The 144,179-nt window shown below is 40.7% G+C and overlaps 2 protein-coding genes across 8 annotated transcripts; both read left to right on the forward strand.

Moving 5' to 3' along the window:
- Positions 1–4,768: 4,768 nt before the first annotated feature.
- On the forward strand, positions 4,769–111,449 carry kitlga (kit ligand a). 7 transcript variants are annotated; one of them, XM_048256736.1, is made up of 12 exons: positions 4,769–5,317; positions 46,088–46,158; positions 51,575–51,795; positions 93,130–93,237; positions 93,529–93,585; positions 103,722–103,877; positions 104,118–104,268; positions 108,150–108,200; positions 109,353–109,450; positions 109,552–109,664; positions 110,306–110,372; positions 110,465–111,449. In XM_048256736.1, exons 3-11 carry the CDS (start codon positions 51,706–51,708, stop codon positions 110,343–110,345), a joined length of 864 nt encoding a protein of 287 aa, XP_048112693.1. In that variant the 5' UTR covers positions 4,769–5,317; positions 46,088–46,158; positions 51,575–51,705; the 3' UTR covers positions 110,346–110,372; positions 110,465–111,449. The 7 variants fall into 7 exon arrangements, with proteins under 7 accessions (XP_048112693.1, XP_048112690.1, XP_048112694.1 ...); XM_048256733.1 differs by having other exon boundaries at positions 4,770–5,317; positions 104,118–104,298; XM_048256737.1 differs by having other exon boundaries at positions 4,770–5,317; positions 108,153–108,200.
- LOC125303175 (mitochondrial fission regulator 1-like) lies at positions 31,838–33,113 on the forward strand. Its single transcript, XM_048256740.1, has 2 exons — positions 31,838–32,515; positions 32,635–33,113. The coding sequence occupies exon 2, from the start codon at positions 32,668–32,670 to the stop codon at positions 33,109–33,111; it is 444 nt and encodes a 147-aa protein (XP_048112697.1). The 5' UTR covers positions 31,838–32,515; positions 32,635–32,667; the 3' UTR covers positions 33,112–33,113.
- Positions 111,450–144,179: the final 32,730 nt, after the last annotated feature.

The following is a 144,179-nucleotide window of genomic DNA, read 5'->3' on the forward strand; positions in this document are numbered from 1 at the left end:
ACGTCATACATGGTCTTGAAATTGAAATTGAAACTGGCAGATAAAGTCGCTGAATTTAAAGCCAAGCTTGATTTGTGGGGACGACGAGTGGACCGGGGTGTATTTGATATGTTCCCAACAGTAGTGGGGGTTTTGGGAGAGACTGAGGCAGGGCCCTTTCTCTCGCAGCTGGTGCGCGATCACCTTGTTGCGCTTTCAAATGAGTTTGAGCGTTACTTCCCATCCTCCAAAGATCCACGGCAAACCGGAGTGGGTCCGCAACCCATTTGTCAATATCCCAAATAGTCCTAACTTGTCAGCGCAGGAGGAAGAGCAGTTGATCGAAATTGCAAATGAGGGTGGTCTTAAGAGTGTGTATGGTAAGGAAACCTCTCTGGCGGGTTTTTTGATCAAAACCAAAGCAGAATATCCCGAGATAGCCGTAAAAGCGCTGAAAACGTTGCTACCATTTCCCAGCACGTATCTATGCGAGGCCGGGTTTTCGGCAATGACTGCAACTAAGACCAAATTGCACAATCGACTGGACATTTCAAACACACTGAGGGTGTCACTGTCTTCCATCACCCCCAGATGGAACCTTCTTGTTGCAGGGAAACAAGCACAGGGCTCCCACTGATTATATTAAGTAATGCACGTTTAGTTCCCATGTTTTGTTCCCATATTTTGTTAAGCATGTTCACACTTATAGATGTAGCTTCAAGTTGTTCAATATTCATAGTTCATATTGTTCAATTTTCACTTCTTTAAGTTCACGTTTTTCACATGTTTAAGAGATTGTTACCTTCACTGTTCATACATAACTGGAGCTAGTTCTTTTCAAGTAATGCGCATGCACAACACATATGGAACATGAGCCCCCGCGGTCCGTGAAAAAAAAAGGAAACAAACCGGTCCATGGTACATAAAAAAGGTTGGGGACCCCTGCTCTAGAGGGCCCAAATGGGCATTTCCAGAGATGTATGTTACCGGCTCAAAGGAAAAACAACATTTAAGCCTCTGTAACTCATTGCCAGTACATCACAAAGTCACACTGACTGTTTCGTAGAATTCTACTGGGTCTCCGCTTTCCAAAGAGGCCAAGCATTTGTTGATGGGCCAAAGTATGTGGGAGCAGTGCCCGCCTAAGTAGATGATGTGCAATGTCGGGCAAAACACTCAAAATGGGGCTGAAAGTTAAGAATATTTATAAAACTCTGTACATAAGTAATAGGTGCGGTGAACACAATTTTGTAATCTTCACTGCAACGGTTGCCAAGATCAAAAAAGAGATGTTAGCCTACACATAAACATATAATCTCTTCTCTACCCCTCTCCAACCCTTTCCTCTCACACACACACTGTATACTATGGGTCATTTCGTGTCAATCAGATGTGTTGCTGCACCAGATTTTGTCCGTCTAGGCACAATAATGGGTAACATGGGTAAAACGTCCAAAAAGAATGACATTAACGGTAGGCTAGTAGGCTAAACTTGTACACATTTGGTATCAACCATTATTTACATAGGCTAGGCCTACTGTATTATTATATCAAAATCATTACCAAAAATGCAATCACACCTTGTTATATCCTTATATCTTCATGTGCAATTTTTGCAAAGACCTCAAATATTGGCTCAACATCAATAAAGTATTGTATACAAAATAATGATTGGTGCCATGTGGATACAAACAATGAGTTTACAAGACCCTTAATATCACCAGTTTTGCACTTTTATGATATAGGGCCTTATGGCATGCAGTGCAAATGTTTAACGGTCCAGTCATACTGAGAACATGTCTGTCTTCCACCAGACAAAGTTTGGGCAGGCTAGGAATAATAGTTTTCAAGACATTAATGCCTAAATATGGCCTCCAAGATCAGGCATTTCTGAGAGAGAAATGACACAAAATCAAAGGTGAAAAAAATCATGAAAACATTGGAATTTAACCAAAACATATTTTGCAGGTCTTAGTTTTGGGACCTAAATATTAGGTAGAAAATCTGAGACGGTGCAGCAACCATTTTCCTGGATATTGCCTATTTGACATGGAATGATACTACTTAACATACTGTTTATACTGTTATCATATTGTATGACTGTTGGCATACTGTAGCCTGTGCCATTAAGTATAAGTATAAGTAAGTATAAGTATATATACTCTTTTGATCCCGTGAGGGAAATTTGGTCTCTGCATTTGTCCCAATCCGTGAATTAGTGGCACACACTAATCCCGGCGCAGTGAGCTGCCTGCATCAACAGCGGCGCTCGGGGAGCAGTGAGGGGTTAGATGCCTTGCTCAAGGGCACTTCAGCCGCGCCTACTGGTCGGGGTTCGAACCGGCAACCCTCCGGTTACAGGTCCGAAGTGCTAACCAGTAGGCCACGGCTGCCCCTAATTACTTACTAACCCATTACTTAGTGGTTATAAGTATCCAGTGTGATTTTATAAAAAATAAACATATTTGGCATTTTGGTTTACATAAACTGAAATTTCATTCCCTTATTTACTTCTCTGTCTTCAATTGGTGCAAGGTTATATATTGACAGATGCACTGGGGGTGGCCAATTTCTGCATTTTTGTATTAAAAGAACAGATATGGAAGGTCCCCGTGGCTGTGTTCGCCTTGGGCCCCCAAATTGCTAAATCCGCCCCTGCCTATGAGGTAATTGACATCAAACCTGAAACAAATCTGATGAAACATTTATGAATGGTAGGACAGATATTCTTTCTGTTACAAAATGGTGGCGCTATGCCAGACATACATTTTGGGCATGTGAATATCATCATCATTACGATAATACCACTAAGATAATAATCAATATATGAAGTTTTAGCCAATTCAACCAATGCATTATGACTAATGATGATTAAGATATATTCATCATCAACATCTTGACATCATATAATTTTTACATGATTCTGATTAATCATCTAATACAAGTACGTCAAAATTGATCAGTGTCATCACCAAAGAAATAGTCATTCTTTCTTCTGAGGTTAGGTTTGATGAAGATCCTTCAAACTGACTCCACCTTGAGTAACTAATCAGTGCCTCAGGCCCTTATAGTGAGTAAGTATGCCAAGTTTGATGAAGATCCTTCAAACAGCTCTGGAGATTGATGTCATCATGATGTGCAAATTATTTGGACTAATACTGATGTCATTGTGGTTCACTGAGATATCTGTCATCTTTTTCCATTAAGGATTGGCATTGTAAGCACATGCAATTCTTAATCAACCCTTTTCCAGGCTTATTCGCTTAGACTGCTACCAAATTTGGTGTGTGTAGGTAGGACAAGGTATCGCTACCTCCAATAAAAGATGGCTCGAAGACTGATGTTGCATGACATTAACGATACATAGGCTATGAGATGTAACAGGCAGGTCAGCATAGTAGATCTTTTGACTATTTGCAGGTTATGTCATTTCTCATAGGTAACCAGCTCTGGTTCTCAAACACTGTCTACTTAATCAACAGAGTCAGTGTACTGATGAAGGAATAGATTAAATAGTCAGATATGGAAGGTTTGCAACATGATATCATGCTCCCTTTAAAGAGTATTTTTAGTAAACTTTCAAAATACAGTATTTTATTTTGATACATGGTGTGGCTAATGTATTTTATTTTCATACACAAATCAGGGTCCTTTATATTTAATCCCTGTCAACAGCTAGAGTAGAGTAGCTACACTCCGGGGGCCATGATTTAAAGATGCCCCCAGAGTGTAGCACTGTAGCTGCCTGGCTACTCTAGCTGTTGGCTGCAGCAACACAAGCTAGATAGCACCGATTGTTTTTTGGGGGTTTTCTCATACTGTCAGTATTCAGTGACTTCGAGAAACAGAGATCTATATGAAAAATGGTCAGAGTTTTCTTTTAAGGCATCAAAAGGGGAACCTAACACACATACATAGGCCTACTGTACAATTATGTACCAGCTAGCTACCATTACACTCAACACCAACTTATCTACATCCAATCTGGGTTTGAGGCTGCACATTGCGCAGATGCACAACTAAATAAAACAATTCTTGACTTTGTTTGGGTGGGCAAGACACAATGCTTGGGTGCTATTTCTGTTAATGTCGGTTTACTCTGCAACCTGATATGAAGTTGTCAATGGTCATTTATAAATTAGACAAATATAATTTAACAGCAGGTGATACATTTTTTTAGTAATGGTTTAACATTATTCTTGAGGGTGCAAATTGTTGACGGATTAACAACAGAGTTCAATGTTGATTCAATAAAGTTAATGTTGGCAGCAGAACGTTGACTGAAGATGGTTTCGATGATTGTTTGCTATCTGGGCTACTAGAGATAGACATGCTTTGAGGGACTTGTTTACAAAAAAACATGACTGCACTATGCAAATTGCTTAATTTATGTCCCATGATATCTATAGGCTAGCTAAAAAGGTGAAAAATGGGTTGTAATCTATTATATTATCATCTATTATCATGTATCTATTCTCACATTGTAGACTATTTTCCAGATGGACTTGCATTAAAAGATTAAGCTACACACCACTTCTCTAAAAGTAGTACACCTGATTATCCACTAGGTGAAGTGAAACTCCAGAAACTGTCCATACTCTCAGAGCGGAGTGAATAGAACTTTTTCTATATTACATTAACTGTCTGAGAACACTCCACGTCCTTTTAGCTTACATTGCATGGAATTGTGCTGAACTGCAAATGACTGGGCTAGCCTACCCATGACCTAATTACGAACCGTCCCTAGTTTATGGATATCTTCAAAATACAAAGTTACAGCATTTGACATTAGCATACCGTTGCCGTCTTGACATCACTGTGATGCTGAAGTGCTTAATGTCAAGCAGCCTATAGCATAGCCTACACAACATAGGCCGGAATGCACCGGTGTGCGTTATCTCTATCCCTCAAACGCGAGGAGCTCAAGTATGCTCATGGATTACACTGAGAGGGTACCTCTTCCTTTTCAAGGAAGTAAAATGCAGATATTGGCGGAACAGTAGGCTAACCTATATGATGCGGTCGGGCGCAGGGTTCCGCAATAGTGTGGGCGGGCGCTTCATGCAGCAAGGATAAAAGCGCTTCAGTTAGCTACGCAGCAAGGGTTAGGCCTACAATCCTAGGAACAGTGTTGACTATGTTATGTCTGACTGGATGCTTACCTTCACCGCGGTTGACTATCGCATTTTTGTCTGTTTTCCCATACTTTGTGGATGAGGACTTAGGATATGCGCAAGCGGGATGAAGAAACAAAACCTTTTTTCAACCCGAAGTAAAATAAAATAGGGATTTTCAAATACTGGAATTACTTCTCCCATTCCCTATGAAGAAGTCAAAAGTAAGTGAACTATAGTGTGCTTTTACTCTCATAATTCTTAGTTATGGCAGTGCGATTTAATAGGCTACAAGTAGGCCTAGGACTAGGCTATATTCTGTATGGAATGTGGCCTGACATAAAGGAAGTGCGGGAAAGTTTTTACGGCCGTAGTAATCTAATGGAAAGGACACATTGACACTGCTGCATGTGATTCAAAGTCTTTTGGAAGGCAGCACTGGATATTGAAATGCATTGCTTGCATTGGGTCAGTTTTGTAAAGGCACTATGAAAACGAAATTCTCCGCTGTATTTAAATGCCCACTGACAATTGACAACTTACTCCATTGGGGCTGAGTAGCCTTTGAGACAGGTTTCGTCGGTGATTAAGGAAGTAGGTTAGGCGGAGTGAGAGGCTATGGAAAATAGGTTCCCACGTTGGCATAGGCGATGTCTTCTTGACATTGCTCAACTTGTTGTGTTGGGATGTCCCGATGTTGATATGCTGTTTTTGAGAGTAGGCTATACATTTCTCAAACGCTCCTGCTACGTGTTTCTTTTACAGCCATTAGAGAACCCCCCATCCCCCATTTGAAGGCTATAGGCTATGTGCTTGTTTGTGTGTGTGTGTGTGTGTGTGTAAATGTGTGTGTGTGTGTGTGTGTGTGAGCGAGAGAGAGAATGACACAGAGAGAGAGAGAGATAAATGAGATAGTTAAGACAACCATTTTTATTTAATCCACATGACATTTAATGAGCTTGATGTTAATGATTGAATTCAGTATCATTAGCCTATTCAATGGGCTACATAGGCCTGGTTTTGAATGTTTTATGAACTTTCAAATAGTAAAATAGTTTCAAATGTTTACCTTAGGTTTTGTTTACCTTAGGTTTGTCTATATTTTTATGATTGAGACAAAATGTGTCTGGATCTGTCCTAAAGTGATTTCCCCTTTCATATGGGCTAGGTGAAAATGCCAAGAAAACCAAAAACAGGTGTGCCGACAAAAACTGCTACTTGTTCAGTGATATATCAGTCTGTCAATTTATCAGTCTGTCTCATCAGAAAAACATTTCCTTATGACCTCAGTTTGATGTTTGTTCCTATTCCAGACATTCCAATATCTCAAGCCCTGACAGAGAGATTTTTATTGCATGTCTTTAATATTTAATCATGATTTTTCAATATTCAATAGTGTGATTTTGCAAGATTCTTCCATGAACAAGTCATGTTTAGCCAGATTTCACATTACGAGAGGGGTTTGTTAAATATCCGTTTAGAGTAAAATAGATTAGGATAATAATGTGTCCTTGTCAAATGCCTTTGGCTTATGCAATTAACTTTTCTAAATACTACTTATCTTTAAACATCTAGTATAAATCCCTGCAAAAACACAGTGTGCAAGATTGTCTAATCATCTGATTTTTAAGGAAAAAACTACAGCAAACAAGTAGGAATCATACAGAATCACATTCCTGTCATCAAATGCAGTCACAAATGCTGTCACGTCAGCATATCACTATGTTTTTACATCATGGGTAAGGAAGTAATCTAAGCCATGTTGTTGCTGTTTTATGGGGGCAACGGATTAGGGCTGCAACAAATGGCTAGTTGACTTATCAATTAGTCTTCCACTATTAAAACTTCTTCAGCAATTTAGTGTCTGGTTTGACTAATTTCTATTAGGAAAACAGACTCAAAATGCTGTTTCCAGCTCCTTACAGAAAAAAAGGTTTTAGTACTTGCTGCTATATAAAAGTAAGCTGAACGTCTTTGGCATGTGGACAAAACGAGGCACTTGATTGTTTCATCTTGGGCTTTGGGAGTCACTAAGCATCTTTTTTTCTTTTTATCAATTTCTTACATTTTAAAGACCAAACAACTTATCGATTTATCAGGAACATAATCAACAGATGAATCAGTTGTGAAAATAATGTATAGGTTAATGTATAGGATGAATCAGTTGTGAAAATAATGTATAGGTTACTTGCAGCTCTACAATGTTTTTTGGTTCTATATTTTCATTTGGCTTTTCTGCAGTTCTGTGAAGTCTATAGAATAGTGGTTTATGAACAATAATTAATAATAATAATTATAGTAAAGATCTTTTTCCTTCTCTTTTCCATGCTTTTTCAAAGAATGTAAATGGGAGGATTGTATATATAACAAGTGTGTCTTACAGTCATTTTAGAAAGAAGTGATAACATTATGATGATGTGCTAATTCAGTTAACTACCGGTAGCAGCTCTGTCAGTGTATCCGGATGGAAACTGATAGCATAGCCAAACTTAATTTAAACTCGTATGTGGTCAATATTGGCATCATTACCTTCTTCCTGTCCCATTGTTATTGTTCCATCAGCTTTCACCAAATAAGTTTTTTTTCTTTGATGCTGTGTAGCACAACATAATCTGTGCCTGCAAATGATGTTGACATCGATATTCTTGAGTGTGATTTTTGCTTGTTAGGTGTAGTAGGGGACATCAGAGCACCCCTCCTCTTTCTGTCATGCAAAGAATCAGAGATGCAGTAGGTGTGAGTGAGGGTTAATAATATATAAAGTTAATATGAATAAATAATAAACAGTAATAATTAAAACAGCAACATAGCAAAGTTAAAGAAAATTGTTAAAAACAAAAGAAAATAAACTTCTAAGTGGCAACTGCTTTTAAGTTTTGTTTGTTTTTTGTACTGGATCATGTTGCCAAAACCATAGTTTCAACCATGGTGAAGAACTGGTTTGGTCACTTTAGGTGATTATCTTAGTTATACTGAAAGTAGTTTAGATTTCAACCAATGGACTTTGATTCATTATCTGTTATACTGAGAATTTTGATTAGCTATTATCATTGCACAAATACTGTAACAGTGCCATACTGCTCTCTCTGTCTCTCTCTCTCTCTCTCTGTCTCTCAATTTCCCATTCAATTCAATATGAAGAGTTTGGTTCCAAAACGCCATATCCATGTTAATGAATTTTCATAAATCATTATTTATTTCAGTTATTTCAGTAGAACTGTAATTGGGTATTGTTATTTGATGCATCTTTATTCAATCAAAACAACACAACTGCAATTTGATTGATATTACCTGAAATACATAATTACAGCCTGACTTTTTAATGTTTTTAAAAAGAGAGATAGTGTTTTGGAACCAAACTATTCATATTGAATTGAATGGAAAATTGAGAGAGAGAGAAAGAGAGAGAGAGAGCAGTATGGCACTGTTACAGTATTTATCACGTTTTAGTAAGGGGGCTTGTGGGTTTTGCGTGTTAATTTGCTTTATTGGCATGACTATTTGGAAAGAAATGGTGTTGCCAAAGCAAATACAATACAATGTTGAATATCAGAACACTGAATGACTGAACATAATAGAAATAACATAATTATGAACAGTATGTGTGCTTAAAACATAAGTAGACAGACACACACACACACACACACAATCCCACCTTAACAAAATATTTCAAAATATCAATTGATATACAATTTACTCATTTGTATGCATAAATAAAACAAGTGAAATAAACAGAAGAAATGGTATAGAAAACAGACTTGGGTGGAGGCCAGTTTTGTGTTGTTCGGCTTTTATGCAGATGTTGGAATCCTCTTCCAAAATTATTTCAAGTTTTTCCTGATCCTCCAGTGCCACTAGGGTTGGGCACCGAAACTCGGTTCTATTATAGCACTGGTGCCAATGCAAATGATAGTAACAACATTGATTTTTAAAAAAAAAAAAATTTTATACGAGGCATCACTGCGTGTCATGTGCCATCTCTAAGGTCTTGCTCTGATAGCACCACATCCTATACAGGTATATAGCTAACATAAACACTTCAAGATGTATTTGCTTAAAGCAGAGGGGTGCACCACATAGCAGGGTTGTGCAAAATTCCAGAATTGAATTGAAACTGGCTCTTAAATCCCAATTCAATTCTTGAATTTCACTTGCATTTCAATAGAGGTAACAAACAGGAAGCAGAATTGCAATTTGAATTTTGCACAACACTGCCACATAGGCTAGTAGACTGTGTTTGACAGCTCATGTGAGCCCATGCCAAGTTGTCCACTTTAAAGCACGAGCTGTAGTCGAATTCTAGCCATAACTATACACAAGCAAAAGGCCATGAAACAACATCAATAGCCTAGTTTACACAAAATGCTTGCAAATGCACTAGCTGGCATTTAATTGAAATGTTATCAGCGAAGTTGTGATGTGAAAACATCTCGGAAATCTTCCGAACTTCATAACAACATCAGTGTTTCCCATACATTGACTAATCTGTGGCGGGCCACCACAAGATCAACACTGGCCGTCACACAATAATGTTCAATGTTGTACTATTTAAATGAGATAAAATCCTTTCATTGTGCTGTGCATTTTACGCACACAGCCTTTCCTTGCCCCACCCCGCTCTCTCTCGTAACGAACCCGTCGCCCCTCCTCTCCATGTATATTTAACAAAACATTAACAATTGTTGAAGGATTTTTGTTGACATATAGAAGCATTGCATAGAAGACGACAGGCTAAATTGCTATTAAATCCGCATAGCATCATGACCATGCTTAGCATTTGTTCAAAACTGCTGCATTTAAGTTAACTCTGCTAAGGTCTTATCACAACATAGTTTAGTCTCTCCAATTTACTAAGTTTAAGTTATCCAATCAAGCTCTATCTCTAAGATAATGTTAGAATACTGTTTGGATGTTGAGCTTAGCATGCTTAGTTACAGCTGCTTGTCAATTTCGACTAGGTTACTCGTGCAGGGCTCTATTCATTGTAAATTTGCTTTCCAAGACTCAAAGGTCCTTGTCCCAAGGAGAAGAACTACAAATTTTTATTCTAACTAACTACATAGAAAACATTGAAATGCAAACATACTTCTGCATTGATATTCTGGAGCTGTCAAAGACGCTATGGAACGGAACCATCACTGCACATTATCGCTAATTAAGCTGCTCTACAAGGAGATAACCTAATGTTAGCGCACAGTTGCGGTTAAAATGCCCTCTGTGAATCAAAATACTCACAAGCATATGTAACATGTTGAAAAACGAACTAAGGGGGAAGACATCAAATGTATTGAAGCATTTGAGAACTCACTGGATAAACCTGAAAGCAGAGTCCCTCGATGTTAGAGTAGGTTGCAATTGCCGTTGTCCATGACCAGCATATGACCTGGCAGGGCCATGGCAAGTCGTTTTAACATTTAAAGTTATGGCCAGCCATCTGCACTGGATAAAGAAGAGGAAAGGAGGAAAGACATTGTGGGCTGTATTTTGGGCACCAGCGCATGGCGTAAAACTCATTTTTCACCCGCGGAAAGTTTAATTTGGTATTTTGCACGTTTATTTTTTAAACATTGCGCCCAGGGGTGTGGCAATTAACAACCTAGGAAGGGGCCTGGCGGGTAAAAATCGCTATCGTACACCACCTAAACCTGGTCAGAAGTCACTGGCGAGTTGTTCATATGCTATTTTAAGAGCGCATGTCAACAGTCATATTGGCAGGTGCACGCACCATCCTTCTATCATTCATGAACGCACACCAGCGCACGTTCATGCAAAGCATTACAAATTGCACGATTACAATGGGAAACATAATTAGAATAAAGATATTACGAAATACTGTACATCTGAGTAGTTATTCACCATCATTTGCAAATTGGTAATGACGGTTAAAAGTGATTAGGGGAGGCGAGAGACACGATGGAGCACAGCTGAAGACGACTGTCACGAGATATAAGCAACTCCTCTGCAGGATAAATGTTGTTTTATTCAGTCATTTGAGCAATATTAGGGTAAGTGTTGCTTTTTTCCAGCCTATGTTTTCGTGGTAACCCATTGTCAGTCAATAGTGAAAGTAACTGCATATAACCGTCTTGTCGTTGACTGACTCCTTGGTGAAGTTAGTTTCACTTTGCCAATGAGTTCAAATAATAGACGAGTGCAAATGCGTGAAGGCTATGCTAGGTTTAGGAAAGCATGGTTTAAGAATGACTATTCCATATGGTCTCGCAAGCAGCCTCCTTCAAATGCGCCGTTGAATTCCAAAATACCGATGCATTTATTTGACATATCACACGTTGCGCCGTTAAAGGGAATGACAGATGTCATTCTCATTGGTTTAAAATGATGTTACGCCCCAAACACACCCATATGACTGATTAAAAAAACTAGGAACACCTTGTTGCGCCATGCGCTCCACGCTTGATAACTAAAACCCCTCCCAATGTGAACTGGACATCCTACTAAATTTGAATAGACTTTTGACGAGTGACGATGCACTTTAGAATGTCATGATGGGGCCCTCTGTGTGCATCCATGGCAAGCAGTTTCTTACATTTAAAGTTATGGCAAGCCATCTGCAATTAGAATCATGCCTAGAAGCAATGAAACTACAGGTATTGATAATAAATTGAATATACAGTTAAATTTCATATTTTACAAATTTGTCATCAATCAAAAAAGCAATTTCATGTTTTCGACCATTAGTTTGGGCATTTTGTTTTAAAAACAAAGTACCAGTTCAGGCACCGTTTTGGCACGGCATCATTTTAAAAGTATCGATTTATCACTGGTAGTTTTCCAATTTGGATAAACCCAAACGATACCCAACCCTAAGTGCCACGGCACCTGGGATATAGGGGTGTCACGATTTCGATCTTTAAGTCGAAATCGATCAAAATTACATCTCAATTTCGAACTTCAAAGGTAGATTCGACAATGTAGCCCCATCCCAAATGTACAGCATGTATGCCAAGACGCAAAAACACACGCATGCACATGTGTAAACTGTGGCGTCAACAAAAACTTTAGGCTGCAGCCAGTTAAAAAATACACGTCAACCGACTTCTTGGCACTCTGAAATCATCGACGTGGAAGTATTTTGACATCAATTACTAACATACTCAACTTAGCAAGTGAAAAGATTACAGATTACAGTCCAAAATTACTTTAAGGCATAAAATGCTAATAATGCATATTCCATGAACCTTTGGTCTCTTTGGAGTGTGCTGAGACAATAAAATTATAATTTTGTGTTGTTTCATTTCACTGTGTTCACGTCTATGTTTAATGTTTGTTCTGTTTACAACCTCACGGTTGAAACGGTTTCAAAATAAAAAGTGGTTTCAAAATAAAAGCCCCCAAACAGAATAGGAAAAGGTCAAAAAAAGTAAACAACATAAGGAATGCATTAATAGTAATATTTAAAAACAAGATTGAAAATCCAATCGAATCATGACTTTAAAATCAAGTAAATCAAGTAAAAAGTCAGGTAACAAGTAAATACTTGTAAAAGTAGGTAAAGGTAAAGTAAAAGATACTATTACACCTTACAGATGTCATAGACTCCACTGAACAGATTGGTTCCAGAGCTGAGCCGCATAGCAGCTTAAAGCTGGTTCACCATGTTTAGTTCTAACAGCAGGTTTTTCTCCTGACACCTGAGAGGTCTGGAGGTTGTGTACTGCTGAAGCATGTCTGACAGGTATTTGGGTCCTGCTCCATTTAGTGATTTATAAACAAGTAGTAGTGCTTTAAAGTCAATTCTGTGACTTACTGAAAGCCAGTGCAGGGACTTAAGAATTGGAGTAATGTGGTCAGTTCTTTTAGTTTTTGTGAGAACCCTAGCTGGTGCATTTTTTATCACCTGAAGCTGTTTGATAGTCTTTTTTGGAAAGCCTGTGAACAGTCCATTGCAGTAATCAACCCTGCTGGAGATAAATGCATGAATGAGTTTTTCTAAGTCATGTTTTGACATCAGCCCTCTAAGTTTGACAATAATTTTGAGTAGGTAAAAAGCTGATTTAGTTATCGCTTTCATGTGGCTTTTGAAATTTAGATCACTGTCAATTAATACACCAAGATCTTTAACAGTATCCTTTGCTTTCAACCCTTTTGTGTCAAGACAGTGGCAACCCTAAGTCTTTCCTCCTTTTTACCAAATATAATTACTTCATTTTTTTCTTTGTTCAGCTGAAAACATTTTTGAGACATCCAGGTGTTGATTTGTTCTATACACTGAGAGAGATTCAAGGGGACAATAGTTGTTTGTAATCTGACTACCCAGAAGTTTGCATCATGCTGAACGAACTTCTGGGCCAAAACCTTCACAACCGGAAAACAGCTACTTTCAGAGACGCCCACTGATGTCACTTCCGTTGTGTTTATGGGCAAAAGTCAATACTGAAACCAGTGCGAAATAGCTGCTGATACAAACATAATTGAAGCATGTTTAGAGTCGATTTTTGAATAAATTGAAGTTCGTAACAACAGTTGCTTTAAACCTCTGCAGAAGTTATGTCTCATTTGCCTAAGCAAAGGCTAACCAGAGATGGCTACAAAGGTAACGCCATCGTTTTGGTTGTTAGTTCACTGTCGGCGGTATTTTCATGAAACACCCAGTACATGTGCATACTCACAAGGTCTGCCACCTCTCCGCAATTGGCTATTGAAAAAAGCTTTTTTCGAAATCAGAGACATTCATCCCGCCCTATTTTCCCCTGAATCCAGGCGTATTCCTCTAGACTAAGTCGTTTGGTGACAGAGCTAAATAAATTTGTGTGTCATCTGCATAGCTATGATATGAAATCAAATTATTTTGGATGATTTGTCCAAGTGGGAGCATATAGAGGTTTAATAATAGTGGCCCCAAGATTGACCCCTGGGAAACGCCACAGGTCAAGGACGTTGATGTTGAGGTACAGTTTTCAATGGCAACGAAGAAACTCCTTTCTTGTAGATATAATTTCAGCCAGTAAATAACTATGCCTGTAAATCCTACCCAGTGTTCTAGTCTGTGTATTAAAATATTGTGATCAACAGTGTCAAATGCTGCACTAAGGCATACCTGTCAACATTTAGCTTTCCAAAAACGGGAGAATTTTTTTTTTTGGGGTGTTTCAACACTGCATTTCGGTCGTTGCTTTTACCTTACCATTACATTACGCATGCCAGTTATGTATCCACCAGCTGCCTGCCTGCAGCCTACTTCCAAAACTCCAAAGCTGCAGCTGTCAGATTTGGTTCCGAGGGCACAAGTTCAGTGTATCAACAACGCTCAATAACAGTTTATGTGATGTGTTAATCAATTAAATTCCCAACAATTTCACAACAGCTAGTTCTGGAGTAGGCCTAGGCCATTCAACTAGCCCGCTTGCACGACGAGACTCAGGCTGCGCAGTCGGCACCCGCTTCCTTATTTGGGTTTTGGGTGCCTGGTTTTAGCCTAAGACAAAACGGTTGAAATTGAAACTAAGTGATTGTGTATGTGTAGGGTGTATTTCATACACAATCTGGCAACCTGTGAGATGTCAGACTAATAGAAAAAATTAATGGATCAATGATTTTAAAATGAAGTTGGATGGCCATGCAAATTACGGGAGTTTTCCGGGAGAAATAACAAAACGGGAGGGTGCTGGGAGATGACCTTGAAATACGGGAGAACCCTGGAAAAACGGGAGTGTTGACAGGTATGCACTAAGGTCCAGTGGCACTAGGACTGATGTTCTGCCTGAGTCTGTATTTAGGCGTATGTCATTGAAAACCTTAAGGAGAGCTGTTTCAATGCTGTGATTTGCCCGAAAACCTGACTGAAAGTAATCAAAATACCCATTTTGGTCTGTATTCTGTATACACGGATCCTGCTGACCCCTGCCTGCACAGTGACTCCTGCACGATCCCCCCAGAGCAATTTGGCTGAGCCATAGACTCTGCCAAGCATGGGTTTCTTAACATCCATTAATCAGTTTTGGCTTCAAATGGCTCTTCAGGCTCTTCACTTGTACTAATCTACATGTCAATGCCTAACCTACTGTGTTTGCTACAGGTTCATATTTATTCTCTAGATCGGCTACCATAATGCTAGGTAGCTCAGTGTTCTCTACAAACTTAATACAGCAAAATAGAAACCTGTAACCTGTAATTTATCACCTTTCAGTAACTATCCTTATATTCAGACCATGTGTACATGCTATGTCTAAGTTCCCCTTATAGCATATATTTGACATTTTGCACATGTAACCTTCATTGGTTTAAGGGCAACTCGGATATATACCAACGCATATTGGTATTGGCACAGACCGTTTTAGGTTTCATTCAGGCAAATAAGGGTCTACCCGAGCACTTGCTCAAATACTCCAGGGGCCTTAGATACCGTTCATGTCACCTTATCTATAGCCTACATGGTCCTAGCCAGGGTCTTTTCAATCGGGTTGCATTTTTTGGGGTGATCACATGGATCCTGCTTGATTCCTGCCAGCGCAGTACACTCCTGCAAGATCCCTGTAAAGCACTCCATGACCCTGGCTAGGGATCTTGCCAAACAGCAAAATTGTAGATCATAATTTGGAATGTTAAAATCACTCACAAATCTTAAAATCACATGTCATGAGCATCAGCAACTACATCAGTCTTCTATTCCCACTGCACTGACCCCGAGCTCTGCTATTGAAAGCTGTACTCCCCTGCACTGACCCCAAGCTCTGCAACTGCAAGCTGTACTCCCCTGCACCGACCCGGAGCTCTGCAACTGCAAGCTGTACTCTCCTGCACCGACCCGGAGCTCTGCAACTGCAAGCTGTACTCCCCTGCACCGACCCGGAGCTCTGCAACTGCAAGTCACACTCCCCTGCACTGACCCCAAGTTCTGCAACTGCAAGCTCATTGCCCTGCATGTCATGTTAAGTACATGTTATGTGTGCAAGTGCATGCATGTTAAGTTAGCCCTCAATCTTCCCATTATTTTAGGATTGGTACAGCCACCACCGCAGCTGGTGGTCTGACCAATCTGCTAAGCACTCCTTCACCCAGGTTAGGGATCTTGCCAAACAAGTTTGCTGTTTTGAATGTGAACTCGTATATTGGCATTTGCATCATCATTACATCTCCTTCTCCCATAGATGACAGGTGCCCCTGGCTGTCTTAATTCAAGTCGTTCTTCTATCGCATCCCCATTAGATCCCCCCTCCTTTGCTACAGACGACGGACGCTCCGTTACTTGCTTCTGGTTTCAAAGGCAGCTCACTAACGCAAGTCGGAATCCCAGCAGACCGTTACTCAACTTATTCTTTTAGGATTGGTGCAGCCACCACTGCGGCAAATAACGGTCTGTCCGACAAGCCCTCAAAACTCTCGGCCCGTTGGTTCTCCGACGCCTATCACTCATATCAGATCAAATCTCTGATCTGAGGAAAGAGCACCTTGCGCACTCCCATTGAATTTGCTCAGCGTGGTTCTGGCCATAGAGTCCTTCATCTTCAAACGCAATTTTTGGGGTGTATGGCGGAATCCTGCCCGACTCCTGCCTGCGCAGTCGACTCCGGCACGATTCCGCGAAGCCCTTCAGGACCATGGCCACAGACCTCGCCAAACATACTTTTCTATCATGCTTTTATGTATTATGCTTTTATGTCTTTATGCAAATTCAGGAATGTGAACTAGTGAATGGGACTTTGGCCGTCACAGGCATTTTTGTTGTTTATAATCTCCTTTGAGTCTGTCAGGATCCATTACACCATTCATTGAACTTGATGTGCTTAAAGGGATATTCTACCACTTGGGGAATTACACTCATTTTCCACCTCCCCTTGAGTTAAACAATTGATTTTTACCTTTCTCAAGTTCATCCAGCCGTTCTCTGAGTCTGGCGATACCACTTTTAGCTCCAGCCTAGCATAGATCATTGAATCAGATTAGACCATTAGCATCTAGCCTGCTAGCATCACGTTTAAAAGAAAAAAGAAAAAGAAACTAAGATTTCCGGTAATTTTCCCATTTAAAACTTGTAATTTCTGAAGTTAGAAAGTGTAATAATACTAATGGAAAATGAAACGTGGCGATTTTCTAGGTTGATTTAACTTGGAACTATACTCTCATTCAGAGAGACTTTTAAGAGAAGTTGACATTAATCTTGACAAAGCTACCCAGCTGTGTATCGCGTCAGAAATGACAAAAGCTCAAATGAAGCAAATGCATGACGAGGATCACAATGCACAAGCCTCTGCACGTGAAAGCAAGCACGTAGATGCAGTGAAACATAAGCAGACACGGAAAAACGAGCAACAAAATAAATTCAAACCGAATGAAAAAGACAAAGCAAGCCCTTTTAATTGCAAACGATGTGGAACGGAGCATGCATTGCGTAATTGCCCTGCGTATGGCAAACAGTGCAAGAATTGTGCTAAATCAAATCACTTTGCTAAGATGTGTAGATCGAAGAAAGTGCATGCAGTTGATGATGATGATGACGTCATAGATCAGAGACCAAGTCTGTTCGTTGGTGCAGTGCAAACACAGACAGGAGCAGATGAATGGACAGTTGACTTGAAATTGGAGCACAAACATGTAAAATTCAAATTAGATACTGGTGCTCAAGCCAATGTAATCCCTTACTGCCTGCTGCAAAGAATGAGAAAACAAAACATACCCACAAATGTGAAACTGTCAACTTACACCGGAGACAAAATACCTCATTACCCATCTGAAGTCACAATTCGTCAGACATGTAATTCCTGAAACAGTAATTTCAGACAATGTGGCAAGATGGCACATGGAATCCAGCTGCAGTTACTGGACTTTCTGAGCAGCCAAGATCTTATGTCGTTCAGACACCTGAGGGGCAGGTGTACAGGAGGAACAAAAAGTTTTTAATGAAATCAAAAGAACAAAATGACACACCAAGGAAGGACACAGTTGTTCCTTTTATTTTTCCTTCCAACTTGCTGAGGCCCCCCTGGCACCCCCTCGCGGCCCCCACTTTGAAAACCACTGCTCTATACAACACATCAAAATATGACAGATGGTTCTATGGGCTGCCATAGACTTCAATGGCAGAGAAAAGATGTAAATAATAAGAGAAAAAGAAACACAATGGGTGCCTTCCCAGCTTTTCTGCTTGGCCCTCAACAATATGCCAACACACAGTCTGCTGCAACAAGAGGTTAAAACTTGTTAACCTGCATACTAATGACCAACACAAAACGAAAATCTAATAATGATACCAGTAGGCTTATATAAGATATATACATACATATATAAGATCCACTGGGATGTATCCACGTATCACAGTGTAAAGTCCACATTACCTTAGTTATGAAGCATAAAGCAAAATTGTCTAATATATTGAGCCTGCGGTCTCTTCAGCTGCAGATGGTTGATCCTGCACCAGGTTCCTGTACTCATCCTCCTGTCCATCCCTGATACACTCACAATTGTAGTGTCATCCGAAAACTTCTGCATGTGGCATGACTCTGTTGTAGCTGAAGTCAGAAGTGTACAGGGTGAACAGGAACGGTGAAAGCACAGTCCCCTGAGGCGCTCCAGTGCTGCTGATCACAGTCTCTGAGAAGCAGTCCTTCAGCCTGATAAACTGTGGTATCTCTGTCAGGTAGTCTGTTAGGTGAGCATCTGCACAAGTTTGTCTCTCAATCTGACAGGCTGAATGGTGTTGAAGGCACTAGAGAAATCAGAGAACAAGATACTCACAGCACTTTTCCCCTTGTCCAGATGAGATTGCACTCCTCAATTCATTGTAGTCCTCAACGCCCACCCTGGTATGCAAACTGGAGCCAGTCGAGTGAATGGCTGACCTGGGTGAACTAGCAGTCGCTTCATCATCTTCATCATGTGTGATGTTAGAGCGACTGGCTTAAAGTCACTTAGCTCACTGGGATGTGGCTTCTTAGAAACTGGGATACAGAATATATATATATATATATATATATATATATATATATATATATATATATATATATATATATATATATACAGTGGGCATCGCTTTCAAATGACCACTTCATTCACAAGACATTACGGCGTGAAGCTGCGTGAAGCTTTAGTACCACTTTCAGCCACTGTCGTCGCTTCTACCACTGTACATCGCTCTGCCTGCGGTCCCTTCTGAAAAAGCAGGATCAGGATATAATTGTTGCCGAGAGTAATCCCAGCCTACTTAATTCAATAACAAAATAAATCATGCATAATTAAACATTACCTCGATTTAGGCTACTTGGGTATGGCTTAAGGCTTGACTACACGGTGGTAAACGAAAAATCGAATCGAAATTTGCTGTCTACATTATTGTCAGTGTTGGGGTTAACGCAACTACGCAAATCAAAACAGTGGTGTGATAATTGAGCCAGTAGAGAAATAACTGTTCAGAATTAATCTGTAGCCTTGGGTAGGCTTCTGCAGAAAACAATGTTGTTGCCGATTTAATACTATCTGGCTTACTTTTTAACAGGCTACGCAATAGAGGCTTAGACAACTATGACCCACGCTTTGGTTTCAGAAATTAATTTGCCCTACTTCTTGACTGCAATGTAGTCAATTGACTGCTTGACATGTCATTTTTATTTTTCTGTACAATAAACAAATACATCTGCTTTATGCCGCAGAATTACATTCATATTTGGAACTTACATAGTCCAATGCATCGTTCCACTACGTTAGTGTTTCCCAAAACCATAGTAGCAACGAACGTTCAAGAACCACTATCGTAAAGTTGTGTAGTTACAACTACACCTCTCGACCTGTGGTAGAATGCTAGAAGCATAGTTCCAGGGATCTTCATGTCAAAGACGTCACTGACGCCAGTTATTTGTTTGCAAATTAATAATTATGAATATATTTAGGTTTCTAATTGATATTTACACTTCTAACCACCATACATCCATATTTTAAAATGCCCAAGGCAGAAAATACATAAATTAAAAGTCAATTTGCAGACATGTGCACGTAAGTAAAAGAAGCCAAGAAGGCTGATTCTGATTTTGATAATATGATCTGCACAAAAGATAAACTTAGGTAAACAACGATGTCAATATTGTTGTCAACGTCTTACCCAGATTCGAACTCTTGGACAGGGGACTGGTAACTGCTGTGCAATGGCGGCTGTCATCTGCCGGCCTTAACGCAATGCGCCACAGAAGTATGTGCAGGTGCCCGTTCACGTGCTACTAAACGTCATTAACCACCTTAGTCCAGACTACTGAAGTTTGGAAACTATCATGGTCCAAACTTACAGTACTATGTAAGTACGACAGTTTTGGGAAACAGTCGTAACTTACATGTTGGTTAGTTAAACGATGCATCCTGTTAGTAAAAAGCTAACCTCCGTAGTTGTACGGGAAACGCCCCCCAGATCAGCTTGTAGGCCATTAGCAATCAGTTTATTTTATTTTATGAAGCCTACACAGTATATCACATGCCACATTCTCACTTTCAATAGACAGATGCAATAGCCATTGGTCAAGTATTGAGTATAAAGCAATTAAGATAGTACCCTATACAAAAAAGTACTTCATACTATCATAAAAATTCGTTAAAACGAATAGCATTTTGCAACTTGACAAAACACTGGATTAAATATCGTAGGCACAGGAGAAAACTTGTACATCCATTGGCCCGTGGGGAGATCACATGCCAGTTGCCTCTCCCTTCAGTATGACTTGTTCGGCTGTGAGCTTGTTTCGCCAAAAAAAAAAACTATTGCAGATATCAATGTGTCTTTGTTCATGGGTTTGGCCTCACAGCAGACCCACGTTTTGGTTTCATAATTTGCACTACTTATTGACTACAATGTAGTCAATTGACTGCTTGACAGGTTATTTTTATTTTTCTGTACAATACACAAATACATCTGCTTTATGCCGCAGAATTATGCACTTGGATAGCCTATAGAACGGGCACATTTTGGAGAAAACGCATGCAAGAATCTGTAGGCTATTTGTGGCTGGTTACCAGCAAACAATATTTAACTCAAGACGTCAAACATTTTCTAAACAATACAAACAGAAAGGATGCAGCAGGCAGCAAATGTAGAAGAGTCATTTCCAGTGGAAGAACAAAATGCTGAATGAAGCCCAAATTTATGAAGGCATATCTGGCAAGTTGTTATTTTTTGAAGACGTAAATGGTTGGGCTATAGGCCTAGTTTGCAAGAAGGAGACATAAAGCGTGAGCATGCCACACTATCCACAGCTGTGGTAGCGGGGGTAGGAGGATTACTGTTAGCATGGGATTTATATAAAATTCTTCAACAGAAGGCCTGCCTCGAATGCAGGCTTGTGGTTTGCGCAGCCTACAGTAAGTAGGTCTAGTGAGTTAGGAGTCCTCTAGACTTCTTTTCAGCTATCTCAGAGGTGGAAAGTTATGCTTCGCTGGGGGCAGGGCCGGATTAACAATTCATAGACCCTTGGGAACAAATGTCTGATGGCCCCCCCCCCCCCCAGCCAACGTGAATCACTGACATAATGCGCAAATAATATAGCCTAGATATTCCAATATATTCGAATACATGTGTTTATTTTAGAGGGATATTGAACGTCATTTTTAAGCAATTTTGACAGCCCTAGTCCACTGTAGGCTCATGTCGTCTATTAACACCTTCCACTAACCCCGGTGAGTGGGGGTCGCTATAATGCGTGTGAAATAGCACCATTGAGTAGCCTATGCGAAATAGCCTTAAAATTGTTCGGTGTTGTGTGCCTTCTGGTTTCTCCACCTACTGGTTTCCTTTGCTGCGTGCATGCGCTGCAGCAGTTGTCAGACATTCACAAACAAGTTGTTTTAGGCGGTTTGAAGTCGCCATACGCCATGAGCTTCGGCTACATTACAGCCACTTTCAAACAAAAGACATGTAAAAATATATGTTTTGAAAACTAGCATTAAACTGGATTCGATCCCGCAAAAGCAACACACGCGTGACTCTCTCCATCCTGATTCTCTACTCTTTGAGCCAACTAATATGTTGCGCGAATCAAATAACTATTGTAGGCTGCCATTAATTAATAATGTAGGCAACACCCAGGTAACATGTTGTCCAGGCTATCTGAAACAAGGGGTTGCCTCTCATCTACAACAACTGTTTACGTTGGGCTGCTACAGTCGTCATGCACTGTGCACAGTAGGCCTATGCTACTCTTTGTGGTTGATCAACTAAAAATAAAAGATGTATTTGGTGATGACGTTATTGTAGGCCTAGTAGACCTAAATTCTGAGAAATTAAATGGTACGAGAAACTATCTACATAGCGCACCAGACCGCGATGTCTTCAAGGGTTGAATGAAGGGAGTTTGCAAAAATTAGTGTGTTTTTCAAGTCAATAAACATTCTTAATTTTCGAATGTCTTTGTCAGGGAACATCTGACTTTTAAAAACCATAAGCCTGGTAATCGCTCAGACAAGGAGTTATAAGATAAAGGCAATACCATTTGTGTCACCTAATGCAGTTCAGTGAATTAGCAAGATACCATCAGAAGGCAACAATCATAAAGCACAGTGCGCGCGCTCTCTCCCCTGTGCATAAAGCTGTCTGTTATAGACGTTCTATGAGGTACCAGTGTTTAGCTGTGTCACAAAACAATACGCTTTGTCAGACTACTTTTAAAATGATATTCAGGGCTATATACATTTTAAATATTCGGGGCTGAAGACCCGACAAAGCCTTGCGTTAATTTTTCAGGTGGGAAGTGTCAGGAATTTTCATACGAGAGACGCCCTCATTGGTGGTTAGTAGCCTATATGAAGTAGGGAATTGACAGCAACATATCCAATCACATTATGAGAGATGCTGAATTTAACATAAACTGCGATGTTTGATTTTAAATTAATGTAAATTTAGCCGGGACTGTAAGCTGTCACACGTGGGTGCCCGAGAGACGGAGCATCCACGGTATCGGCGCCTATGACAAGCGTATCTCGCGGTTGCATCCATTACAAACAAACATGCAATGTGAACGTCTGGGATTGGGGAGAGCACTAAATGCTCTACTGAATAAGCACGAAGTCAAACCTTTAAATGAAAAACACTCTTTAATAATCAAAAAAATAAACCGCTAATGAAGTAAACTTGTGACCATCAAAAATCATTTATCGCCTGTAACTTTGTGATAACAGGACGTAACAGGAAGGCGTTTGGCTGAGCAAAGGAGGTTAATATGCTCTATATTTTGTCCAAATGATGTCTGTCTATCATCGTTGCACTCGGAGAAAACCAGAATGTTTAATTTGTCCTGCGTTTCTTCTACGGCTGCAAACGGGATTCACTCGCAGTTAACCAAATATTTCTTTATTAGGGCAGGGCAGGCATATTTCTGGCTATTAAATTATTTCTAAACCAGTCTCCTAAGGTTTGTAGTGAAGTCTGTGTAGGGTTTTCCAGGCTCCATTTCTTTTTACGAGACACCCTGCTCACTTGAGCCATCTACCGGTTGTTTGGGTTGTTGCAGCGTCACACTGGGAAAATACAAATTAAAGTCGCGTGATACCGCGTGATCCCACGCGCGGACTGCGAGTGAAGCTGGCCAAGTCGAAGCACTGCCCACTGTATATATATAGACTTTCTGTGGTGGAGGTTGCACTCTTAAACAACTGGGAGAGTCTGAGGTAACATAAACTCTTTGTGACTTTGGCAAATAGGCCTATTAATGAGACATGGGGTCATGGACAGCAACATCACCCATTCTGCTGGCTTTTTCTGATAGTAGATCTATTTATTACATCAATGGAACCTGATTGGTTAGGCACTCATTTTTGAATTTCTCATCAAATGAGATCCAAATATATGGTTTATTGTGACAAATTTCATTCCCAGTGCTCAGTCCAAGGGGCGGGATAATCGGTTGTCTTTCAAATTCCCTCTGCACGCAATAGGACAGCGCTATGAGTCCCATGCGTTTTCCACCAGCGGAGCTAGTTGGCTAGTTCAAACTTTTGCCAACTTAATAAAAGCTTAACTTGTGTCACACTGTTCGCCAACAGCAACATTATCTTTGTTTTCAAGTAGCAGGGAATTCAAGCCAAACCATTGCAACTCTGCCATCAATCATTATGTTAAGCCCGCCTAGCGACTCTATACACGATTTGATTGGCCTGATAGAAGTTTAATTTTTCGAGCTCACAAGCCAAACGGAGAGTTGCTAGACTAGCCCTGGCAGCAAATGTAATTTGCTGCCGCTAGGGTGCGTCTAGATTTCTAGGCTAACATTTTGCTGTCCTATGTGAAAAACTAAGCAGGACAATATTGGCTGCAAATAGCCAATAAATCATTACCACGTCATGACAAGGTGTCCACAACAGTATAAATATGTCATTGTATCAATACAAGTAATGTGCTGAATTGATATTTGGAGTTCAGAGAGGTTTCATGTCATTATTCAAACTAATCTCTAATCTCAACTTCATGTGTGAAGATCGCTATAGGCTTACAAAACCAAATTGACAGTTCAAGTTCATGAGAATATTATAATGATACGTCTTGGCTACTGCTTGCTAGTGTTGGTCTATCAGTAGCCTATATTCCCACCATCTGTTTTCAATGTAAGATACACCATTTTGTTGGTATATACAGTAGGCTAATGTGCAAACGATTAGGGTTGCCAACTTTCTGGATACTTCTCCACAAGACAGATGTTTACCTTGACGAGAAATATTGTGACATTTTGAGATCTTATCACACCCCTATAGTCTAACTTATTATACTGATCTGTCATGGATTTGCACTGAGATTATTCTTAATAATACAGAACAAAATGTGTTCTGTATCAGTTTAATATGGAACACATCTTTTTCCTTTCAAATACGGGACGATTCAGTATTTTACGGAACTGTTGGCAACCCTACAAACGATTGCCTTTTTGCCTTCTGTAATAAACTCCGGGTTTACTAACTAGGTTGTTGGTGCTTCGTTTAATGTGTAAAGGCCCTAAGCAAGCTACTGAAAAGGTTTAGTGCTGTTTTGAACAATATTACTGGTTAAAAATGCTATTTGGGAAGCGTTTAGCTTACTGCCCATAGCTACTCCACTGTTTGCGATTTGAGTCTATAGCATATACAGTGGGCATCGCTTTCAAATGACCACTTCATTCGCGCATTACGCGGCGTGAAGCTGCGTGAAGCTTTAGTACCACTTTCAGCCACTGTGCGTCGCTCTGCCACTGTACATCGCTCTGCCTGCCGTCCCTTACATAATTGTTGCCGAGAGTAATCCCAGCCTACGAATTCAATAACAAAATAAATCATGCATAATTAAACATTACCTCGATTTAGGCTACTTGGGTATGGCTTAAGGCTTGACTACCGCGAAAATCGAAATTTGCTGTCTACATTATTGTCAGTGTTGGGGTTAACGAACTACGTAAAATCAAAACAGTGGTGTGATAATTGAGCCAGTAGAGAAATAACTGTTCAGAATTAATCTGTAGCCTTGGGTAGGCTTCTGCAGAAAACAATGTTGTTGCCGATTTAATACTATCTGGCGACATTTTTAACAGGCTACGCAATAGAGGCTTAGACAACTATGACCCACGTTTTGGTTTCGTAAATTAATTTGCCCTACTTCTTGACTGCAATGTAGTCAATTGACTGCTTGACATGTCATTTTTATTTTTCTGTACAATAAACAATTACATCTGCTTTATGCCGCAGAATTACATTCATATTTGGCTGACTGCAGACGCCGCCACTTCCTCCCATATTCCAAGATTAAGATAGTATGAAGTGCTTTTTGTAAAAAATAGTTAAAAACGAATAGCTATTTGCAATTTGACAAAACACTGGTCCTCATTTTGCGAATGCGAGGACGATATGAGCCTGTTGCATTTAGTTAGATGTCTGAGTCACGATAATGTTTGAAAACCACTGGCTCGTAATCACAATAATTTAACACACGACAGTTGGATAACCTACTTCATCATGTCCCCATGCCTACATTTTTGTGAGTAGCATAGAGATCGTTAAAACAATAAAAAGTATGGCTCTCCGCTTGGGACATCGAAAACTTATATTTTTAATAGACTACCGTCGAAGATGCTGACTTGCAAAAGCCTCGATAACACGTTATCTCCACTATCATCAGTCATGCCCCTTGATCAAAGTGGGGAATGAACTAAAAGTTTGAGAACCACTGGCTTAACAAGTTACCTACAGTCCAGAACACAGAATCTGTTGCAATATTCTGATGATCGGCGATGATATCGCAAAATGTTTGTTTTCCAAAGTAAGAATTTCCCTTCACCATGCACCTTCGACAATACCTGGCATCATTACAAACATTATTCTGTGTCCTAAAACTGGCATATTTTATGGCATTGTGTCATGTAAGTTCGTTGCAAAATCTAGAGAAATGTGTGAGGTGGTCAGCGGGGGACAATTGAGACACACATTGGATTGTGTTATTACTTGAACACTCCACACTATCCACAGCTGTGGTAGGCCTATCAGGGGCAGGAGGATTACTGTCAAGCGCGGCTTTATATAAAATTCTTCAACAGAAGGCCTCGAATGTTGTCTTGTTTGTGGAGCTTTGCTTCGGCTTCTGTAATTTATTCATTGAAAATGAGGGCTTCCCTCAATGACCCTCCGAGAATAAATAAAGGTTGAATGAATGAATGAATGCAGGCTTGCCCAAAATAAAGGCATGTGGTTTGGCGCAGCCTACAGTAAATAACAGACCCGCCAGAATATGCTTATGATGCTTTTTTTTTTACGAGCAAGATGTTTTGGTACCCTACGACACTGCATGTTCTTAAATAACAATGATCATCAGTAATATTCAGACCATTAATTTGGGTAAATGGGCAAGCGTGACCACCTTGATTGGCTGATTGGCTGATGATTGTAACGCGGGCATGATTCCAAACACCTCCCTTACGATGATGAGTGACAGGTCTCAGAATACCTGCGCTACACAAGGACGGAAGATGATGAATAACTGGGGCCGTAGGCTATTCACAAAGGCTTTATCTTACTACTAGGAGTAGGCTACTCCTAAATCGCACTTAAAGATTTTAGATTGGAGTTTTCTCTTAAAAGTTATTCACAAAGCCTTTCAGACAACTCCTAAACTAGGGAGTGAGTCTTCGTGGCTATGGATGACGCCATTACTCATGCACGAGCTTGACTGAAGTGACCACCTTGATTGGCTGGACGATTGTAACGGGAATTCCAAACACCTCTCTTCCGATGATGACTGACAGGTGACAGGTCGGAGAATGCGGCGCTACACAAGTAGTGAGAAGGGCGGAAGATGATTAATAACTGAATAAAAAGGCCTAGCCTAAATGAATAAAGAGTAAGGCAAAACAAATAGCTTAGTAGCCTAATGAAACATAGGCCTATGGATTGATGCAGTAGCCTACCTTTGCAACATTATTAAATGAATCTGTCACCATATCCCTAGGCTACGTTTGCAAAGAGGAGAACATTTTAATTTGATTCACAATGAAACGTTACATTTCATTTACATGTTAACAATGAGTAGTTTTGGTTGTTGTTGGTGGCGTTATTGCATCCCTTTTATGAATGCAAAATTGTTCCCTTTATAGATTGAAGTTCCTGTTGTTACATAGGCTATTTCAAAACATCGCAAAACATCCTCTCGACTTAAGCTGTCCCAGACTTAGGTGCTACATTTAGGTCTAAAATGCTTCGTGAATTACTTTTTGTGAAAAAAATAGGAGTCCTAAAGTTAGGAGTGACACGCCCATTATTTTTAGGAGTTGCTCCTAAATTCGCCAGTTAGGAGCTACTTTTAGCCTTAAAATTCTTTGTGAATACGGCCCCTGAATAAAAGGCCTAGCCTAAATGAATCAAGGCAAAACAAATAGCCTAGTAGCCCAATGAAACATATAATGGATTGATGTAGTATCTTTGTAACATTATTAAATTATTCTGTTACTATGCCTACGTTTGCAAAAGAGAACATTGTAATTTGTTGCAAATTAAATGTAACATTAGTGTGAATTTAATGTAACAATTAACATTGTTAATTAAATTCACACTAATGTTACATTTAATTTACATGTTGACAATGATTAGCCTAGTTTTGGTTGTTGTTGTTGGCGTTATTGCATGTTAGTTATGCCTACAATGCAAAAATTGCTTCCCTCGCGATTGGAAGCTCCTGTAGCTGCATAGGATTTCAAAACCGCAGGTTTTTGAATAGGTCTGTGAGTAAGGAGTCCCTTTGACTTCTTTTTAAGCTGTCAGAGGTGGGAAGGTGTGATTTTTGGGGAAGGGCCGGATTAACTGGGCACAATTGTCTGATGGCCCCCTTCCCCCAGCCAACGTGAATCGGGTGGTTAGTTAATAGGCCTATCGAAGAAGATTTTTCCTGCCATCTAAGGCACGAAGATCTGTGAGGCCAAGCCTCACCAAGTAGCTCGCTTTGTTTACAACTAACATTCCATTTAATTAAACTGCTTTATAGGCTATGCCGAAATAGTTTTCAACATTTTGAATATTAGTGTCGGGTGAATTAAAATGTTCTCAAAGTAGCCTTATGGCTGAAAGCTGAAAGCTGCTTGGGACCCCCCCCGTCAAGCAATATAACCATACAAACGCGCTTCCTGCACTCATTGTTTCAAAAGGAGTAATTTTGGCTTTGTCAGAACTGAAGAGCTGTGGACGGCACTGCACGGTATGCCCAATGAAAATAAATTAACGCAACACAACACAACACAACACAGACCCGCTTCTCTCGGCCAGTCACTGACATGAACGAAACACAGAACCCGCTTCTCTCGGCAGTCACTGACAGTAACCTAGAATAAATGCATGGGGAAAAACACTTCCCCATGACAAAGACATCGTAAAACACTGAAAGTTAATATTTTGTCACTAGCAACATTCATCTGTCCTTTGTCAAATGTATTATGTTCCAAGTACCCTATGCGTAATTCTGCTTCATAAAGTTGAACAAATACATTTGCTTATTTCACAGAAAAATATAAATAGCCAGTCTACAGTGCAGAGTTGGTAAGTTATGGTAGGCCAACCTGCAGTGAACATACAAACAGGGGAAATTATTTATCTTGCAGCTGAGTAGCCTCAGGTGCGCATCGTGGACATAAGGCCGAACATGCAAGCCAATGAATCGTGGTCTCCATGACAATCGCGCCGTTAAACTTAAATAGATTAACATCACTTAAGTTCGCCTTCAAGCAAGGAAAACGATGATTTGAAGACATCTGTTTCGGTTTGAAGGGCAAGGGGGTAGCAACAGGGCAACACAGAGACAGGCCCGATGGCAGGGCTGTTTTGAGAGTATTAAAATATGGGATATTCTACGGGAAAACATTAAAACGGCAAGACAGCTGGGAAAGTTAAAATATCGATAAACACGGAAAAAGTTGGCATGCATTGTTTCGGTCCCCGCACAGGGATTTTTGTCATACTATTAATCACATATGATTATTTGTGAAATTGTGCAAACAGGCGCAAACACATTTGAAAAGGAAGGACTGGTAGCATGCAAGCTCACGGTAAAGATTGATTTAAGAACGCCATCACAAAGTGTGTGGCTGTGGCGCGGGCGAAGACAATTGGCAGGGGGGTCATGTCTTTTTTAACAATTCTGTCGGACGGTCATTGAACAATTTCTAGCAGACAAGAGAGGGTCATGCAACTTCCAACTGAAGCACTCAAAATTCCTCCGGTGGCCCCTTCAGTAAATAACGATCAGTCCCTAGATTGCTGCTGGGCTATATGTCTTGGTTCTGTTAACAACTCATTGTCAAATGCATAGCCTATCTCGCGGTTGCATCCATTACAAACAAACATGCAATGTGAACGTCTGGGATTGGGGAGAGCACTAAATGTTCTACTGAATAAGCACGAAGTCAAACCTTTAAATGAAAAACACTCTTTAATAATCCAAAAAAATAAACCGCTAATGAAGTAAACTTGTGACCATCAAAAATCGTTTATCGCTTGTAACTCCGTGATACCAGGACGTAACAGGAAGGCATTTGGCTGAGCAACGGAGGTTAATACTCTATATTTTGTCCAAATTATGTCTGTCTATCATCGTTGCACTCGGAGAAAACCAGAATGTTTAATTTGTCCCATGCCTCTCTGGCTGCAAACGGGATTCACTCGCAGTTAACCAAATATTTCTTTATTAGGGCAGGGCAGGCATATTTCTGCCTATTACATTATTTCTAAACCAGTCTGCTAAAGTCTGTAGTGAAGTCTGTGTAGGGTTTTCCAGGCTCCATTTCTTTTTACGAGACACCCTGCTCACTTGAGCCATCTACCGGTTGTTTGGGTTGTTGCAGCGTCTCACTGGAAAAATACAAATTAAAGTCGCATGATACCGCGTGATCCCACGCGCGGTATGCGAGTGAAGCTGGCCAAGTCGAAGCACTGCCCACTGTACCATGCCAAGCTCTGTAGTGGTTGATCAATGGAAATTACTGTCTCCAAGGCTTATTTGATGTGTTTTAATGCAGAAAAACACCCTTGGGTCAATTTTCGGTGGAATTACACTTTAATGACTGACTTTGTGATGTCAAAAACTCAAAGTGAAAGAATTTTCTTCAGTTGAGACTTTCTAATGAGGAGACACAGCAGCACTCAAAGAATCCAGGAATACAGTATATGGGGTTAGTTTGCAACGCCAATATGTCAGTAGACTGCACACCCCACCCCTTCCTGTAATGCAAGTAACCGATCACATTTTTAAGCCTTATCTTAGGCTTTGGGGGGGAGATATTCACCATTCAGTTCAGATTTAAACACAGATTCGCCTGATGTACTTTTATGTCCATATGATCTCCCTCACGTCTCCACGTATTCACTTGAATAGGAAAGCTGCCTGATAGCTGCCCATAGTGCGGTACCAAGGTGGCTGCCGAGAGGTGGAACTTGCCTATAAGGACTTTGGTTGAACTCAGACAAAACTGAGATCCTTGTAATTGGTTCCCAGCGGAACAAATTCTGACATGGCATCTGGTTTGACAATGATTTACCTTTTTAGAGACACGCCATAAAAGCTTTTGCAATCATTTTTGATCACCTTTGCCATATTTACCAAATAACAGATACCATAACTTTTAAGAAACAAAGAACATTTTGCATGCCTTTATCTCTCCATGACTGCAAAGAGTTTGCAAAGAGGAAAACATTTTAATTTGATTCACAATTAAACGTTACATTTAGTTAACAATGTCAACAACTGTCAACTCATGTTGACAATGAGTAGTTTTGGTTGTTGTTGGTGGCATTATTGCATCCCTTAGCCTAGTTATGGCTACAATTGTTCCCTCGTGATTTGAAGCTCCTGTAGCCGCATACGCATTTCAAAACATCGCGACGTGAATTGCCACAAAAAGCGGTTTGTGAATACAGTAGGTCTTAGTGAGTTAGGAGTCCTCTCGACTTTTTTTAAGCTGTCCCAGACTTAGGTGCTACTTTTAGGGCTAAAATGTTTCGTGAATTAATCTAAAACTTACGAGTGACACATCCATTATTTTTAAGTTTCTCCTAAATTCTCCAGTTAGAAGCTACTTTTAGTCTTAACATTCTTTGTGAATACGGGCCCTCAAACGCAAAATGCAAGTAGCTTTGTGGGCGGATCTCGGGCGCTGTTGCTATTATGCCGGCGGGATAAATGACTCTTGTGCCCAACGCAAATCTAAAATGGGTTGGTCTGAAGTAGCTACATTACTCATAGGTGTGGTTTGGGTGTAACATACGATAAACCACTCACAGCGTCATCTCACATTCCCTTTAACCTGTTGAGTGAATTATTTAAGACAATGCCGTTCCCCAGAGAGTGAATGATTTTCCTGGCTCCTTCTAGAATTCTACGCGAACGTTCTATAGTTTCAGTGTTCTTAAAATTGTTTAATGGCAGAAAAGTCCCTGAGGGTAATTGTTGCGTCATGTTATAGAACCTTTTTCGAAAACGTTCTAATCACATATCTGTGATCGTACTCCCAGGGGCCCAGCTGCATCTCATTACATATTTGTGACCGTACTCCTCAACAGGTTAAAAGTAGGTGCGCTTGTTCCATGGTGGATTGCTATTATAATGGCAGATTTGCCAGGCGCACGCACGCCAGGAGCGGTTCACAGCTGAGGAGACCGACATTCTCGTCGGGGCCGTAAAAGACAGAGAAATGGCATTGTATAGGGATGGGAGAAACCCACCCAAATTAGCTTTGGTTAAACAGGCGTGGGAGGAAATTGCCACAATTGTTTCTACGGCTGGCATCCCCAGGACATCGCACCAGTGCCGCAAGCGCTACAACAACGTCAGAAGACAGAAGACAAGCTTGCTGGCAACCATCGGACAGGCCGTATAACTGGAGGTGGATATACTTCTACTCAGGACCTGACGCCAGCAGAGGACATCGCTGCGTTCACCATCACCACTGAAAGCATGGGATTTGGGGGCTTGGAAATCGATACACTAGCTGTCCAACCCCAAGGTACACTTACAAATCAAGTTCACTTACAAAGACATTTCTCATGAAAATCGTTTTAATCATTATTGATATTAAAATAAATGTAACACAGCCATACAATAATTCAAAACAATGTAATGCAGTTTTGCAAGAAGAAGACCCTGGCTTCGATAGCAATGTGCACAGGCAGAGCAGTGCACAAGGGCCAGCTGAGGAGGGAGCAGCGCAAACACAAAGGTGCCGAGGATCAAGACCCACTACACACCTTGGCAGCATCGTCAGACCGGAGGACCACCCGTTCCAGCAGCTCCAGCGGGACATGGGTACAGCGGGAGCTGTCTGGAATGCGGCAAAGTATTAATGACTGTCTTGACCGGGTGGCGATGTTGCTGCGGCGTCTCAGGCGCATCCCCTCAAATCTGGAGAGGATTGCTGCAGCCATGGTGCGTGGGCCTCCAAACGCACCACCTGCTCCTGTTGTGCCACTTCCTCCTCCTGTTGTAACCGTTCCTCCTCCTGTTATGCCTCTTCCTCCTCCCCCCAGTCCATCTCCGTCCACCTGCTCCACCAGGAGCACATCGCGCATTGCCAGGACCCTCACGTGTCCAATCCCGCCGTAGCGCACGTGGCATGCCCATCAGAGGGGGAAAAAATTAGTATAAATCTTTTCAACTTTTCATTTTCCGTTTTTTTCCGTTGTGTTTTTTTTTTTATTCATTTATTAACAGTTTGCTATTGATTTTTCTTTTTGACAAAATGTAAATAAAGAAATGTCACAAAGACATACTTTCCAATGTTTTGGGCTCACTCTCACTGAATCACAAGGTTATAAATGCATGGTGATATTTTTGCAATGTAGTCTAACATTAGACCGAGATTACTTTGCTTACCTCACTATAGACGATGCAGCTCTTCTGTCAAATAAGCTCTCCTCTCCCGTGCTACTGCTGGGGTATTTGGGTTAAATGGTATTGGCACATGCAGTTCAACATCACGTCTCCTGAAGTCCTGTTATATTTTCTCATTTATGTCATCAACGATTCCAAGGGCGTAGGTTTGGTCTCAGCTTTGGTACACAACCCCAAATCCTGCTGTCACGATACCAATTATTGTTTCAATACCAATACCAAGTGAAGAATCTCGATTTCGATACCTTTGCGATTTTTTAAAATTTTATTTGGTTTGGGGGCCCCCACCACCTTGACGCCATCAGTAATATTGAATATTGTGTGATCATTCACATCAGTGGCAATCATAGAATTTGATTGACCCTCCAAACACACACGCACACACACACACACACACACAGACAGTGATAATTACTATTGTTAATTATTTATAGCATTTTATGATCTGCATAATTACTAATAGCTAAACATATTTGGTAATTTGAATACATCATATTGATATTTAAATTATTAGTCTACACTTGTCTTCAATATCATCACATTAAGGTGTGCAACTCCAATTGTGTGCCTGTCACTTTAAGGAGAACGCGAACGCAAATTGGATTTTAGACTCACGGTTTTAGGCTAGTGGAAAATAGTTTTGCATAGTGCAAGGATATGTGGATTCAATTCATCATGTTTGCTATGTCATTAGATAAAATAAATGTTCAAAAAACTAACAAGTCAAAGAAAATCTTTCTTGAATGAGATCATAAAAGGAGATACGTAAGTGTCTCGCAATGTTCATTTCTATGAGTATGGAAATGCACTATTGTTTATCTTTTATTTCTTTGCACTGTGCAGGCTACATTCATAAATACATTAGCCTGCATAAAGAGAATATAGGAACAGGAAAATGTATCAGATCTATTGTTTATTGTGACTGCAAGCCCAATTAACAGTCAGTGATGGTGACTTCTATTCTGTGCTATATGTGACTGTCTGTGCGGCACACCCCTATTCAACATGACTCCTAACCTTGGTTGAAAGTTTACAGAAGATAGGTTTAGCTTAAGGCTGGGATAAACGATTATTTTTCTAATTGATTAATCTAGCGATTATTTTTTCGATGCATCGATTAATCTAACAATTCATTTTTCCAGTCCGATTCAATTTCGATTTGATTATCTCCCCATTAATTGACTAATAGCAATTTATACATGTTGATTTACATATCTGAATGAAGAAAACATGAATTCCTTAACATTGCAATATATGTTTATTGCTCTTAAAATTCCAAAATAAAAGACTATACAAATACAAAGTAATGCATTCTTAGTCAGAGATAGCATTCAATAAAGATCAGTAGTGTATGGTCTAACTGAGTGCCTGTCACTTTAAGACGTTTGTGAGGGAACCTTTGCAATTGTAACACAAACACAGTTAAAAGGCTGCTGATGTGTGGATGCAATTTATAATGTAGTTAGTTCAAATAACAGTTCGTACTTCTCCTTGGGACAAGCACTTTTGAGTCTTTGAAAACACTTTTTTACCATTTACATCGGGATTTTACAAACATTCAGTGTCAGAGTCAATAAAATGAGCCCTGCATGAGTAACGAGTAACGAAATTGACAAGCAGCTGTAAGTAAGCATGTTAAACTCGACATCCAAACAGTATTCTAACGTTAGCTTTGAGATACTGCTTGATTGCATAACTTAACTTAGTTTAGGCTCCTCAATGTACTACTGTATGTTGTGATAAGACCTTAGCAGAGTTAACTTTAATGCAGCAGTTTTGAACAAATAGTCACAATGCTAAGCGGATTTAATAGCAATTTAGCCCACCGTGTCCTATGCAATGCTTCTATGTGGCAACAGCAATCCTTCAACAATCGTGAAAGAATATTTTGTGAAATGCACATGCAGAGGAGGGGCAGCGGGCTCGTTACGAGAGAGAGCGGGCGGGGCAAGGAAAGGCTGCGTGCGTAGAAAGCGCAACTCAATGAAAGGATTTTATCTTTTCTTTAATTTAGCCTAAATAGTACAGGTTTTGATTTCGTGGCGCCCCATCACAGATTAGTCAACGTATGGGAAACACTGAAGGTGTAAAAATAAAAATATTTGGCGGCACGCATTATGCTTGATATTTACCCACTCGCGTTGCTACTACACTCCTGCGCGGTGTTTTGGGTCTGAAGAATCGACACGCATATTTTGCGTCGACGTATTTTTTGCGTTGATCGTCATCGTCATCGATTATGTTGACGCGTTGTCCCAGCCCTAGTTAATGCTATTTGCTATTTCTAACAGTAAATGCTATTTTCCTTAGTAAAATCCGCATTTGAAAGCCTTGTCACCAGTTGCCACAGTCTGTAGTTACTTTGCCTACTTAGACTCTGCATAATGAAAAAGCTTTGAATGTTCCTTTTCTTCTTTGGTGGCATAGCTGATCTTCAAAGCTCAAAAAGGGGCAAAATCTGCATGCTGAAGGGCAAAGGGAATATTACAATGTTTTACACTGGCCTTTTTTGGGTTATGTATTGGTAGACATCCCTGATAATTTAGCATACACACTCACTCGCTCGATGTCCAAATAGCACAAAGGAGTTCGCTAAAATGTTGGTGGGGACAATTAAATTGTCATCTCAAAATTCTGATTGGGACTAGTCACTAGCGTCCCACCCTAAACCTACGCCCATGCACGATTCATGGAAATGTTGTAAACACAACATGCCACAAAGAATGCTGCGACTTTTTGAGGACTGTACTTTAAAGTGCCTCCTGACTTATCCAAGCACCTGAAGCGCATTTTCAGTATGCCGAATGTCCGTTCAATTACATTGCGTGTTTCTGTGTGTTTTCATGCACTGTTACTAGCATAATGAATGGTGTCATCAGCCATGTCTTTAACGGATAGCCGTTGTCCCCTAACAGCCATCCATCAAAGGGGGGATTCCCCTTGAAGATGGCAGGGAAGGCAGAGATTGCCAGTATGAATGAGTCGTGGCTTGAGCCAGGGTAATTCGCAATTAGGGTGATTTTACAAGTAGTATCACAAATGACTTGTATGTTGATCGGATGGGTTCCCTTGTGGTTGATGTACTGTATATCAGTGCATTTTCTTAGCCTGGCTAACGCCAAACCCCATCTCATTGAAGTTAAACAGTAAGGTTTTTAATGAACTTACATGATGGTAAAGGTGATTTTGCCGTCTTCAGAATGTTGTTTCCTGGTTCTTGACAGACAACCCACATTGTCAGGTGTCCTTATATACCTATGTGTCTTGCCACTTTTGGTTAAGCAGGTTAGTTTGATCCGTCATTACTAGAATTAGCCTGAATAATTTGGGTAACTGTGTATGCTAGATTTATGCCTATTTTTTCACATCTTCATGGACACCACAATGATTTCCCTCGTGTGGTATTATTTTTCCTTGTAATTATGTATGGTTTGCAAAAATGGGAACTGCTTCCGTGTATATGAGAGAAGCAAAGTGTATGCACGTTGTGCACATGCTACATTATGGCCAAGCATGCGCCCTTAAAATAGCATCTGAATAAGCGCCACTGACTTTAGACTAGGTTTTTCCTGGTCTGTGGCGGAATTGCTTTCTGAAACAGCAAAATAGCACCAGGGAACATTTGCGCCTGAACACGCCTCCTCTTTTCGCTGAACCACCCCCCGGGAGCGCAAGTTCATTCCCTAATTTACAGACGTGCAACTGTGGAGGGAAAATTCCAATGTGTGTCGAAGGCAAAATAGGAATTATACAAGCGCCAGTGTACAAAGTCAATTGCGCCTGAGTGCAAGATAGAGTCTTGCCAGTATGTTTTATAATTGATTTTGGAGCATAGTCTATGATCCAACCATAGTCCCGACATAGATCTTTTTTTCCCTCTCGTGCATGATGATAGAATGTGTGGCATAACTTTGTATCTTCATAATACATGTTTAGTATCCAAATATCTATTAGCCTTGGCTGATTCTCTTATACTTTCTTGGTGTTTTAAACATTTTCATTTCAGACACTTGTCACAAAAAACTGAGAGGTCTCCTGTATTACACACGCAAAATTCTGCCATATTCATTTCGATTTCTCATTGTTTTGTTAAGTTTGTGAAGAGTAATGTTTATAGATCCTCAACAATTTCAATTATGGACAGCGCCCAATGTTGAATTGAAGTTAATAGCAGTAGCATTGGCTACATTAAGGTTTGCATAAAATAACAGTGTGGCGCAGTTGTTTTTCCCATTGCAGGCCGGATGAAAGTGTTGTGCGGGCCGGGTCTGACCTATGGGCCTAATGTTGCCCAGGTCTCCTTTCAGACACCTGCATCTGTATAGCAGCTCAGATTTGGTTGAAACCTTTGGCCAAGACTTGCTTATGTTCATCCCATTGAGGACAACATATAGGCAACCTCAGTCACTCTGATGTCATCATCGGTTACTGTATTGTGTTACTGACACATTGTTGATTTCCCCCTACCTCTTCCTACTTCACCTCATGGTTCTCCTCCTTGTCCTCCTATCGTCCTATTCTGTTCAATATCAGCCTCTATTGTAATCCAATCCACACTTTTACTATGGCTTTTTTTATTGGTGATAATGCTCTTATTTGAAAGTGGAATTATTTAACAATATAAAAGTTTCACATTCATTTTATGGTACAAAGTAAGGTTATAGGGTGACACATCTGTGTTTCAGGCTGAGTACCTGAAGTACATTCTCACTATGTAGTTTTGCTCTGCTAGGCTCTAAGAAATTTGAAAGCCTTTTTTGAAACAACAGTACCACATCACCATGTATTTTATTTTTTTGTTTTATTTTTTACCTATCCTTTATTTTAACCAAGGTAGTCACATTGAGACAATAGCCTCTTTTCCAAGTGAGTCCTGGCCAAGAAAGGCAACACTTAACTAAAAAAGACATCACATACAGTATAAAGCTAAAACACACAATCTACAACACAAGACATTACATACAAAACTAAAACACACAATGTACAGTACAACACATACAGTAAACACCATACAAGCAACAAAACAGGTAACATATATGGGTTAAAAAGACAATCTAAACATATTCACATTGATAATTTAAAATGTCTGAGACACATTTTTTAAAATCAGAAAGTGTAATGAACATACTAAGTTTCAACTGTTTCTGAAATGCATTCCAGGTGAAGGGGCATTATAACTAAATGCTGTTTTTGACAAAATCAGATCTAACAGTAGGCACATTGAATAGAATGCTACTGTTAGACCTGAGGATATACCTGTTGTTAGCTGCAAGGGAGAAAACTGATAAATAAGATGGTAGCAATCCAATAAATGCAAATGAGCCAGTGATGGTGACGCTGCCTACACAATGACAATGGGTGCCAGCCAGATAAAGTGTATAAATTGCAATGATGTGTAGAGTACTCTGCTTTAGTTATGAAACGTAACGTAGAATGATAGACAGAATCCAGCGAGCACAACACAGACTTTGCAGCATGCATATAAAGAGTGTCACCATAATCTAGTACTTATAAAAATGTGGCTGCCACAAGTTCTTTTCTAGCTTTTAAATTAAAACAAGCCTTATTTCTAAAATAGAAACCTAGCTTGACTATAAGTTTTACCAAATTGGTTACATCAGGGCTAAATAAAAGATTTTCGTCTAGTAAAAAACCCAAGTATTTGTACCCTGACACCTTCTCTATTTCTTGTCCTTGTGAGGTAATGATTTGAGGCAAATATTTTACATTGGAATGAGAGTGAGTGAACAGCATATAATTTGTTTTTTCGAATGTACCACCAATTTTAACCTCAATAAATTAAGTCATAGTATGAAGTCTAGTTAACTACTCAAGATAACAAATTAGGTAGTGTGCACATGTAAAGGTGAATCACCAAAGAAAATTCTGATGAAGGAATTGAAGAAGGGGAAAAGAGAAAGTGACCAAGCAAAAAGCTGGGAAAGACTTAACCTGGGACATATACATTTGGTGAGAGCTCTCTCTTTGACAGGATTCAAGACATACACTGAGGTGGCCCTCTTTCTACTGGACTAGTAAGTAACATTAGTTGGCTTGCTGTTTTATCTTTTTTTTACTATAGTTTGCTGTATGGTTGTTGACAAAGCTATTGCCTTGCTAGGTTAGACTTTAAGATAAGCTCAGCCAAGCCCTTTGTAAGAACTGTTGTTTGTCTGCCAGAGAATGTTAGCCATGCTAGGGCAAACCCATACACTTGAAAATGGTTGAGCCTCCCTAATTTTGTCATAGTTAGTGTATAGGATGAGTTGGTTGCGTATCATTTCACCTTGCAAAGCCTTACATTTAGCTAGCTAAGCCCAGTAGGTCAGCCACACTCTTTGTTGTCAACATGATGGAGAAGAGCATTGTATGGAGCTGCAAAATTCTCCTTGAATAGTTTTACAGCATCATCATATTTGGTGGTCCAAGACAGTGCAGCAGCAGTGCACTTCCTCCTTTCAGACTCATTTTTTCCAAGCCGGCCGCTAGGAGATATGTTTCAAACTAATTGATCCAACGAATCCATGGTACAGGAGATTCTCAGGACTGAGCCAGGAAAGGAGAGGATGAGAACAGTCAGCCATCCTTGTCACCAATGTTATAGGAATAAACAGACTGACATGCAGAGCTCTAATCGAAGCTTACTCCATTTATTCAATAAATCAAACTAACTAAACTAACTTCCCCACTCACATCCTGGCATACAGACATAAACCAATCAGAATGTGTCATTGTCACAGTCATGTCAAACATAACAGGTAGCAACAAACATCACAGCCCTATTCTCAGGACCAGATGTACATTTGCAAATGCAGCGTAATCAGCACGTTTCACAGAAACCGCCCACTTTGCTTCTTCATTAGCTGCATTTCATCACGCAATCAGCGCCCTCTCTCCACTCTCTAGCATGATTTGAGGTGCCCACAACTGAACAGTATAATTCAATCACAAGCATTGGAGTCAATTGATGACAACATTAAAAGGAAAGAAAAGTTTAGCGGTCAAGAAATAGTACAATACACGATAAGAAGATATCAACAAGCAGAGAAACGCAGAGCAGTAGTTCTACTCCCCTTAAGAAAAAGTTACTTGAACTATTTGTGCATGTACACTATACAGATTTAATAGCCTAGTCTAGATAGGAAAGTTTAAGTGAATGATGTGAAAGTGAACATAAGTCATTAGATAGGCAAACAAAATTTGACATAATACAAAAAACCAAAACTGATGCTTTGAATACGTGTTGAATTCTGCTGTCTAAAAGTTTCTCTTATTAAGCATTTAATGGCATTTGGATTCCACCTACTTTTAAAAGGCAGCAATTTTTCACTGCAAAGTCAAGGTGGGCTTTCACTTGGTTAGATTTCATTTTCTGCAGTGTATAGCCTAGTTTCCCAAGGAGAATTTAGGCCCCTTGTAGCTTATGCCACATCATGTACATTATAAGAGAAAACACATGCAGAACAAATCACTTTAGACTAATAAAGATACAAAGAGAATTGTCGAGCAAGATATTTTGGTGCACAGAATTCAAAACTTATCAACATTACAGAATCGGAGAATAGAGATGTCCAATTGTAATTTATGTGTACTAATGAAGTGCCCGTTCAAACATGATATTCCTGTAGAAAAACCTGTAGCCCAATTACATGCCCGCAGGTAGGCCTGCTTTAAAAATAGGATGATGACACACACACACAAAACACACACACTTACATCATCACTGTCATCACCTCACATACATACAGCACACTGCTTGCTATACAGTAAGCCTCCTCTACATACTTGCTGCACACTGCCCCCCCCCCTAACTACACAGCACATTATTTCATCAGGAAGCTTCTCCAACACACATCCCCAACATACTTACAGCACACTGCCCCCCAATTGCCAATACACAGCACATTGTCTCATGAGGAAGCTTCTCCAACACACATATTGCACACTGCCCTCTCCACTGCCGCACACTATCACTATCTAGTTTTTCCTTGCCCCTGTTGCTCTTGGGTGCTCCTTGTTGGTGCCCCATCCCAATCCTCCCTCACCTTTCTTATGCAGCCCTTGCCACTTAATCTACTAAACCCCTCTTCTACTGCACTTTTTAAATGCACAAATAGGCTGACACCAGACATAATTTCACTGCATTCCTTGTATCCTTGTATGATAGGGAAAAACATCATTCCAGCTAAGCATTCAGTAATGAATAATGAATATTATATCAGGCTTTAATATAATAAATGTGCAGTGAGCATATGGCTGCAGGTGACATTTTTTTACAGATCAAAATGACAGATCAAACAGCTGTTTTGAGTCAAGGCTATATGTTGCTGTATGTCTATTGAATAACTTGATGCTAGAGAAGACACACCATTTTGTGGAATGATGCATCATCAGAAATTTGCAACGATGTGACTTAACAGTCTCTGGTAGCCTATAAGTGACATCACGCTCTGTCTGTCACTCCTTGTCTGTAGTGGGTCATGCTTTGAATGTGTGGTATTCGGGACCATTATCGCTCTTTCAATTTGGGACCTTGCAGTCGGAATTGTTTTTTTGTTTATTCAAAGATTACGGACAGTCCAAAGTAGCCTGGGCTATTGAAAGTGTTTGTTTATTACACATAATTTTGTATGTCGTTTTGAATAGCCACTACATGTGTTTGTTGGTGTGTTGTTGCAAAATCCGCAGAATCATTTTATGCAAGCAAACCGTATACAGGGAGTCTTTACTGTTGAGGTCAGGCATGATAATCATCCACACATCTGGCACACCTTTTAAGCCGTGTAGCCTACACTGATTCAGATCTGCCAAAGCCTTGCTTATATCTACTCTGGTAGCCTACAGTGCTGTGTAAGAGAGGGAGTGGCTACAGTAGAGCGGCGAAAGCCAATGTGTGCTGCTTTTACTGATATATTTACCAATATCTTTTGCATTTCTTATCCAAACAACGTCAAACTTGGCACTACACTAACTCGTGCCCGTAGCGACCTGCCAAGTTTGAAATCAATTGGATAAACGGTTCGACAGATATGCGGTTAACACACACACTAACACACAGACGTTCCTGTAATTTATAGATAGATACTTAAGCTAACTAATTGAGTGGCAGCACGTGTGATTGACAGCACTAAGGTTAGGAAGGTAAGGAAAATAGGGGAAGGTCATGTCTTTTTATTCTTTGTTGTTTTTCTAGTCTAGGCGGGATTGTCACCCAACTTTTGTATTCATGAAAACAGCAAAATTTCAAAGTGGCTTTTTTGGTGCATATTTTTCCATGTAGCTCTCAGTCTTCAGACTTCAGGCACCTACCCCTCTGCACACCACGTTTATCCTTAATTTCCTTATTTCTTGCAGGGTAGGGGGAGTAAAATAAAGGCCTCGCGCTGTAAATACAGGAAAATGTCAACATTCGGGTTGCAGTAGGCCTAGTCGTCCGTTTTGCAATTGCAAGTCCATCCATTGGTCAGCTAATAATGTAGCCAACAAAATACTTTATTCATGCCTAACAGCCCATATTCATTTGGTCAACTTTATACAACTTTATACAGGCTATATTTACCTTTGGTTTACTTTTAGTTTACCACTTTGTGACTTTAAACAGTGTGCAGGCTTTAAAATTAGTAAAGCAGAATCGTGCTTCATTCATCCACACATACAGCTCCTCCTAACGTTTTGTCAAGCATAGCCTACCAATTGACCTGGTTCCTGCCCATCTCTAGCTTTGCTGTCTCCATCCTTTCTGTTTTTGTTGTTTGCAAAAAAAAATATAGTATTTATTGGTAACCAGCAAGTACCAACAAGTACAAGTTCTGTAATCACTGCCCCCGTGCGCTGTCATTCTCTCTCCTGCACAAACAAAGTGTGTGGCGTTCCAAGTAGCCTAGTGCGTAATTCTGCTTCATAAAGTTGAACAAATGCATTTGGTTATTTTACAGAAAAATATAAATAGCCTACTGTCATGCAGTTTATGGGCTACAGTGCAGAGTTGGGAAGTTATGGTAGGCCAACTTGGAGTGAATATACAAACAGGGGAAATTCTTTCTCTATTCGTAGCTGAGTAGCCTGATGGTAGACACACAGTGCATAAGCCTACGGCCGTACACTATGCAAGCGCCGATGAATCGTGCTCTCACGACAACCACACCGCTAACTTAAATAGGTTAACATCACTGTAAGTTTGCCTTCAAGCAAGCAAAATGATGCTTTGAAGACATCTGTTGTAAGGGCAAGCCTGGTAGCAACAGGACAACAGTACGGAGACTGACAGGTCCGATGGTAGGGCTAATGCCCAACTTTTTTTGAAACATGTTGCTGGCATCAAATTCAAAATGAACATATTTCCATGAAATAGTCAAATTTGTAATTTTCAACATTTGATATGTTGTCTATGTCCTTTTGCAGTTAAATATGGACTTTAGAGACTTGTAGGTTTTCACATTCTGTTTTTATTTGCCTTTTACACAACGGCCCAACTTTTTCTAATTTGGGGTTGTAGCCTAAAGTCATCAAATTGTGTTTTCTATCTTTTATTTTGATATTTGTTTTTTGTTTTGTTCATTCTCTGCCTCCAAAAAAAGTTCCAATTGTATTCTTGGCGTCTCTTGTTGCCAAGCAAAACAGCATATCATTCAAGAGCCAAGTTTAGTGAGAGAGGCTATGTGCTTGTGCACACAATAGTTTGTATATTCTATCTAAATATCACATGCTAAATTCAACACTACTCCATTTTCTCACTCAATAGCTGTCAAATGTGACACTGCTCTCATTTTTAATTAATGAAACATTCACATCAGAGTGCTTACTAGTGGATGTCCTGGCATATCCCCACTCTGGAACGCCTTTCGTTTAATCAGAAATTAAGAAATAGGGCGACTGGACCTAACTGTTGTATAAATAAAAACGTGCGGACATGCTGTTGGGAGCTCTGAGACATTTGTCGGTGGCCTGAGGGTTGGTCTGGCTTGGCCTGCCATAAACATGAAACTTGATCGGCATTAGCTATATAACATGCATGAATGAGTTGATGAACCTCACAGAATCCATATATCTCCAGTTTCACTCTGGCCTGTGTCCAATTCCAGTTCCTATAACACATCTCTTGGCACTCAGCAAGAACTAAAGCACTCTCTAATGTCGGCAGCTGTCTATCTCTATCTGATAGCATCAGGTCTTCCGAAGAAATGGATGGTTGTCATGGTCAGATATCCCTGCCTCTGCTTATTTTCTTTTTTCATCTCTGGTAGGGACAATGTTAATCCCCCCACATATTGATGAATCCCACGTCATATAAGTGAAATGCCGCAACATGAGAACAGTCTTGTGCAAATAATAATATTACATCAGAAATGGACTGTCACTGTCAGAGCTCACACTGCTGAAACAGTGGCTGCGTGTTGACTGGCTCTATTGGCCTTGATCATGCATGACATTTCAGAATGCAGATTGTGTAACTAAGCTTAAATGGCTTATTTCAGCTGAAAAGCTAGCTGGACAAATTAAAGAAAATTAAAAGGATTCAGTGCAACCTATTGTTATATTTTAGAAACCTTCAAATCTGATAACTGAGAATACAACTGAACTGTTGGTAGCCTTGGATGGAGGATATTTCCATGCAGAGGAGAATACACAGGTTGTCCAAAGCAAATTACATTAAGTGAGGAAATATTTGCTGAATGTTACAAAAAGTGTTGCATGTTACAAATCTCTTAGCATTGCTTACCCTACCAATAATTTATTAAAATTGCTCTCTTCTAAACTTCCTATAATTTGCAGAGGATGAAGAGAAAGGACTTGTTTGATCAATCAACTAGCAGTAAAGAAATAATCTGTAATAGGCCTACGCAAATGAACAGCTGACTACACTTTCCCTTTATGTTGTTGGCTATTTAAGATATCTAGTGCAACAGCTGTGAGAAATAGAGGCTTCATGGTCAACTGTATGGACTATTTTCTGGTTTGTAAATTATTTTTGTGAAAACTGAGATTATTGGAATATAGGATGTGGATGGCTAGACAAACTTCTTACCGGGTTTGAAGTTTTATTCAGGGAAAATATATTTCAGGGTTTCAAGTGGAAATGTAAGGGTCACCAAAGAAGTGATTTATAAAACATTTCAAAAGCATCCCCCCTCTGATAGCCAGCAGTTATCGGTAGGCTATGCAAGATAATATCTAATAACAGGAGGCACGACAGTGAAACCAATCATGAGAGTGTATTGGAGTTGCCGCACATAAAAAATACCTGTCTACTTTTCCACTGCTTTCTTCATATTAGGACACCCTTAGGTGTCAGAGTCAGGTCTCAGACATTACAGGTCTCCAACCTAGTTGTCTTTGGTTTTTTGCTCGCTAGCTAGGTAAACTGTCTTTTTAACAGTTCACTTTTTAGGTATCATTTTTTATTATAAATTTATAAGGCTATTTCGGTACCTGTTAAATTAATTATGAGGGTTAGCCTACAAAATTAGTGGTCTGGTAGTTTGCATGAACAGGGTGGTTTGGGATGGAGTCAAATTGCATGCGTACTCCACTTTAATCCAAATTGTTGTACTGTATAAATTCCATCTGACAACATTGTTGGAGAGAGAGCGAGTGTATGCTCTTAAGCTTTACTCTCACTGTACTATTGTGCAGTAAACGACATTCTATGCACAGCTGGAACTATAAATATGCTACACTTCCCTTGCAGCTACCAACCTCCATTCCCAACAACAAGAGCCATTGACAACCACTACCTGTTGCCGAGTCAGACCGTGACAGGTATAATTTTATAGATATACCTTTCTAAACCAATTTTTGTAATATTGTATGTTATGAATATGGTCAATTTTACCTTCTAATCTTGAGGAATGCTTACACCAAAAAATATCTTGGTTTGTCAAGGGAAGATATTTTTTTTGGAGCACAATACTATTGTTTACGTTTGGACCTCCATTGATTTACAGCTTCACTGAATCCTTGTGGCAATGCTCATAGGTTATACATACAATGTGGAATGCTTCACATATTTATATTAATTATTTGTATTTATTATACAGCTCTTCACAATGCTAGTAGAACTCTCCATTGACTTGAATGGAGTTCTCAACATTCTACGGTCAAATATGCACCATATAATGACCATTGAAACATATAATGACCACTGTCAATGGCAACTGGTTTTGTGCTTCAGATTCACATCTTTCACATCACGCCACAAGAAGTCCGGTCACTTCTTGCAATGGAACTTCATTCAAAAGTGAAAGCAAACGGTTGATTAGTTGTGTTCTAAATAATCTTTGATTCAAGTTCAGTGTGTGTTGCGAACTATTTGTTTCTTAGCAAAAGCCACCACGAAACGGCAACAAATAAATGTGAAGAGACATATCATGTGGAGGTTTTTTTTTCTTTTCGTTTTGGCAAGTAGCCGTATAATAAGCGGGATAATGTATAGAACGGTGGTCATTAATGGGAAATAAGTCCCTTCAGGGCGAAGCAAGACCCGGTTTGCCCTGTCGGGACTTATTTTCCCTATAAAGACCAGGGTTCTACACATTATCCTTTACAATATGGGAATAATAATGTATTATTCTATAATAATAAGGGAATATTAATTTACCATTATTCCAAACACTTAAAATTTTGCACGTGGCTTTTGCCTTCCAGACAAGATATTTGTTTCTGTTAAAACAATTACATCCTCTCTGGGCTGATATAATAAATGTAAGTGTTCCGGTAGGTCAGTACTATATCAAAGGTATCATAATGGGTAGCAATCTAGCCTTTGAAGCAGAAGACCTGGGTTCAAAACAGCCTAACAACTGTTAAGAAAGGTGTAATAAATATTGTTTATTGTTTACATGAGGTATTTTTGACATTTTTATCAGCTATGGGCTTAATAAATGTGTTAGTCAAATTAAACATTGCATACAATATTTGTATGTCTCATGAACTATTTTTAAGTAATCTATAAGTGCTATCTAATGGCTAATAAATACATGATGGTTTATACTGTATAAAGAATGCTTTATTAAGCATTTACAGAAGTACATAAACTACTTCTTAGTAAATCTACTAACATTATCTAAGGAATACTTCAGAGTTAACTAACAATTTAGTAACACCTCATAAATGGTTTGTTAACAAACCTTATTATGAAGTACATAGATTGTATTTAATCCTTTCTGTGCAATAAAATATATTTTTACATTTCCCCTCAAAACTTTTCACATGGCAATTTTGTAATGGTGAATAATAATAAAATCAGATGTGTAGTAAATGAAAAATAAACCATAAAGCATTTTCTGGCATTGCACATAACAACATTTGAACCTACTCTTACCACACGATTTTTTAGTCGTATTGGGGGCCAAGCAGTGAAGCTTCAGGGAACCTATTGTGCGTGTACGTTTTCTTCCCTATTATTATTATTATTCCGCCATGGAAGTCTATGGCAGGCAGCCCATAGAACCGTCTGGTAAAAAGTTTTGAAATTTGGCACACTGATTGGGGACAGTCCCATGATTCATTTCACCAAGTTTCATGTCGGCACCTCATAGGCTCTAGCACAGAGGTGGGCAAACTTTTTGGCTCAAGGGCCACATTGGGTTTTGAAAATTGGTCGGTGGACATTTTTTTATATCCTATCATTTAGTATCAAATGTAGTTTTGATTAAAAATATTAAAAACATACTGCTAATTTGGTGCAGTTTAACAAATTTATAAATTGTGCACTGTCGCTTTAAGAACATTTCACGTTTAGTTCCCAATGATCTTCTCCCAGCTCTGCTCCGCTATGGCTTCTGTACCTATGGCTGTGCCCTCTCACCGTTTATAAATGGTCAGTAGTGGGAACTACTGTTGTGTTCATGATTCCCTTTTAAAAGTTTCTTATAAAAGGAGATATCAATTATCAACAATGACAAGCCAGCTGGAACGTTCCGCTCTCTTTCCCTCTCGTGAGTGCTTAAACGCGATCCCAATTAAATGGAGGAGCATAACGTTCAAGTTAGATCTGCTGCAAAGGAGATGACGAGTAGGCCTATCATCTCTATGTAACATGATGTTTTGATATTGACATTGTAAACGTTCTGTAAGAAGAGTGAAAAGCAGTTTGCAGTGAAGCTACATTAACCAACGTCTTCTCAGTCAAAAAATAGCGAGCAGCCTGATAACCAAATGAAATGCTCGGTGCACGGGTCGCAGTTTGCCCACCCCTGCTCTAGCACCATCAGCAGATCAAAGTTGGACGTGTGTTTATGCATGTAACTTTTGAGCCGTTAGTCTGATTTTCAAAAATGTAGTATCATTGGAATCCTTTGACCAAGCTTGTTAACACATTTAACGAAAGTGAAACTAAATGTTCATAGGTCACACATTTTGTCCGATCGACACACATGATCTTCGGACTTGACACACATGATCTTCGGACCAAGACTCTCAAAATGTGTGCTTTTTGTACCCATATCTAAAACTGTTTTTGAAATTTGGGACTAAGCCGCCAAACAGGAAGTGAGCTCATATCTCAGCAACCCTTGCATGTATTGAAACCAAACTTAGTACATAGACTCATGACCCCATCAGGAGAACACTCAAGAAATCTGGTGACCTTTGACCTCTAGAGGATGTGTTTGGAATTAAAACTTACTAGTAGTGTATTTTAATACTGTTCAGACTGAGCCTTAAATATGACTTGATTTTTTAAGCCATATTCACAAGCGTTTGCCCAACACAGCCAATCGAAATCCGCTGCGATGCCACCAAACAAACCTTATATCTCAGGCATTCCTTGCTTGCTAGACATGAAACTTACTCTGAAAGCTTATGGTCATGTCTGATGTAACAGCATTGAGTTGCCATGGCAACTCCAGCCTATCTACTTGGCCCCCTCATTGCTGCTTGCAGCAATTTTTTTATTATTATTATTATTTGTGTATTACTGCTGGAAAGGAAGAAAGTCAGTGCAATAATTAACAACCAGATTGCTTTTCTGCAGAGGAATGAAAAGATGTTGTGTCATGATGTGGGCCTTACTGTTGAGGTAGGCTTGTTGGTAGGACTGGAGCTCCTGATTAACCCCTCTTAAAGCACTGTACTGTATATTGCCCAATGTAATATAAACACTCCCTAGGTCAGGAACGAAGTTCAAACTTCACAGTATAAATTTGGTAATTATTTGAAAGGACATATGCCAGAAAGGCTATGTCAGAGCTGAATAGGAAGATGCACCATTTTACTTAAATGGCAACTGTGGGCATAGAGCAGCAGAAAGTTCCAAACATACATATAAGTATGCAGAACTATAGATTTTTGTGAATAAAATAATAGAATTGTCAGTACAATGTAATACAATTCACCACCACCACAAACTGCAGCGTTGAAAATGAACACACAGTAAAATCAAAATGGTTGTTAAAGAGTTAAAATAAACACTACAACAATAATATTATAACTTTTATGTAACAAATACAGTCAGTATTAATAGACGGTGGACCAAGGACTGTTATCTGCTTTAATTTCTGAGAACATCGATACCGAGCAGGAGGCAGGTTGTTTTTTTTTCACGTGAACTAAATCTATTTCACCTAAACACATTTTTGTTTGTTGGCAGTTTCAAGCAGTCCTGGCGTAATGGGGGGGCTTTGGGGGGCCTGGCCCATCCTGGGAGTCATCTGTGCCCGCCCTGGACGAGCTTAGCTGCACCAACCAACCCACTTCCCCTATCACATGGATTGATTTTGAACACTGATTTAATGTAGTCTAATATTATAGGTTTGTCAATATAGCAAGTAGCAAATAAAACGTGTAAAATCTGTATTATTCCGTAGTTTATCAATCAGGAACATTCTGTAAAACCAGCCATCATCTTCATGGAGAGGAGGTTTTATTCAGTGGAGCAGTTTAGGTTAGCCTACCTCATTTCTGCACTAACCCGTCATCCGATGACAAATAGTAGCCTAGTAGTTTCTGGGTTTGTTTGATAGCGTTAGCTTTTACTGTTTTTTCTTCTGACCTAGTCGGAGAACAGGGAAGCTTGTTAACGCTCAAGGGCCGAGGTTATTCGTAACTTCGGGGCTAACTAACCCTCTATCTAAAAGTGGTTAGCAAAAGAACAGGGATTTTGGTTTTATCTGCGGATTTATTTTTGCATTATTTTGAATATGAATCGCTCCAGTCTCAACAGCATGTCTACTTTCTCCACACTCATCTCAGTTCTAACACACATATGACATATCCCCTCTCGCTTTCTCTCTCTCCATCCCTGCGCACGGGGCTCTCTTAAAGGAGCTGCACCATTTTACAACAATTGCATCTACATTTTCATATTAGAATGTTTTGTCAAGTGTAAGCTTAAACTACCGTGATCAATTTAAGTTCCAGCAACAGTGATCAATTTGTGCCACCCTTGGAAAAGTGTAATGCCCGTCCGTGAATTTGTGTCTGCCGCCGGGTCTGGTTTCAAGCCCATCAGATATATATAGAAAAAAAACTTTTTGTAAACTAACTAGGCAAATGGTATGGATTGAAAAGTGTAATTTTCATCCCCGTAAACGCTTGGAAATCTCCCTTATTTTCGGCAGTTAATGACAATTAACAGCCTGCGAACGTTTCGTTTGTCTGTGCCACATATGGTCGGATACAAACTATGATGTATGTGGAGAACTATCGGAGTGCTAATGGCTCTAATTAGCATATGCATTGCAGCAAGCCTGAGTGCTTTTTCTCTACAAAGCTCTCCCTAGCGTCTGTACGTGTCGATACGTGAGCGAGCCCTCGCTCGGTCTGAAGCTCTTTTCCTTTTCTTTGCATCTTCCGTCAAGGGTTTTCGCTGCTTCTTCGCCGGCTCTGCCATTATACACATGTTTGCAACAATCGCTAGCCAGGTTTCGTTAGCCTGTCTCTGTGCTGGGGATGCAGGATGTAAACTGATCCTGCTTCTCGCGATGTCTGAGACTTTGTGAGACTGAAGGTTGTGGGTAGGATACACCGAACTTGCAAGTGGGATATTCTTCCTACAGGCAGTAGGGGCGGGCAAGAGAGTCTTCATTCGCCCTGTAATGAGTCATTTAACCATATACCGGCTTACGAAGATGATTAATTAACACAAAAATGTTGTCTGATGTCCCTATAGCCTATCTATTTCCTTATAGCCTACAGCAGAATGAAAGCATATTCTTTAAAACTTATTATTGCTCAGGTTCGCAGCGCCTACAATTTGTCTCCGAGTGAACCCTGGTAGGCTACGGCTGAAGGCTACCGCAGCTCTGATTTCCCGACAGCTGATGTCCATTCTCCTGGCGCTACAAGTAACCATTCGTCTGGCACTAGATGATCCAACGCTCACCATTCCTCCAAGCAAAGGGAAGTGCTCGTTTCAAGGTCCCCTCTTCTAGAAGGAATGAGCGCCAACAATCGCGGGTGTGTTGTTTATAAACCACATTCTTAGATCCAAGTAACTTGAACCTAACCTATCTTGCACTCAAGCACAATTGACTTTGTACACTGGCGGTTATATCATTCCTATTTTGCATGTGACGCACAACTGACTTTTCCCTCCACAGACGCACGTCAGTAAATTAGTCCAATGTCTCAGTTTTTTGTGACAAGTGTCAGTTTAAAACTAAAATGTTTAAAACACCAATAAGAGAATCAGCCAAGACTAATAGATATTTGGATACTAAACATGTATTATGAAGTTACAAAGTTAAGCCACTCATTCTATCGTCATGCACGAGAGGGGAAAAAAAGATCTATGTCGGGACTATGGTTGGATCATAGACTATGCTCCAAAATCAATTATAAAACATACATAATTGACTTTGTACACTGGCACTTGTATAATTCCTATTTGGATTCGACACACATTGGAATTTTTAATTCAATTTCAATTTAATTTCAATTATAGAGCGCCAAAACATTACACATGTCTCATGGCGCTTTACAGAGTGTTAAAACATGAGTAACAGGGGCGGATAGGGAGGCGAGCGTGCTGACAGTTGAGCCAATAGCCCAGGCTACTGGCTCGCATGCCAGCAGCACTCTTGAGGCATCGGGGAGTGAGGTTTAGCAATGCTAAGCACAGCTAAGCTAGCTGGCATCTGTTACATAGAGAATAGAACATGGTCTTTAAAGCCACCTGAGGGTACAATTTTCCCTCTACAGACTTACGTCGGTAAATTAGAAAATGAACTTGTGCTCCTGGGGGCTCCTGTTCAGCGAAAAGAGGAGGCGTGTTCCGGCGCAAATGTTCCCTGGTGCTATTTTGCAGTTTCATAAAACAATTCCGCCACAGACCAGGAAAGGCCTAGTCTAAAGTCAGTGGCGCGTTATTCAGATGCTATTTAAGGGCGCATGCATAGCCACAGGGGCGCCTGCAGAAATAAATACTATGCACACCCATCTACAGACACCCCCGTGCGTGTAACAAAACATTCAAAGCGCTTGATAATATTTGTCCGTTTCCCGGTTTCTTTCGTGCATTGGTCACCTAAAAAGTAGCCTATTTAGTACAACATCCACATGTAATATCTTTACAACATCAATGCCTAATAACGACCTACTCATTTGGACAACTTTATACAGCCATATAAAGGCTAAATTTAGTTTTATTCCAATTTACTGTTGTGTATGGCTTTAAACATTGTGTGCGCTTTAACATCAGCCTAAGCATTATTCCATCTGTAACGCTAATGTTTTGACAAGCATCCCAATTTTTCTTGCCTTGTTTTTGCACATCTGAAATAACTCCTAGGGCTGTATTTTGCACTCTGGCGCATGGCGTTAAACTCGTTTTCCACCCGCGCAAACTTTAATTCGGTATTTTGCACGTTTATTTTTTAAATAATGCGCCCAGGGGTGTGGCAATTAACAACCTAGGGAGGTGCCTGGCGCATTGTTTAAAAATCGCTACTGTACACCTGGTCAGAAGTCTATGGCAAGTTGTTTATATGTTATTTTAAGAGCACATTGTCAACAGTCATATTGGCAGGTACACCTTCTATCATTCATGAACGCACACCAGCGCACGTCCATGCAAAACATTACAAATTGCAGGATTACAATGGGAAACATAATTAGAATAAAGATATTATGAAAAACTGTACATCTCATGATGAGTAGTTATTCACCATCATTTGCAAATTGGTAATGACGGTTAAAAGTGATTAGGGGAGAGGCAAGAGACACGTATGGAGCAGAGCTGAAGACGCACGCTCACGAGATATAAGCAACTCCTCTGCAGGATAAATGTTGTTTTATTCAGTTATTTGAGCAATATTAGGGTAAGTGTTGCTTTTTCCAGCCTATGTTTTCGATGGTAACCCATTGTCAGTCAATAGTGAAAGTAACTGCATATAACTGTCTTGTCGTTGACTAACACCTTGGTGAAGTTAGTTTCACTTTGCCAATGAGTTCAAATAATAGACGAAAAGCAAATGCGAAGGCTATGCTAGGTTTTAGTAAAGCGTGGTTTAGGAATGACTATTCCATACGGTCTCGCAAGGAGCCTCCTTCAAATCGCCGTTGAATGCCAAAATACCGATGCATTTATTTGACATATCGCTTTATGCCATTAAAGGAATGACAGATGTCATTCTCATTGGTTTAAATGATGTTACGCCCCAAACACACCCATATGACTGATTAAAAAACCTAGGAACACCTTGTTGCGCCATGCGCTCCACGTTTGATAACGAAACCCCTCCCAATGTGAACTGGACATCCTACTAAATTTGAATAAACTTTTGACGAGTGACGATGCACTTTAGAATGTCATGATAGGGCCCCTATCCTTTCGCTGTTTTCAAAAATCTTTCATATCCATGATGGCCTTGAAGTCTTGAGTTAGTAAATTAGCTTAACTCAGCTTATTGTGTGCTGAACCAACAACCATAGATTGTAAAAGAAAGTAGCAAGTAGCCTAGCCTACAACTTCTGTAATTGCTGCATCCGTGCATTGTTATTCTCTCTCCTCCTTAAACAAAAGTTGTACCAAAAAACCTTGGGTAACACTTTATTTGAAGGGGTCTACACAAGGGTGACATGTAACCATCATAAGAATGTCATGACACATGTCATGCACATTAATGACATAGTATTGATGTTTATGACTGTTGTCATTAAGTGTCATTCGGTTTTTGGAATGTCAAGTTGACATTGTTTGGGTGTCATCATTATAACAACTTGACATTAGGCAAGATGACATTATTTGAGGGTGTCTCTGTCATGACACCTTGACATTAGCCAAGAAAGAAATGCAAAATTGACATATAACTGTGTTTGGCCTGACTCATCTTCTAGGTTCGTAAAGTGGTGGGCCGGAATAATTGATTGACATGACACCATTATAATTGTGTCATGAATACTTTCCTTGGCATGATATTGTCATGACACTTGACATATAACTGTGTTTGGCCTGACTTATCTTCTAGGTTTATGAAGTGATGAGCCTGAACAATTGGCTGTCATGACACCATTATAAATTAGTTATACTCAACATATTGAAGGTGCATTGCAGATGTAACCCACTCGAAAATAGCCTACTAATAGGATTACATTATTCTAGTTTAATATCTAATTTCTTGATTACTTTTAGTTATGTTTTCCCTGCACACCATATTTGTCCAGTAGGTGGCAGTGGTGGCGCTGCATAGAGGGGAAACTGCTACACTGATTCTTAGAGAAGAAGACAGAAATCGCAAACAGCAGGACAGCAGAACGATAGTGAGCTGAAGCCATATTTGGATTTTCCACACTGAGAAGAAATGTTAAAAATAACATTGAAGAGCTAGTTAAAAGGGGTTTTCCCACCAAACCTACTTCTAAGAAAGGAATAACAGCAAAGGGTCGAAATTACGACAAGGAGTTTACTTACTTGTATGAGTTTTCTCCGGTGAGTGTTTTACACGTGTTCGTCATTTATGTTAGTAGCAGACATGGCGTGATAGATGTGTTTAATGAGTTAAGCACGTACAAGTTGTATTTCGCTGTAACTCAGTTGTTTAATGCATTGTTTGGAAATGTATTGATGGATGGTAGGTACTGCATAAGCTAAAAACCAATCGGAGTTGAACATGAGTTTAATGATTTGAAGTGTTATTTCATGCTATGTTGAAGCCATGTTACAACGTGATATGCTAGTGCTGAAGTTTCATGTAGGCTATGTAGTGAATGTATAGATTAAAAATAAGAATAAGCTACTACAGTTCATGAATATGAGTTATATTTCCAGATCTGCTAAAATGTATCGAGTAATTGAATTGAATTGTTGCCCTGCTATGCAGGTTGTTTGTTTGGATGCATGATTTGAGAGTGTTCCATTGGACAAATTCGCCATTGGACACGGGAGGCAGAAGAGCAGAGGGCGCGAATGATCATCTTGCCTGCGACATGAACTGATTCTACTCAATATTTCTTCATTTCATCGTAGCCTACAGATAAGCGCGAGATCTCACCACTTAAATGTTGTAATAGTTGATAATGGTCTGAGACCTATCACTGGTCTGTGTTAGTAATACCCTATCCTGCCACCTTGTGTTATCTTCTTGCATTACGTATTACACCCAGAATGCTGTTGAAATGTTTCATTCAATAAAGATGGCTGCCTACGCAGCATATGTTGAACATGGTGACCCCGAAACTTGAACATTACGGCGAAGGTAACAGTACAAACTTGTGCGTGATATTTACGGGTATGTAGACTTTCTATAGTGTCTCGAAGAGGAATATCCTATAAATTCGTCAGCAAGTCAACCATGGCCGCCCCGGACCCTACAAACCTCAAACACAAGTCGACTGGAGTTCCAGAGATGTGTATAACCAATATCGCCTGTGGCACAAAGAGGTTTTGCGAATTGTTAACGGCCCCCTCCATGAGGAAGATGACGAAGTTAAGCTAAATCATGTGTTCATATGGGCAGGTGCATATGTTGAACGACTTGTTGAGGCCAAGCAAGCTGAAGACCCTGGCTGTAAAGTAACCACAGTTGAGGAGCTGCTCACATGCCTTGATGGCATCCTCACGCACTCAACGCACTTTCGCGAAGCCAGAGAGGACTTTTACAATGCCAAACAGAATGTTGGTGAGAACACTACAGCGTTTTACAGTCGCATTCTTGAGCTTCATAAACAAGCTGACTTCCCTGAGGGTTCTGATTTTCTCATTGTTGACAAATTAATTCATGGTAGCACTAATGTTGAATGCAAACGCAAGCTAATGGCAAAGGATAAGACGGTCACAGTAAAAGTGTGTTTAGAGGCGCTCCGGCGATATGAGTCCGTTGATGTACAGTGGGTCCCCGTTAAGTTTGGACGGGTTCCTTCATGAATCACGCACCCCATTTTCTCAGCAGAAATGGCACAAACTGCAGTTGACACAAACAGCCACAAGGTGTCACTTGGGTGCCACTACTATTTTTGATGCGACTGACTTACTGCTTCCATGACGCAGCGGGGGCACGGGAACTTAAATTGATCACAGTAGTTTAAGCTTACACTTGACAAAACATTCTAATATGAAAATGTAGATGCAATTGTTGTAAAATGGTGCAGCTCCTTTAAGAAAGCACCGTGTGCAGGGATGGAGAGAGAGAAAGGGGATAGGCCTACAGTATGTGTGTTAGAACTTAGCGTGTGGAAAAAAATACGTGCTGTTGAGACTGGAGCGAGTCATATTCAAAATAATGCAAAAAAAAAAAATTATCCCTCATTCATTGCAACCAAAGCATGCCTGCTTTGCCGATGTTCAAACGAAAAATATATCAAAAGCACCTTTTGCGTTTGAATGTAGCACCTAACAAATGTTTAAAACAGCTGGACAAATGATTTAGCTAATTGATTATATAACCTGTACACCAGCAATTGTTGAACATTTACCTGTACAAATACATTGACAGTAGCCCAGCCTAACAGCATGTTGTAGGCCTACTGTAGAAATTTCACTTAAATTGCAACAAGAACATGCCTGCTTGCCAACGTTCAAACGACAAACGAAAAAGATAATAAAAAAAACAAAAGAGGGTTGAGTCTGAATGACACTGAGTTTTAGACACTGAGTTTTTGTAGTTTGTAGAAATATTTTCGTTATAAAAAATGGTCATTCTTCAATCTCCTTCACTGACGCCTATGGAAAAGGCTTAACGTCCCAAAACAACGATCAATGATCATCAAATTTCTCTCACATTGCTCCTCATAACCATCTATAAAAAAAAGTGTTTTTTCTTTTCGCACTGGACCTTATAATAGGCTCGAGATATAATTCCAAAGGGGCAGATAGGGGCCACTGCACTTAAAACTTAAAAAAGATGAAGCTTTCGAACTTTGAAATTGCGATCAGTGACTGGCATCGGGTGAACGAAGCTTTTGAAGTTGAACAGGCTATTAAAACTATTTAAGCACCTCCATGTCACAGGAGAGACTGGGCTCTCCCTTCTATGAAAAAGACGCGTAGCTACCTGCAAACTGGCCTATGATTTCATTGCTGAGTTTGCGGCAAAGCAAGAAAAATGTTTTTTTCCTGAGTCAGGATATGGCGAGTCAGTGTCATTTATTTGTCCAATGTTAGCCTATAGATACAGACCAGTACATCTTATCAATAGTTTGAATGTCGGGTGTGTTTCTGCTCATTGACAAATACCGCTCAGCACAATGATTCATGCCCAATTAATTCCCCCCTGTTAAAGTGTTCGCCTTTGTTACACTACTTGGTTTCGTGATGTAGCCTATGATAAACACCATATGGCAAAATATGTGACTCAGCTAATGTTATAGGCTATACAATTGAATTTCCCCTCTTAAAGGCAAGCTGGTGTAGCTTATTAGACTAGGCTACTATTAAAATACACCGGTACGGTAGCCTTGGCTATGTGTAAAAGTAAGCTATCGCATGATTTCATGCACGTAAGTGAAAAGGGCCTTGCATCTGTCAGAGTTCGCTGACAGGGCCTCGCATCCCCTTTGCGACGGCCCTGCAGCTCCTCCTAAGACAGCGAGGAAAAAGTTAAAATACGCGATAAACCCGGGAAAAGTTGACAGGTTTGTTTCGGTCCCGGTGATTATTTGTGAAATTGTGCAAACGACAGCCTTTTCAAAAGCATTTCAAGGAAGGAGTCGAAGTATGCAAGCTCCCAAATTGACCCAGTAGCCTAAGGCATCAATAAATTGTTGGGACTGGGGAGGGTCATGCGTTTTTTCTCAATCACTTTGGAGGGTCATAGAAAAAATGATTGCTGGCGAGGGAGGCTCCCAAAACTCTTCCGGTAGCCCCTTAATTAAATAAATAACGAACAGTCCCTAATTGATTAATAGCCTAGGCCTACACCAGCAATTGTTGAACATTGACCTGTACAGGACATTGACAGTAGCCCAGCCTAACAAGCAAATGTTGCAAAATACATCAAAAGACGCAATTAATCAGAAATAAATAATGTAATCTGCATCGCTTTATTTAACAAACTGCAAGCAACAAGAGCATTGAGTTCGCTGTGAGGCCAAACCCAAGAGCAAAGCCTATCTGTTAAGGCAGTCGATAGGCTATATAACGAGCTGTGTGCCTGGAAAGACGATAGATGACGGCTCTGGTCATCCCATACCCTCCCCCCACTTCCTGTAGCCTACCATTATGAAGGCCTGTAGCCTAAAACGACTTCGTTGCCGTTTTGTGACATTAAGCTTTTTTTTAAGCCCCCTCCCCCATCCCCTTCTTTCACAAGCAGTGGGGAGCCTTGGGCACAAAGTAACACTTTTGGTAGACAAAGGAGGGTTCTCCGCGCTTCTGTCGTTTGGCCACAATCCGCTGCAACCAGGCCAGGACAGATATTTTAGAGAGGAGAGCGCCCGGTGCAGCTCAGATGTCTTCTTAATTTTCTTTATTCTTCAGTAAAAGGTGCAGAACATTATTAAACTTTGACTAACATTTCGATGTGTCGATGTTTTTGACTAACGGTACATCTAAAACGCGTTAGTCAAAGTTTAATAATGTTCTGCACCTTTACTGAAGAATAAAGAAAATTAAGAAGACATCTGAGCTGCACCGGCTGCCTCCTTCTAACACTTTTTGGCTTTTAAAATATTTCTAAAATCATTTGAGTTTCACTAGTCACATGTTTGCAAGCAACACTTGTTATTGAACTAATAACAGATGTGTGTCGAAAATTGACCTCTATTTTCCATACGGAGAAATAACATATGCAGAGTCTAACCAAGGTCAATCTTGCCAAAAAAGCCCTCAAACCTGAAAACACATGAGGCAAAAAGTGCAAAACATCACAAAACTAACTAAACTAACACGCCAAGATATTTTTGTATTGCAATCATTGTAGCCTACAGTTGTAACGGCGCCGTAACGGTCGCTTTACTCCCCGGATCGCTCATTATAAAGAACGTTTAACGTGTCCCAAAAACAGCTATCAATTAATCACCAAACGTCTTATAAACAAGTATTGCCAGGAGCAACACCTTGCAAAAAATTATAACAATAGGCCTAGGCCTTCATATGGCTCTGCTCCTGCCTAGATTCGAACTCAGAACTGCCTGAAAGTTGCAGACCTGTTCTGGAAATACATGCATTAACCCACTCGACCGTCAGACAACGCTATCTGCTTCTAGTAGGCCTATTGGGTAGGACTGTAGCCTACACTGGTTGCTGTGGCACAGTCTTGAGTGACCGAATTCGTTTTTCTTTGTCATATGAATGCTGTCATTTTGTTAACATTACTGTTAAGAAGGAGATGCTGTAGGCAAAGTCTATATTTCAACCTCGTTAGTGTAGTAAAAAAAAATCAGAACTATTCACAAGGTTTCTGGGCAGCATATTTATGTTCTGTTAGCAAGAACTTCTCATGACTACCGACAAAGTAGCCTACTGCCAGCTGGCCGAAGCTCTCATTTTAAAACATTACTGAGAGACAGACACTGTACAATCAAAAAATCTTGCCACTGAATCCAAAACTATGTTTAACATTATGTACAAGGCTTAGGCTACAGTGGACTAGCATGTTGCAGGGGCTGCTAAAACACAGAGAAACGCACTGAAAAACTTCGGCCAATCACAGCCCTTGCTGTCGAATCGCCGTCTGGTTCGACCGTGGAACTCCACAGCGGACTATGCTGCCCCCAAGCGGCTGCAGTTGTACTTACATTTCACCATTCACCATGATCGTGAATGAAGTGTCAATTTTTAACTGGGACCCACTGTAACGATGCAGCGTTTCACTGAGACTCGAGTGCATGCGACGTACACACACGATCCATCTCGCAGATCCCAGCAACGGGGAGGTAAACCAAAAACGAAGCTCTCAGCAACTGATCCCCGGGATACCAAATGTGAGTACAAGCCTGCAACAGCTGACTCGAGCAAGGCATGTAGATGGTGTGGTGGACTAATTCATGCTCGTGATAAATGTCCAGCTCAAGACGCTAAATGCAATTTCTGCAAGAGATGTGGTCACTTTGAAAAAGTATGTAGGCTCAAAAAATCTATTAAAACAACCAGTGCAGTTCATGTGACAGATACTGGATCAAGTGAAGATGAATATGGATGTGACCAATATGACATGACGCCCGCGAACATGAATGCACGTGAGGTTATAGCCAATGTCACATTTCACACCACAGAAGACGTAGTGTGACTGGAGTAAGCATACCAGTCTGTGGCAAAATTAAACCAAAAGTCACGTGCAATGGCATCACCCGCACTGTTGAAATCATCATTACAAATGTGGGTACAGAGCTCATACTTGGGCTAGAGTTTGAACAGTTCAAGCTTGTCCAAATATCTGATGTGTGTATTCAGAGAAATATCAATGTTTAGGCTGTACATGTCACAGAGGAGTCCGATGTGGACTATGTGTCCCTACGAAAGAAATGGCAACATCATTTCCCTCTGGGTGATCCCCTAGAGGATCTGAAGCGCATATTTCCTGAAATGTTTGATGGAACTGTCGGTTTGTTTGAGGGCGAAGCAGAGTTGAAATTGACACAAGGCGCTACACCTGTACAACTTCCCCCACGCGCAGTCCCTGTGGTGTACTTCCCAAACTCAAAGATGAACTGGACCGCATGGAGGCAGAAGGAATCATCCGTCCATGCCCAGAAACGACCAGCTGGGTTCACAACCTGGTGATAGTCGTCAAGAAAAATGGTGATATATACAGGTGTGCCTCGATCCCAAGAATTTAAACAAATGCTTAGTGCGTAACATTCATTACACTGCTTCATGGGAAGATGCTCAAAACACATTCAAAAATGGAAAATATTTTTCAACTCTTGATGCTAAGAGTGGCTACTGGACACAGAAGCTGAGCCCAGAGAGCCAGCCATTGACAGCTTTCAACACCCCATTAAAAAAATATTGCTTCATTCGCTTACCGTTTGGCCTATCTGTGTCGTCAGAAATCTTCTGTGCCCAAATGGACAAAGCTCTCTGGCGTCCCAGGTACCTTTCCTTGCGCTGACGATGTGAAAATTCAGGGCTCAACAGAAGGGCGACATGACATTCATCTACTTGAGACAGTGAGCCGATCCAGAGATGCTGGGATTAAGTTCAACCCAGATAAATGCCAGGTGAAGAAAGCACAAATTGAGTACTTCGGAAGAATCATCTCACCAGACGGCATAGAACCTTGCCCCAAAAAGGTGAAAGCCATTCTACAGCTGAATGCCCCAGAAAACAAACTGGAACTGCAGAGCTTCCTGGGGACAGTCAATTTCATGTCTAACTTCATTCCAAATCTGGCCCAGAAGACTGTTATTATGCGTGGTCTCTTGAAAAAAGATGTCCGATATACTTGGACTGCTGAAATGCAAACTGAATTTTAGAGTGTCAAAGCAGGGATATCACAAGCAATGAAGCTCACACACTTTGATCCCGCCAAACGGGTGGTTATTGAGACCGATGCATCACTCAAAGGGCTTGGTGCGGTGCTCCTGCAAGATGGACTTTGCAAGATGGACTCTGCACTTATGATGTCCATGTCAAGTATGTCGGTGCAAAACATGTGCCTCTCGCTGACACATTATCCAGGCTGGTCAAACCTGGCTCAGACCCGACAATTCCAGACTTAGATGTCAGCATTGCTCAGGTCCTCAAGATAAGGCACACCCGCCTGGCAAACCCGCAGGAGGAAACTAAGTGTGATCCTGTGCTCTCCCTGTTAGGCCAACTGATCAGCAACGGCTGGCCTGAAAGTATGCAAGACCTCCCAGACACATTACAATGCTACTGGTGTTTCCGGGACGAGCTCTCATTCATGGATGGCCTCATAACGAAAGGTAGTCGAATAATTGTCCCTTCAACAATGAGAGCAGACACATTACAGCGCTTACATGATGGTCATCAAGGCATATCTGCCACGCTTCAGCGAGCCTGCCGTACAGTTTACTGGCCAAAAATGCAGGATGACATCACTGATCTTATCAATAGTTGTAGTGAATGCCAAATGCACAGTGCAAAGAAACCCCACCCACCAGAGAGGCAAATATCCACAACTAGGCCCATGGACTTTTAAGGGCAGCCTATCTTTGTGTCCATTAATTATTTTTCTGGGTATGTCATCATAGACTCACTACGAAGCAGCACCACCAGTGCTGTAACTGCCCGTCTGAATGACAACTTTAGGCGATTCGGTCTTGTTGAGAGAATTATATCTGACAATGGTCCATGCTTTCGTTCTGATCAGTTCCAGAAGTTTTGTGAGCTGTTTGAGATCCATCACACCACCTCGAGTCCTTCCCACCACCATAGTAATGGTAGGATTGAACGTGCACTCCAAACTGTGCGTAACATTCTGAAGAAGTGCAAGACTGATGCTGAAATCACACTAGCCATCCTGGCCTATCTCGACACCCCAATTAGTGCAAACCTACCATCAACAGCTGAGTTATTTTTCAACAGGCGCATAAACACTCGCCTTGGTCAAACACTTCACTCCACCGACCTCACTGAGGAGCAAAAACTCAACCTCGCAGACAGAAGAGCAGCCCATCTAAAACCTCAGCGTGCACCACAAGGACGCTATGCTCCACAGCAGCATATCTGGTACACTGAGGACAGCTCATCAGAGTGGAAAGCGGGTTACATAGACATTGCAGACAAACATCCAGATTCTTACTGGATCATCACAGAAACAAACCGTCGAATCAGGCGTAACCAGCATGATATAAAGATTCGATATCCAGTCAAGCTACAATCAGCATCTCATTATGCAGATCTCGGCTTCCCTGACAGTGATGGGGGTGCCCCACTTGACACCACCAAGTGTGATGCAACCAATCCGGTTGCCACCGAGTCAACTTGTCAGGCAGCCACACCTAATGATCCTCCTGACAAAGTCCCAGTCCCTTCGAGAAGTGTGTCTCCATTAAAGCCATCACCGCCATCACAATCACTGGCACCCAGGTGATCCGGACGGGAGACCAGGCCTACAAAAGACCCCAACTTTGTGTACACCTAATGAAAAGTGCTGTGTACAAAGGCAGGTGCTGATGACCTAGCCTCATAGTAAGACATGTACTGGGACCTCTGTCTTACAAGTGTCAATTAGTTATAAGTGTTGGACAATACCTCACTCATGTATGTTTTGATATTGTTCCCAGTTAAGTCGAATTCGGTCTTGAACACTTTGTATTTTTGTACCTCATTCAGAAGTGTTCTAAAGCACCGCTCAAAAAGGGGCATGTTGTAATAGTTGATAATGGTCTGAGACCTATCACTGGTCTGTGTTAGTAATACCCTATCCTGCCACCTTGTGTTATCTTCTTGCATTACGTATTACACCCAGAATGCTGTTGGAATGTTTCATTCAATAAAGATGGCTGCCTACGCAGCATATGTTGAACATTAAAAAAAAAACCTGGGTAGATGGACTTTGGTTTATTATTTTGGGGTTATTTTATCAGAGCTCTGAGGTCATTTTACTTTAAATTTTTCTCAACTTGTGTGAAAAGGTTGAAAACTAAGAGAAATACTGATGATTTTCACAACTAAAAGGACAGAAAAGAGAAACAAGGTCATACTGTTTGATATTTGATGTTTAATAAATGCGGGCTATATGTTCTGGGTAAACTATTTTGGTACTTTCATTTGTCTACTCCTCTTGTGAAAAGTTCCTTAGAAAGGCAGCACTTTACTCTACATTAAAATAAGTGCCCCTTACACAGACAAATATGGCGTCTCAGGGGGAATCGAACCCCTCAGTCCCTCAAAACACACCTTAAAATGATTGAATGGTACTACTGGTTAGGAATCCGTCATCGTAATGGTGTGTTGGGTAGACTCGTGCAAGATTTAAAAAAGCTGCAGAAATGATGGCAATGAAATGGTGCTTAAAGTATAGTATGTGAATAGTTGAATGCGTGCACATACACAGTTAGGTTAGCTGGCATGGTAACATGTCCATGTATTATGGTTTTGCAAAATGCATTGCTGAAATAAACTCTTAAGTCATGACTTAGTATGGTATTTGTTGTCATTATAGTTGAAATTAGACTCAATGTTCCAGAAATGTAAAATGTACAGAAATAGGACCTACATGATAGTGTAATGACACTTAGGGCTATATCTTGCACTTGACTTCGCGCAAATCGCTTTGTGGGCGGATCTTGGGCGCTGTCTCTATTTTACCGGCGGAATATTGACTGTTACGCCCGACGCAAATCTAAAGTGGGGCGTCTGTAGCAGCTACATTATTCATGGGTGTGGTTTGGGCGTAACGTGCAATAAACCAATCAGAGCGTCATCTCACATTCCCTTTAACAACAGGCACGCTTGTTTCATAGCTGATTGCTAATATGATGGCGGATTTGCAGGCGCAACCAGGAACGGTTCACAGTGCTATAGTGAGTTGTGAACAGTTTGCTATTGATTTTTCCTCTTGACAAAATGTAATACAGAAATGTCACTTTCCGATGTTTTGGGATCACTGTCACTGAATCACAAGCTTATGAATGCATGGTGATATTTTTGCAATGTAATCTCACATTACCTCACTATAGACAATGCAGATCTGTCAGATAAGCTCTCCTCTCCCGTGCTGCTGCTGGGGCATTTGGGTTAAATGGAATCGGCATGCAGTTCGTCTCATTAAGTCCTCTAACATTTCCTAATTTAATTCATCAACACATCCGTGATTTGTGGAAATGTGTTATAACACAGGCTTAAGCAAAAGCCTGCAGGTGTAAGCTTCGGGCTGTACCTTACCAACAGGCAACTAGAAACACTTTCCAAGTTGACCTAACTTTCCAACTCTGCATAGTATCCCATTAACTGCATGACAGTGGGCTATTTACAATATTTTTTTATGTAAAGTAGAGTTTGTAAACACCTTATCCTCAACTTAATGCATGCACAACTTTTGTTTGAGCAGGAGAGAGAATAACAATGAATGGACGCAGCAACTACAGAAATTGTAGCGAAGGCTACTTGCTGCTTTCTTTTACTGTCTATGGTTGCTGGTTAACAGCACATAATAAGCTTATTTAAGCGAATTCACAAACTCAAGACTTCAAGGCCATCATGGACATAAAACGTTTTTTGAAAACAACGAAAGGATGGAGGGAACATAGCAAAGTTTTGGAGTTATTTCAGATGGGCTAAAAGGTAGGCAAATTTGTGGTGCTTGTCAAAACCTTAGTGCAGCTGGAGTAATGCTTATAGGCTGATGTTAAAGCGCACACGATGTTTAAAGCCATACACAACGGTAAATTGGAACAAAACTAAAGGTAACTTTAGCCTTTATAGGGCTGTATAAAGTTGTCCAAATTAATAGGTCGTAATTAGGCGTTGTTGTAAAGATATTGCATGTAGATGTACTATAGCCTATAGGGGAAACGGACAAATATTATCAAGGCTTTGAATGTTTCCATCTGTGCACAGGGTGTCTGTAGATCGGTGTGCATAGCATTCATTTCTGCAGGCCTGTGGCCATGCATGCAACCTTAAAATAGCATCTGAATTCTGCAACTGACTTGTGGCGGAATTGTTTTCTGAAACTGCAAAATATCAACAGGGACCGTTTTATGCCGAACACGTCCCCTCTTTTTAACTGAAAGCCCCCATTGGTATACATGTACCTGTGGAGGGAAAATTCCAATGTGTGCAAAATAGAGCCCAAAAAGTATAAACTTTAAAAAAAATAAAATAATAACTCTCTTGCCCCACTCCAGACCTACACAACGGTTATTTCAACATGTCTGTACATTAAGAACAAACAAATTTATTTGCGAAATTTTATGCAGTAGAACTACACACAGCTAGGCATGCAGGACATAATGTTTGCGCAGAATGAAAATAAGAGCGCAAGCATGCACACAACCAGCTAAGGATTAGCTAAACACTAAGACAAGACTTCAAGGCCATGGGCATACATTTTTCTTAAAAAACATTGGTCAAAACGTCAGCCTAAGAACTGGTTTATAATGCTGAATGAAGCACAAAGCTTTACTGAAGTTAAAGCACTGTTTAAAGTCATAGACACAATGAACTAAGGTCACTTTTATACACATAGGCTACCAATGCGCGAACCTTCCATGGCATGACCTATACATAGCTGTGTGTAGTCTGAGTAACATTACATTTATTCCGGCAGGCGCCCTTTACCCATGACATCCCTTATCAAATGCAAATGTATTGATGTTAGCCTTCTCGTGATACTTTAAGTATTTTTTTAAATATATATATTTAATTAATTTGAACTGACCCGCCCACAAATGACCCGAATATCATAAAAATATTCTTTTATGGTTCGTAACCGTGGGTGACCGCGGTTATCCGAGAGTGACCGCTTAATTACGGGCAGACCACGCAACACTGGTGTGAATACACACACAGAGGAAATTGTCTCTCATTGTTGAGTTGCCTGATGGTAAGCACAGTGCGTACGACCGTACACCTGCAGCTACACCTGCTTGGCAATAATGTAGCGTGTGCACAACGCACATACACTTTGCTCCTCTCATCTACACGGATGCAGCAGTTAATTTTTTGCAAACCATACATAATTACCAAGAAAAAATATTACCATATGAGGGAAATCATTGTAGTGTCCATGAAGATGTGAAAAAATAGGCATACATGTAGCGTACACATTTCCATGAATCATGGATGTATTGATGACATGAGGAAATATTATAAACTCATTTCTAGTGATCCCCCTTCCGTCGCCTCACGTGAGCCCTTTCTCCGGTCGTTCCTTGTCTCTTGAGGTGCCAGCATTATGTTAAAGCAAGTAGCACTCTTCAATGATTGCTTTAAGAGAAAAACTCGTCAACAATGATTAATTGACCCCATCATGTGGCGTGACAAAGGTCACGTACTGTATGCATGCGATTTGGATTGGCTTAATCAAAAGGCCTTGGGTGGCGATGATCAAAACAAACGTTAAAATACATACACTCTGGAATTTGTCACTACAACTGAACAAAAAAAAATACAAAAGGAAAATTAAAAATTGAAAAGACGTGTCCGATTGTTGCCAGCAAGCTTGGACTTCCCTGTCTTCTGACATCCTTGTAGCGCTGTGAACCGCTCCTCGCTGCGCCAATCCCCCATTGCATAATAGCAATCCGCCATGCAACAAGCGCGCCTGCTTTTAAAGGGAATGTGAGATGCCGCTCTGATTGGTTTATTGCATGTTACGCCCAAACCCCACCAATGAGTAATATAGCTTATTTTATCCTGCACATTTTAAAAGTAATAATTCTGTAAAGCATTACTGCCCCAATATAAATTATCCCGTCTCTACTGATTCTCCATTACTGCAATTCAAGGGCACAAACATCCTTGATTGAAGAGTCAACAATCTAGCACAAGCAGAGTCCAGGGCCCAGTTGTTCAAAAAGTTTATAATCTTGATCTAAATTATCCGGATTTGGAAATCCTATGTTTTGTATTAGGGCCACACATGAAGGAAGAAATATTTTTGCCATGACGAGATTAAACTCGCCATGTCGACATTAAAGTTTACAAGTTTACAAGGAAGTTTATTGTCACATGCATATAGTTACTGGAAGTAAGAAATGCAGTGAAATTATGTCTGGTGTCAGCCTATTTGTGCATTAATGGGGGGGAGGGGTAAAGAGTGCAGTAGAAGAGGGGTTTAGTAGATTAAGTGGCAAGGGCTGCATAAAAAGGTGGGGAGGATTGGGATTGGGTGGGGGCACCAACAAAGGAACACCAAGAGCAACAGGGGCAAGGAAAAACTCCCTTACCAAGGAAGAAACCTTGGGCAGATCCACGGCTCAAGGGGCTAACCCAACTGCCAGGGGTCTTGGTGTGTGTGTTGGGGGGATGACAGGGGAGATGGGATAGTGTGCTGTGTATGTGGGGAGAGGGCAGTGTGCAATATGTGTGTTGGGGAAGCTTCCTCATGAGACAATGTGCTGTGTATTGGGGGGGGGGGGGGCAGGGACTTACTATTGCAAGCAGAGTACTGTATGTATGATGTATGTGAGTGATGACAGTGAAGATGTGTGTGTGGGCGGGAGGGGAGTGGAGCAGTGACTGTGTGTGTGTGTAGTGTGTAGATGGGGGCAGTGTGCTGTAAGTATGTAGAGGATGTGTGTTGGAGAAGATCCTGAAGACAATGTGCTGTGTATGTAGGGGGCAGTGTGCAGCAAGTATGTAGATGAGGCTTACTGTAGCAAGCAGTGTGCTGTATGTATGTGAAGTGATGACAGTGATGATGTAAGTGTGTGTGTTGGGGATGGGGGGGGGGGGGGGGGGGGGGGGGGGGGGCAGAAAGGCTAGGCAATCAAGGACATGGGTAGATGGAGGAGAAATCAAAAATAATAAATAAAAGTTCTATGGAGATGTGCAAAAGTTGGAGAAAGTCAGATGTGTGTGTGTGTGTGTGTGTGTGTTTTGGCGTGTGATGAAATAAGAAAAATAAATAAAAGGTCTGTAGCATAGGGAGGGGATGTAAAAGTGCTAAAAGTCTTGTAGGTGTGTGTGTGTGTGGGGGCAGTGTGCAACAAGCAAGTATGTAGATGAGGCTTACTGTAGCAAGCAGTGTGCTGTATGTATGTGAAGTGATGACAGTGATGATGTAAGTGTGTGTGTTTGGGGATGGGGGGGGGGGGGCAGAAAGGCTAGGCAATCAAGGACATGGGTAGATGGAGGAGAAATCAAAAATAATAAATAAAAAGTTCTATGGAGATGTGCAAAAGTTGGAGAAAGTCAGATGTGTGTGTGTGTGTGTGTGTGTTTTGACGTGTGATGAAATAAGAAAATAAATAAAGGTCTGTAGCATAGGGAGAGGGATGTAAAAGTGCTAAAAAGTCTTGTAGGTGTGTGTGTGTGTGTGGGGGGTCATGAGTGCTGAGTAGTGAATGTGTGCAAAGTCAGTATAGTGTGAGTTCAGAGTTCGGATGGCCTGGGGATAAAAACTTCTCCTGAGTCTCTCAGTTCTGGCTTTGTGACTACATAAGGCGTCTTCTTGATTTCAGCGGTAGGAATAATCCATTGTTAGGATGAGAAGAGTCCTTCAGAATCTTTTGGGCTCTTAGGAGTACTCTTCTGGAATAGATATCTTGTAGAGCAGGGAGTTGAGTTCTTATAGTATACGTTCAGCTGAGCACTACTCTCTGCAGAGTACTACAATCTCTAACTGTGGAGTTCCCATACCAGGTGATGATGCTACCAGTTAGAACACTCTCAACCGCTGAAGTGTAGAAGGCCTTCATGATGGATGTAGAAACTTTGAATTTCCTTAGCTGACCGAAGGAAGTAGAGTCGTTGTCTGGACTTTTTCAGAACATATTGAGTGTTAACAGTCCATGTTAAGTCTTCAGTAATGTGGACACCAAGGTATTTAAAACTTGTGACTCTCTCTACAGGTTGCCCGCTGATTATTAGTGGGGTGTAACTGTAGTTCTGCTGCTGCCTTCTGTAATCCACTACCATTTCCTTGGTTTTATTGATATTCAGTGTCAAGCTGTTAGATTGACACCACTGTGCCACCTCATCAACCTGATCCAAGTAGAGCCGTTCATTGTTGTTACTAATCAGGCCCAAGATCACTGTGTCATCTGCAAACTTGATGATGGAGGTATGACTACTGTTGGCTTTGCAGTCATGTGTGTATATGTTGTACAGCAGTGGACTCAAAACACAGCCTTGGGGAGCACCAGTGCTGATGGTTAATAAGTCAGATGTCAGACCCCCCACTCTAACCACTTGTGAACGGTTGGTGAGGAAGTCAAATATCCAGTGACACAGGGTGGTGTTCAGTCCTAAGGCCTTCATCTTTGTGACCAAGGTGAGAGGTACTATCGTGTTGAATGCTGAACTAAATAAACTCGACATTTCGAGAATAAAGTTGAAATTTAATGTCGACTTTAATCTCAATGTATCGACATTAAACTCAACATTTTGAGAATAAAGTTAGTTTGGAGAGAGAACGACCGCTCGGAACGATTGAAAGGGAGGACGAATTAAACATTCCAGTTTTCTTCGACTGCAACAATGATTAGACATAGGCCTATATCATGTGAACAAAACATAAAACATTAACCTCCGTTGCTCAGCCAAATACTTTCCTGTAGGTCCTTATCCGCGGAGTTACAGGCGATAAATCACGATGGTCAAAAAGTAGCCTAAACGCGTCATTAGCGGTTTATTTATTTATTGTAGGCCTATTATTAAAGAGTGTTTTTCATCTAAAGGTTCAACTTCATGCTTATGCACTAGACTAGGCATACTAGGCGTGTCAGGATCCTCACCTGGACTTTGGTTTTTGTCTCCCCCTACCTGTCAATGTGATGACAATGCTTTGTTTTGTTTTGATCTAGCCATGTGCTATCATGTGCCTGATGCCACGCCCATAACCTTATTTGGGCAACTTCCTGTGTTTGTTCCTTTCCCTCCATTTTGTCTGTTCACCTGTCCCTTATTGTGTCAATCAGTTGGGTATTTAAACCCTGCCTTTTTAGTTTAGTTTGTCGGATCGTCACAGCTTATGCTGTTAGCTGTCTGACTTACTTGTGAGTGAAAGACTAACTTTTCTACCAGTTCTGGATCCTGCCTGTTTTGACCTAGCCCGCTGCCTGTCGTTTCGGATTGTCTGCCTGCCTGCCTGCCTGCCTGTGAACTCTGCCTGTCTCTGACCAAGTCCTCTGCCTGCCCTGTCTGGATTGTTCGCCCAAACCTGTCTGCCTACCTGCCTGTGAACTTTGCCTGTCTCCGACCAAGTCCTCTGCCTGCAATATCTGGATTGTTTGCCTGTACCTGACTGCCCGTTCCTGGACTGTGTTTATGCCTGCCGATTGAATTATAAGCTAAATAAATTGTTTTTCTGCGAGTTCGACTGGATCTGCTCTTGATTCCCAATCTGTGTTCTGACAGTACGATCCGACCAAGATGGAATCAGCAGATCTTGAGCAGTTGAAAGCTGTGATTGAGAGGCAAGGAGTGCGCCTCGGTCGACATCAATCTCAATTTGATGTTGTGCAAAGATCCCTAGAAGCCATGACAACCAACATAACGGACATATCTGCCCAGCTGCAGCAGATCCAACTGTCTTTGGTGCCTCCATCTCCGTCTCCACTGCAGCCACAGCCCAGTCCACCCGGCCCATCTCTAAACCCTGTTCGAGAGCCTCGGCTTCCGGCTCCTGAGCTTTATGCTGGGGAGCCGGGAACCTGCAAATCATTTCTCTCTCCGTGTTCCAGCTGCAGCCAGCCACCTTCCCCTCTGATCGGTCCCGGATTGCGTATGTAATAACCCTCCTGACTGGACGTGCAAGAGAGTGGGGAACGGCTGTGTGGGATGCAGACTCTCCAGTCTGTCTCAACTACCGGGCCTTCACAGATGAAGAAGGTCTTTGATCGTGCTGTGCAGGGGAGAGAAGCCGCCCGGATGATGTTGCAGGCCCGTCAGGGAAGGAGATCCGCTTCTGACTACGCCATAGATTTCTGCACCCTCGCCACCACCAGTGGTTGGAATGCTGAGGCACAGTATGATGCCTTCAGAGAGTCCATTGAGGAATGCATCAAAGATGAACTCTCCACCCGTGAATTACCGCCCACCTTTGATGACCTTGTGGATCTGGCAGTTCGGATCGACAAATGCTTGAAGCTGCGTACTGGTGAACAAGATTCCAGACAAGGCCTGAGAGTATCTACTGGGGAGGCTCCCCTTCGGTCCCAACCAGCACCAACAGACTACAGCATGCCAGAACCCATGCAAGTTGACCGAACTCGCCTGTCTCCGTCTGAGAAACAAAGGAGAAGAGAGACCAATTCTTGTCTGTATTGTGGGCAATTCGGCCATTACCTTGCTCAGTGCCCAGTAAAAGGCAGAGCTCGCCTGTAGAGGTGGGATTACTGGTGAGCGTCACTCCTCTTCATCCGCACTGCCATCCGCACTCTGGTTTCTGCTATACTTGTTACAGGCACTCACCGCCACACTATCTCTGTCCTTATCGACTCTGGGGCTGATGGCAACTTCATGGACGTCTCCCTGGCTTCTGAACTTCACCTCTCGCCAGCCAAGCTGCAGACACCCCTGGAGGCCAAGGCACTAACCGGAGTAAGGCTTGCCCAGATATCTCATGTCACACCACCGGTGAGTCTACTCATTTCTGGCAATCATCAGGAAACCATAGTGTTTCATCTGCTGGACTCGCCCGAGGCACCCATTGTCCTTGGTCATCCTTGGCTAGTCAAGCACAATCCCCCACATTGATTGGTCTAATAACACCATTCTAGGCTGGAGTCCATTTTGTATGTCTAATTGCCTGCGCAATGCTCTTGCACCCCTGTCACCAGTCTCGCCTGCTTCCGAGGAATCCCTGGACCTGTCTGGTGTACCGCCTGAGTACCTGGACCTCAAGGCTGTGTTCAGCAAAGCCCGAGCAACTTCCCTGCCTCCGCACAGACCCTATGACATGGCCATCGACCTTTTGCCTGGTATGTTGCCCCCTAAGGGCCGTCTTTACTCCCTGTCTCCTCCCGAAATGGAGGCTATGAGTAAATACATAGAGGAATCATTGGCTGCTGGTCTCATCTGACCCTCTTCCTCTCCAGCTGGTGCAGGGTTCTTCTTTGTGGGGAAGAAGGATGGTTCCCTGCGTCCTTGCATCGACTATAGGGGTCTAAATAACATCACTGTAAAAAATCGCTATCCACTCCCTCTGATGTCCTCAGCTTTTGAGCTGTTGCAAGGTGCCAAGGTTTTTACTAAACTTGACCTCCGCAGAGCTTACCACCTTGTCCGAATAAGGAAGGGGGATGAGTGGAAGACTGCTTTTAACACCCCTTCAGGTCACTATGAGTATTTAGTAATGTCCCTCGGCCTCACCAATTGTCCTGTCGTGTTCCAGGGCCTGATTAATGATGTATTGAGGGATATGTTGAATAAGTTTGTTTTTGTTTACCTGGATGACATCCAGGGGCCTGTACTATGAAGCGGGGTTTCTGGCTTATCTGGGTAACTTCGAGAGTAACTTGATCACGTGTGGCGTAACTTCCCGATTAACCCGTACTACGAAAGGTGGCTAGGTTTTAACCGAGGTATGCTGCCATGGCAATTTACGCTGCATCTCAAACCTGCTCCGACCAGGTTATGTTCTTGGATAAACCGAGGTTTCTGTTAACCACACCCTTTATAAGTACCACCCCTCCACTAACAATTTCTCCCGAGACATGTCGGCGTACCTGGATGATCCATACGATATTGGGCGCCGTCGTGAGGCACTCTCTTCGCAGGGCGAGGGGTTTTAGAGACCGCCAGAAAATATATATATTGCCTGCCCGGACGATATTCTCTATGAAGATATAGATTGTCAGCCGAGGGAATTCGTTATCTTTGTCAGATGATCTAGGAAGACGTCTCATAGCAATGCCCGTACGTGGACATTCATGTATTCAATCGGTGATGCAAGAATACTGTATGTCTGAAAATAAATCGGACATAGGCCTACAGTAGGCCTAATAAATAAAAATCACCATTTTAACAAACTTGTTGAATTGAATGTCATATTAGCCTATGTACCCTGCACATAAAGGCTACACATTTCCACAGCACCAGAATCCGACCGAATGCCTCCCTCAACCCCCTCCATAATCGGCCTTCCACTATTATTTGCGATGGCCAACTCCTCTGCTACTGTAAAACACTCTGGTGCCTTTCCTCCTACAGTAGGCCTAGTGTTCGAAGACACCTGTTTCTTGTTAGCTGTAAAACGGAGGCCAAGTGAAGGCTATAAGCTAGGCCTACATGTTTTCATAATTAAGAAATATTAATGCAATCTATAACTATATAAACCTACTATTCTGAATAATGTTTTTGTGTATCATTTTCACCTGCTGCCATGTGCGTTTGGCAATGGTGTTGCATCTGAAATGTTCACAGGATTAGGCACACTAAATTAGTCAATGGGGGCTACTTAAACATTCAATTATCCTTATTACTGTAATCTATATGCCCACTTCTGAATTGGGTTGCATCTGTAGGCCTTTCTATGAACTCAAAATATAAATAATAATCATTATTTCAACTCATTTCAGACATTCCGCAAGCTACTAATCCTCCGTAACACATATTTGAAGAACATGTGGGAATAAAACTTTACATTTAGGCTACCCGATCTGCAATACGTTGCCAACAGCCTTGCTTTGCTCACTGCCGACGTATTTGATTTTTGTCGTAGAGTGGGTTTTAATTCCTCATAACTTGTCATAATAATTGTGCATTCCTCATCCGTAAAATAAGGTGATCGCGTCATCATTGAAAGTGGTGACTTGCGCTGCAACCCGCCCCTTTTATGTGAACGCCAAGACAAACTCCAATTAGGTTAACCCGGCTCAACAAATCCACTTCATAATCAGCGTCGTAGTACCGATTAACACCACTTAAGATAACCAGGTTTTGTCAACCCTGGTTTAACAAAGTAACCCTGGGTTACATCTGGGTAGGTTAAGCTCCCTTCGTAGTACAGGCCCCTGATCTTCTCTCAGTCTACCTCCCAGCACGTCAGTCATGTCCTGCAACGTCTCCTTGAGAACCAGTTATATGTCAAGGCGGAGAAATGTGAATGTCTCCTTGTGAAAATGTCGTTCCTGGGCCATGTTATCACAACAGGGGGAATACAGATGGATAATCTGAAGGTGAAGGCAATCACGGACTGGGCCCGTCCAACATCTAGGCGGGAGTTGCAGAGATTCCTGGGGTTTGCAAATTTTTACCGACGTTTCATTCGGAATTATGGCACAGTGGCCTCACCTCCCTAACCTCCTCCAAGGTGAGATTCTCCTGGTCACCGGCTGCAGAGACAGCATTCAATGATTTGAAAAGACGTTTTACGTCGGCTCCTATTTTTCGCCCTGATCCTGCTCGTCAGTTTGTAGTTGAAGTGGACTCTTCAGATGTTGGAGTGGGGGCAGTGCTTTCTCAGCGTTCTGAGGCAGATCAAAAGCTTCACCCCTGCGCCTTCTTCTCGCACTAACTTACTCCCAGAGGAATGGTCAGTCAGAGCGGGCCAACCAACAAATGGAAACAGTGTTGCGTTGCCTGACGTCTCAGGATCCTGCCTCCTGGAGTCATCAGCTACCATGGGGTGGAATACTCCATGAACTCCTTACCGTCCTCCTCGACTGGTTTGTCTCCGTTCCGCTGTCGTCGGACATGGAGGCGTACCCAGGTTGCTCTCCTTCGCGCACAGACCAGGACCAAACATCAGGCAGACAGTCACCGCACCAGGGCTCCCCGCTACATCCAGGGCCAGCGTGTCTGGTTATCCACACGCGGTATTACCCTGAAGGTGACCTCTCCCAAGATGAACCCACGTTTCATCGGCCCCTACACAATCACCAAGGTGGTCAACCCCTCTGCGGTTCGCCTGAACCTTCCCCCTACCCTTCGTCGCATCCACCCGACCTTCCATGTCTCCTGGGTAAAGCCCTTTGTCTGCAAGCCCTTGGGTCCCACCCCCCCCAACTCATTGATGGGTCTGAGGTGTATACAGTGCGTCGCCTGCTTGATGTCCGCCGTCGGGGTCGTGGCCTCCAATACCTGGTGGACTGGGAGGGTTACGACCCTGAAGAGAGGTGCTGGGTCTGCGCCCGGGACATTTTTGATCCCACACTCATCACAGACTTTCATCGTCAGCATCCCATGCCGCCCGGAGCCTCCGCTGGGAGGCGTCGGTAGAGGGGGGGGGGTACTGTCAGGATCCTCACCTGGACTTTGGTTTTTGTCTCCCCTACCTGTCAATGTGATGACAATTCTTTGTTTTGTTTTGATCTAGCCATGTGCTATCATGTGCCCGATGCCACGCCCATAACCTTATTTGGGCAACTTCCTGTGTTTGTTCCTTTCCCTCCATTTTTGTCTGTTCACCTGTCCCTTATTGTGTCAATCAGTTGGGTATTTAAACCCTGCCTTTTTAGTTTAGTTTGTCGGATCGTCACAGTTTATGCTGTTAGCTGCCTGACTTACTTGTGAGTGAAAGACTAACTTTTCTACCAGTTCTGGACCCTGCCTGTTTTGACCTAGCCCGCTGCCTGTCGTTTCGGATTGTTTGCCTGAACCTGTCTGCCTGCCTGTGAGCTCTGCCTGTCTCTGACCAAGTCCTCTCTCTGCCCTGTCTGGATTGTTTGCCTGCCGATTGAGTTATAAACTAAATAAATTGTTTCTCTGCGAGTTTGACTGGATCTGCTCTTGATTCCCAATCTGTGGTTCTGACAGTGCGCTCTCCCCAATCCTAGAATTTCACATTGCTTGTTTGTAATGGATGCAAAACAGCCTATTGCTGAATGTCTAGGGACGAATGAAGCTGTCCTCCTCCCGACCACCCCATGTACTAGTAGCCTATATGCACGCATAGTGCATAAATAAAGTATACATGCACACATATTCCCTCACAGGATCAAAATAGTATAAATGCTTAGGCTATACCTGTGTTTATAGCCTCCTATTATTGCAGGTGAGACATGGAAAAGCAGTTTTAGAGAAATTAGTTAACCTATGGAGAGTGACGGCCTGGTTCATGAAGGGCAGTTATTTGAATGTGCGGTGGCCTTACCCACGTAAAACAGAGTGAAATAGCATTTTGTATAGAAACAGATCATTGGATACATGTATTATTCTAGCTATATAGCCTAAACGGCATAGTGCATGGTATTTCCAACCGCGAGATACAGCACTTCACGATGACGGCAATGAGTAGTTAACAGACAAGACGCAATCTATCTGAATATCTGCAATCTATCTGAAATAACACCTATTTGATTTGAAGCCCATATTCATGTAACATATTGTGTGTTTAGTGTAGGCTAGCTTAAACTGTGTATGCTATGTTTAAACTGTATTCCGAGTTTAATGTCAGCATGTCGACTTTAAAGTCGACACGTCGAGATTAAAGTCGACATTACATTTCAACTTTATTCTCGAAATGTCGAGTTTAATGTCGACATGCTGACTTTAAAGTCAACATGTCGAGTTTAATCTCGCCATGGCAAAAATATTTTTTTTCTTCATGTGTGGCCCTAATACTCCGTCGTAGGTAATTCACCTTACTTTTATGCCAGTTTTTCAAAGCAATTTGCAACTTGTTGGATTCGCGATCGTTTTGCGTTGTGTTTTAGTTCTGATGTCTGTACTGAAGATGGTCAATAAAGCTTGACGGCTGGATCAGGATCGGTGATTACAAGAATTTATTGTAGATGGTACAACACTCACTAACCGAGCACAGGCTAAGTCTCAAACAGTAAAACTGCACAGAGTCTAACAGGTGTGGTGGTTAGTAGAAGCGGGCTCCTGTTGAGCGTCTTGGCATAAGATGCTCCCCGAGTCGCTTCCTCGATCCGTCTCGAAGTCCAAGCCTGAGACAAAGCCTGTTATACTAAAATCATGTCAACGTAAAACATGCCAACGTGGAAGGTACCAGAAGGTACCAGCCATAGGATAGGAAAAGTACTAGCCCTGGAAACAGAATAACAAGGTGATATCTCATTCTGCTTATGCTATGACTATGGCCAGGCACATGACAGTCTGACCTGTTGATGGTCAATCCTATGTGCAGCCACACAGGCGAACTAAGGAGTGAACCAATGGCATGTAAACACAGATCATGTAAACACAGAACACATCAGAATACATACAGAAATACCCCAGATTCCTACAGTCCCCCCTCTTGATCAATTAAAAAACACAGATTTTTATAGATCATACAAAACAAATAAAAGGAGTCTGATGTGGTCTAAAGAACAGAGGACAAACCAAGACAAGATTACTTCTCTAGCACCTTGAAAAGGAAGAAGTGCCGGTGTCTTAAAAGAAAAACATAATAACTGATTTCGTTCCGGAGGATTGTCTCACACATAATAAAAAAATTAAAAAGGAAAGGAATCAAACCCACATCCTCGGTACATCCCGAGGCTGGGCAGGAGGTACTCTAACAGGGGCCAATCTTGGATTGGTAGTGGTGGCACGCTTAATGATACACAACACCACTTGGATTGCTAAGTAGATGACAAAGATGGGAATGAGCAGGGGCATAATGAACTGGACAATCTGAGCAAACAGGGGCCCACCCCAGCTACTCAACCAACCTCCCAGGGACCAGCTACCATTATCCCGCTTTAAGCTGCTGCACGTGGTAAATATCTTTGATGTAATTGGAGACATTACCGGTCGAGTCAGGCACATAAGTACAGCATTCCTGTCCAATCAGAGCACAAGCACCTCCCTTACTGGCCAAAACCACGTCCAGGCAGAGTCTATTCTGAAGGGCAACCTGTCTTACTGCATACAGTTCTCGGTTAATGTCTGAAAGAGCACGTGCAGTGTCATTAGCTACTACATCAACAATGTGTACCAGATCTCTAATCTCATCAAGCGCCACCGTTAGGCCATAAGTTGGAATTAAAGCGGCAAAGAATCTCTGTGTCGGGGTTGCAACAGTACTGTGACCCCCAAAAGCGTCACGCTTAGTCCTAGGGTGTATGGATGTTGACTCACCCACCAAATGTTCCCTCCCCCCAATCCTCACAGCTGGAACAACATAAGATAAATAACAAGAGCCTTGCCAATTAGGGGGAAGATAGGAATATGCATACTGTCCACACACAAACATGGAACCACGTACAGGGGCTAGTGCATTAGTGACGACCGTGCTTCCTGGCGTCCCACCTGGAACACGCATCATCGGGGGAAGGGGAATAAGGACCACTTCACCTGACTGTTCAATGGAAACTTCAGTCTGTCCAACCTGAACTTCATATGGGCAGATGCTCTGACCTACCACCGACCGTCCATTCTTGTCGGCCACCCAACAGATCACACCACGTGGGGCATAACTCAATTTAAGCTTAGATGGGGCCCTCTGGCCCATGGAGGATTGGGAAAGATGTCATCAGGGGAACCATTTGTAGTACTGTTAAAGGCAGCTACATACTCTGGGATGGTAAAGGGGATGGCTATGTAAGGATACACTTCAGAGGCAGATGGCATTAACCCGCATACCCAACACCTAATGCTTACGCTTGGCCTGGGCTAACCCATGAGCCGTCTTCAGAAAAGTGTTGTCCTTGTGCACATCATGATGGCTGTCATACAGAGTATCAGTAACAATAACCAGGTGACACAGGGTAACAGCACAACAAAACAACATTCTCGGTGACATTTTTCAGTTGATAAAGAAGGCACACAACAACAGTTACACAACACAGAATTCAGTGAGCTGGTCGCTGTTAGAGAACGATGGAGTTGAGGATTCCTTTGGGAAACAGAGTCTTTTTGGGGAGAAGTGAAGGAGACCAGCAGGCAACAGTTCAGTTCAAAGGCAAAAGTCTCTGTCCTGGATGATCTCCGTGGCTTCAAGCAACTTCATGGGTACATGTGGAGTGAAAGTAAAGAGCAGTATCAGTTGGAGGATAGTCATGGTTGCAGTGAGAACAATCATATAATGATTAAAAGTAATATATAATCAAGTTATAGTATTGATTAACAATATAACATGCAAGCACATAATGATTAAACATTTCACAGGTATATGTAATCACTCCTGTGGTAGCATGTTATATTGTTATATTACCTGTGTTTCTAAATGGAACTACATTCGCCAATTTCGTAGGTGGTATGGAGTTTCTGTGATTGTTTTATTCAAAGATATACAAAAACACCACAATAGAACAATACAAACATCCCATTCCATTGTCATAAACAGTCAGAACTCTCATTTTATCCACAACAAATGAATACAAACAATCATATTCGGTCTCCAAATAAATAAATACAATCATATTCTGTCTCCTATTCTGTCTCCTGTCTAACAATCATATTCTGTCTCTCCTGAATAAGTTAAGGGCAAATACATGATAAAATGCTATACTATTCTAGATTGACCAACTCCTGAGACCCTGCGTCTTCGTTTGAGGACACAACATTTAGGCTTTGCAGGACTTTCTACTTCAATATTCTGAATACATTTATGTTGCCCTGATATCATGACAGTAATTTGTAATAAATGACAGTTAGTGGTAATAAAAGCACATTACACTGTATTGGGAAAAAACAAGATGGCGTGTTTTATCAGCGGGCACATGACAACTGTCGTCATGGTAGAGTAACATTGTAATTTATGGGGTTGGAACTTGTTTATTTATGCTTATTAACACTTCTAGTATGATATGGCATACATTTTTCACGTTTATTTGTTATTGTAACATATCAGGATGCTTTTAACTTTTTCAGGATGCTTGCGCTCTTATTTTCATTCTGCGCAAACATTATGTCCTGCATGCCTAGCTGTGTGTAGTTCTACTGCATAAAATTTCGCAAATAAATTTGTTTGTTTTATAGAAATGGCCTATTGTCACACTGCATGGTAGACTATAACCAAACATTTTGTTAATAACCGGGTCGGATCACTGGTCAGGTATAATTGGATTGGATGGAATCCACTATTTTAAAATCTCCTGGCTGCTTCTTATTAGAACCTTTTCTTTTTACCTTTTCAAGAATAAATGCGACTCTAACCGATTAACGTACAGACATGTTGAAATAACCGTTGTGTAGGTCTGGAGTGGGGCAAGAGAGTTATTATTTTAGATTTTTTTTTTTAAAAGTTTATACTTTTTGAGAATTAGGGGATTAAAAATGTTAAAAAGCTCAACTTTTTCATTAGAGGACATCGGGACTTAAATGTGTGCTTCCAGATTGTGTCCACATAATAGACCTATGATGCTAGTTCTAAATGTTTAGCAGTTTTCAATACACACATGCACACACTCAGCATTTTGCATTGTTTTTTGCATTTTGCACTGTTGTTTTCACACAGTCTTGTCAAATGAACTGTTAAATATTTTTTTTAATTATATGTTCCAATGAATATACCGTAAAACTCCAAATAATAGCCCGGGCTTTTATTTTCCCAAATTGCCAAACTGCTCCGGCTAGTATTAGAGACAGGCGTCTATATGAGACGGGCCTTTAGTTCCCTTTACACAAAGTGTTTGCTCTGCAAGATGGAAAATATTATCGAATGAATTATTTCTAACACACTGAATGTCTACCCATATAACTAGGCTATCTGATGACAATTACGGATCAACATTCATTTAGTGTTGAGATGTTGTTCATTGAGTGAGATGATCGAAACAGTCAGGGATAGCCAGAACAGATGAAACACATTTTAATCAAACATAATTTACAAAGAGATCGTATCACACTGAAAGCTCATATTGTGTCACTAGCAACCTAGCCTATATCTGTCCTCTGTCAAATACAGTTGCATTATCAGTCCTGACCAAAACCGTTCAGGAATTATTTATGCAAAAGTGGAACCTTTTTTGGTACGAATGAAACAACAGCATGAGCGAGCATGAACCATATTGTTTCTCCCGTATTTTATTTGACAGTCAGCTTACATTTCAAATCATAGCCTACCTCTTTTTCTTTATTGCCATGGCGATACGCATTTAGAATTAAGAATAATGTTCGCAAACCCTATTGTTTTGTTGCCAGCATAAAAACAAGCTTACCATCGGCCTATCCGCAAATTTTAAACAAAAGGGATGAATTGAAGGATGACGAAGTCGGACATATAGGCATAGTTCATATTGAAAAAAGTTAGACTAGAATTTGGAACTCTAGATTTTCCCCACCACAGTCTTTTAATGCCATCTAATCATAATGTTAATCAATTAATTGGAGCCTTACCACAACAATGGAAAAGAAAAGTTAACACGATTGCAGGTTCATACTCAGTTTGTAGACCAGATATAAAACAGACCAGGTGGCTAAAAAAAGCAAAGGTTAATAAAGAACTGTATAATTTTTATCTACAAGCTAAAAATCTGGTGGCAATACCCTATAACATTTTTGACAGTTGGGAAAGCATGCTAGACATACCAGTTTGTATGGAACAACAATAGATACAAGAGCAAGATATTTTCAATATAAATTCATTTATAAGTATTTAGCTACGAAAAAAATGTTATGGATTTGGGGGAAGGAGTTAACACCAAGTTGTCGATTCTGTAAGGAGGAGGAGGAGACAACAGATCATTTATTCTGGTATTGCTCACCAGTTGCTTTGTTTTGGATTGAAGTGGAAAGGTGGTTATTGGGTTATGATGTAATATTGCGATTGGATCTTCTCACAGTGCTTCTGGGTGATCTTTCAGTGGAAGCTCACGCTCTTCAGAACATCATTATTTTGTTAGGGAAAATCTTAATCTTCAAAACAACAGACATACATTAATTGAGTATAGGGAGACTTAAAAACCACGTTAAAGCTTACTGTGAAACTGAAAGTATGAAATATGAATCCAAGGAAGTGCATTATGCAGAAAGATGGAGTAAAATAAAGGAAGTGGAAGGATGGAGCAGGTAGAAAAGAATGAATATTCCAACATGTTGCTGTATGATTCAGGAATTTGTTGTGTCTTGGAGGTTGGGAGTAGGGTGTGTGTGTGTATGTGTGGTGGGGGAGGGGGATTTGGAGGTGGGGTTGAGGGCGGTCGGGAGGATGTGGCTTGGATGGAGGGACTTTTTTTTTTTCATTCTTCATTGGTTTGTTTTTCCCCTTTTATATATTTTTTCTTTGTTACTAGTGATTTTGTTATTTTTTTATTTATTGTATTCTGTTTGTAAAGATGTAAGGGCTACTCTGTACCTGTTTCAAGCTTCAACAGATAACTAAAACAGACACCAAAAAACACATTTAAAAAATAAATAAATAAATAAACAAATAAATAAATTATAATAAAAAAAAAAATAGGGAAAGAAAGGAAAAGTCCCCCAATGAGGCAGGTGGAGGTGGGTCAAAAAAAAAAAAACATAATGTTGGCGTGCGCAGTCTGCACCATACTGGCTTAAGCCCAATTCACACCAAAGATTTGCGACGAGATGAGCTGCAACATTCTATTAACCAGCAACTTGATGCAACATTCTAAAACCTTGCAACTGTGACTAGACATGGTCAAATGCTTTGCGACGGCTTGCAACGACGTGCAACATCTAATTCACACCACTGCAACTCCTTTCTGCAACGGTTTCGTCTCATTCGGCCTTTAACCCAAACCTGTAGCCATGCCAGGCATTTAAAATTGACAGGCGTCTATCTGGGACTCCGCTATTATTTGAAGTTTTCTGGTACGCTCATTTTACTACATCATGCACTCATTTTACTGAATTGTGCACTTACTCTAGTACATAGTGTGCTCATTTTTACTAAATTGTTCACTCTTTTTAGTAAATAGTTCACTCATTTTACTAAACTGTGAGCTCATTTTACAAAAATAGCACAATTTAGCTAAATGCAAGTACAACTTAGCTACTTGAGCCCACAATTTAGTAAAATGATTTAGGAAACTGAGCACATCATTTTCTAAATTCAGAGAGCGTGATTTAGTAAAATGAGCACACATTTGAATAAAATGAGTGCACATTCTCTTGATATACACAAAAATATCTTGCAATGACACCTCCGGGCTTCCATACTAACACACACACACACACACACACACACATAGTTTGCATTGTTTTTGCACAACCTTGAATTTAGTGTTGAATTTCATTGTTTATGTTTTTGTTACTTGATTTAAAAAAAAAAAAAAAATCAATTGAAATACATATGTGCTTACGTGCACATTCGCGCTCTCGCACATGTACGTGTGTGTATGCGCGCGCACACACACACACACACACAGTTTGTACTTTTGTTTTACTCTGAACTCTGTTACACTTTGTTACACAATGGTGATGACATCACTTTTCTCTAAAACTATTTGATGTACAGAGGTGAAATTTATTATGACTGCCGCTAGCGAAGCGGTCATATAGGGATTGTCAAATTTTTTTTTTTTTTTTTTTTTTCTTCCCCCCCGTCATCTACTTCCTGAATTTTTGGTCCACGATACCCGGGACACCGAACCACCGGGACACATGAAATTTGGTGGGTATGTAGCCCCACTAGACTTTTACGGAAAAAATTCGTTTCGTCCCCGGGGTCCACTCACTGGGCTCCCCGAACCGCAAAAAAAGCAGTTTTTCCTAAATAACTACCTGAACCGTGGCACCGAGGATGAAGAATCTTTTATGGTATGTTGGTCTCAAGGGCCCACATCAATCTGGCCCATAATCACTCATTTGTGATTTGCACCCCCCCGGTAAAAAATGAAAATGCAATATTATTCTGCTTTGATCGCCCCTATCTTCAGTTAAGATGTTCAGAACTGCACCAAATTTTATTTGTATGATTGACCTGGCATTCTCTGGGGGTATGTGAAGTTTCGTAGAATTTCATCCATGGGGGGGGTCTTAAAAAAATAGATTATGTGTACATTTAGTGACTGTACACTCATTGGCCTGTAGATGGCGGTGCACACATACACATGCACACACACACACACAGGCACCCACATACTATCGGTATTAGAACGGCCGATACATAATTACAAATTCAGTAGGATTAAAAGAAAGCCAAAATATATATTCATCATCATCATCATCATGGCTGCATTTCCAATATAGTTTACCGCAGAGAACGTCTAATAAGGATAGGATGATGTTCACATGAAATGTAATTCCCATTTCTTCTTGAAGCCGAAATAAATCTGAGGATGTTTATCGGACATGCTTGGTTTTTACTGCAGGTACGTTAATCTTATAATATCAATAAGGACCTAGGTAATGTTACAGTTAGCGTTGGTTGAGTGATGATGGAGGCCAATTTGATTGATTGCATTTGTAGAAAACTATAAATGCGGTTACACCAAGCAAATTGATAGCAGCACTGTCATTGTATCTTTCGACTGTCATTTGTCGCATGTGCTACAAAAATCATTCTGTGCAATGGAAGATTTACCAACGTTACACCGGTCTGATACAGTTTTGCCTATACATGCGTGAGACTGAGACGCCTGTTTATTTTGTTTTAAGTGTGTGCAGGGTGTGAGAGGGGAATGTGCTTTGTGTCGATGTGCTTTGATTCCAGCTTGGTAGTTGTAGTCTGTGAAATTAAAAAGCACGTGTGTGTGAAGTATCCAAACAATGACACCTTCATTTCATTATGGCTGCTTTAGCAACACACCTTAAGCTACTGTGTAGTGGGTCCCATTTAGAAGTGGCTACTTCATTCGCGCTTTCCTTGACTCATGGAGCTGCGTGAATTTTACTACAACTTTTCGCCACGATATGGCAGTTTAAGTCCGCTTTGATACTGTAAGGCGAAGCCATTGGTTTCCAAAGGAGATTTTATTTGTGTCGCCAGCATAGCCTATTGACAATTTATGTTGTAAATAGGCCTACCTTATAAGCCTACCTGTAGCTTAGGGAAGCTAACAGCTTTCTATTAGGATCTAGTGTGTTAGTTACAGTTTTGTCATAACTCCCTGATGCATTTTTGCATTTAGAATAGCCAGAGCGTGAACAATATCGGGTGCCTATGGACTAGGCTTGGTGAACCCAGCCTGATCTGCCCGCTATTTATTTTTTGATTTCTTAAAAGATTGAGGTTGGTCTGGTGAAAGCCAGACTAGCCATGGACTTCAGTTACACAATGCAAGGGAACATGAATCAGCCTATATTTGCACAAACAATAACGGACAACAGCTCTTCAACTTTGACCCGTTAAAATGTGTATGAACAGTCTAGCGACGCATTTCATCAAGGCCCATTTGGACATGTCAGTTATTTGCACCACTAGATGTAAAACAGCATTTCGTTTCAGACTACTGTTACTTAATTTGTGCATTGACAATAAAGTATTACATGAACTAAAGATGACTAAAATCTTATGTAGAAGAAGAAACATTCACAAAAAATCCATCCATCCAAAATGACCTTTGTTTTGATAGCTGTTGAAAACGACACGAACTGACAGAGATGTTTTTTTAATAAATAAATAAATAAATAACATTATGCTGATACCTTTTGCTTTTCCCAAATACAATGTAGCCTACAGGTGTAAGTGACCTTTCATCAATCCAGTTGCAATGGATGAACTGTGATGAACTGCCCTACTTGTGATTGTTTAGAGATGTTAAAGGTTTTATAACAATGCTACATCTTCTTTGGCTATTCTATAATCTATTCACCTTTTCAGCACCAGTAGGCTACTCTCTGTGCAGCCGCACACACACACTCAGGCATGTCAAACAAGCATACACAAAAGTTTCAAGAGTGGGGGATGGAGTAAAATATGGAGACAAATTGATTAGTGTGACGGATGGACAGGACTGAGCGGCGGTCATATTTTGTACCACTATGCGGTACATCTAGTTTTGTATAGCCATGAAGCCCTAATAAACCAAAATAACTGTGAGAAATAAAAAATGCCTTCAAAATATACCCCGGGTCTATATCAGGGAAATTATAAGGGAAATTTGGTCTCTGCATTTATCCCAATCCGTGAATTAGTGAAACACAGTGAACACACAGTGAGGTGAAGCACACACTAATCCCGGTGCAGTGAGCTGCCTGCAACAACAGCGGCGCTCGGGGAGCAGTGAGGGGTTAGGTGCCTTGCTCAAGGGCACTTCAGCCATGCCTACTGGTCAGGGTTCGAACCGACAACCCTCCGGTTACAAGTCCGAAGTGCTAACCAGTAGGCCACGGCTGCCCCTCTATGCATCTACATGAAAGTTTCAGTAGCACGGGAAGGAGGTGCGAGCTAGCTTTCTTGTTTTGTGAAGCCACAGCTCCTCCTGCTGCATGTCAGGGCAGAAAGTGGGCAGTTCGATAACACTACTCCCAAGAGCTGAGAATAGCACCATAGCTTGATAGCAGGGATTTGAATGGAGGATGACTGTGGAGTCATCTATAGCGAAATGCAGGCATGCCAGATTCACCAACAAGATTGTTAGATTACTTACTTTTAAGGTCAGCACAAGAAGGAAAGCTGTCTTGAGCAACATAATCTAAAACTCAATCTGATCCAGGGGCTTGAAGGGGCAGTAGAGAGAACTTTCAGCACCACCATAAGGTTCCACAGCTAAGTAAATTTGGATGTCTTCAGCATAGCTCTGAAAGGAAATCAAATAGTTTTTTGATGATTAGTCCATGTGGGAGCATATAAAAGTTGAATAATAGTGGCCCCAAGATCAACCCTTGTCAACACCACAAAGACATCATTGTTGAGGTACGGTTGCCTATGCAGTAAATAAGCTCTTTTCTTTGTTAATTTGAGCCAATTGATAACTATACCTGTAAATCCAACCCAGTGTTCTCGTCTGTGTAGTAATTTGTTGTGCTCAATAGTGTCAAATGCTGCACTAAGGTCCAAGAGAAATAGGACTGATGTTTTTCTTGCATCTGTTTTGAGGGGTATGTCATTTAAAGGAACCATTTGTAAGATTGTGGCCAAAACCGGTACTGCAATCACTTTCAAATTACTGTAGAGTGGTGTATCCCCTCCCCCTCCCCCCTGATTCGAGGTTGCCAACCCGGATGCCGAAACACTTCTGACTTTGTGATTAGTACATAGGTGGAGGGTGGCGCATCAGGCCAAAACACAACATGACATGATAAAACACATCAACATCAGTTGAGGGCTGCAACTTCACTTTTTAAAATGACAATATCCTGGCCGGACTGCTGTTGTCAGTGATATAAGTATTTGAAATGAACATGATTTCTTAATGTCTAGTAACATACCAGGGCCATTTTATGATTAATTGAAATACATTTCTTACAGACGGTTCCTTTAAAGGTACACTATGCAGGTTCAGGTATTTTTGGCGACTGTAGAGCTCCCTCTAGTTGCAATATATTTATTTTTTACTCTGCCATTGTATATAGCTAACTTTTCATGACTTGTCCCCCCTTTACACAATGAAAATGCTTTTGTTGTAGAGGTGAAGGATTAACAACAGGCAAAAACTAAAGAGTTATATCTACTGACAAGGTAATGTGTCACGATTCTTGCGAGATTTGTCGGGCCGCCGTTCTTTGCTGGTGATCTATATAGTGACTCGTTACTTCTATGCTGTATCGCTATGCTGGGTGATTGATTCACCTCAAGTTCGATTACCTTCGGAAAGGTTATATTAAAGTGAAAATCTTGCATAGTGTACCTTTTAAAACCCAACTGAACGTAGTTAAAATATCCATTTGATGTTATAAAGGTTGTTAGTTGACCACTTTTTCAATAATTTTGCCAATAAATTGTAGATTTGATATGGGCCTGTAATTGTTTAGCATGGAGGCATCCAGGTTGTTGTTGTTCTTGATAAGGAGCTTTACAACAGCTGTTTTTCAAGGACTTGAAAAATGTGCCAGACAGCAATGATACATTTACAGTGTGAAGCATGTCTGTACCATTTTCAAGTCAATCAAGCAAGCCTCTGACATCAAGAAGCTGATAACAATGGTGTATTAGCCGTTTTGTGTCCGTGCTGAACATTCCATTTTTAGTGCTGGATGACCTCACTCAAAAATGCTACATACCATTAATGGGATATACATACCATTTGAATCAGAAGGACCAGTTCTATGAAATAATGTAAAATACATATGACAATGTTGATATAGTAATGAACAGTCTTTGAAAATCTTCTCCATATGTATATCCAAAATTTGGCGAAATTTCATTTTATACACATAAAAATTAATTTTCATCATATTTCTCTACAAGCTATAGAGTTTATAACATGTTCAGCAATGTGTGGGTTATTTAACAAAAAACTGAATTGGAATATTCTGTCTGTGTGTATGTGGGTCTGTGTGTGTGTGTATGTGTGTGTGTGTGTCTGTGTAAATTACAACATATCGGGGCGGTGGTAGTGTAGTGGTTAAGGAGCTGTGCTAGCGTGCAGTAGCCTGAAAGTTGTCGGTTCAATTCCTGGCTTCCACCGTTGTGCCCTTGAGCAAGGCACTTAACCCCAAGTTGCTCCGGGGACAATGTGATCCCTTGTAATATAGCTGACATATGTAAGTCACTTTGGTCAAGAAGTGTCTGCTAAATGTAATGTAATGTAATGTAATATCAAAAATCCCTACACAATTCAACGTCAGCAACATCTTGGCATTGTGTTTTCACACAATTGTGTTTTCACATGAATCTGACAAACCGTCTAGGAGGAGTATGTTAAAATCTATCATTTGACATCAGTGCAATTGTCATTCTTTCTGTTGCCAGTGGATAACGCTATGCCAAATATGCATTATAGGCATGTGAATATCATCATTACCATTCAATGACATTTTTATTGTTTATGTGGAAGGGTATTAATTTTATAATTTTGCATTTCACAACATATCAAAAAAGCTTCACCATTTAGAATCAGGAGCATCTTGGCATCATGTATACCAACGTTGACATGAATTGGATCAACCGTCTATGAGGAGTATGTTAAAATTTATCATGTCCACAACACACAAAATCCCAATTACCTCACTTCCTGTGGGTGTGGCTAATGGCATGTTAATACAAAAGTTGTTTGTTTTTGGGAGTTACACACACCCACCTAAAACTATATGCCAACCACTATATGCCAACCACAAGTCACAGTGACATAAGGGGGCACTATGGAGTTCCTGGGCCACGCCCAGTGGCAAGCCTTATTCCCTGTGTATCCAAGGTACAGTACCCTCCAGAATTATTGGCACCTCTGCTAAAGTTGACTAAAAACCGGTATAAAAAATAATCTGTTGGTGATTTATTGTAATCTCAGAATGGAAAAAAATAGGAAAAATCCAACCTTGAAGGGAAGCAAATTTATTTTGAGAAAAATCTCATAAAGAAATAAATATTTTTAACAAAAACACGTTACTCACAATTATTGGCACCCCTGAAAAATCTTATATACAAAATGTGTTGAATTAATTATGAGTTATTTGTACACTATTAGCACTTGTGGTTTAGTGTCTAGTTCCATTTGAATAGACCATTTTTGATAAGTATTATTAGTGGACGATGTCCACTGGACGATGTGGGGAGATTTTGTAAAGACGAACGGTCTTAAATCCCTTGCTTTGTTGCTTTATGGGGTGTCATAGGAGAATGTTACAAGCTGTTTTATTGGCAAAGGGAGGCTTAATAAGGTATTACAAGCAGGGGTGCCAATTATTGTGAGTGATGTGATTTTGGTAAAAATATTTATTTGAGATTTTCCTTTTTCTCAAAATAAATTTGCTTCTCTTCAAGGTTGGATTTTTGCCTGGGGCCAAGCTCTTGTACTTAACTGCGTTGCGTGACACTTGGTGTGTGTGCCAAGTTTCAAGACTTTTCGACCATGTTAACTACCTCAAAAAAAGGAAAGCAAAAAAGTAGAATAATAATAAATAATAATATTAATCCTTACAAAAACAATAGGGCGTTTGTGAAATGTGCATATTTGATGCGTGTGCTATTTGTTTTTGCATGTAATTTTCTGGCACATTTACTTCGTTGGCCAGGTGGGGGCGCAATGATATATCATAATCATAATATATATTAACCTGAGAAATTTCAGACCATTCATTTTAAGTAAAGAACATTTCTGATACACTTTTTGGTTGGCTGAGTCCTAATCATAATAGCAGCTTATTAGGCTATGTGGTAGCAAATAATGTTAACTATCAAAGAAATAGACGTAATGTAGGAATCCACACAGAGATATATTGCAACAGGTAATGGTGTATCTGACGAAGACCTGAGTGAAGCGTTATAACTTGAAACGTTGTACTTATTAAATCACACTGGGAGCAAAGAATAGCCTGACGAGCCATACTCCCATCAAGATGTATGGTCTGGGGACTCACCATTCACAGTGCTCAGTCCGAGGGGCGCGATAAACGGTTGTCTTTCAAATTCCCTCTGCATGCAATAGGATAGCGCTACAACTCATCAGTCCCATGCATTTTCCCACCAGCGGAGCTAGTTGGCTAGTTGTTCAAACTTTTGCCAACTTAAAAAAAAGATTAACTCATGTCACGCTGTTCGCCAATAGCAACATCCATCTTTTTTGTTTTCAAGTAGCAGGGAATTCATGCAAAACCATGGCAACTCTGCCATCATTATGTTAAGCCCGCCTACCGACTCTTTACACGATGTGATTGGCCTGATCAAAGTTTAATTTTTCCAGCTCGCAAGCCAACGGAGAGTTGCTAGATTACCCTGGCAGCAAATTACATTTTGCTAGGGTGTGTCTAGATTTCTAGGCTACGCAAAGAAGAGAGTGGGCAGATATCTTCACTTTTTCCCCTTTGCAACTATCAAAGAAATCCCATAAACACAGAAAGGCCTAGGGTAGCCTACATCAGAGGGCCTAAGGATTAGGCCCTTCTGCATAGCCTTTAGTGATTTGCATGCAGTAATTTGAATACTGACCTTAATCTAGCCTAATTTGGCTATTTAAAGGTAATTTATTGTCAAAACACAACACACAATGTAAAATAACAAACAATAAAGGACTTAATCAAACACAAACTACTATTTTACTAATTAGGCCCTTCTGCATAGCCTTTAGTGATTTGCATGCAGTAATTTGAATACTGACCTTAATCTAGCCTAGTTTGGTTTATTGTCAAAACACAACACACAATGTATAATAACAAACAATAAAGAACTTAATCAAACACAAACTACTAATTTATTGACTATACAAATAATAAACATGTAGGAAGTTTAGAAGTTTAGAACCCAGAATAGACCTGCACACCACAAAAGTGCACCAAATACAACACAAATGACTCAACACACTTGGAGGAGGTATTGTTTCAGTATTGAGTATCGAGATATTTATAGCAGGTTTTGTATTGATGTCATAATTTCCCATTTTTTAAAATTTATTTATTACCTTTTGCCTCATTCATAATTTAAAGATAAAAACGTGATTTGGCCAGTCTCAATTCTTTAATAACCTAACTGTGCATGTAAATGTATTGAGTGATGGTGGGTAGTTAGCATGGTTACAAGTGATACCACTGTTGCAAAGCCTGTTTCTTGTTGGTTGGTTCAACCATCGTTTACTAGGGTTGTTGTAGTTACCATTCAAAATGGCATTGATATGAGACAATGATTTAAGCTTTTTTTTTTTTACCAAGATCTACTTAATAGGTGTCCCAATATACCAAATTAATAGCCCTCTGTCAGCCAATCAGAAAATAGTATTTTGTGTCTCTGAGCGATAATTACATTACTGAGTTAAGAGGATATTATTATTATTACATTATTAGGAAATTATTACATGTTTGGGTTCTATAATCCCTTGTCTGAGAATAAAGCTAATGTGCAAAATTCCATGCCTTTCCCCACCGTTATAATAAAGGTTCAAACACTTTCTCCAACTCAAAATATGTATTTTATTGTTAATAGCAAATTGTCTCTTTTTCAGATTTGGATGCACACCTGTTTCCATTTATTGTTGTTCATTGCTGTTGTTGCCCATTCAAGTGAAATTGGAAACCCTATAACTGATGATATTAAAAAAATATCTATATTGGTAAGTCATCTATTTTGCATATTTCAATTTTGCTGTAGACATTTTATGAGTGCAAAAAGCTGTCTGAACAAATCTGTCATGAACCCACTGAAGGTTCAGTGTTCTTACTACACATAAAGAAATGTTGTAGGAAGGTTTTTCACCTGATGGTGGTGGTGGTGGTGGTGGTGTGTGTGTGTGTTAGCATTTAACAATGTGCAGATCCTTTGTGAATTGAAGAAAAGGAAATAGACCTATGTCAAGAATACCATGCATATTAAATGCCATTATCTTTTTATATTTCATCAATAGAAGCAAAACATACCTAAAGATTACAAGATCACTGTAAAATATATTCCAATGGAAGAGGTGAGTAATTTGTCAATAATAAAAAGATAATTGGTAAACACTTAAAATGGAATACTTAAATCAGGCATTCAGACCCTTGGGGACATACACTACTGTTCAAAAGTTTGGAATCATTGAGCCTAATTTTTAATTGAAATAACAGACATCAATACTGCCCTACAAAGGCAAAAGGCAGTAACTGCATTTTTGGTCGAAAATGAGTTATTGTCATTTTTGGGATATTTGAAAAAATACGAAAATATGAATTTATGAAAAAAGAGGGTTGTGTTCACAGTAACTCCCAAAACCATACTGCCCTACAAAGGCAAAAGTCAGTAACTGACCAGAGTGTCAAACTGAGAAAAATAACTTCAAAGTTTTTTTTTGTTTTGTCTACACAAAGGTATTATAGGTAGAACAATGGAAATCTGGTGACTTGTTGCCCTGATGAAGAAATGTTTGTATATAAATAATCTTGTGCTTAAAGTTGACCTTTAACCCTTATTTGTCAGATACTGTACTCTGCCTTTGTATTATGTACTAAAAATAAGTTGTCGTGCAAAGGCAAAAGGCAGTAACTGGGGCATTGAGGAGACAAAGAAAGAAGACATTGTAAAAAAAACTTTGTCCTCTTATGCCCCCCAATAGAAAGGCTTTCTGGCTCTCACTTCTTGTGGAGGAGTGACAGCATAATTCAAGTCAAGTTTATTGCATCCAAAACAATGGAAATAACATTGCTTATGTTATGCCCACCGTCATAAGAAACCTCAATTTAAAGAATGGGTCACTTGTTTTTATCTCCATACATGAATTTTAAACCATCCATTAATTTGCTATCTTTGCGTTCTCTTTCAAATAAATTATTGTTTTTAATTATCAGAGTTGTATTTATTCATACTGTACACTCTTGTGTCATCTATCTGCAGTTACCCTGTTGGTTTTGCTGGAGTCTACGCATTGACTCCAACTGAATGCACTCCCAGCAACAACTAAATGTCTAAGTAATTGTGTGTCATCTAAAACAAATGCCATGATATTAATGAAGGTGTTCAGTTAATGATCTTCTATATGGTGGTAAGCAAATATTGATTATATGTCAGTTACTGCCTTTTGCCTTTGCACGACTCCTTATTTTTTAATACATAAGACAAAGGCAGAGTACAGTATCTGACAAATAAAGGTCAAAGGTCAACTTTGAGCACAAGATTTTTTTATATACACACATTTCTTCATCAGGGCAACAAGTCACTGTATGTGTAGACAAAACAAAAACTTTAAAGTCATCAGTTTCTCAGTTTGACACTGCCTTTTGGCTTTATAGGGCAGAATAATAATTGATATGTCTAATAGAGCAGGTAAGAGCTGTAAGAGTGTATGCCACGACCAACTTTTGATTCTTTGATAAAGACAGCAAGCTCATTATTTGTGGGTGCTATTATATTAGAATTTCAGCCCATACAAATGAAAAATAAAAAATTCACAGGTGGAAAAAAATAAGCATAATTAAAATGAATATTTTGTAACGTTTCTTATTCTTATTCCATAATCTCCTAATATACTGTACATCCCTCCTCAGGGCTCTAGAGTGTGTCCAATTTGGTTGCATGCACGTGCGAGTAAAAAGGGTTTTAAGGGTGCGACTAATTTTTTCCTGGGTTGCACTGGTGCACCTAATGTCAAACTTTATGATGGTGTTTGAGGTCTAAGTTACACCATACAGTCATGAGTGAACAACGGATACAACAGGGAACTTAACATGCATCCCTGCGGGGAGTGTTAGAGTGGAGGAGATGATGTTACCCAGCCATACCGCCTGTGGCCTGGCAGTCAGGAAGTCAAGGATCCAACTGCAGAGGTAGGAACTGATGTTTAGGTCTCTCAGTTTCAAGATAAGCCTGGATGGAACTATGGTGTTACAAGCAGCGCTGTAGTCCATAAAGAGCATCCGTACATAGGTGTTTTTCTTAACCAGGTGAGAGAGAGCAGTGTTCAAAGCAAATGCTATTGCATCGTCTATGGACCATTTTCGCCTGTTGGCAAACTGGAGTGGGTCTAATGTAGAACACAGGAAGGATGTAATATGATCTTCTAAAAATATATTTCTTGGTGGAAGAATGATTATCTAGGAATAACTCGTTATATTTCTAGTTGCTGTACCTTTACTTTATGAAACTTTGCCAGGTATTTATAGTAACAGTTTTAGAAAAGCAATAAGCCACTCGAGTCCGTAGGTTACCTACGGCCTCTCAGGGCTTATTGCTTAATTAACTAACTGCTCAAAGTACTTCATGCCAACAGAGGCAAGGGTGGAGTCTGGTGTGCCTGAAGGAAGGATGGGATCCGGTGACTTGAGCAATGGTGGCTGTAGTGCAGTCAGTGGACCAAGAGCCAGGTCTCTTAATCAGCTTGTTTAATTTGTTGTCATTTGCATTGATGCTGCCTCAACAGATGGCTGCAAGGAAAATTGCAGTAGAAACAACAGACTGGAAACACATATTCAACATTCTGCTGCACACATTAAAGGACCTAAGCTTCCTCAAGAAATATAGTTTCCCATCCTGTAGACAGCCACAGTGTTGCACTTTCAGTCCAGTTTGTTGTCAAGGTATACACCCAGGCAGGGTGCGATTTGTAGGGGGGGGGATGGTGAGGATCCCCCTCTGGTTTTGCTATCCCTACCTCTCGTCGGGGGGGACAACATTTATCCCCCTCTGCCCCTCATATTGATTAATACTACTTCATATAAGTAAAGCGCTGCAACATGAGAACAGTCTAGTAGGCTAGCCTACATAATAATCTGACATCAGAAACGCACCGTCACCGTCAGTACTGATGCTGCTGACAAAGTGGCTGCGTGATAACTTAATTTGGCCTTGATCGTGCAGGACATTTCAGAATGTCGAGTGTGTAATCCATCATAAATGGCTAGGTTCAATGGAAAAGTTAGCTGGACAAATGAAAGAAAACGAGAAGGATTCAGTGAAGCATAATAATGTTTTAGAACCTTCAAAATTAGAAAACTGATGCAACTGAGATGGAGGACAACTGCACGTAGAGTAGAACGTGAGGCCTATTGTCCAAGGAACTTACATTAAATGAGGAGATATTTGCTGAATGTCACAAAAAGTGTTACAGAAATTGCTTGGCATCGCTTATTCAATGGCTCTCTACCCAAAACACCTGTAGTTTCCATGGAGGACCGACGAGAAAACACTTTCGTTTAATAAATCAGCCAGTAGTAGACAAATAACTTTTAGAAATAATCTGTACTGCAAAAACGAATGTTGGTGGGTATTTAAACTATCTAGCGGGTGTTTTAACAGCTGCAAGAAATAGAAGCTTCATGGTTTTTATGTTCTGGTTCGTAAATTATTTTTATAAAACTTCAAGTTGCCCTATAACTTTACTCCAAACTCTTCACTGCACTGTGGGCAATTAACTGACAGTATGATAGGCTATTTATTTTCTGTAGGCTACAATAAACACATTTATTTTTTCAACTTTTTCAATATTACGCACTTGGCTACTGAACGCAAATCAGCAGGAGAGAATGCACGTAGCCTACGCAGCGTGTAGCGCAATGTGTAGGCTATTTGGTTACCAACTAACACGATTAGCCAATTCACTAACTTAAGACTTCAGTGCCATCATATACAACGTTTTTTTACACAACAAATACAGAAAGGATGGAGGCAGCAAAAGTAGAGAAGTCATTTCAGATGGGGCAAGAACAAGGTGAATTTGTATGCTTGTCAAAACGTAGTCCTACCCTGCATTAGAGGAGCTGATCATCATACCAAGCACACTCGCTGTTTAAAGTCATACACCACGGTAAACTAAAACTAAAATGTTACAAAGGTGGCAAAAATAATATAGGGTATTACTAGGCATGACATTACTAGGCTATGAATCGCTCGTTCATTTTTTTAAAAAAAAAAATTTTGGGGGTGGGGTGGGGTGGGGGGCGTTACAAACTTATTCAAAATCATCCCCCCCCTCTGGTTTTTACACAAATCACACCCTGCACCCAGGTATTTGTAGTCTTCCACTACCTCAAGCTCTTTCCCCATGATGGAAACAGTGTTAAACTTTGTCTTGGCCACACCCCACATAAAGCTGTCCACCAGTTCTTTATACTCAGTCTCCTCCCCATCCTTAAAGGGACCCTATACAGTTTTGTAAATTTTTTTCGCTTTTTGCTCGCAGTTTTATCTACAGAGCTCCGCCTACAGCTTCAAAGTATTTACAACACTCCTCGCTCGGTCAGACTGCTGTTTCCTCTCTCCCTGTTCCTCCGACAATGGTTTACTCACTTTCTGCTTCTTTTCGCCAGCTCTGCCATGACGAATATTTGACAGACTCCATTGCTACCTTGTTCTAGCCAGTGCCTGCCGTGTATGTGTGTGTGGTGCCGTAAAGCAATTCGTTACATCACGAGACTTTCTGACTCTGAGGCCGGTGGCTCACCGGACCAAAGTTACAAGGCTGGTTTATCCGCTCACAAACGCAAGGGGGAAGCGAGACGGCCACCATTCAACCCGGAAAAAGTCATATAACCATTCCAATGACTCCTTAGCTGTTAAGTTAATGTAAATTAAGCTAAACACATCCCAGCACTGAGTTGTGCTGAAAGTCTGAAGTGTATGGTGTAAAGAGGAAATGTGAGCATACAGTCCCCTGCGGTGCTCCTCTGCTGCTGATCACCTGTTCAGACACACATCCTCTGGTCTGTCCGTTAGGTAGTCAATGATCCATGGAGGTGTTCACCTGCACGGGAGAAGTCAAAGAACATTATTAACACTGAAATGCCAGCTTCATCCAGGTGAGTGTGGGCTCGCTGAAGAAAGTAGATGATGACATCCTCAACACCAACCTGAGGGTGGTAGGCCACTATTGCAGTGGGTCCATATATGTGGTCATCTGAGGTCTGAGATGGGCCAGCATCAATCCCCCCAGGACTGTCATGCAGTGTGATGTTAATGCCACTGGTCTATAGTCATTGAGGACAGATGGAGAAGACTTCTAAGGTACCGGAACAAAGCAGGATGTCTTCCACAGCACTGGAACACCTCCTGACACAGACTGATCTTAAATAGGTGCTGCAGAATTCCACATAGCTGGTCTGCATAGTCCTTAGAACGGAACATTAAAAATATAGTACTTCACCGACCAAAGATTTCAGAGCAGCTGTGTAGCGTTATATAATCTGATTTTTTTAGAGCTGGACATAAATAAATGGTTACATATTTTATATCAACACATTTACTGGTGTGTATTTTTGTAGTTTAAAAAACTGCCAAATGTTTTTATTAAAAAACAATACTTTTGGTGATGTGATGACATCATAAAAGTGCAAAACAATGAATGTAGACTCTGACTGGTGCTGACTTAGTCATTTGCCCAGACTTGTGACCAGAATATTTAGATTCAGGAAGATGATCCAGTGCAAGATGAGTAATGTGTAGGTCGGTCACACACACAATAGGCTACACTCCCTCCCTCACACCAATCCACTCACTCAGCCATTTGCTCATTTGCCCATTTCACTTGCTCATCCACACTTATAAGCTATACCAAAGCTGATGATACACAAGGCACCTTTCTGAGGAATGTTGCTGGGCAATGAGTATTGTTGTTCTGGCACATCCCCTTTGATATTGGGCAACTTATTTTTCTTGAGAACTTTAATTATCAGTAGGCAAATTAGCATCATCATCCAGTCTGTACACATGGAACCAGTTATGTGGTTTATTCAAAAGGTTCCGCAATTGTTGAGTCTTAACTTGAGCTTTGCATTGGGTTGCAGTTATTTTACTTTAAAGCCCACGTTTTGTGGCCCTCAATAGGTGCAGTGGTTTGTACCACTTGACAAGTTCAGTAGTGACTTTTTTGAGTACATCTCTAATGGATATTTAGGCTATGAGATGTAACAGGCAGGTCAGCATAGTCTGTTGACAGTTTTATGACAGATTTATTTGCAAATTTATGGCATGTCTTGTAGGCAGAGAAAAGCAGTTGCTCGCAAACACTGTCCACTTAATCAACAGTCAGAGTATATATAGTAAGACATCCCATATTTAAGTATGCATCTTGCTTAGATGGTAAAACACATTTTTGTTACATGACCATTATATCTTTGTATTTTTGGGTCAAATAAAAATTTGGTAACACTTTACTTGACAGTATCGACATAAGAGTGACATGACACTGTCATGAACACATGACACTGTTATGACACATGTTTGATCTACTGCCCTCTGGGAAGAGGTACAGAAGCCTGCGCTCTCGCACCACCAGACTCACCAACAGCTTCATACACCAGGCTGTTAGGATGCTGAACTCTCTCCCCCCTCCACCCTCAGCTACATAACATCCTGGACTTTGGACCCACAATGGCTGCCTTGCACTACTCCACTTGTACACTTGCACACTTTGCAACTTGTTGTTGTTGTCCTGTTGTCCTGAAAACACAACACACTTCTGATGCTCTTACATAACTTGCAACACTATGCCACTTGCTTACTTAGGTCAAACAGAACTACCTCAGCCATTTATTGGCCTGACTTTGCACTATTATATTGACTGTCTATGCACAATTGGACAATTTCAACCCAATTTGGCTGCTCTTATTTCTTCACTGTATGTGCCTTTTTATTTACTTTTTTATTGTTTACTTGAATGTTATGTTTGTCTGTGGACTTAAATTGGTAGAATATGTCTTGTCTCCACCGTGGGATAGTGAGAAACGTAATTTCGATCTCTTTGTATGTCTTGGCATGTGAATAAATTGACAATAAAGCAGACTTTGACTTTGACTTTTTGACTTTGACTAAACCCTAATCCTAATGTAGAGACACTGATGATGCTTCGATCAAAGTTTTAAGTAATGTCGAGCCTTCTTAGTGTTTGAAAAATAGCGATTTTGACCCGACCATGTAGCCTACTAAACTAAAGTTTGACTCAGGTACGTCGTAGCCTATTTCAAGTTACAAAATCTATGACTAAAGTTTAGCTGACGATATAACATCCTACTCCACTGTGACTTTGTTCGTGACACTCCTGTTAATAGGCTAAACTAGAAAGAGCTGAAATAACTCACACCAACCTTATTTGCGCCTTTTATTCACATTTGCTCAAAGATTTCATAAGTATAAGCCCTTTTCGCTCCCTACGTTGATGTATTCCAAGGGATCTGCTTCGGGGGCGGGGACGTAGTAATTGAAACACCATGCCTGGGTAACGTAACCGCTCTCAGGGACGCTCTCTGTTCGCTGGTTGGTTTGGCTACCCAACCTCCGAAGTAAACGAGTACGAATCAACCTATTCCAGACGGAGTACTGCAGGGAAAAGAAATCGACCGGAAGTACATAGGCAGGCCGAGGCCAGGCTAGAGTACAAATACAGAGACAACAAAATGCAGTTTGTGTCTAACCAGAAGTGCAAAAAAAGTGCAATGTGATATACAAAGTAGGTGGTGCATAGACAGGACAAAAGATACTGTCATAGATATAGACAGTAGTATACAGTTGTTTTCAGAAGGTGGTTTAGAGTAGTATAAATTAAATATAAGTATGTGCAGTGTATTAGTAGTAACCTTATAAGAGCAAAATAAATATGGCTATGTAATATGAACAATGTATGAACAACATGTACAGATACAGTATGTGCAATGTAGTGGCAGTACTATTAGTAAAAAAACAATATAGATGCAGCGTATTAACATAATATATTACAGAAAAACTGAATAAATATGAATATTTAGAATGAACCATTTAAACAGATATGTACAGTATGTACAGCTATGTGCAGTGTGGTAACAGTACCATTGTAGTGCAGAGACAGTAACATTATAATAGTATTAAGAATAAGTGTATGTGCAGGATGAAGAGCAGTATATGGCTATGTATAAGTGTAATTACAGTATATACATTTGTAAATAAATAGACACTATGGATGGGAAAGGGAAAGGGTAGTGCGGGGGTGGGGGGTATGTCCGCCTCCTTGTTGTCCCTGTCAAGGCTGCCATGGTCGTTATTCTAGTCATTACTGCGACTTGCAGATATGAGTAAACTTCTGAACCAAAGGTGATAAAGTGATTGTTTTTTTTTTTTACTGAGGAGAACACAACATTGTCTCTTTCTCAAACACTATTGACTACAACAGAAATTAGATAACAAATGAGATTTATCTTGACAACTTGATACTTTTGTATTTTTTGAGGTTGAATTTTGAAGGTATTGTTTTAAACTATGTGTGTTACCCTCAAAGGTATTAACTATGATGTATACCATTTTAAAGAGCATTGTCCTCTACTCAGTATCAAAGGTGATACTGAGTAGAGGACAAAATTGTGAATCTCTCATACACTCTAGGTTTTTCTCTATCTGCAACAGAATTTGGGGGTATTTTCGATATTTTCGGTATTTTCGAACTGGTATTTTCGAGTTGTTTGGGGTTATATTTTGAAGATGTTTTTTAAAATGTGTTCTCCAAAAATGGAATGTTCCTTGCAGTCTGCAAAGGGACACAGTATTTTATTTTGATACATGGCGTGGCTACTAGTTTATAGTTTATTTTGATACACTTAACATTAGGGTATTTGATATTTAAAAAAAGAAAATACAGTTCGATGTATTTTGCCCATCCCTGGCTAGTGCTATCCCTGACAAACATTTAACTATCACCTCCTCTGAGCTTTTTGTACAAGCCTTCATATATAAGTACAAGAAAATGGCAGATTTACTGATAATCTGATTTAAAGAGTGGGATTCAGTTAGCATCAGCACCATCGTACTCATCCTTGTTCTGTGTGTTTGCCCTTCTAGTTGGACAGGAAACATGATAAACTATTTTGTTTCCTATTTTATTTTGTCCTTTTACACATTGTCTTTGTACTTGTACTTGTACTTGTGCACAATGACAATCTAATCTAATCTATTCTATTCTCTCCTTTCCTGTGTGCGTCTGGAGGGAGAGAAAACTAGTTTGATACCATATTGTTGGTCATTAATAGAAGCCCTTTGAATCATGAGGAAGTAACTGCCTATTCCAAAATAATCAAGCATCTTATATAGGACAGCTTTGCCATTACAACATAGCATGTATGACTGGACTAAATTGATGCTTGATTTGATCCAAATTCATCACATTTTGTACTTTATTTAATGGATAACATTTGTTTTATTTTCTTTCAGTGATTCCACACTTTTGAACAGTAGTGTATATCACATGTCAATTTGCATAATTGTCCACATGAATTAAGTTAAAAGCCTTCAACACATTATCTTCCAGCAATCAGTTTCAATTTTAAAAATATTTTACTGTGTTTATTTACTTCAAGTAAATTCAACCTACATGTAAAATAGTTTATTATAGAATCGACCAACACTGATGAAGGGAGAAGCCCTTTCAAAAAGGTGTAACTTTTGAGCCTTTGTTGGTACTTTCAAACTGGCAAATGCAACCTAGAACAATATTTATAGGAATAACGCTCTACTGGGCAATGGCCACTATAGAAAGTACAGTGCAACCGGAGAGTTTTCAGACCCTTTCAAGTTTTACATATTTTGTTATTTTTCAGACTCCTCTTAAAGTGGATTCAATTATTTTTGTTTCTCAACACATGACAAAAAAGCAGGTGTTTGGAGTGTTTCATAAATTTATAACAAATAAAAGACTGAAATATTCCATTTACATAAGTATTCAGACCCTTTGTTATGATGCTTGCAATTGAGCTCTGGTGCATCCTACTTCTATCAGCGGTCCTACAACTTGATTAGAGTCCACCTGTGCCTAAATGAATTCACTGGACAATAGGAGAGTCACACATCTCTTTATATAAGGTCTCACAGTTGATGGTGTATGTCGGAGTGAAAACCAAGCCACAAGGGTCGAGAGAATTGTCCGTAGACATGCGAGACAGGGTTTTGTGAACACACAGATCTGGGGAAGGATACAATGTTCTGCATTTCTCCTTTTTAAGATGAGTCTGAAACAAAATGTGGAAAAATTAAAAGGGTCTGAAAAGTTTCCAGTTTCACTGTAGGAATACAAATGATTATTGCCTATTCTAGGTATTCTGTTTTTGTGTAAATATATATTCCATGATGCATATATTTGATTTACAAACGTGCCTTACATTGTGCTAATTCACACAGAGTGGTTTGTGCTGGGTGAGACTAAATGTATTTCACTTGGAAGAAAGTTTAAAAGTCTTGGCCCGCAAATTTGGAAATATTTCTTCAAACAGAGACCATATAAACACATTTATACAGATCCTACGAGAGATGCGGTATCACATTGGCAATGTCTTGGTGAGTACTTCTAAGTGGCTACACATTAAGGATTCGGAGACAAAGGGCAAATAGTCGCTCTGACTAATGGATTCTCTCAACATCCTCATACTTGAACTCAGTTGGACTCTTAATTAGCAGAAAAAGTGTTATCACAATATAACTACACTTAATTTAGTCAAGCTTATTAAGAGATTGGATTGATATATTCCTAGTTACAACGTAATATGTTAAAATGCTGTCCTGTCCATTTCTCTGAAGGATGATACAATGCTGGAATTTCAGTGCCACTACAGGGAAGAAAAGTGGCCGACAGGGGATTATTTTGATTTTGTTGAATATTTCTTTAAAATGGCAAATTCTTCCAGAGAAGATGAAGATTGTGAATCCCCACCCTGCCCAACATTAGAAGGTACCACAACAACTTCATATACCACAAAAGGTACTAATGCATCATTTCATTAGCCATTCACTTATTTTCCTTGATCAGTTGTGAAAGTTCATATAGTCATGGCCTGTGCCAAACACGTTTTAACTTGTTTAAGTCACTGATGTTAAACATCTTTTGTATGTGCTACAGTTATCTTGGTTCAGTAGTAAACACATGCATTGACATTTAAAGCACTAGCTTAGAAGACCACATTTCTATCAGTCTTTTTTGCCCAATGAAAGAGAATGGAGACATTTTTCTACATAGCCACAGCTCCAAAAGATATTTTCTGAATAATTAGGGCCTTTCCAAATACAAATCCTGCAAATTCTTATATTTCACCTGTACTTTGATGTAGGCTCAGAAGTAGTTGTAACATACTGTGGGCCAGATGTACATACATTTGCGAACGTAGCGTTATCAGCGCCAAAAAACGCAGATGGGTGGATGACAAATAAGCCTGAAAAAAGGAATTTAAAAAAACTTCAAATATCATCCCTAAAAAGTGTTTATATGTGTTGCTGTATCTCTAAACTTGACTAATATACATTTTTTTTCCAAAAAAAAAAAAGTGAAATATATATTTATATGTCAATTTGTCATGTTAGTGCCTAAAATTGTCATATGGTGTGACGTGAAAATAATTTGAAATAAAATGAAAATTAGATACTTTTTTCTACTTTAATTTATGTCACTGTACATTTTAATCACGTTTGCTTTGATTTGCAACATTTCCTTATGAATATTTAGAAGAAAAACCTAAAATTTAACAAGTTATTTTGTCAAGGTGGAGAATGCTCCTAAGTGTAACTAGATATTTTAGCTTAATTCTGATATTTCTTGTAAGAACTCACTCAAAATTCTTGAGGTTCTTGCAGATACCATTTCCTTTATGTGCTATTGATGTTTTAATGATTTTTCAATTATAAAGTCTTTTTTGTGACATTATTTAATGTCACACCAAATGACATGGTGTCACGCCATATGATGAACTGCACCACTCCACCATGTGTCAGAGAAAAACAGGGTTTTTAATGACAAATAAAATCATTAACAATGAATTTTGAAGTCACTCTATGAATGGTGTATGCGTGTAACAGCAAAATAGATGAAAGTTTAGTATTTATTTTTTAAACTTACATGGCATGGTAACATAAAAGAAAAAAGTATGAGAAATATGAATTGTACAGATACATTTTTTTCCCAATTATCACAGATTTAACAAAAAAACATATAATATCTGAATTTAAAACATATTTTTACAAGAACTTTTATGTAAAAATGCAATTTGGTCATATGGTGTGACAAATGTCATATAGTGTGACTTGAAAAAAGCTGTCACACCATATGATGCAGCGTCACACTATGACATTTTGACAGTTAAGCTAATTTTCTAGACAGTTAAATACAGCTAACTATTATTTAGCATGCAACTGACCACATGGCAGCAGTGCTTTTTAAGAATTCATGAAGAATATTTGTGGAAAATAGCTACTTTTTAGGCAAATGATGTCACACCACAAGACACTAAAATTTGGCCACGATTGATGATGTCCAATTCAAAGCTTTTTATATAAAAATCTAAAAAGCAGAACTCACCTCTTGACGTTGCCAATTACTCCTGACATTCTATTGTTACTTCCTGATTAAGCAGGGTCCTCTTCACAATAATAATGTCCAAATGAATGCCCAGTCAAAATATACAATATAGTGTCACGCCATATGACAACCATTTTATGGACAAAATATATTTGATTATAACTTAGTTGGACAGCATGCATAAACATCAAAACTTTTTGTGGTTGTAAAAAACATCCAATTATTTTATATGCATGGTAAAACTTTAAAGTAATTATACTTTTTATTTGATATACACTCTTTTTAGGAAGTTCGCACACATGGTGGACAGTCACACCATATGACATTTATGTTTGGATGATTATTTTAAGTCAAAAGTGAAATACAAATCCAATAAATTTAATATGACAGAACTTGAACCTACCAGACCTACAACATTTCCATATAAATTCTTAACAATTGCCATTTTTTATAAGTGTGTGACACATGGACAGTCTGAATTCTGGCATTTGTCATCTACCCAGATATCGAAAGCTGTGGTACGTGGTATTTATCAAACTTTCACTTCATCTGGTAATCTGCGCCTTTCTCCGCCTTTCTCCACCCCCTACCGTAAAACGTCCACAACTGAAGGGCATAACCTACATACAAGCGCAGTTGAATGAAGTTAACTGATGACAACATTAAAAAGAATCAAACGTTTAGCAATCATGAAATAATGCAATACATGATAAGATGTCAACAAGCAGGGAGATAATGAAGATCAGCAGTTCTACTCAAACTACTTATGCACGTAGTCGTAGGCTATGGAAGATTGGTCAAATCTAGCAAATTTAAGTGGATGACTTGAAAGTGAAAGTAAGACATTTGAAAGGCCAACGGAAGTTAAGATTGCTTTTGATATAGTACAAGACGCAAAACTGCTGCTCTAAATTGAATCTTGAATTTCCCCTGGGGATCAATAAAGTATCTATCTATTGTAGCGTTGTGAGGGGTTTTCTGAGTTCTGAGGCCATGTGGGCAATATTAGGACAAGAACAATCTGTGTTAACAGAAGATTGGAGCTTTTATTTTGCTACAATTCACTCTTTAGAGTAACTCAGGAAGGGTCAGAAAAATACTCAACCAAAACTTTTATAGCTCCGTCTCAACAACAGTTGACATTCATTTAAGTCCTCCAGATAAATCCAAACTCAAAAGTCCAAGGTCCAAAACTCAAGTTCCAGCTTTCCAGTCCACAAACGTATCTTTCTTGGAGCTGAGTTCCCAAGGCTTCCTCCGTGTGCTTCTTTGTCTTCCACCAAGCACACCTTTTGTTGGCCTCCCTTCTGCCTTGATGATTAATCCCAAACACCTGCACTCCTCCCATTGCATTATGGGAGATGTAGTTTCTACGAAGGCGGCCATCTTGGGACTTCCATGACCTCCTTCTACGGGAATGTACCGTCCGTCCACAACATTTCCCCTCGGAATGTCACACTATCTATCTATCTATCTATCTATCTATCTATCTAAATAGCGATTCTGTTGTCGTTGAAAGGTGTTCTTATTGACGCATTTAACCGCAATTTGGATTAGCACCTACTTTTACAAGGCGGAAATATTTAGGCGCAGAATAGATGTGCGCTTTCACAGGCATTTTTGGTACATACGCGGAATACTTCATTAGGCACTCTTTATGCTTCATCTCCCATCTCTTTACGTTAAACACCCACTTTCCCCTTGACCCTCCCATGCATGCATATGCATGACACGGAAAAGCGCAATTTGCTAATTTTTTTTTAACTCCAGCGACAGGCAGTCTGTGCCTTTACCTCAGTGTGGCCTGTTTGTACATACCTCGCCATGATTTTACGCGCACGTTGCGAAACAAATATGCCTGAACAAATATGCCTGAAGTGGTCGCAAAAGCGTTAGTACATCTGGCCCTGTGAGCCTCCAGCTTGTCAAGGATGAGGAATATTATTTTGCATAGTGATTTTCTGGCTATTTGTATACTTGGCTTTAATAATAGTAGTGATTTTAAAGTGGCATTTTCCAACAAAGATCGAAAAAGGTAGAAATGAGCCAATGCTGTTAATATGTTTTTTTTTTTTTGCTCAGTCCCCAGATGCTTCTAAGCACAGAATGACCTTTGTTAGAATTTGGTTCATTGTCTTCATAAGTGAGATGTACCAGCAAGCTGTGCCAGAGTTTTAAATGTCTTACATGGAGTCATTTTCTTAGGGCATTAACTTAACTCTCCTCTCTCTTCCCCCACAACTATACTCTTTCATTTTTGTCAGCAGGATCTGTTAGTCCACCTTCTGCAGGAACAGGTCAACTAAAAGATAAAGGTATTAAACCAGTTCATTCACATAACATGAATAATTGGTAAATATGGGTTTATTGAATACTGAAATATTACATCAAAGGAGATCAACAAGAGGATCTTGGCACTGCTATCAAACTTTTAGCCCTTATTACCAGGGTGTGATTTGTCAAAAAAACAGAAAAGGGGGGGGGGTTAATCATGAAAAACAAGCAATCAAAAGGCCTAATTCTTAACGGTAGGCCCTATTACATTTTGAACAGATGAACATTCATCTTTAATGCAAACTAAGAAGACATGAAACATTTAATTTCTGTGTAGGCCTATGTAATATGTATACAATGTATTTATTTGCATGGGGATGTTCACGAATTCTGAGACTGCCAACAGTTGGCGTCAGTTGTGTGTTAGTGCCAGCAATGTAGGCTATACAGTACGTGTCAGAAAACTCTCAACCTGCCTGTCACAACCTGCCTGTTATTACAGTGCATGAAAATGCACTGTTCTATTATCCGAAGTCTTCTTATTACGGTGCATGAAAATGCACTGTACTGTTCTTCCTAGGCTTCTTTTTCTTCTAACGCAGCTAATGCAGCCTCAAACGTTTGATATGGATTAAATAAAAAATAAAGAGGTGGTTATATATTAAGAAATAGTGCTCCCACAGTGAAAGTTGTTGATAAGGTAGTTGTAAGAATGTTTGTAAATGTTTCAATATGATAGTCAGTGTAGTTGCAATGGTGTTTCAAGATGGAAAGATGAGAAAAGAAATGCATCTCTCCCTTCAGTGCTCTTGACAAAGTGCTAGTTTTGCCTGTAAACTAGCGCCAGCTGTTGTTTGGCGTGAATTGCTGTTTTGTAACTGGCTGCACCCCTGTTTTTGTGTCCCATTTACAGAATCATGGTTGTGTACCAACACACACACACACAATGGATAGTTAGAGTAATGGAGATGTAGGTGGAATGTGATAAAAAGTGTATTGGCTTAAAGGCGGCTCTTAAGTGTTTTCCCCTGCAATGATGCCTATGAAGAACAATACAGTGCTACTTCTGTAGTTACTTCTATAATTGGTTATGTATAATTGGTTATGTAATGCCATAGATCTGTTTTAAGCAGCCAGAGCAATAGTTATTGCATGTTTCTTCCTCTTATCATGTACTTTATTTTTATACACAGAAAAGATTCCATGGGTCCTTCCAGAAAACATAGAAAAAAGCCTTCTGTCACTTCTACTCATTCCAGTCATTGCCATTTTGCTTCTATTTGCATGGAAGGTAAGGTCCTCTAATTTTCGATATTCTGTAGCAGAGTTGTCAGTGCGTGTTCTTTGATGTGACATTTTTAAGTCGTCATGAAATTATTACTTTATTGACAGATCAAATCTAGAAGACATGTTGCACTGACAGACAAAAAAGCATCATCACATGATGTCACCAAAGGAGTGGATGGCAGCTCACCCCAATTAGAAACTGAAGCCCTTGAGGAAAAGTAAGATATTTATACATTTAATTTTGACTGCCAAATTCAACTGAATACATTAACCTTACACCTAAACGCTAATTTCTTACAACAGCATTACAATATCCACGTGATTATTTCAGCTGTTACGTACAATGGAGCATTAGGGCCACACATGAAGAAAATATATTTTTGCTATGGCGAAATTAAATTCGACATGTTGACAAAACTAGTTTGGAGAGAGAACAACCGCTTCAAAGTAGCTGCCACCGAATCGGACAGTCAGTCTCAGGGCTCTATGTCTTGCACTCAAGCGCAATTGACTTTGTACACTGGCGCTTGTAACATTCCTATTTTGCAGCCAATGCACAACGGGCTTTTCCCTCCTTAGACGCGCGTCGGTAAATTAGGGAATGAACTTGCACTCCCGGAGGTGGTTCAGCGAAAAGAGGAGGCGTGTTCCGGCGCAAACGTTCCCTGGTGCTATTTTGCAGTTTCCGAAAACAATTCCGCCACAGACCAGGAAAAACCTAGTCTAAAGTCAGTGGCGCGTTATTCAGATGCGCCCTAGAGTATGTGCTTTTGAACAGTGAAAGTTCAAGTGCAATATGCAAGATTTATGTACACATAGATCTCTTAGTAATTGAATATTTGTTTTTATTTTGTTACAGAAAATGTTTGAACGTCATTGAAATTACTGAGGAGGTATAATTCAGTCACAGAATCTTGGTATATATGGTAAGATTTAAGAAATATATCATATAAGTGTGTTGTGTTGTCTATTATGCATATTAACCCACACTTACGCTATACTAATTTAATAATTACAGATCATTGTCCAAAGGCAGATTGGGAGAGCAGTTGATGGTTACATTTTTAAGAATGTCATTCTGGACTCATTTCTGATCCTATAAATACTGCTGCTACAACACTGCAGGAGCATGTGTGTGCACTGCAAGCTGACATGACACAATTATCTACAGATTTGATCTTGACATATTCACTAAGCAGCCAAGTTTTTTCCCCTGACTGGATGATGTCATTTTTTTCTCTTGGAGGAATCTATGTAGTCACCTGAAAGATACTGAGAGAGTTATGGTTAAAAGCAAAGATGCTCATTATGTAAGCATTCATTTGGAAGACCTCAGAAGAAAATACTCTGGAAGGGCTACAATCATTTTTTTCTTTAAGGAGTAAGTATAAATGACTACCTCCACATGCACTGGTCTTAATCGCCATCTTTAATGTAATACCTTATTTTAAACTGGGTTATGCATGGATAACAATGGAATATTGCTATGAAATATTGAAATATTTCATCTGTTCTGTTTATCATGTTGAATCACTAAGCAAGCAATGTGGATTTTATTTATTTGTTTGTCTAGACAATTTGCTGGTTATATGTGCATTTTTAATGGCAGTATGTGGTATTTGTAGTAGTAAAACTGCAAACTTGTGCCATGAACTTTTTGATATATTTAATCAAAATCTACATCCATGTTCTCCTTGTGTTTCTCTAAATTACATGTACATTCTTCACTATGGTCCACGGTGGTGATTTTATGAAAGAAAAAAAAAATACACAAAAGGACTTTCTTGATTGAAAAATAGATGTGAGTGAAATCACTGTGTGCAGTGTGTGCACTGTGTGCAGTATAGTGTGATGAAATAAAGATGCATTCCTATTTACTATGTAAAATTAACTGATATAAATGAACAATGTGGATGTGGGAATATCAAGCAAGAATGATTAAAGTCATTACAATGCTATGACACTTTACAATAAATTGTATGTATGTCTCATTTACATATATACATATGTATTGTTTATTTAGTTCCACTATATTCTGTGAATACAGTAGATGTGTTGATCTTACTCATACATTCATTGACTTGTGTCTTTTACTTCCAATGATAGACAGTGCAGCTACTTTTGTATTTGCAAAGCAAGGGTTTGAAAATAAAAGTTATTGGTAGTCTACAAAGCACACATCAGAAACAGTCACCTAATCACCATAAATATCAAAATGATTAAGTAATATCAGGCATCCAACTTGCTGGCCTTTTATGGTTAGTCTTAAGATCAGATTTATGGTCTGCACCTATGTTGGACTGTTTGACATTAAGTCTCTGTAATTTATTACCCTGCGTGTTTAAATGTTTATGAAATCAGAATGCTTCTAGAGCCAAAATGATTATACTGTAGTCACAATGTACAATGGTTAATGAATCAGTGAAGAACAAATGAAAAGTTCAGATGCAAAACCCTCTAAATCCATCTGATCATTTGCATTGAGCATTTTCTATCAGGCTCCTGTAGGTTTTTGCCTACAAATCAATATTTCAGACCAGGAAAAAAGTGGTATTTAGCAGGTTTTGAAGCGGAAATATTTGATTATACTATGTGTGGAGAGCATTCACTCACCATCGTTATCTCATTTTTGACGGAGGTGGCGTTTAGAGGCTGAAGTTAGTGCAGCAGTAAGTGCTACTTCCATACAGTCAAGTGTCCGTTCTAGTCAGGTGGTAGAATTGGCATGTGGAGTTGTAGGTAGTTTTTTTGAAGGTAGAGAGGGACACATCTGCTCTGGTAGGAACTGGTAGTGCATTCCATCTATGGGGAACAACAGATGAGAAAAGTTTGGATTGCCCTAAGCTAGGTGGCAGAGCCAGACGTCGTCCATCTGAGGAGCGCCAGCGTCCTCTTCTATGCTGTGGTATGCTGGGGGAGGAAGCACAAAGAAGAAGGATGCTGGGCGACTAGATAGACCGGTAAGGAAAGCCAAGATGCTGATCAGTTTGTTCAGGGTCCTTTTGTCTGATATTGAAGTGATGCACTCCAGTTCGGCTCCCACGACAGAGTCAGCTTTCCTTACCGGCCTATCTAGTCGTCCAGCATCCTTCTTCTTTGTGCTTCCTCCCCAGCATAGCATAGAAGAGAACGCTGGCAACAATAGACTGGTAAAACATGCCAAGGAGCTTTCTGCAGACATTGAAGGACAGCAGCCTCCTCACAAAGTACAGCCTGCTCTGCCCTTTCTTGTAGAGTGCTTCAGTATTAGGTTAGGCCAAAGGTTAAGAAAACAGATGAAGCGAGATTTCAGAGGCAAGTTAAGCGCAGGACCCTGCACCAGCAGCAGTTGTTGCTGCCGCAGCACTAGGAGCAAGCACCGCCGCTGGCACAGCATCAGGAGCAGCTGCACCAGCCGCCACCATCCCCAGCACAGCACCAGCCACCACCATCCCCAGCACAGCACCAGCCGCCACCATCCCCAGCACAGCACCTGGAACATGCACAGGAAAGTGCACACTGCACATCTAGACAAGATGTTATCAACTGTCTTGAGGAGCTTGATAAGTACAGGATGAATGAGAACTTTCTGAGTGGTGATGATAACAGAGTGAAGTATTACACGGGACTTCCGCACTATGTAATGTTTCAGACACTTCTACTCAGTCTCACGCCATATATGCCTCAAGGTAGGTTGAAGAAGATCACCTTTCCAGCTTGTCCTGTTGACTCTAATGTGCCTCAGACTAGACCTGCCAATACAGCACCTAGGCGTTCTGTTTGAGGTGCACAGGACAACAGTCAGTGATGCCTTTCACCAGACTCTCAGTGTGATGGTACTCACGACTGTCTCCATTGGTGTACTGGCCAAGCAGAGAAAGTTTATTAGTCAGTATGCCACATCAGTTTGTGGAATCGTTGTGGACTTTTTTTTTTTTTTTTCGAAAAACCCCTCAAATGTACATGCAAGGGCACAGACTTTTTCTCAGTATAAACACGCATACACCATGAAATACTAAATTGTGATTACACGCCAGGGTGTAATTTCTTTCATATCCGAAGGGTGGGGAGGACGTAGTGACAAACATATAACAGAGTGTAAGGGGCACTTATTGTAATAAAAGTGAAGTGCTGCCTTTCTAAGGAACTTTTCAAAAGAGGAGAGAAATATAAAAACTCAGAACATATAGCCGGCATTTATTTACATCAGTTATCAAACAGAAATAGAAAATAAAATGACCACAGAGCTCTGTTTAACCCCAAAATAATAAATCCAAAGTCCATCTACCCGGGTAGTATGTTTTTTTTTCTTAAAGTAGGTCGAAATCTCAAGCTTATCTGACCGATGAAATGAATTGGTGAGTAGTAGCAGTTCGTAATGCAGGCAAGATGATCCTTCCCCGCCCTCCGCTCTGCTGCCTCGTGTCCAAATGGCGAATTTTCCAAAGGAAATCTTTTTCTTAAATCATGCATCCAAGAAAAACCAACCTGCATAGCAGGGCAACATTAAATTACTCTCTTTATACTCTCTACCAGATCTGGAAATAAAACTCATTCATGAACTGTAGTAGCTATTCTCATTTTTTGAACATTTGCATTCACTACATACAGGAAACTAGCATACCACGCAGTTACACGTTACACTTTCACATAGCATGGTACTTCAAATCATTCAAACTAATGTTAAATCTCCGATTGGTTTTTAGCTTACACACATCTCATCAATACATTTTCACTCAATATATCGAACAACTGAGTTATCAGCAAAAATACATACAAGGGATAACTTTACATGCTTAAACTCATTAAACACGCTGTCTGCTAATAACACATGAGAAACACATGTAAAACTCACCGGAGAAAAGGAATGAAAGAAAGTAAATTCCTTTCAGTAACTTAGAATATTTTCCTCTGTTGTCTCTTACTTAGACGTAAGCTTGATGGGAAAACTCGTAACTATCTCTTAAATGCGATTATTAACCAGTGTGGAATCTCTAATTCAGATTCAGCTTACTAGCGTTCTGCTGTTCACGTTGTTTGGGTCTTCTTCTCTAACAAAGTATAGCAGTTTCCCCTCTATGCAGCGCCACCACTGCCACCTACTGGACAAATATGATGTGCAGGGAAAACTTAACCAAAAGAAATCAAGAAGTTGGATGTAGTACTAAAAATAACCTAATCCTGTATGAATGCTATTTCTTTGAGTGGGTTACATCCTCCCCTCCTTAATCTGCATGCATCCTTGCATGTTACAAACTACACTATTTCAGATGCTAAGGGTGTTAGATGACATATGTAAGGTACAGTGTCAAGGGAAAGGGTTTGGGAGAAAGCTTGGTCTAACCCAGTTAAAATGGAGTGCATAACAGTGACTAACGGGTTCCCCTAAAGTTGGGTAGGTCAGCTTTTTGGGAGCTATTTTGTCCCTAGAGGATCTTCTCAACGCCACCTCATCTTCAGAGACAACCTCAGCCTTTTCTATTTCTGTGTGTTCTTCCACATTTCCACTGTCCTCAGTCATCTCCAATCCATTTTCTGGCTCAGGTCTGGGACTACAATGCTCACTCAGGTCCGTTGCAGGAACATTAGGAGGATTTCCTTCAGCTTGTGCAATCTCAGGTGCAGGTAAGTATTGAAATTGACTTGCCTCAGGTTCAAATGCTGGAGCTGCAGGGTTCAGTGCTGACACATCCAAACTCAGGTTAGCTTCGGACTTGCAGGGACAGACTCATTTTCCACCTGGGCGTCCTTTTCAGCTGATTCTACAGCGAGTTTGGTTTCTTCTTGTAGAATCCCTCTGTCCTGTTCAGCAATAGTCAAAGTCGAAGGTTGGTCATAAAGGAGTAATACTCAACCTCATCCTCTTCTTCCGACAGCTCTTAAATCGTCTTCAGCTCCATCAACATCAGGAAGAGGTGAGTGATTACGGTTCTGTCTAGACTTTGGCTCATTGCGATGTACTTCCTTGACAGCGGATGGGAGAAATCCACATGGCAAAAGCAGGTCTCTATGTAAAACCCTTTCAGGTCCTCTTGTGTGTTCCGGGACAACGACATAGACAGGGGAGTGGATCTGTTTAACAACAGTGTATATGGTTTCACTCCATCGATCAACGATTTTATGCTTCCCTCTGATGCCGACGTTCCGCACAAGGACTCGGTCTCCTGCTGCCAGTGTGGACTCTCTCACTTTGCTGTCAAACCTCTGTTTGTTCTGCAAAGCATTCTTCAAACTGTGTTCGGTGGCCAGTCGATAGCTTTCAGTTAGACTCTCCGTCAGCTTCTTGACGTATTCAGAGTGGGATAGTTTACTGCTTCCCTCAGGGCTCAGACCAAAAGCTATGTCTACTGGGAGTCTTGGCTGGCGACCAAACATCAGTTGATAAGGGGAATAGCCAGTAGTATCATTTTTAGTGCAATTATATGCATGGACAAGGGGCTGCACAAAATCCCTCCACCTCACTTTGTCTCCTTCCAGTGTACCCAGCATCTCAAGAAGTGTTCTGTTAAAACGCTCCACGGGATTTCCACGCGGGTGTTAAGGTGTTGTCCTTGTTTTCTTTATGCCAAGTAGCGCACACAGGTCTTTGATCAGGGCTGATTCAAAGTTGCGACCTTGGTCGCTGTGCAACCGCTCGGGGAATCCATAATGAATGAAAAAGTTATTCCATAGAGCTTTCGCCACTGTTCTTGACTTTTGATCTGCTGTTGGAACTGCTACTGCATATTTAGTGAAATGGTCTGTAATGACCAGGATGTTCGTTGTTCCTTTTCCATCAGGCTCCAGTGAAAGATAGTCCATACAGACCAATTCTAAAGGACGGCTTGTTTTTATATTCACCAAGGGAGCGCTTCTCTCAGCCTGTGCCTTTCTCCGTATACATCTCTCACAGGTCCTGATTTTCTCAGTCACATCCATGGCCATACGAGGCCAATAGAATCGGCCACGAACCAAGTCCAAAGTCCTGTCAGTACCCAGGTGTCCGACAGCATCATGAAGGTTCTCTAGAGCCGTCTGTCTGTATTTCGCTGGAAGGACAAGCTGTTGGAAAGGCTCACCTTGGCTTATGCGTTTTCGGTACAGGACTTCATCAGAGAAGACCAGCTGTTCCATTATTCTCAACATCAACTGGACCTCCCCGTCTTCCTGACGCCTCAATCTGTATGAGAGTCGCTTTCCTGCTTTGACAAGCTCTATTACTCTACTGATGACTGGATCTTGTCTTTGCTCACGTGCCCAATCTTGAAGTGACATTTGCGGCAACGTACATGACCCAAGTACATCAGCTTGACAGAATCCTACAGGTATGGCAGAGGCCTCAATTGCCAAACATTCCACTGGTACAGGTGTCTGGAAGTCTGGCTCTGTACTGGCTGCTGAGAGGCACTGGTGCCTCTGACACACTGCCTTCACTGCCTCAGATGGGAAATCTGTTCCTCTGCCATCTTGTAGGAACTGGGCAAGAAATCGTTGGATGCGATTATCTTCATCCTGAGAAGTGAAGTCAGGTTGGTATTCCTCCTGATGATGTGGACGCCTTGAGAGACCGTCTGCGTCTTGGTTTTTCCTCCAAGCTCTATACTGGATGTTAAAATCAAAGCTGGAAAGGGCAGCTAGCCAGCGGTGGCCTGCAGCATCAAGCTTGGCAGATGTCAGTACATATGTCAGTGGGTTGTTGTCTGTCACCACAGTGAATTTCGCGCCGTAGAGATAATCAAAAAATTTCTCTGTGACAGCCCACTTTAAAGAGAGATATTCGAGCTTGTGTGCAGGGTATCTTCGTTCACAGCGGTTGAGTCCCCTGCTCGCATAGGCTATTACTCTCAATTTGCCTTCCTGCTCTTGATATAAGGCCGCACCAAGGCCATGAGTGCTTGCGTCTGTATGTACAACGTAAGGCTTTTTCGGGTCGGCAAACCCAAGAATCGGAGCTGTTGTGAGCTTTTGAATGAGCGTCTTGAATGCGTCTTCGCAGGCTGATGTCCATTTCTCATTAAACGGTCTTCTGAAATCTACACTTGAAAGACGTGTTGAACTGCTGTGTGAGGAGGTCGATTTCCTTTTTGGTGGCAAATAGCCAGCTGTTAAGTCGTTCAGAGGCCTTGCGATTTTGGAGTAGTCCTTTATAAACCTCCTATAATATCCGGAAAATCCAAGGAAAGACTTAAGCTCTTTGATGTTATTAGGCCTAGGCCATGTCGTCAGAGCAGCTATCTTGGCTGGGTCGGTCTCCACCCCATTAGCAGACACAACATGACCGAGGTATTTCACAGATGTTCTGAAGAATTGACATTTCTCAGGTGAAAGCTTTAAGCCAAATTCCTTCAATCTCTGGAGAACACGGAGTAATCGATCCTCATGTTCTTCAAGTGTAGCCGAGAAAACAATAACATCGTCAAGAAAGACTAAGACTTCTCTCAAATTCATTCCACCCATGCACTTCTCCATTACTCTCTGAAAAGTACTGGGGGCATTCGTAACTCCCTGTGGCATCCTGTTAAACTCCCAGAACCCCATAGGTGTCACGAAAGCGGTTTTGCACTTGTCCTCCTCCATTTCTACTTGATAGTAGCCAGACTTGAGATCCATAATAGAGAACCACTTGGACCCGTTCAAGGCTGAAAAGGCTTCTTCTATGTTGGGTAAAGCATATGCGTCCTTGATGGTTTGTCTATTCAGTTTTCGATAATCGACGCATAACCTAATATCACCGTTCTTTTTCTTCACCACAACAATTGGAGAAGCTGGGGGCTTTCTGATTCAATATATGATGTTAGCATCTTGAAGCTCTTTTAAATGACGTCTGACGGCCTCATAGTCAGATGGATGGATCGGTCTAGGCCTCTGTTTAAATGGAGATGGATCTGACAAGCGTATCCTGTGTTTGATTACAGTGGTATGACCAAAATCAAGGTCGTTGAATACAAAGACATCTGACATTGAATTTAACTTCCTGGTGATTCTCTCCTTCCACTCTTCAGACAGAGGAGAGTCTGCAAAGTCAAAGGTGAGTTTTACCGAATCAGACACATGCATGGAGTTGTGCGTTCTTGCGGAAGATGGAGTAAGGTGGGATGGTTCACTCAATGTGTCTTTGTTGTCATGAGCTGGTAAGGATGACACAGCTTTAGGAAAAGAGAGCTCAGCAATGCTATGACCTGCGGATACTTTGATGTCATGTGCGGTCTCATTTTTCACCAAAACAGGCATCTTGAAGGATGGAAATGGGGGGCTTGTCATGACGTAGCTACAGAACAAGAGTCCAGCAGGTAAGTTGGATTGAGGGGCTCTACTACAAGGTGTATCGGTTGCTACTGGGACATGTCTTGCGCGATCCAGGTAAAGCCACTCTTTCACCTGCAGGAATGATGACTCTTTTGCTTTGCAGCTTCACAGTCCCAACTCTGCCATTTTGTTGATTTATTTTGAATCTGTGATATAAATGTTTCACAAGTGGGGGAACAGTGACTGTTGGTCCGGTCATCCTGAATAAGTGCACACTTTTCATACAGGGGTCCAATGTGTTAGTGCCTATCAACAAAGGAACGTCCATGTTTGTTCTGTGGTCAGGCACCCACAAGTGCTAGGGTTTGAATCTTCACAGGCTTTCCCATGATGTTCTCTGGAAAGTTTATGATGGCTTGGATATAGCTAGATAAGGTACTTCCTGACCACCAGCACCTTCTATGTCTAATAGGTCTTGAATGGGAAAATGGGCTGATGTGAAAGATGACTCTCATGGTAAGACTTTGAAATAGTGCTAACCTGGGAACCTGAATCTAGAAGGCAATCACACTGAACTCCTTCAACTACAACAGTTGATGTACATTTTGGTCCTATCAACCCTCTTGGGAGAGCAACATCCAATGACTGAGCTGGAGAATGTGTTTCATGATGATTTGTGTCTTTGTTTTGTGTGGGACGTTTCATTTTACTTCTGGGTGCAGTCAGTCCCTCTACTGCGACCCTGTCCAATTTAAATGGCCATGTCTGTATCTCATTCGGGTTTGTCTTGTTTTGAGTTCCTTATATTTCCTGATCCACCAACGGCTTATTTGGGGATTTTCACACTGTCTTGCTAGATGACCATCATTGCCACATTTGAAACAGAACCAAGCCCTTGGGTCTGGGTTTTGGCATGTTTGTTGGGCTTGAATTTCGGCTACTCTAGCTGAGGGGGTTTCTTGAGCTGAATTCTGATTTTGTTAGCATACTTTGCCTCCTTTGATCTTTTCTTTTTGGTAAGTTGCATTTTTAGTTCAGCGAATTTGTTTCCCGTGCTTCAGTTTCTGTAATGTATGCCTGGAGGACATTTGGCTTGCATCATCAGAAAAGGTTCATGCACGAAGTTGCATATTCAAAGAGGATTTGGGCTTTGTATTCCCTAAATGACGCTGCATGCGATGCATCTTGCTTTGCAGTTATCCTGTCTTCCTCTGTTCTAACTTGAAGGGAAATCAGAGAAATTGGGTGGGTTTTCTGTTTTAAGGCCTAATTGCAGTGCCAGAATAAGGGACTGATCCCAACACCCACGGGCGTAAACTGTCGCAACAGTTGTCCATTGGCATCTGCTTTCACAATGCCACCCTCTTTATAGCTGTAGTGATTAGCACCTGCAATCGCTGCAGATATTCTGAGGCTTTCTCTCCTGCGTTTTGATGAGTGCTAAGGAACCTTGCAAAGATTTCTTCCCCATCCTCGACTAACCCATATGCCGAAGTCAAGGAGCTTCACATAATTACTTAGGCTGCATCTGCCTAGCTGCCTGATTAAATCAGAGGCTGGTGGAAGCAGGCTTCTAGGATTTTACGTCGCTGTATGTCAACAGGGTTTTGTCCTGAATCATAAGCTCCACATGAAGAGACCATGTCTGAAAGTCAGCTTCATTTGTAGGTTTAGGAAGTTTGCCTGAAAAAAGGACTTAAGTCGCTTTTTAGATCCCTGGTTTAAGGTGCATTGAGTTAGTCATTTTAATAACGGTTTACAATGATCCTCTGAACGCCAGGGTGGATTGGAATATGTCATTATCTGAGGTTTCTTGGTTGATTTGAGCTGACTGTGTTGTCAGTTTTCTTGTTTAGTGGTGAATGTAGGGGAAGCATGGTGGGTTGGTTGATATTTAGTGTGTGCTTTAGGGACTAAAGGGGTTCAACGTCATCAGAATCTGGCTCACTATCAGAGCTTGAGCTGTTACTTGAGTCCAAGAGCCTTGATCTCACTGGGGTAGGGAATTCTCAGGGGTTGGAGCTACTTTTATAAGCCCCATCTACACGCCACATAATGTTTGGATCTCCAACACTAGGGAGATATTGTGGGAGGTTAGGAGCTAGGGTCTATGACTGATTCCTCAGATTCAAACTCAACTAGAGCTTTAACTCCATTCTCTTTGTCCTGTCTGTCTAACCCTAAGAACTTTGTTCATTATGGCTCCAAAAAGCTGAACAGAATTCGTTATCTGTTCATCAGTTGAGGTAATAAACAACGCATACAGCCATTTTCAAATTTACACCATACCTTTGTTCAGTATCCATGAGTATATAAAGATGACACAATTCACAAAAGCAACTGAAAACGCTTAACAAGAAACAATACAGTGTGTCAATAATCAGGTTTAACCGCAATGTAAACCAAATACTAATTCAAACTAATTTCTCCTCTTGGCACTGGCTCGCCAAATTATGTAAGGGGCACTTATTGGCCAAAAGTGAAGTGCTGCCTTTCTAAGGAACTTTTCAAAAAAGGGAGAGAAATATAAAAACTCAGAACATATAGCCTGCATTTCATTTACATCTGCTATCAAACAGAAATAGAAAATAAAATGACCACAGAGCTCTGTTTAACCCCAAAATAATAAATCCAAAGTCCATCTAAATTCGGTAGTATTTTTTCTTAAAGTAGGTCGAAATCTCAAGCTTATCTGACCGATGAAATGAATTGGTAGCAGTAGCAGTTCATGCAGGCAAGATGATCCTTCCTCACTCTCAGCTCTGCTGCCTTCGTGGGTCCAAATGGCTTTAATTTTCCAATGGAAATCTTTTCTTTAAATCATGCGAATCCAAGAAAACAACCTACATAGCAGGGCAACATTCAATTACTTCCTTTATACTCTACCAGGATCTGGAAATAAAACTCATTCATGAACTGTAGTAGCTATTCTCATTTTTGAACATTTGCATTCACATACAGGGAAATCCAAGTATACCACGCAGAAGTTACACGTTACACTTTCACATAGCATGGTAATTTTCAAATCATTCAAACTAATGTTAAATCTCCGACATTTTAGCTTACACATCTCATCAAATACATTTTCACCAATATATCAACAACTGAGTTATCAGCAAAAAAATACAAGGGATAACTTTTACATGCTTAAACTCATTAAAACACGCTGTCTGCTAAATACACATGAGAAAACACATGTAAACTCCACCGAGAAAAGGAATGAAAGAAAAGTAAATTCCTTTCAGTAACTTAGAATATTTTCCTCTGTTGTCTTTACTTAGACGTAAGTTTGATGGGAAAACTCAGAATCATCATTTAAATGCGATTATTAACCAGTGTGGAATCTCTAATTCAGATTCAGCTTTACTAGCGCTCTGCTGTTCACGCTTGTTTGGGTCTTCTTCTCAAAGTATAGCAGTTTCCCCTTTATGCAGCTACCACCACTGCCACCTACTGGACAAATATGATGTGCAGGGAAACTTAACCAAAAGAAATCAAGTAGTTGATGTAGTACCAAAACAACCTAATCCTGTATAAATGCTATTTCCTTTGAGTAGATTCCCCATCCTCCCCTCCTTAATCTGCATGCATCCTTGCATGTTACAAACTCTACCTTCCAGATGCTAGGGTGTTGGAGGAAGTGACATATGTGGGTACAGTGTGTGTCAGGGAAGGGGTTTGGGAGAAAGCTTGGTCTAACCCAGTTAAAATGGGTATAACAGTGACCGCAGGTTCCCTAAGTTGGAGTAGGTCAGCTTTTTGGGGCTATTTTGTCCCTAGAGGATCTTCTCAACATACCTCATCTTCAGAGACAACCTCAGCCTTTTCTATTTCATGTGTTCTTCCACATTTCCACTGTCCTCAGTCATCTCCAATCATTTTCTGGCTCGGGTCTGGGACTGTGCTCACCTCCAGGTCCGTTACGGAACATTAGGAGGATTTCCTTCAGCTTGTGCAATCTCAGGTGCAGAGTAAGTAATGAAATTGACTTGCCTCCAGGTTCAAATGCTGGAGCTGCAGGGTTCGATCTTGAGCATCAAGCTCAGGTTGCTCCGGACTTGCAGGGTTGTTCATTTTCACCTGAAGTCCTTTTCAGCTGATTCTGGCCGAGTTTGGTTTTCTTCTTAGAATCCCTCTGTCCTGTTCAGCAATAGTCAAAGTCGAGAAGGTTGGTCATAAAAGGAATGTCTCAACCTCATCCCTCTTCTTCAAACCAGCTCTTAGGTAAATCTTCAGCTCCATCAACATCAGGAAGAAGGTGAGTGATTACAGTTCTGTCTAGACTTTGGCTCATTGCGATGTACTTCCTTGACAAGCCGGATGGGAGAAATCACATGGCAAAAGCGAGTCTCTCTATGTAAACCCTTTCAGGTCCTCTTGTGTTCGGGACAACGACATAGACAGGGTGGATCTGTTAACAACAGTGTATATGGTTTCACTCCGCCGATCCGCGATTTTATGTCTTCCTCTGGTACCGACGTTCCGCTGGGACTTCGGTCTCCTGCTGCCAGTGTGGACTCTCTCCTTGCTGTCAAATATTGTTCTGCAAAGCATTCTTCAAGCTGTGTTCGTTGGCCAGTCGATAGCTTTCAGTTGAATATCCGATCAGCTTCTTGGCGTGTTCAAGTGGGATGGTTTACTGCTTCCTCAGGGCTCAGACCAAAAGCTATGTCTACTGGGAGTCTTGGCTGGCGACCAAACATCAGTTGATAAGAGAATAGCCAGTAGTATCATTTTAGTGCAATTATGCATGGACAAAGGGGCTGAAATCCCTCCACCTCACTTTGTCTCCTTCCAGTGTACCAGCATCCTCAAGAAGTGTTCTGTTAAGCGACTCCACAGGATTTCCACGGGTGGGTGTTATCCTTGTTTCTTTACTTAGTATTTTACACAGGTCTTTGATCAGGCTGATTCAAAGTTGCGACCTTGGTGGCTATTACCTTTCCCGCTGGGGGATCCATAATGAATAGAAAAAGTTATTCCATAAGAGCTTTACGCCACTGTTCTTGACTTTTGCAGTCTGCTGTTGGAACTGCTACTGCATATTTAGTGAAATGGTCTGTAATGACCAGGATGTTAATTATTCCTTTTCCATCAGGCTCCAGTGAAAGATGGTCATACAGACCAATTCTAAAGGGCCGGCTTGTTTTTATATTCTTGAGGCGCTTCTCTCAGCCTGTGCCTTTCTCCGTATACATCTCTCACAGGTCCTGATTTTCTCAGTCACATCCATGGCCATACAGAGGCAATAGAATCGACCACAGACCAAGTCCAAAAAGTCCTGTCAGTACCCAGGTGTCCGACAGCATCATGAAGGGTTCTCTAGAGCAGTCTGTCTGTATTTAAGCTGGAAGGACAAGCTGTTGGAAAACCACACAGCAACTTGTCACGTTTTCGGTAGGACTTCATCAGAAAGACCAGCTGTTTCATTATTCTCAACATCAACTGGACCTCCCGATCTTCCTGGCCGCCTCAATCTGTATGAGAGTACGGCTTTCCTGCTTTGACAAGCTCTGTTACTCTACTGATGACTGGGATCTTGTCTTTTGCTCACGTGCCAATCTTGAAGTGACATTTGCGGCAAGCGTACATATTAAGTACATCAGCTTGACAGAATCCTACAGGTATGGCAGAGGCCTCAATTGCCGACATTCCACTGGTACAGGTGTCTGGAAGTCTGGCTCTGTAATTGGCTGCTGAGAGGCACTGGTGCCTCTGACACACTGGGCTGGGCTCTCACTGCCTCAGATGGGAAATCTGTTCCTCATCTTGTAGGAACTGGGCAAGAAATCGCTACGCGCCATTATCTTCTATCCCCGAGAAGTGAAGTCAGGCTGGTATTCCTCCTGATGATGTGGACGCCTTTGAGAGACCGCCCGCGCCTTGGTTTTTCCCTCCAAGCTCTATACTGATGTTAAAACAAAGCTGAAAAGGGCAGCTAGCCAGCGGTGGCCTGCAGCATCGCTTGGCAGATGTCAGTACATATGTCAGTGGGTTGTTGTCTGTCACCATTGCGAATTTCCGTGAGAGATAATCAAAAATTCTCTGTGACAGCCCACTTTTAAAGAGATATTCGAGCTTGTGTGCAGGGTATCTTCGCTCACAGCGTTGAGTCCCCCTGCTCGCATAGGCTATTACTCTCAATTTGCCTTCCTGCTCTTGATATAAGGCCGCACCAAGGCCATGAGTGCTTGCGCCTGTATGTACAATAACGAAGGCTTTTTCGGTCGGCAAACCAAAGAATCGGAGCTGTTGTGAGCTTTTGAATGAGCCGCCTTGAATGCCTCTCAGGCTGATGTCCATTTCTCATTAAACGGTCTTCTGAAATCTACACTTGAAAGAACTGTTGAACTGCTGTGTGAGGAGGTCGATTTCCTTTTTGTGGCAAATAGCCAGCTGTTAAGTGGCTTCAGAGGTTTAAGGGATTTTGGAGTAGTCCTTTATAAACCTCCTATAATATCCGGAAAATCCAAGGAAAGACTTAAGCTCTTTGATGTTATTAGGCCTAGGCCATGTCGCCAGAGCAGCTATCTTGGCTGGGTCGGTCTCCACCCATTAGCAGACACAACATGACCGGGGTATTTCACAGATGTTCTGAAGAATTGACATTTTCTCAGGTGAAAGCTTTAAGCCAAATTCCTTCAATCTCTGGAGAACACGGAGTAATCGATCCTCATGTTCTTCAAGTGTAGCCGAAAACACAACATCGTCCAAGAAAAGACCAAGACTTCTCTCAAATTCATCCCACCCATGCACTTCTCCATTACTCTCTGAAAGTACTGGGGCATTCGTAACTCCCTGTGGCATCCTGTTAAACTCCCAGAACCCCATAGGTGTCAATCTAAAGCGGTTTTGCACTTGTCCTCCTCCATTTCTACTTGATAGTAGCCAGACTTGAGATCCATAATAGAAAAACCACTTTGGACCCGCTTCAAGGCTGAAAAGGCTTCTTCTATGTTGGGTAAAGCATATCGTCCTTGATGGTTTGTCTATTCAGTTTTCGATAATCGGCCGATAACCTAATATCACCGTTCTTTTTCTTCACCACAACAATTGGAAAGCGAAGGGGCTTTCTGATTCCATTATGATGTTTAGCATCTTGAAGCTCTTTTAAATGACGCCTGACGGCCTCATAGTCAGATGGATGGATCGGTCTAGGCCTCTGTTTAAAATGGAGATGGATCTGACAAGCGTATCCTGTGTTTGATTACAGTGGTATGACCAAAATCAAGGTCGTTGAATACAAAGACATCTGACATTGAATTTAACTTCCTGGTGATTCTCTCCTTCCACTCTTCAGACAGAGGAGAGTCTGCAAAGTCAAAAGGTGAGTTTACCGAATCAGACACATGCATGGAGTTATGCGTTCCAGGAAGATGGAGTAAGGTGGGATGGTTCACTCAATGTGTCTTTGTTGTCATGAGCTGGTAAGGATGACACAGCTTTAGGAAAGAGAGCTCAGCAATGCTATGACCTGCGGATACTTTGATGTCATAATGGTCTCATTTTTCACCAAAACAGGCATCTTGAAGGATGGAAATGGGGGGCTTGTCATGGCGTAGCTACAGAACAAGAGTCCAGCAGGTAAAGTTGGATTGAGGGGGCTCTACTACAAGGGGTGTATCGGTTGCTACTGGGACATGTCTTGGCGTATCCAGGTAAAAGCCACTCTTTCACCTGCAGGAATGATGACTCTTTTGCTTTGCAGCTTCACAGTCCCAACTCTGCCATTTTGTTGATTTATTTTGAATCTGTGATATAAATGTTTCACAAGTGGGGAACAGTGACTGTTGGTCCGGTCATCCTGAATAAGTGCACACTTTTCATACAGGGGGTCCAATGTGTTAGTGCCTATCAACAAAGGAACGTCCATGTTTGTTCTGTGGTCAGGCACGACAAGTGCTAGGGTTTGAATCTTCACAGGCTTTCCCATGATGTTCTCTGGAAAGTTTATGATGGCTTGGATATAGCCTAGATAAGGTACTTCCTGACCACCAGCACCTTCTATGTCTAATAGGTCTTGAATGGGGAAAATGGGCTGATGTGAAAGATGACTCTCATGGTAAGACTTTGAAATAGTGCTAACCTGGGAACCTGAATCTAGAAGGCAATCACACTGAACTCCTTCAACTACAACAGTTGATGTACATTTTGGTCCTATCAACCCTCTTGGGAGAGCAACATCCAATGACTGAGCTGGAGAATGTGTTTCATGATGATTGTGTCTTTGTTTTGTGTGGGACGTTTCATTTTACTTCTGGGTGCAGTCAGTCCCTCTACTGCGACCCTGTCCAATTTAAATGGCCATGTCTGGTATCTCATTCGGTTTGTCTTGTTTTGAGTTCCTTATATTTCTGATCCACCAACGGCTTATTTGGGGGATTTTCACACTGTCTTGCTAGATGACCATCATTGCCACATTTGAAACAGAACCAAGCCCTTGGCCTGGGTTTTGGCGATGTTTGTTGGGCTTGAATTTCGGCTACTCTAGCTGAGGGGGTTTCTTGAGCTGAATTCTGGATTTTGTTAGCATACTTTTGCCTCCTTTGATCTTTCTTTTTGGTAAGTTGCATTTTTAGTTCAGCGACTTGTTTCCGTAAAGCTTCAGTTTCTGTAATGTATGCCTGGAGGACATTTGCGCTTGCATCATCAGAAAAAGGCGGTTCATGCACGAGTTGCATATTCAAAGAGGATTTGGGCTTTGTATTCCCTAAATGACGTTGCATGCGATCTTGCTTTGCAGTTATCCTGTCTTCCTCTGTTCTAACTTGAAGTAGGAAATCAGAGAAATTGGGTGGGTTTTCTGTTTTAAGGCCTAATTGCAGTGCCAGAATAAGGGACTGATCCCAACACCCACGGCGAAAACTGTCGCGAACAGCTGTCTATTGGCATCTGCTTTCACAATGCCACCCCTCTTTATAGCTGTAGTGATTAGCACCTGCAATCGCTGCAGATATTCTGAGGCTTTCTCTCCTGCGTTTTGATGAGTGCTAAGGAACCTTGCAAAGATTTCTTCCCCATCCTCGACTAACCCATATGCCGAGTCAAGGAGCTTCACATAATTACGAGGGGCTGCATCTGGGCCTAGCTGCCTGATTAAATCAGAGGCTGGTGGAAGCAGGCTTTCTAGGATTTTACGTCGCTGTATGTCAACAGGGGTTTTGTCCTGAATCATAAGCTCCACATGAAGAGACCATGTCTGAAAGTCAGCTTCATTTGTAGGTTTAGGAAGTTTGCCTGAAAAAGGACGAAGTCGCTTAGATCCCTGGTTTAAGGCATTGGAGTTGTCATTTTTAATAACGTGCTCTACAATGATCCTCTGAACGTCAGGTGGATTGAATATGTCATTATCTGAGGTTTCTTGGTTGATTTGAGCTGACTGTGTTGTCAGTTTTCTTGTTTTAGTGGTGAATGTAGGGGAAGCATGGTGGGTTGGTTGATATTTAGTGTGTGCTTTAGGGACTAAAGGGGTTCAACGGTCATCAGAATCTGGCTCACTATCAGAGTTTGAGCTGTTACTTGAGTCCAAGAGCCTTGATCTCACTGGGGGTAGGGAATTCTCAGGGGTTGGAGCTACTTTATAAGCCCTATCTACACGCCACATAATGTTTGGATCTCCAACACTAGGGAGATATTGTGGGAGGTTAGGAGCTAGGTCTATGACTGATTCCTCAGATTCAAACTCAACTAGAGCTTTAACTCCATTCTCTTGTCCTGTCTGTCTAACCCTAAGAACTTTGTTCACAGGCCCAAAAGCTGAACAGAATTCGGTTATCTGTTCATCAGTTGAGGTAATACCCTCAACGTACACAGCCATTTTCAAATTTACACCATACTCTTGTTCAGTATCCATGAGTATATAAGATGACACAATTCACAAAAGCAACTGAAAACGCTAACAAGAAACAATATTACAGTGTGTCAATAATCAGGTTTAACCGGCAATGTAACCAAATACTAATTCAAACTAATTTCTCCTCTTGGCCACTGGCTCGCCAAATTATGTAAGGGGCACTTATTGTAATAAAAGTGAAGTGCTGCCTTTCTAAGGAACTTTTCAAAAGAGGAGAGAAATATAAAAACTCAGAACATATAGCCGGCATTTATTTACATCAGTTATCAAACAGAAATAGAAAATAAAATGACCACAGAGCTCTGTTTAACCCCAAAATAATAAATCCAAAGTCCATCTACCCGGGTAGTATGTTTTTTTTTCTTAAAGTAGGTCGAAATCTCAAGCTTATCTGACCGATGAAATGAATTGGTGAGTAGTAGCAGTTCGTAATGCAGGCAAGATGATCCTTCCCCGCCCTCAGCTCTGCTGCCTCGTGTCCAAATGGCGAATTTTCCAATGGAAATCTTTTTCTTAAATCATGCATCCAAGAAAAACCAACCTACATAGCAGGGCAACATTCAATTACTCTCTTTATACTCTCTACCAGATCTGGAAATAAAACTCATTCATGAACTGTAGTAGCTATTCTCATTTTTTGAACATTTGCATTCACTACATACAGGAAACTAGCATACCACGCAGTTACACGTTACACTTTCACATAGCATGGTACTTCAAATCATTCAAACTAATGTTAAATCTCCGATTGGTTTTTAGCTTACACACATCTCATCAATACATTTTCACTCAATATATCGAACAACTGAGTTATCAGCAAAAATACATACAAGGGATAACTTTACATGCTTAAACTCATTAAACACGCTGTCTGCTAATAACACATGAGAAACACATGTAAAACTCACCGAGAAAAAGGAATGAAAGAAAGTAAATTCCTTTCAGTAACTTAGAATATTTTCCTCTGTTGTCTCTTACTTAGACGTAAGCTTGATGGGAAAACTCGTAACTATCTCTTAAATGCGATTATTAACCAGTGTGGAATCTCTAATTCAGATTCAGCTTACTAGCGTTCTGCTGTTCACGTTGTTTGGGTCTTCTTCTCTAACAAAGTATAGCAGTTTCCCCTTTATGCAGCGCCACCACTGCCACCTACTGGACAAATATGATGTGCAGGGAAAACTTAACCAAAAGAAATCAAGAAGTTGGATGTAGTACTAAAAATAACCTAATCCTGTATGAATGCTATTTCTTTGAGTGGGTTACAAGAGCAAAGAGGTTTCCTCAGCAAACTGTTGCCAGGTGACTGCTGGCAGATAGGGGATTTAATATCAGGGAAAGTGTGGGCATGATGTGTGCTGAGGTTAAGATACCTACGTTCACAAGGGATCATGCACAGTTGGAGGCGAATGATGTGGAGGAGACTAGGGCCATAGCACATCTCAGGATTCATAGAGAGGGTGATTGGTGTCGTGTGGAACAAATTTAAATTCTTACACTCAACTGTACCTGTGAACATGCTTCTTAAAGGCGTGAGGGCGAAAACATAATGGCATTGGACAAGATTGTCACTGTTTCCTCCTTGCTGTTGCCTGTTAAAATAAATTCTTGAAACAACTTCATGTGGCTTAACAGTATTTATTGAGAACTGTAATATGGAAGTAGCCATTTGGGGAAAAAAAATTCCAAGGACATACGATATGAACAATGTAAATAGAACAAATATACATTTAATCAGTGCAAAATTACAAAAACAGTGCAAAAGAACGTGACAAATGTGTCAAATATGTAAAGCTAAATCAGATTTTTATGTCAATAAAATATGTGACAGTTTAGCTAACCCTTCTAAATTTTGGCAAGTTATAAAATCACTGTCTTCAGGCTCTAGGGATACTGTGCTGCCAAATGTTTTGAGCTACCATGACATACCTAGTCATTCTCAATAGGTGGCAAGTGTAACTCGGTGAGCAACAGGGTAGGTTGTAGGGTGTAGGGGCCTACTATTCAAACATTATTACACGGCTCTTCATAATGGCTTAGAATGCACCATTCACTTAAATGGGCCATCCCAACATTTGGAGGTCTGATAATTCTGTATTACAGACCATTGTTATGTATTACAGAAAAATGGAAAATGGGTTTTGTGCCGCTGATTCTTTCATATCATTCCGCGAGTAGTTTGCTCTCAAAATACATCAAGATGGCACCTATATGCCTATGTAGATATGCTTGCATGGATTTTGTGAAGGTTTGCGAGAAATAGACACTGTACATTCTAAAAAGCCGTTATTGTTATCCCAAAACATGTCTGAAATGTTGTGTGAACCAATTATCTGACAAGCTAACTAACCTCCACTACCAGTTAACCTTTCTGTGCCCGACCATTCTAAATTCGTTGTAATTTTAACGATGACCAATCGTCTTACAGTGGGCATCGCTTTCAAATGACCACTTCAGTCGCGCATTACGAGGCGTGAAGCTGCGTGAAGCTTTAGTACCACTTTCAGCCACTGTGCGTCGCTCTGCCTGCCGCCCCTACTGAAAAAGCAGGAGACTTGCCGAGAGTAATCCCAGCCTACGAATTCAATAACAAAATAAATCATGCATAATTAAATTTTACCTTGATTTAGGCTACTTGGGGATGTCTTAAGGCTTGACTACACGGTGGTAACGAAAATCGAAATTTGCTGTCTACAATATTGTCAGTGTTGGGGGTAACGCAGCTACGCAAATCAAAACAGTGGTGTGATAATTGAGCCAGTAGAGAACTGTTCAGAATCAATCTGTAGCCTTGGGTAGGCTTCTGCAGAAAACAATGTTGTTGCCGATTTAATACTATCTGGCGACGTTTTTAACAGGCTACACAATAGAGGCTTAGACAACTATGACCCACGTTTTGGTTTCGTAAATTAATTTGCCCTACTTCTTGACTGCAATGTAGTCAATTGACTCATTTTTATTTTTCTGTACAATAAACAAATACATCTGCTTTATGCCGCAGAATTACATTCATATTCTGACTTCTGCAGACGCGCAAAAAAAACACTGCCAGGCCATCCTTAAAAATATTTTCGTTTGCCGTAACCCGACCGACCCTGTCAATTTAGAACCGACCCAAATATTTATTTTTTTCCCCTTTTAGTCCGACCGACTTGCCGGTTGTAAACTTGCGTTAAGACCGACCGATTTTTTTTACTCTAAACAACCAATACAAATAAAATACTATTTATTTTAGTAGGCCTAAGTATTGTGAATATAAATTGCCTACATACAAACGTAAGCTCTTTTAAATAAAACCCTGTGTGCCATCTCTACACCATTGGTTTACGCATGTCACACTATGGCCTATACGCTTCGTTTCATTCACACAAACATCTCGACTCAACGCTTATTACTTGGCACGAAGCTGAAGAGAACAGAAGGCCTGCCTCGAATGCAGGCTTGCCCAAAATAAGGGCCTGTGGTTTGCGCAGCCTACAGTAAGTAGGTTAAATAACAGACCCGCCACAATGTGCGGTATGAAGATTTTTTACGAGCAAGATGTTTTTGGTGCTCTGCATGTTCTTAAATAACAATGATCATCAGTAGCCTAATATTCTACCATTATTTTGTGTAAATGGGCTATGCATTGGGTTAGACACCAGGGGCCATATTCACAAAGCCTTTTATCTTACCACTAGGAGTAGGCTACTCCTAAATAGCAATAAAAGATTTTAGCTATAGGAGTTTCTCTTATTAAGTTATTCACAAAGCCTTTCAGACCTACAGTGGGCAGTGCCTCGACTTGGCCAGCTTCACTCGCCCCGGTCCGCTACAGGATCACGCTGTGTATCCTGACTTTAATTTGTATTTTCCCAGTGTGACTGCAACAACAACCAAACAACCGGGTAGATGGCTCAAGTGAGCAGGGTGTCTCGTAAAAAAGAAATGGAGCCTGGAAAACCCTACACAGACTTCACTACAAACTTTAGCAGACTGGTTTAGAAATAATTTAATAGCCAGAAATATGCCTGCCCTGCCCTAATAAAGAAATATTTGGTTAACTGGAAAGTGAATCCCGCTTGCAGCCGTAGAAGTTTTCTCCGAAAGTGCAACGATGATAGACAGACATCATTTGGACAAAATATAGAGCATATTAACCTCCGTTGCTCAGCCAAATGCCTTCCTGTTACGTCCTGTTATCACGGAGTTACAGGCGATAAGCGATTTTTGATGGTCACAAGTTTACTTCATTAGCGGTTTATTTTTTTGATTATTAAAGAGTGTTTTTCATTTAAAGGTTTGACTTCGTGCTTATTCAGTAGAGCATTTAGTGCTCTTCCCAATCCCAGACGTTCACATTGCATGTTTGTTTGTAATGGATGCAACCGCGAGATACGCTTGTCATAGGTGCCGATACCGTGGATGCTCCATCTCTCAGGCACCCACTGAAAACATCGAGCACCCATGTGTGACAGCTTACAGTCCCGGCTAAATTTACATTAATTTAAAATCAAACATCGCAGTTTATGTTAAATTCAGCATCTCTCATAATGTGATTGGATATGTTGCTGTCAATTCCCTACTTCATATACTAACCACCAATGAGAGCCGCCTCTCATATGAAAATTCCTGACACTTCCCACCTGAAGAATTAACGCAAGGCTTTTTCGGTCTTCAGCCCGAATGTTTAAAATGTATATAGCCCTGAATATCATTTTAAAAGTAGTCTGACAAAGCTTATTGTTTTGTGACACAGCTAAACACTGGTACCTCATAGAACGTCTATGAGGTGAACGCCTAGGTGGTCGCAACTCACAAAAGTAAGCAGATAGAAAGAACTCACGCAAATCTAGCCTACAACACGCAGACAGCTTTATGCGCAGGGGAGAGAGCGCGCGCGCGACAGGACACTGTGCTTTATGATTGTTGCCTTCTGATGGTATCTTGCTAATTCACTGAACTGCATTAGGTGACACAAATGGTATTGCCTTTATCTTATAACTCCTTGTCTGAGCGACTACCAGGCCTATGGTTTTTAAAAGTCAGCTGTTCCCTGACAAAGACATTCGAAAATTAAGAATGTTTATTGACTCCCTTCATTCAACCCTTGAAGACATCGCGGTCTGGTGCGCTATGTAGATCGTTTCTCGTACCATTTAATTTCTCAGAATTTAGGTCTACTAGGCCTACAATAACGTCATCACCAAATACATCTTTTATTTTTAGTTGATCAACCACAAAGAGTAGCATAGGCCTACTGTGCACAGTGCACTGACGACTGTAGCAGCCCAACGTAACCAGTTGTTGTAGATGAGAGGCAACCCCTTGTTTCAGATAGCCTGGACAACATGTTACCTGGGTGTTGCCTACATTATTAATTAATGGTAGCCTACAATAGTTAATTGATTCGCGTAACATATTAGTTGGCTCAAAGAGTAGGGAATCAGGATGGAGAGAGTCACGCGTGTGTTGCTTTTGCGGGATCGAATCCAGTTTAATGCTAGTTTTCAAAACATATATTTTTGACATGTCTTTTGTCCGAGTGGCTGTAATGTAGCCGAGCGCTCATGGCGTATAAAAAAAGCGACTTCAAACCGCCTAAAACAACTTGTTTGTGAATGTCTGACAACTGCTGCAGCGCATGCGCAAGGAAACCAGTAGGTGGAGAAACCAGAAGGCACACAACACTGGAACGATTTTAAGGCTATTTCGCATAGGCTACTCAATGGTGCTATTTCACACGCATTATAGCGGCCCCCACTCACCGGGGTTAGTGGAAGGTGTTAATAGACGATTGGCGTAGCCTACAGTGGACTAGGGCTGTCAAAATTGCTCAAAATGACGTTCAATATCCTCTAAAATAAACACATGTATTCGAATATATATTGGAATATCTAGGCTATATTATTTGCGCATTATGTCAGTGATGCGCATCATGTCATCTGTTTTTAACTTTATGTATGGTTATTGCTTGACAGGGGGGATCCCAAGCAGCTTTCAGCCATAAGGCATTTCCTAATTCACCTGACACTGATATTCAAAATGTTGAAACTATTTCGGCATAGCCTATAAGCAGTTTAATTAAATGTAATGTTAGTTCTAAACAAACGGGCTACTTGGTGAGGCTTGGCCTCACAGATGCGCTCGTGCCTTAAATGGCAATACAAATCTTCACGATAGGCCTATTAACTGACCGCCCGATTCACGTTGGCTGGGGGGCAGGGGGGGCCATCAGACATTTGTTCCCAAGGATCTATGAATTGTTAACCCGGCCCTGCCCCCAACGAACGCAACTTTCCACCTCTGAGATAGCTGAAAAGAAGTCTAGAGGACTCCTAACGCACTAGACCTACTTACTGTAGGCTGCACAAACCACAAGCCTGCATTCGAGGCAGGCCTTCTGTTGAAGAATTTTATATAAATCCTGCGCTAACAGTAATCCTCCTACCCCCGCTACCACAGCTGTGGATAGTGTGGCATGCTCACGCTTTATGTCTCCTTCTTGCAAACTAGGCCTATAGCCCAACCATTTACATCTTCAAAAAATAACAACTTGCCAGATATGCCTTCATAAATTTGGGCTTCATTCAGCATTTTGTTCTTCCACTGGAAATGACTCTTCTACATTTGCTGCCTGCTGCATCCTTTCTGTTTGTATTGTTTAGAAAATGTTTGACGTCTTGAGTTAATGCATTAAACATTGTTTGCTGGTAACCAGCCACAAATAGCCTACAGATTCTTGCGTGCGTTCTCTCCAAAATGTGCCCGTTCTATAGGCTATCCAAGTGCATAATTCTGCGGCATAAAGCAGATGTATTTGTGTATTGTACAGAAAAATAAAAATAACCTGTCAAGCAGTCAATTGACTACATTGCAGTCAATAAGTAGTGCAAATTATGAAACAAAAACGTGGGTCATAGTTGTCTAAGCCTCTGCTGTGAGGCCAAACCCATGAACAAAGACGCATTGATATCTGCAATAGTTTTTTTTTTTGGGGCGAAACAAGCTCACAGCCGAACAAGTCATACTGAAGGGAGAGGCAACTGGCATGTGATCTCCCCACGGGCCAATGGATGTACAAGTTTTCTCCTGTGCCTACGATATTTAATCCAGTGTTTTGTCAAGTTGCAAAATGCTATTTGTTTTAACAAATTTTTATGATAGTACCCTATACAAAAAGTACTTCATACTATCTTAATTGCTTTATACTCAATACTTGACCAATGGCTATTGCATCTGTCTATTGAAAGTGAGAATGTGGCATGTGATATACTGTGTAGGCTTCATAAAATAAAATAAACAGATTGCTAATGGCCTACAAGCTGATCTGGGGGCGCTTTCCGTTACAACTACAGAGGTTAGCTTTTACTAACAGGATGCATCGTTCAACTAACCAACATGTAAGTTACGACTGTTTCCCAAAACTGTCGTGCCCACATAGTACTGTAAGTTTGGACCATGATAGTTTCCAAACTGCAGTAGTCTGGACTAAGGTGGTTAATGACGTTTAGTAGCACGTGAACGGGCACCTGCACATACTTCTGTGGCGCATTATGTTAAGGCCGGCAGATGACAGCCGCCGTTGCACAGCAGTTACCAGTCCCCTGTCCAAGAGTTCAATCTGGGTTAAGACGTTGACAACAATATTGACATCGTTGTTTACTTAAAGTTTATCTTTTGTGCAGATCATATTATCAAAATCAGAATCAGCCTTCTTGGCTTGGTTTGCGTAAACTAACTAGGGACCCCCCACCCTCCCTCCATGAAAATCAAAGGCTACATATTCTCAGCTGACTCGTCAAAAGTCGCACCACCTTATCTGCAAGTGTGTGACTTTTACTTACGTGCACATGGTTGCAAATTTACTTTTAATTTATGTATTTTCTGCCTTGGGCATTTTAAAATATGGATGTATGGTGGTTAGAAGTGTAAATATCAATTAGAAACCTAAATATATTTATAATTATTAATTTGCAAACAAATAACTGGCGTCAGTGACGTCTTTGCCATGAAGATCCCTGGAACTATGCTTCTAGCATTCTACCACAGGTCGAGAGGTGTAGTTGTAACTACACAACTTTTACGATAGTGGTTCGCGAACGTTCTCGTTGCTACTATGGTTTTGGGAAACACTAACGTAGTGGAACGATGCATTGGACTATGTAATTTCCAAATATGAATGTAATTCTGCGGCATAAAGCAGATGTATTTGTTTATTGTACAGAAAAATAAAAATGACATGTCAAGCAGTCAATTGACTACATTGCAGTCAAGAAGTAGGGCAAATTAATTTACGAAACCAAAACGTGGGTCATAGTTGTCTAAGCCTCTATTGCATAGCCTGTTAAAAACGTCGCCAGATAGTATTAAATCGGCAACAACATTGTTTTCTGCAGAAGCCTACCCAAGGCTACAGATTAATTCTGAACAGTTATTTCTCTACTGGCTCAATTATCGCACCACTGTTTTGATTTGGGTAGTTGCGTTAACCCCAACACTGACAATAATGTAGACAGCAAATTTCGATTTCGATTTTCGCTACCACCGTGTAGTCAAGCCTTAAGACATACCCAAGTAGCCTAAATCGAGGTAATGTTTAGTTATGCATGATTTATTTTGTTATTGAATTCGTAGGCTGGGATTACTCTCGGCAACAATTATGTTTAATGGTAGATCCTGCTTTTTCAGAAGGGACCGCAGGCAGAGCGATGTACAGTGGCAGAGCGACGCACAGTGGCTGAAAGTGGTACTAAAGCTTCACGCAGCTTCACGCCGCGTAATCAGACCCGGCGGCAGACACAAATTCACGGACGGGCATTACACCTTTCCAGGGGGGGCACTGGAACTTAAATTGATCACGGTATAAGCTTACACTTGACAAAACATTCCAATATGAAAATGTAGATGCAATTGTAAAATGGTGGAGCTCCTTTAAGAGAGCCCTGTGCGCAGGGATGAAGAGAGAGAAAGCGAGAGGGAATATGTGTGTTAGAACTGAGATGCGTGTGGAAGAAGACGTGTTGTTCACTGGAGCTAGTCATATTCAAAATAATGCAAAAATAAATCCGCAGATAAAACCAAAATCCTCGTTCATTTGCTAACCACTTTCAGATAGAGTGTTAGGGTTAGCCCCGAAGTTACGGATAACTTCAGCCCTGGGCCCACTTCCCCGATAACGACGGAGACACGCTCTTAAGAGGGTTTTCTACGATTCATCTTACGATCGTTCGTTTGATTTTTCCAACTGTTTCCCGAACATGCTCGTAGCGTGCACTGCTCTTAAGATGCTCTTAAGGGGAGCTGTCCACGTTAATAGTTCTGAAATATCCTCTGATTTGACGGTGATGTCAGGTGACTGCACGTCACAGCTATAGGCCTACCATTTAAACTTCAGATCTACACATTAATTCACATCAATACGAAAATAGAAACACTTTGACATCTGCATGTAAGCATCCCAAGTAGGTTATATACCACACATAGACATAAATAATTGTAATTATTTTAAGATTAGATTGTTGCACCATGCAATATTTTTTCGCGGTGCCACTTAAGAACACGTTTGAAGATAAGAAAGCAGTCGAGTAAGAAAGAGAGGAAATGTGTAGGCTTAGATTTTGATGCAGTAGGCTACAGACTAAACCACATGTTGCTTTCTCTGCTTTTTACCTCATAGGCTAATAAAATATTCACTTAGCAAAGATAATGTCAAACTATTCTGGCAACGTCTCGTTTCATAACTTGATTGCATTTTTGTCATAACATTATTATGACCATTAAATGTAGGCTATTTTGCACGCTAAAATCTGATTCATCACAGGTAAACACAATAAAGAATGGGAACGTAAATTGGATTATGTATTCTAAGTTGTAATTCCTCTGTATGTCCTGTTGGTGACCTCAGTGAGAAGTACTATTAAGACGGCTCTTAGCCGTAACGAGTACTCTGGAGCACTTTCGTAGATCTGATTTAGTGTTTTCACGATGCTCTTAAGCTACGATGGTTTCGGGAAACAGTAGGCAAATCTTAAGACGTTCGTAAGAGGGACTTTAAGACGCTCTTAGGCTTTCGGGGAAGTGGGCCCTGGAGTGGTAAGCTCCCTGTTCTCCGACTAGGTCAGAAGAAATAAACTGTAAAGGTTAACGCTATCAAACAAACCCAGAAACTGCCAGGCATACTTCTACTAACTACGATATGAGATATAGCCTACCTGCGAGCCGATAAGCTATATTTGTCATCGGATGACAGGGGTTAGTGCAGAAGTGAAGTACACTGCGCCACGTAACCTCCTCTCCATTTAGGTGATGGGCTTACCTAATGTTCCTGATTGATTAGCTACGGAATAATACAGATTTTACAAGTTTTATTTGCTACTTGCTAGATTGACAAATGTATAGGCTAGGCCTACATTTAATAAGTGTTCAAAATCAATCTATGGGATTGGGGTTGGTTGGAGCACCCAAGCTCGTCCAGGGCGGGCACAGATGACTTCAGGGCCGGGCCTGGCCCCAAAAGCCCCCCATGCGCCCGGGACTCTTGCCAGTATCTGTGAATGAAGTGGTCATTTGAAAGCGATGCCCACTGTAGGCTACTCTTAGTAAGGGAAAATGACAACTCCTGAACAGATTCTGGAGCTGAGCGCTCTAGAATCTTTGACTAACAGTCTAAGAGTGAGTGAGTCTTCTTTGCTATGGATGACGTTATTACTCATGCACGAGCTTGACTGAAGTGACCACCTTGATTGGCTGATGATTGTAACGCGGGAATGATTCCAAACACCTCCCTTACGATGAGTGGCAGGTGACAGGTCTGAGAATGCGTGCGCTACACAAGGACAGAAGATGATGAATAACTGAATAAAAAGGCCTAGCCTAAATGAATCAAGAGTAAGTCAAAACAAATAGCCTAGTAGCCTAATGAAACATACGGATTGATGTAGTAGTATCTTTGTAACATTATTAAATTAATCTGTTACTATGCCTACTTTGCAAAAGAGAACATTTCAATTTGATTCACAACTAGATGTACCGCATAGCGGTACAAAATATGACCGCCGCTCAGTCCTGTACATCCATTCCGCGAAAATAAATCACACTTCAATTTGTCTCCATATTTTACTCCATCCCCACTCTTGAAACTTTTGTGTATGCTTGTTTGGCATGCCTGAGTGTGTGTGTGCGGCTGCACAGAAAGTAGCCTACTGGTGCTGAAAAGGTGAATAGATTGTAGAATAGCCAAAGAAGATGTAGCATTGTTATAAAACCTTTAAAATCTCTAAACAATCACAAGTAGGGCAGTTCATCACAGTTCATCCATTGCAACTGGATTGATGAAAGGTCACTTACACCTGTAGGCAACATTGTATTTGGGGAAAGCAAAAGGTATCAGCATAATGTTATTTATTTATTTATTTATTTTTATGTATTTATAAACAAAAAACATCTCTGTCAGTTCCATGCGTTTTCAACAGCTATCAAAAACAAAGGTCATTTTGGATGGATGGATTTTTGTGAATGTTTCTTCTTCTACATAAGATTTTTAGTCATCTTTAGTTCATGTAATACTTTATTGTCAATGCACAAATTAAGTAACAGTAGTCTGAAACGTTATTGTTAATGCACAAATTAAGTAACAGTAGTCTGAAACGAAATGCTGTTTTACATCTAACCAGTGGTGCAAATAACTGACATGTCCAAATGGGCCTTGATGAAATGCGCCGCTAGACTGTTCATACACATTTTAACGGGCCAAAGTTGAAGAAACTTTTGTCCGTTATTGTTACCGTTAAAATATAGGCTGATTCATGTTCCCTTGCATTGTGTAACTGAGGTCCATGGCTAGTCTGGCTTTCATCAGACCAAGCTCAATCTTTTAAGAAATCAAAAAATAAATAGCGGGCAGATCAGGCTGGGTTCACCCAGCCTAGTCCATAGGCACCCGATATTGTTTAATTTTCAGATTGAGGTATACACGCTCTGGTTATTCTAAATGCAAAAATGCATTAGGGAGTTATGACAAAACTGTAACTAACAAACTAGATCCTAATAGAAAGCTGTTAGCTTCCCTAAGCTACAGGTAGGATTATAAGGTAGGCCTATTTACAACATAAATTGTCAATAGGCTATGCTGGCGACACAAATAAAATCTCCTTTGGAAACCAATGGCTTACGACTTGCAGTATCAAGCGGACTTAAACTGCCATATCGTGGCGAAAAGTTGTAATAACATTCACGCAGCTCCATGAGTCATGGAAAGCGCGAATGAAGTAGCCACTTCTAAATGGGACCCACTACACAGTAGCTTAAGGTGTGTTGCTAAAAGCAGCCATAATGAAATGAAGGTGTCATTGTTTGGATAGTTCACACACCGCGTGCTTTTAATTTCACAGACTACAACTACCAAGCTGTAATCAAAGCACATCGATTCCCCTCTCACACCCTGCACGCACTTAAAACAAAATAAACAGGCGTCTCAGTCTCACGATGTATAGGCAAAACTGTATCAGACCGGTAACGTTGGGAAATCTTCCATTGCACAGAATGATTTTGTAGCACGTGCAATAAATGACAGTCGAAAAGATACAAACAGTGCTGCTATCAATTTGCTTGGTATAACCGCTTTTATAGTTTTCTACAAATGTAATCAATCAAATGGGCCTCCATCCCACTCAACCAACGCTAACGGGTAACATTACCTAGGTCCTTATTGATATTACAAGATTAACGCATTACCTGCAGTAAAAACCAAGCATGTCCGATAAACATCCTCAGATTTATTTAGGCTTCAAGAAGAAATGGGAATTACACTTCATGTGAACATCGTCCTGTCCTTATTAGATGTTAAGCTCTTGATGTAAATTACAGTCCTTGTAGGAAGTGTCCATTGTTTTTCCCCAACCCACTTTTAACTTCCAACAAAATTACGTCTCACTGCAATGATGCGCCATCTAGTGGACAAACGACTACTTATCGCCAATACTGAAAATGCAGCCATGATGATAATGATGAATATTTATTTTGGCTTTCTTTTGATCCTACTGAATTTGTAATTATGTATCGGCCGTTCTAATACCGATAGTATGTGGGTGCCTGTGTGTGTGCATGTTTATATGTGTGCACCGCCATTTACAGGCCAATGAGTGTACAGTCACTAAATGTACACATAACCTAATTTTTTAGACCCCCATGGATGAAATTCCTACGAAACTTGGCATACCCCCAGACCCCCAGAGAATGCCAGGTCAATCATACACATAAAATTTGGTGCAGTTCTGAACATCTTAACTGAAGATAGGGGCGATTAAAGCAGAATAATATTGCATTTTCATTTTTTACCGGGGGGGTGCAAATCACAAATGAGTGATTATGAGCCAGGTTGATGTGGGCCCTTGAGACGAACATACCATAAAAGAGAACTGTGTCTGCCCACAGAGAACTGTGTCTGCCCTACCCTCCTTTTCGGGGTCCAGTCCAGCGGGGCTGCAGATCAAAACGAAAAATGACGGTTCCATGCTATCCATGTGGGGGTACATGCCCACCAAGTTTTGTGTACCCCGGTCTTTCAGTGTCCCGGGAATCCTTGTTGGTGTACGTCACTAAATGTACACATAAGTTATTTTATTGTAGGGCCCCCATTGACCGAAAGTACACAAAACTTGGCATGCATTCGAGGGTGTCATAATGATCCTACACTTTTAATTTCGTGCAGTTTTGACCTTGTCAGCCAGAGATATTGTGATGAAAACACCTAATTTTTGCTTTTTAATTTTTTAACTAGGTGGCGATATACATGAAATAAGTGGTAATGGGATGGGTTGACATGCCCCTTAAGACCAACATACAAAAAAAAAGGTGGACCTCCTAGGCCCTACGGTTCTCGAGATATTCACAGAAAACTGTCTCCGGCCACCTACAGGCCAGTTGGTGTATAATAACATAAATTAATTTATTGTGTGGCCCCCCATGAACGGAATTCCACAAAACTTGGCGTGCATACAGAGGGTGTCATAATGATCCTACACTTCCAATTCCCTGCAGTTTTGACTATGTTAGGTCACAGATACCTTCAATTACACCACCTCATTTTTACTTTTTTGTGTTTAACTAGGTGGCGCTATACATGAAATGAGTGGTTATGGAATGGGTTGACATGGCCCCTTGAGATCAACATACAAAAAAAAATGGTCCTCCTAAACCCTACGGTTTTCGAGATATTCACAGAAAACTGTGTCTGACCGCTTCGCTGCGCGGCGGTCATAATAATGTTACATTTAATTTACATGTTGACAATGAGTAGCCTAGTTTTGGTTGTTGTTGGTGGCGTTATTGCATGTTAGTTATGCCTACAATGCAAAATTGCTTCCTCACGATTGGAAGCTCCTGTAGCCGCATAGGATTTCAAAACAGGCGAAATGCCACAAAACCGGTTTGTGAATAGGTCTGTGAGTTAAGAGTCCTCTTGACTTCTTTTAAGCTGTCACAGCTGGCGGGAAGGTGTGATTTGTTGGGGGCATTTTGAATATTAGTGTCGGGTGAATTAGGAAATGTTCTCAAAGTAGCCTGGCTGAAAGCTGCTTGGGATCCCCCCTGTCAAGCAATATAACCATACAAATATGCGCACTCATTGTTTCAAAAGGAGTAAATTCGGCTTTGTCAGTGAGCTGTGGACGACACGGCACGGTATGCCCAATTGAAAATAAATTAACGCAATGCAACACAGACCCCGCTTCTCTCGCGTCAGTCACTGACATGAACGAAACACAGAACCCGCTTCTCTCACGGCAGTCACTGACAGTAGCCTAGAATAAATGCATGCATGGGGAAAAAAACTTCCCCATGACAAAGACATCGTAAAACACTGAAAGTTAATATTTTGTCACTATAACATACATCTGTCCTTTGTCAAATGTGTTATGTTCCAAGTAGCCAGTTAGGGTCTACAGTGCAGAGTTGGTAAGTTATGGTAGGCCAACTGGGAGTGAACATAGAAACAGGGGAAATTCTTTCTCTAGTAGCTGAGTAGCCTCAGGTGCGCACGTAGACATAAGGCCGAACATGCAAGCGCCAATGAATCGTGCTCTCACGACAATCACGCCGTTAAACTTAAAATAGGTTAACATCACTCTAAGTTCGCCTTCAAGCAAGGAAAACGATGATTTGAAGACATCTGTTTCGTTGGAAGGGCAAGGGGTAGCAACAGGGCAACATAGAGACAGGCCCGATGGCAGGGCTGTTATGAGAGTATTAAAATATGGGATATTCTACGGGAAAACATTAAAACGTCAAGACAGCGGGGGTAAGTTAAAATACTCGAGAAACACGGAAAAAGTTGGCATGCATTGTTTCGGTCCCCTTGCACAGTTATTTAGCACTGTTTCTCCTCTTTCATCTGATATGCTTGCCATATCTATGCGATCACGGGTTCGCGAGTAATTCAAACGAGAGTAATGGGTGCGCAGGTGAACGCAGAGAAGGATAGACTGTAAATATGATGCAATTTGATTTAATTTCATGATTTTTTTTTATTTTCATACTTGATCGTACAGACAAGTGCGTAGTCTCTTTGGAAAGCCCCACTTCTTCTCTGTCATGCAATAAAGGTTTTATGAACATTGATGACGATGAACAGTCGCGGAGCAATGTAACAGAGAAGAAAGGGTGTGTTTTTTGACGCACTGCGTCAATCGGGTTCTAA

Source organism: Alosa alosa, chromosome 11, assembly GCF_017589495.1.
Source record: "Alosa alosa isolate M-15738 ecotype Scorff River chromosome 11, AALO_Geno_1.1, whole genome shotgun sequence".
NCBI classification, from domain to species: Eukaryota; Metazoa; Chordata; class Actinopteri; order Clupeiformes; family Clupeidae; genus Alosa; species Alosa alosa.

Coding starts and splice junctions, on each gene's coding strand:
- LOC125303175 (XM_048256740.1), top strand. CDS start 32,668: ATGTGCACAGGCAGAGCAGTGCACAAGGGCCAGCTGAGGAGGGAGCAG.
- kitlga (XM_048256733.1), top strand. CDS start 51,706: ATGATCCAACGCTCACCATTCCTCCAAGCAAAGGGAAGTGCTCGTTTC. Junction 104,299..108,149: donor AACTTCATATACCACAAAAG/GTACTAATGCAT, acceptor CATTTTTGTCAG/CAGGATCTGTTAGTCCACCT. Junction 108,201..109,352: donor AGGTCAACTAAAAGATAAAG/GTATTAAACCAG, acceptor TTTTATACACAG/AAAAGATTCCATGGGTCCTT.